This window comes from Perissodus microlepis, chromosome 10 (assembly GCF_051167445.1).
Source record: "Perissodus microlepis isolate ML-2025 ecotype Zambia chromosome 10, ASM5116744v1, whole genome shotgun sequence".
In the NCBI taxonomy this organism is placed as follows: Eukaryota; Metazoa; Chordata; class Actinopteri; order Cichliformes; family Cichlidae; genus Perissodus; species Perissodus microlepis.
In genome coordinates this window covers 13636171-13756077 of record NC_140470.1, presented here as the reverse complement: position 1 = coordinate 13756077, position 119907 = coordinate 13636171, and the positions used below count along the sequence as shown (strand labels likewise).

The window sequence follows — 119907 nt, the reverse complement described above, 5'->3', positions numbered from 1 at the left end:
TTTCCCACAAGGCTCTATAATCCCAGTCACTTTCTACTGTCATGTGTACAGTATTTTTCAGCTTAACATCAGGGTTTTACTCCCACCACCAGCTCTGTTACTCAGGCTCATATGCCAAGGGGGGTGAATGTGAGCTATATCATTACATGGTGCAGTGGACAAGTGAATGCATTAGCACCCCTAGAATTCCCCAGCTGCTTATTAATTAACACGCTGTGGGTTGGTGGGAATTATCAGCAAGGAAAGGTTACTGCAAGCTAGCAAGCTACGTTAGTGTTAGTCAGGGAAGTGCCTTATTCGACGTGTGTGTGGTTTTGCTTTATCAGTGTGCCAAATGCCATTTAACCAGGCTGGCCGCTAAGCAGACGGCATGCACTGACAAGTGGAAGTGAGTTGGCTAATCATACAGCAGTGTTGTTGTGAGGTATTTGAAATGTGCTGTGTGTTTACTGAGCTGTCTATCTGCCTTCAAATTGTGAATGCACGTCTAATTGTTTTGTTTGTTATCTGTTGGGCGTATTTCACATCCAGAGGAGCAAAGACCCTGAAACGTATGATAAATGATAAATTCTTTCAGTGATTTTTCAGCCTTATTTTCATGTATTAGTCATGGTGCTGGCATGCGTATAACGCCCACAACAGTGTGCCAATGTTCTCTGTAGCAGCCTGGTTTACTTCCGCCATCCACTGATGTCTCAAGGACTACAGGGACGGTTTGAGTTTCATTTTCATTCCGCCTGGTGGTATCACAGAGCGGTTTTGATGGTCAGACAGCTCCTCTGCCTATCTGCACAAGAGAAAATTATAGGAAATTATATAACGTGCTGTCAAAGTAGTGGATCCACATTTGAGAAAATGCAATAAAGAGGAGATGAGAGCCCTTCTGCCACTCAGTGGCACTATGAGCTGTGCTAAGTAAGCAATGATGATCAAGGGTGTTTCTCTTGAACTACTTAAGCTGAGTAACTAAATCAACAAGATCACAATGAAGTGTTTTCTCACAAACACAACTCAACTTAACACAATGAGGAATTAGAATCATGCACACACGTCCACATCACTTAATTATACATCCTGAAATATGGCAAGCTACATTAATGAATTAAAGTTTTTTAAAAAATGAGAAAAGTATGGTGAATCACAGCTGACTTCTCACTAAAGTGTGAGGCATGCTGGTACATGTAGGCAGTGTGAGACAGACTGAGCGGGAGAACAAACAATTCTCTGTTAGCATGGCAAATTATAGTGTGCATTTCATTATACTGTACCCTCAGCAGACTACAAAGACTATGGTACAGTGTGTCCACATAATTAGCAGCAGTGTTTTCCTTAAATTGTCACTGTTAAAGGCCATGAAACTCATTTTTACAATAAGCTGACTCTGACCAGTGGTGACCTACATGAACACCTCTTCAGCCAAAGTTTTTACAAAAGTTTTATTTAATGGTGTTTAATTACTGGTGAGCTTACAGAGGACCTGTTATGCTCATTTCTAACCTTTTCATTAGATCTTTATTGCTGGACTATACTAGAGTAGCTTTGCATCTGTCACATTTCATGTTAATCCTTATTTGTCTTATACCAGACCTTGTTCGGTTTTATTTATATAGCGCAGAATCACAACAACAGTTGCCTCATCTCGTAAGGTGATAATGAAGAGAAAGCCCAAAACAATCAAACAACCCCCTATGAGCCAGAACTTGGTGACAGTGGGAAGTAAAAATTCCCTTTTAACAGGAAGAAACCTCTGGCTGAAACATAATCTGAGCATCCATCATTGTAAATGTATATATAAAGAAGGGGTCTCCAACGCCAGTCCTCGAGAGCTACTGTCCTGCAGCTTAGATCCTTGTTCCAACACACCTGACTCAAATGAATGGCTTGTTACCAGGTCTTTGTCGAACTTGATGGCATGCTGAAGAGGTAATTCAGCTGTGTTGGAGTACGGCTGCATCAGTAGCTTTTCAGGATTGAGAGTTGGAGACCCCTGATATAGAGAAATAAGGAAAATGCTTACTATTCTCACTTTAAGGGTATTTGTGCACCAATCAGAATTTAGAAGTATTGCTCAAATCAAATTGACGTTTGATCATCGACATAAACGGTGGACATAGCTATTGTGATGTCTTCCAGTGTTTCCTCTAGGACCGTGTTGGTTTTTAAAAAACTAGATATGATGAGGAGGGTGCGTCTGACCTTGAAACTGCATGCTTTCTAGTTGTCAACTTGTCAATCACAAGTGGTTAGCCAATGAGAATACTTCAGATAATCCTGTATTTTTGAAACAGCATGACTGATGTTTACAAAATAGACATTTTTTTTCTATAAGAACCAAAATGAATGATTGAGAAACTCACCAGGAAAGTATTTATGAAGCTGTTTTTCCGTAAGCTGCTATAAAACAGGAAGTCTTTCTGTAACCACAGCTACTGCCCTCTGGTGGCCGTTAGATCAAATGGAAGTTTAAGGCACTTCTGTCTGTACTGGCTTAATTTTTTTCCATTCTGGAAGCTGTAGTCATGATATTTACTTTCTATGTGTTTGGCAGATGCTGTACATCCTAACAAAGAAGACTGACTTAAATCTTGAAACTTGGATCTCAAAGACATTATGTGATTCTTTGCCACAGGAAGCACCTTTTTCAAATCATTATTCATTAAGTCTTTTATTTGGCTTTTTCAAAATGACACAACCAGCAAAAAAACATGAGGTATACTGTGTTTTATAAAGTCACTAGCTTTTGAAAAATATAGTTTGCATAATGGAAATTTTTGTAATAAAACCAGGTAGAATTATATCTGCTTCCTGTGAGTGCAGAAATATATACTTATGCTTTCATTTTCACCTCTGTTGAAGCTTGAAAGCTGTAAAGTACCTGAACCCTAAAACCTGCTGTCGTGTACCTACTCAGACCATGCAGTAGCAATCTGAGTGTGACAGTTTCCATCAGAAGCAAATGCTGCATACATCAGGCAAATTGTTGAACATCTGCCTTGGGACATGCAAAAATCCCAGAATCCAAACTGCAGCCTGCTTCCCGAGGAAGCACATGGCGCATTGTGCATGTCGACTGGGGTACAGATAGTTTATTTCAGGGAAGTTGCAGTAAAAGTGAGAGCAGACAGGCCCAGCAGTCACAATGATGCCCACAAATAAGCCCAAAAAGTGACACTTCCCCAAGTGAGTCTTGATCCACCTGTAGGTGTCTCCTGTCTTTGACAGCCAGGGTGTCGGTTTTTAAATCAGCTGAATTTTTGGACAGAGAAAAGAAATTTGGCAAGAGAAAATCCAACAATGTTTCAGACTGGAATATAACTTACACATTACTTAACTGATATTAATGTTTAAAAGAGCCTCTTTATAGATTTTTGAATATGAAATATTTGACATTACAATAAGAATATTATTATTCAGGAAAAAAATACTCCACTATATTGCATGAGCAATATCCTTTAGCTTGAATAAAGATGACCCCATGAAAATATTCCATCTCCCTGTGAATAGAAGTAGATCTGGCGAGTGTCCAACGCAGTAGCCCCATGATCTGGATGTTCTGCCTGGGTTTAGCCTGTTTAGATGACCAGTGCTTGTCCTTGGCCTACTTTTTTTGTCAGAGGCACACCATAGATCCAAAAGACTTTAAGCTCAGCAACACAGCAGGATGGAGACGACATATTTATGGGTGAGTGCTTTCTCAAGTCTTGTTAAAAGACTATTATAATTGAGGTTTGTGGATGTACATGAGTGGAAATGCTCTCAGTATTCAAGCTCGTCCATGGGGAGAGGTTTTTTCTCTCTTTGCTACTCCTAGCATGATATATTTTTAACAGCATGTGCATGTGTAAGTGCGTGTGCCTTTGTGCATGTGTGGGTGTTGCACGGGCAATGAAAGGGTTCTTTTTTGGGGGTTTTAAGATATATATTATCTCCTCATTTACATAATGAGCATTAATATTATGCTGTTTTCTTGTGACTGATTTTTTTCTTCTTCTGTCTGGGTCTACACTTTTCATTATTTGCACCAGAAGAATCATAACTTTGAGAATGTGAGAGTACTCAAGTTTTTGGCACAGGAAATGTGAGCGTAGAGCTGTTAGCTCACTCAAGAGCAGAATTATATAATCTTGTATACAGGTCAGCCATATTAGGATCATCTTCTGAGAGAAAACGCCTGTAGAGTATGCGGATCATAACTCAATCCAATCCTTTCATATGTATAAAAGCTCATACGCGCCACTTACGACTGAACATGTACATTAATCACTGTCACAGTAAACAGATCACCTCACGCACATGCTGGTGCAGCCTTACATTAATTACTAATGCATTCACATACACACACACACACACATGACATGTTCTCATTTTCCCACTAAAATATTTACACAGACATGTATGAAATGCAGCTGTGTTCACCTCCATACTGGGAACTCACGTTAGATGTATGCATTTTACATAAACGGTGACGTCTCTGTTTATGTGTTCATTGCAGAAGAGGAAGCCGTCAATTCTGTCGGCAATCAGGGCTGGGGACATAACGAGTGCTGACATAGAAATGCGCAGTTAAATGAAAAACACAAACCTAGCATCATCACAGATATGAGAAGTGCAAACAATTATCTGTGACATTTACAGATGATTTGTAAACCCATTTCTAATGCCACTTAGTCAGGAATAGTTTAGTAGAACAGAGCACAGGAGTGCGCTTTAATACACAATAACAGAGTACTGCAACACGGAGAAGGAATCACACTAGACTTAATTGTTTTGGGGGGTTTTTTTGTTCTTTTTTATTAAACTAAAATTAATATCACTTGATTGATATCCAGGAAATTAATTAAGAGTAAGTTGAGAGGACAGATTCTGACTTTTTTCATTCCCTTAAATCCAGCAGGTATGCTGAAGCAGCTTTCTTTTTCACTTTGTTCTTTAGGGTTTGTTTGTTTATTGGGTTTTATCTTTAAATTTCTATTCCCTTTCTCTATCAGCCAAGAAGAGATTCTTGAAAAATGTGACAATAGGTGACAAAATCCACTTTGGTCCGTGTGAAAGCCTGTAACAATTTTTTTTACACTTAAATAAGCATTTTTTACAAGTGCAAAAAGACTCTTTGCACCGTCTTCCTCTTCTTTTTTGTATAAAGTTCCTCTATGTGGTTCTGTCCCACTAATACTGGAAACACAAATAAGGAAGATAATTTGATTAACTCAGACTTCAGAAGCTTGATAATTAGGTTGGAATAGAAGTTGATTTCTTCACCAAACATGGCAGATTTTCTCTCTTATCACTTCCCTTTAGTAGATTCACCAGTGGCTATTTTACTTCTCTCGTGTAATTAAAGAATTTCCTTTTTTTTAAGAATAAAATGATGGGCAAAAATTGATGATGGCGATGTTTTGAAAAATCCATTTCAGTATCAATCAACTATAATGATATACACTCACCAGTCAGTTCATTAGGTACGCTTTTCTAATATCATGGGTTGTTGTCAGAGCTAACTTAATTCTTCGTGCTGCAAACATCGCTCTGAGATTTTGGTCCATATTGACATGATAGCATCACACAGTTTCTGCAGACTTTTTGGCTGCACATCTATGATGTTGATCTCTTGTTCCTCCACATCTCAAAGGTGCTCTGTTGGATTGAGATCTGTTGACTATGACATTTGAGACATTTGAGTACACTGAGCTGAACCAGTTCAAGACAGGATGGATCCATGCTTGCATGTAGTTTAAGCCAAACTCTGACCCTATGTTGCGGTGGATGTTAAGACTCATCAGACCAGGCGAGGTTTTTCGAGTGTTTTGGTGAATCCGTGTGAACTGTAGCATCGGTTTCCTGTTCTTAGCTGACAGGAGTGACACCCAGTGTGGTCTTTTGCTGCTGTAGCCCGTCTGCTTCCAGCTTTGACATGTTGTGCATTCAGAGATCCTCTTCTGCATACCTTGATTGTAGTGAGGGGTTATTTGAGTTACTGTTTTTCTGTGATACCAGCGGTCACTGATCTCTGGCATGTTCACCCAGAGAACTGACTCTCACCAGATATTTTCTCTTTCCTGACCAATACCTGTAAACCCAAGAGACAGTTGTGTAGTAAATCCCAGTAGGTCAACAGTTTCTGAAACCAGTCTGGCACCAACAATCATACCGAGGTGAAAGTCACCTTAATCGCCCTTTTTCCCATTTTGATACTCAGTTTGCCTTGACCTAAACTGTCTACATGTCTAAATGTTGCTGCCATGTGATCAGCCTAGATAACTGTGCTAACAAACAAGATGAACTAGTATACCTAATGATGCCCGATGAGCTTATTTCCCTTTGATGACACATATGTGGTCCCTTTCCAATTTAAAAACAAATATGTATGTGGAAACTTGTATAGTCACCAGCTCTGACACAACACTGACAAACACTCAGAATTTCCTCGAGCTGCACAATAGCAACAGAAGACTGATTGTAACTGTGACAAGTTAGTCCGATCAAATTAGATGAAGTATATTAATCAATATTTCACTAAATAAAATGTGGCAGATTATATTTCCTTATTACACATTGCTATCTTGTGTAAACAACATCTTTCCAAGATGATCTGCAGCGCTGTATAATTTTTAAAACAGACAAAAGTAAGAAAAACTGAGTCTTAAAAGATGAAAGAAAAAAAGCCTTGGGTTATAGTGCTTGAATCTTTAAATGCATTATAAATAGAGTTGTCAGAAGGCATCAAAGGCTAGTGGAAGTGAATAAATGTTATATGATGACAATTGAAATATTACTTCACTGTGCTCGAATCTCTGCTCATTAAACCTCTGCCGTGCAACTTGTAATAAGTAAGGTTTGTAGTTCAGTAGTTCATGAGCCAAGAGACGACGATCAGATGTCCGAATGTAAACTAACAGGCGTTTAATAAAGCGCAGAGAGGTAACTCGGGTCATTTGTCTGTCAAAGTACGACTACAAGTGTATTACTAACAGTAGGATGAGGCCATCTGTGGACACAAAGCATTTCAGTTTGTTTCATTGCCGCTGTACATTTCGATCAAAGCTTCTACTCTCACCTGGGGAATAAACGTGTGTTCATCATTTTGAATTGCTTTACTTCTGCACCATTGCTCCAGCATTGTGGGGGGCTGGAAAGTGGGGATGTGGCTGGGTGAGGGGTGGATTTGTACAATTATAGAACTGATGATGTAAAGACACTAAAGCACACATTCCCCCTTATATAACCCCGAGTGGTACAGTCCACAGTCTTAAAGGCAGAGTGTGCTGAGAGGAGTGCATGCATTCTTTAATCTGTTTTAGTTAAACTAAACAAAAATGTGAACGAGGTGATCAAACAGAGGAGAAATCATATAACAATTCAGACGGAGAAGGGGCTAAAGAAAGTTTCAACGCATTATCATTAATGTGTCTATTTGGGACTATTTAACGTTGAAATATTCCTAAAATCTCAGATTATTACTGTCCTTTGTGCTCCTCTATAACCTGAGTGCATATTTGCACAGCCACGTGGAAATATGCTCAGGTGGGCAAATCCAATGCAGAGTTACTGCCTCAGACCTCAGTCCTACAAGGGTGACCATATGACAACAACAAGCCTCCCTATTGCCATGGCAACAACTGCACCATTGCTAAGGCAACAGCTGCAGAGTGCTACAACAAGCAGAAAAAAAACCTTCATGTGTCTTCAGTTTCTTTCTTTTTTCCATCCGGTTAAAGCAAACTTCGGCTTCATGTGATCCGGTCTTCTCTGACTCGCTCTCGCGGTGCTTCATGGTTTCTTTTTTTCTGTGATGCATATGTAATTCACACTCTCCTCCTCAACACATTTTCTTTCGGTCTAATTCCTGCTGTCTTCACACACACACACACACACACACACACACACACACATACACACACACACACACACACACATGCATACACTCACGCACTCACCCACTCTCCCTCTCCTTTTCTCTCTCCTTCACTGTCCCCTCCCTCAGTTCTTCCTCTCCATCCTCGGCTGTTTCGCTGTCTTATTCTCCGTTTCTCTTTTTCCCCTTTTCTTTCCACAGTGTGACCCCCCCTTCTTTTTTTGTTAATCCCACCACCCCTGCCTTCCATCTCCATCCTCCCCTTTCTCCATCTCTTTTTGTATTCATCCCATCTTTTCTCTTTCTTTTCCACCGTTCCTTAGATAGACTCACACCTTTCCTTTTCTCTGCTCTCTCTCCCTCTCTTTCTCTCTCTTATACTAAATTCTAAGACCACCCTCTCTCCTCTCTTCTCTTTTTTTCTCCTTTTGCTCACTCTCTCTATTTCTCTGTGGCCCTCCCCCTCCCTTTTCATGTTTCCCCCCTCCCTCCATCCTCTCTTTCCCTCGCTGGTTCAGTTAGTCAAAGAAGAGATTCACGGAAGGAGAGAAAAGGGGGGAAAGGCAGGACGAGAGTGAGAGCGCAGGAGTGGGGCAGGCTGGGGAGAGGGGTGTGGGGTCTCAGCCCTCTGTCGTGGGGGGTTGGGGGGGTTGAGATACACCCCGATATTTGTTTTAAGTACCATGGACTGCCTCTGCATTGTGACTACAAAGGTAAGCCTATCTGTTGTTCATTACTCTAGCTCTATGTGTGCGTGAAACAGAGTGAGAGGCACCACAACTGGAACTGAACCGGGAAGAAAGCAGCCAGCTTCCTTCTGCCATCTCTCAATTGTGGGAATTTGCTGTCTTCATGACATTTCTCGTGTTGTGCATTGTTTCTATCTTTGTGTTCGTTTTGAGCATTTGAACATTTCAGAAAAGCCTCAGTGCGAGCTGAGCTACCTGACTGAACACTCTTTGATATCTCCCTCTCTAGATGACCCTCTCTCCCACTCTCTGAATCTCCTACTCCGTGTCATGCTTTGTGAGTGTATGAACAGGGGCTGGCTGACCTGCGTGGATGTAGCGAAAGCGGCAGAGATCTGATCCTCGGGTTGCCTGTGTGGGGCTTTGTGTCATGCCCGAGCTGCAGAGTGTGTCAGGCAGAGACCATGGGAGGGCACTATGCATGCTAATATTTCTCACAATTTCCAGCTGCTTTGTCCTAAACTCGACCGTAAGCACACGTGAAGCTTACCCACTGTGCAGCTGCAAACATCTGCAAACATAATGTATGAGCCACATGTTATATCACACACATGCGCTGCTCCAAGGAGCCAGTACTAGACATGAGACTGACTAGAAAAAGGAACATGAAGTAGCTTTAAGTCTGTTGTCCAGGCCTATTTGCTCAGATGTCCAAGACCTTAAGACCTTCAGATCATATATATATAGAGATATAGATATATCTCTATATATATAATTTTCTGATGGATATACCTACACAGCTGCACACAGATTCAAAAGGAGGTGAGCAGTGTACTACAGCAGCTGAACCTGAATGCAGATTCTGGCAGGAAGTGATGACAGAAAAAAGAGGAAAACAAAAATACACGCAAACACACACACACAGGCGTGTGAAGGTGCTGATCATCTGAGATTTCCATTTGTTCTTAATTTGTGGAGCAGGCGTGAGTGCAGCTGGTCCTTTCAGATGTATTACGTAAACTTGCGCTTAACTGTGGCACATTACATTCATTTGCTTATCAAGCTCTCAGTTTCCGTGGCAACAGAGATTAGTGGTTAAACACAGATAAGTAGGTGCAGTCAGATGAGGAGGGAGACACACTGCGCGCGTGTACAGCAAAGTACATTAAACGCGTTTTTTGTTTGCGAATTTCACACCATTTCACGTCCTTCCCTAATGACAGAACTTCCACACAGGTAGCTGCTTTTTGGTTCTGCAAAGCAGTTTTTGTTACCTTGCACCGTGCAGTGTGACAAATTCATTGAGAGAGAGAGAAGGGGGGCAGGAAAAGGAAGCTTCAAGGTATTTCTCCTCCCTGGAACACCTGCACCTCGTGCATTTTGTTTTACATCACTGAGCTTAGGACAAGAAGAAAAATAAGACTGTAAGTAAAAGACCACGGTTGGCAACTGTGGGTTTTTCACCCAACCGGTTCCAGGATTCTGCATCGCTTTCAAAGTGTGAAAAGACTTAGTGTAAAGCTGGCACAGAAAACCCAAGTATTACCAAGAACTTGTGAGACAGATGGTTGGTTTATAAAAGGAAAGGTGAGAGCGCATAGATGTGCAAAGTTATGCACTGACTGATTGGCTAAGCAGCTCTTGGACTGGCAAATGAAATGGCTATTCTTGGAGCGCCTAGATGACCGTTTAACCCAGCAAAATGAGCTAAACCTTTGTCACTGGGGATTGTTTGTTAAACACTAACCAGATATTCACAAGAGAGCCTACGGTTCACTTGGATATGCCACAAAACTTGGTGTATTCCTTTAAATGTGCATTATTAAACTTTAATGGAGGCAGGCTGAACTGCAGGTGAGGAGTGTGGCTTGCCACCACGTAGCAGATGACGGGCGAGCAGCTCCCTGAGCGAGCTGTTCAGTGACACCCACGTGCTGTATAACAAGTTATGTGAACAATGCCGCGTTCCCGTGCAGGTCTTTGCACAAAGTTTTGGTGTGTGGGTGAAGCCACAGTCAGCTGGTGAGTGACAAATATCTGATACCGCTACACAGAGCACACCAACTAGAACCGGAGCACTGCTGTGCCGTGCTCTTTGACGGTTAAAAGGCATCCCCCACTGAGTCGGTGGGTTGAGTATTTTGGCGAGAAAAGTCAGGCTGAATTTCTCCCCGAGACATTGAGAAAGGATGTCTTTGAGCGAAAGAATCAGAATTAGTACAAATTTGTGAGGAAAGCCCATTTCGGATAAAAGATGATTTCATCCTCAAGGTAAAAGTGCAAAAGTTGTGTCCCTTTCTTGTTTTCTTACAGTTCTTATGACGCTATTACTTTTCTCTATCCTCCTACACTGACAGGTTCACGTTTTGGCTTGGATAAAATTTGAAGTAACTGCAATTTGACTGTAATCTTTTTATTTATAATTCATGGAGCAAATGACCAGGAAACACTCGGTATTTCAATCGATTCTCCTGAGCGAATTGGACTTTTTAGGAGCTTATGTAATTTTCTGCTCCTTCCCACACTAAAATCTCTGGGAAAAAAAAAAAAAAAAAGCAAGCAGTAAATTGCAACATATGATGCTGGTGAATCATACACAAGTGTCATTACATAACATTTAGAACTAGAATATTAGGGCATATCGAGGAGACGTCACAAGATTTATATTTAGTTGCGTGCCTGACAATACCTTTGACTCTCCCTCCCTGTGTGGCACTGAGTCAGAGAAGGATGGGTCGGTAATTTGAGAGGCGCGAACACAGATGATGCGCATAGTGAAAAGGATTTATGCTCGAAAAGCAACTAATCTTAATTCTATCTTTGAGAAAATTGCTGCAATAAATCCACGTTCTCCTGTGCGGTACGGAGGACATGCAGTGCATTTCTGTTGCCTCCTCTTCTCTAGCCTTTTTTGATCATCACTCTTTTCCCTGTTGTCACTCTCAATCCACTTCCTGTTTCCACAGACTTTTTTTTTTGTCCTTTTTGCCTCCTTCACCCCTGTAATCCCTCTCTCGGTCCTCTCTCCCAGCCTCCTCTTTCCTTTATCTCATTTTACCTCCTCCCCCCCATCCCTCCCACTCTGCTCACTCTACTCCTCCCTGCTCTCTGCTCTGTAGCTTACCTTCTGCCCTCTTCTTCAGCACTTTCGAGGCTTCCCTAGTTAGTGCCTTTTTTCCTCCAATGAATTATACATTTGACAAGATGTAGTCAAAGCCAGCATCTTCGCATGCGCTTTATTGGTTTCATGTATGGCTACATCTGACATGAGCATCTTCTTCCCTGGATTTGGTTTTACCACTCACATTTTTTTCAGTCTATATAAATATTTATATAATGTGGATGTGTGTTTATTGTGTGTGCGTGTGTGTCTGTGCGCTTTCAAGGATGAAAAGCTTATGGCTGCTGTATCTTACGCTAGCCCCGAGAGTCTCCAAAATGGAGTTACAGTATAAGCTAAACCCCTCTGCTCGCAAGTCCTTTCGAGCCTCCTCAATATTTTTTCAAGTCATCCACCTTAACAAGCGCCCATTCACCATACCGTGTGATGCCAGTATGAATGCGTGCAGCAGTGTGTGCTGTGTGTCAGGATTAGTGATCCAGTGGAGAGCTCAGATGATCTCCACTCAAGGGCATGAACATCCATCAGGCCTTTGTATGCAGCCACAGAGACACTGATCCTGCCAAGTGTCTCCCAGGGCACAGTGTGCGAAGCAGAGCTTGCCCCAGTGCAAGACCGATGCCACGACTGCACTATGCTGAGGGTCTCTGCTGGTCAGTTAAAAAGCACAGCAGAACAAATTTGTAGCTGTATAGAGACGGACAATTTATTTATTTATTTCCCCCTTCGATTGCTCTGTCGGTATTTCTGCTCGAATGACAGCTTGCTTTTGTGCTTGAGGTGAAATACTGGAAAAAAATTCAGGGGTTAGCCATGATCTCTGTTCGTCTTTATGTATGTATTGCACCACTCACCCACACGTTCATTTGTTTTACCAAAAGAAAGCCACATACACCTACATGATCAGACAGAATGCATGCAAGCTGTGGAGCATTTCGCTCTAGTGCAAGTAGCTTTTGCACTGTGGATTGAAGCCTTGCTCGATTTAGAACTATGAATTTTTTGCCAATAAAACCCATTAGATTCAAATAAAGAGGAGGTATAAGATCACCGCTTCATATATTTGTATAATAATAATAATTATAACTAAGAAAGTCAAATTGCTTCATGTTAAGTTTTTTTTTTCCAAATCGTATGCCCATCAGTTGCCTTGTTTCACTATCTTAAGCCTGCAGAGTCAACACTGGTGAGGGCTCACTTCACGTATGAGTATATTTCAGCTCCTTTATGATGCTCATCATCCCCACCAGGCGCTTTAGCCAGCAAGAAGGCTGTTAAGAGCTTCTCTTTGTCAAATGCACACAGCACAATCTGTGCTCCTGCTTCTGCTTCTTCACTCTGCTCCACTGTCTCTTACGGTGAGAGAATGAGCAAAGCCTCATCGTTTCTTTTGAACTCAAATGGTTTGGTGCATTAGGTGGATATTCTGGTAGGGTAGATGCTCAGTCTGTGTCTTTAGTGCTTTTCTAGTTTCTCCTTTGAGCCTCATTTTGGGCAGATGGCTACTTCTTTTGATTTAATAGGGCAATGTAACGTTAAACAGTGAACACGTATTTAAACAACCTTTCCATTTTGTGCACTAAGAGTGCCACCTCCAAGGGTCTGATGCTCATTTTCATTGTTTTGGCTGTCAGAATCATCGTCCATCCTCAAATTGTCCACATGACAGATGACAAATTAGATATATCATTGCTTGTTTGGGTTGGACACTTTGTCATTTCACATTGAGCGAGAAGGCTAATGGGGAGCCATGAGCCTGCTATGGTAGACCGTAAGGAGGGCAGTGGCTGTCAGCTATACCGCTCCGTTCTGAGCAAACAAGAAACACAACAAAGTGTCGTGGCAACCTGGAAAATTCAAAATCAATAGCAATGAGAGTGTACATCTAATGATGTTGATAGAGTCGATAGAGGAGGCTCTGTCATCCTCATTAGGGTCAAGGAGGGTCAGGTTGTCGCTGGATCCTTATGTAATGACACATTATGCCCACATTGTAGGCTTTTTAGTTAGAGATCATATAACTAGCATGTCATATGTGGGGAAAAGAGGAAGGTCAAATAAAAGTGACGAAAACAAGAAAGCCAAGCTGATATCATTGATGTGGACTTGCAACAGCTTTGCAAGCAGGATCTTAATTTCTTAGAGAGCTGATTTTCTTTTTCTTTTTTTTTTGTAATACAGCACACAATGACATCTTGTGGCACATTAAAAAACTACAGCAAAGGAGCTCATGACAGTCTGATTAAGGAGTATTCATACACATTTCACATGCCAGTACCATACATATGTGAAGCTCGGATGCTGCATTGGCCCATGCCAAAATACACACACACACACACACACACACACACACACACACACACACACACACACACACACACACACACATATTTATATTTATATATATATATATATATATATATAGATATGCATGTAGGGCCCTGTGTGTTTCCTCATAATTTATAGGGAGCATCTGAATTACTGTATCAGTGATTCATGAGCAGTCCCCCTGTCACAGGCACTCACATTCACAACAATCTCATCTGAAATTCAGGTCACGATTTTGGGGGTTTCGAACCTCCTGCCTGGCAAAGAGCACAAGACTGAACAGAGTGCAAGTCAAATTCGAATTATATGCTTAGTAACCCTAATGATAGACCTCGCTGCCCACATGTGTGGCTTTGGCCCTGAGTAGACACGGCACACGACGTGAGCTAATGACGCTATGAGAGTTCAGACGTAGTGACAGCACAGTAACGCACAAGTGCACATATTTTCTCTGATTTGTTTGTCTCTGGCTTTGTATCTTCATGTTCCTCTTATAGGTGATGTCAGTTGCCTAGCAACCAAGCAATCAGGGCCCGATTGTTGCCATGACAACGTGGCAGGGGTATCATCATGGAGAGAATAGAGATGAAAGGAGGAAGGGAGGGAGAGAGGAGAGAACGGGAGAGATAGAGAGAGATACGGAGAGAGAGAGAGAGAGAGAGAGAGAGGGAGAGAGAGAGAGACCTGCCATTGAAGGGTGTTGATAATGTGAAGCCCACAGTGTGCAGGTAGGAGGATGACCTCTGTGTAGGCGCCGGCAGAGGATGCTCATGAATGCAGAGAATAGAAAATTAATGTTTGGTCTTATGTGGCTGGATTCGCGGGTTACACAGCGTTTAACACTCTTCTAACGGGCTTCACTCCAGATGGAAATGTCACGATGTGCTTGAGTTGTCTTTAGTTACAGAGAGCGAAGCCGCGCAGAAGCCACAGCTCACTGTGTCGCTGAGATCCAGAGGGCTGTGGGCCTAACCTCTGCAGGTGTCATAACCCATCCATCACCCAACAGCCATCCACTGTAAAACAGTCCAGTGGGGTCATGGTGCATTTTACTCTGTTTATTCCCCAACCAAATTTTGCTCCCCCCCTTAATATAGCCATATAGCTAAAAGACATAAAAAGAGACGCAGCTGAAGTGCAATTTATGATGACAACTAAGCCTGGAAAGGAGTTATATTTAGTTAAAAATTTGGGCAATAACGACTGATCAAAGACCACTCAAGTTTGTCTGAGATAAAAGCTTGAATGGCTACTACATAATAACAATTGGATAAGCATCAACTGTTATTAGCGATATCAGTATTTTGCATTAAGTCACGATGCATTCCTTAGAGAAAAGTTGTCTTACTCATTCATTGTTGACTTTATTAATGTGCAGCTTCTGGCTAAAGGGTGACGATATTGCTTCTAGTATACCTGTAGACAAGATTGTGATGTGGATAGAGGAATGTAAGTTATTACTTAAGAATTAGTACAGTTTGATAGAGTGTCTAATGCTTACGTAAGAAACAGTATTTGGTATGGTTATATACAGAAAACAGACAGTATAAAAAAAAAAATCTAGAAACGCGCTTCTTAAAGCAATCTCCAGGTCTTTGTGATGTGAAATGACTGATAAGATAAACATGAATTTGCTCATGTATCCTTGTGTAGGGATATGGGTATCAAAAAAAAATTGGGGCCGTTTTAAAGCAAAAATACATTTTCATAACACCAGCCATGCAATTTACCAGTTATCACTGTGCTAGGCTATTGTGAAGTGATAAGGTGAGGAAGTATCACAGGCTATATTAACATGCTATTTGCACCTAAAGTGAAAATTGTGATAAAAAAAAAAATCCTTTATATAGAAAGAGACCTGAGTATTCAGACAACAATGCTGGCAGCTACTCTAAAGGTACAAATTACACAGACATCATGTGTAAAGACTCATCTGTCCCACCTAGGAGTATTTGTAATTAAATCAGCTTTCATGTTAGAGTTTAAAAAGCTACAACACTAAGAGAAGGTCCGATTCATTTTAACCTTTAGAGGTAAAGAGCTGAACGTCATTTACTGCATCTCATATTTGACACACATCTTCAACAACTTCAGTGATCAGCACCCAAATATTTTTGCTACATGTCTATTATTAAATTTTATGTGCTTTATTAATTGATGCTATTGCAATTTAAAGAAACTAGGCTTCATCGCTGCAAATTCAACAAAATGTTGGATCGCTGATTTTACAGCTTGGCGTGCACCAGTTGATTTCACTGTGGCAAAAGTTGTTACTATCCAATAAAAATATAAATATTCAACTTTAAAAAATTATTTAAAAAAACAGATATTCTCTTTAGAAAGCAAAACTGGAAGCTGAAAGCAGAAAATATTGGTATTTTTTCTTGCCTATATAAGAAGGGATTAGCTGGTTATCAACTTGCTGTCAGCTATTTGACCAAATAAACCTTCAAAGTGTTCAGTCCCCGTGTAACAGCGGTGACATGGACATTTTTTCACTTCCCTAAAACATTCTAAACCTGCGTGAGCTTATTTACTCATTTATTTTATCTTCCGTGCTAAGCACATTGAGATTGCGTGCAATGCAATGAGCTATCTAGATACAATTGCTATTACCGTTAAAAGAGTGGAGGTGAAGGTGTACCCAGAGATTTCATATTTGCGTCAAACACGCTCTCACGTTAGGTGACGTCTGTGTGCTTAATGGTGAGGCAAAGAGGGAGCAAAGAGCAGAGTGAGTGGAAGCATACTGTAAAAAGGAAAAAAAAACAACCCAAAAATCATAGAAAAATAATATAGAAGGTTGTCTCTCTGCCTGTATGTCCCCGTCCCCCTTCCCTCCCTCCCTCGCCGGCAGTGGCAAACATATTTTCTGAGTCACGGCTGGAGCAGGCAGCCGGTCGTCTCTTTTCCGACCCTTGCCTTTAACACCAAGATACATCCAACACCAACAACTCTCTGCTTCCAGGAAAACTCTCTCTCTCTTCGTCTGCTACGACACCCCCCTCCCCCCTTCCCTCACTCCCCCTCCCTCTTTTTTTTATTCCCCCTTCCCCAGCCTCCCATCTTTCTCTCTCTCCCTCTCTCTCTTTCCTTTTCTCCCCATCTCTCTCCTCCTCTACTGCGGGTGTCTGGGAGGCTGTTTTTCCTCTGTCTCTTGCTCATGAAGGGCCGCACTAAGCTCCCTTCTCTCTGTCCGTGTGTGGTAGGTAAATTCACCTCTCTGTTTGTGTCGTTCTTCTCCTTCCATCCCTCTGTTGCTGCCTCTGTTTTGCATGTTAGCTCAAAGTCTGCTAGTCGTTCTGGCAGGCTTAGGGGAGGTCTCTACCTACATCTGTGCATACTGCATTGAACATGCTTGTAATCTGCTCCAGTGTCATGGATTAATCAAAAAATATGTGTCTGAGGAATTTTTTATTATTTATTTCTTTGCTCTCCTTGTACGTGTGCTCTGGGTAGGTTTAATCATCCAGTTTGGGTATTACGTATGAACATGGCCCGGCACGTGTGGGTGTGTATGTACCAGTGAGCATGTTTCGAAATGCAGAAAGAGTGAAACTCTAGCAGACTTGTTGATTAAAGCATTACAGATTCATGCATGCATGTCTTTTATTCTACGTCTGGGTTGGTTCCCGCCTGTGTACGTCTGGGGATAATTCATATTCTTATGCACTTCTCTTCCCCCGAGGACTCTGGGACATTAGGCTAGTGTCCTTCTCAGATAAGGAAAATCATCCTGTTTAATCAGCTGGCATCGCTTTGAAAAAAGGTCATTTCATTTTTAGGGTTACAGTAAAGACTCGTGACCAACATCAGGTTAATGGGACACAGAGGCAAGCAAATGGGTTTTCTTCTCATGTCCTGGTTACATCCCTATGTGCTGAAATACAGTTATTGAAGCAGTCGTGCAGGTTTGTGTAAAAAACAGGGCTACTCCAGCCTTAATTAGCTGACATGATGAGTCTCTACTTTGGCTGATCGAGTGTTTGGGACTAAGATGCCATTTAATGCAGTTCCACAAGCAGAAGCCACTGTGTATGCACATGTATGTGTTTGTGGTCGAACAGCGCTTTGAGCTGGTCATTATGGTGTATTTGACAGGTTGGACTGCAGATTTGTAGCTCAAGTAGGTCTGATTTAGGAGAGCCATTAAATTTATGGACTTGTTGATTAGAATACGAAATGCAGTCTACACAACGTGGGGCATATATAATGTTTTTTTGTTTGTTTGTTTCAGTGTGCCAGCATGTTGGATTTTAAAAGGAGTAGATTAAACGATAGCTTGATGCAATTTCCCTGATTTAATGCACAAAATGTTAAAAAATTATATACATTTCAAGAACTGGAGTTTGATGTTTTGATAACCTTTTTTTATTATTATTCTTATTCTGGTTGTTTACCTCAGTTGTCAAAGACCAAAGGTGTGTCAGTCAGACTGTCCTACAGGTGCACATGTGTCAGACATCAAGATATGACTAGACCAGCCACTTCAGGTGGTCCACCATGAGTACTCCAGGAAAGTTTCAGAGCTTGGAATCAGTGTGCATGAGTGATGGACAGACCAAAGTATATACATATATAAAGAAATGCCTCATAATCAGTGCATCTGTCAAACACAGCAGAAGTGGTGTTATTGATTGGATGTGTAGCACTGCTGGTGGAGTCGCTTGATAATTTTGCTTCTAATTGCAGCAGCGCGGTGATCAGTACATACATTAAGACTTCTCAGATCCAAAGGATCGCATTAGAACACGAGGAACAATGATCCAGCAGCAAGGCAGTCTTAAACATTCACCAAAAGCAATTTAGGAGGAGTCATGAACTTGACCTAGAGTTCAATTGAGATCCCAAACAAGCAAGAAGTGAAGATGGCTGCAATCCAGGAGGACCAGAGCATCATGTAGGCGTGTGATCAGGCAGTTGTCTGCGTGACAAATTTAGTTAAACTGGTTTGATCACATTAGGGGACCATATTTGAAAATGGTTGCAGCCTCTACATAGTTTACTTTATGTGGATGTCACTGCCCTGATATTGAACTGAAAATGACGCTGGGCCTCAGATACCAAAGAGGTAGCATGCGTGAAGAGCCAACTTTGCTCCAGGTAGCAGAAACAAAGTGAAAATACAACTTCTCCATGCCAGTGCATGCCACCACATGTTTCAACATCATGCTATTTCATTGTCTTATTTCATCACCTTGTACAGCTTTCTAATGGGTTTGCTGGGCCATGACTGGCCAAGTGATCTACTCCATCATAGCTCAAAAAGGATGCTGATGGGAGAGCATATTTCTGTCGTATGTTTTTCATTTCGTTGTTAGTAAAAATTTTACGAGGCCCGACTCGTTTGTGAGTTTACTACCTCTGCTCAACCAGTCGCTCTTTGTATGATTATGAAATGTGTCTTTGCAGCAGTTGTTTTGCACATTTGCACCGAGCATGATTATACTAATGACAACTGACCGTGACAACCGAGACTGAAGTTATCACGTATTTCCAAAAATCAGAAAGTATAAAAATGATCACCTCCTTTTACTGTTAGTCCTCATTCTGTTTAGAGCAATGGTGATAATATCTCTTGAACTAAACACTGCTTGCTAGATAACACAGAAGACACTTACAGCAAAGTGATAATTACTATGTTCGCTTAAGACACAGCTAGTCGGGCAGCTTTCTACCGTTATTTTAGGAAACTGTTCAGCTTGTCATAAAGATCTATGCTGGCCGTTCAAACTACGCCTACCAGCCACAACATTAAAACCTAATATTATGTGGAGCCCCCTAGCGCCAATAAAACAGCTCTGAACCATCTGTGATTGCAGGTACCAGGATATTAGCTGTAGATCAATTAAGTCCTGTGAGTTGTAAAGTGGATCATATTAGTTTTTCCCACATATCTAACAGATGTTTGAGCAGGACTGACATGTGGAGAATTACAGGGACAAGTTAAAGCTCTTTGTTAGGTTATTTATTACAGTTGAAAGATGCTGCCTTTGCTATAAAGGTCTCCTATAATGGCCTGCAACAGTGTTTAGGCAGGTAGTGCATTTCATGCAGCAAACATCCTCGTGAATTCCAGGACCCAAGCTTTTCCAGGAGCACACTGACCAGAGAATCATGCTGCCTCTGACATCTGCCTGCCATGCGCATGCACCCAGCTCTCACCATGATGTGCAACAGAACATGATTCATCAGACAAGGCCATCTTCTTTCACTGCGTAACTTCTGATGCTCCAGTGTAAGGGATCTCAGCAGTGGACGGGGGTTAGCATGGGCCTTCTGGCAAACCGGTGGCCATACAGCCACATACTCATGTAGCGCAACCAGCTTTAACCCTGTAACACCAAGTTATTGTGATCTCAACATCATTAGAGTGATGTTTTTTTGTTGTTTTTTTATTTGTCAGAAGGTTCAATAAACAGTTTTAACAGGTTTAAATAGAAAAATTACATTTTTCTGGCAATTATTTCATATTTCAGGCTTTGCAGGGTCACAATTTCTAGCAATTTCAGCTCAGGATATCAACCCATCAGTTAGCCTTTGCTCCCTATGTGCATCTGTGAGGCTCGGACACCTATGCCCCTGAAGACAGTTCACATATTTTACTTCCTTAGACACGTTTTATAGGGAATTACCACTCCAAATGAGCTGACTGGGTCAAAATCATTTGAATCCTTATGCATCAGCTTAAGGTTAAAGGCATGTTCACTAGCTGCATAACATATTCCACCCTGTAACAGGTGCAACCAACAAAATAACAAAATAATATAACAAAATAACTGGTTACATTCACTTTACCTGCCAGGGGATTTAATATTATGTCTGATCTGTATGTATTTGAGTGCTATTCATAAGAAACTGGTATTTTCTTGTCTATTCATAAGAAATTCGTGTTTTCCTGCCTACAGTAGCAGCCTGTACCAGTAAACATATGTCAGTTCAGTAACCACGACCATAAAAGACCCTCATATCAATTTTGCATTCTGATTACTGCTAACAGCTTCGTCTAGCAGTCCCAGTCTTCAAAACCCATCCCCTGCGGCACACCTATGAACTCCTTTATTCAAATGGGAGTGGTGGGAAAATGGAGCATAAATATATCCAGTTAGATTTACCTGGCAGGTTGGTTCCCGGGGGCTGTTCTGTTTTAATCATCTTGGTTAGAAGCTGTTCCATGGCTGACCAGACTGACGTCCTGCTGAGCACACTACTTGCAGAGCCAAAGCAGCGCGTGGTGCCGTCTTTTGTTGCATTTCTTCAGAGGGGGATCCAAAAGAAATCTACTTTTACTCTGACAATCTGTCAAAAGTATAAATGAATGCGTACACATTTTATTCAGTTCCATTCAATACAGTGTTACAATATGCAATGAAAAGTATTACCCATTAAATGAACTCCTGTGAGTCCTGGCCATGGTCATGCTAAAAAACTTACAAAACACAACAAAGCAAATTTCACATCTAATTATAGACTAAGCTGCATTCACACCCCTAGGCAAAGAAAATTAAACTAGCCTAAACTAAACTGTAGTCTTCTTCCATCTGCTGTTACAAAAATAGTTCAGTGAGGAGCGAGCCTTGCTTCTGCAGTTACCACAGAAACCATGGCAAGGTTCGTCAGCTCTATGGAAACACCACATGAAGAGAAGCACATGGAAACACTACTACATGAGATCACTCCATGAAAAAAAGAGCTCCGTTAAAATTCCTGCGGCTGGTGTTTACTTGTTAGTGGAGAAAATAGCATTTATAAGGTTTATCATGGTGGATGTGGCTAAGGACTTTGATATTACTAACAGGTCATGGTTTCACACAGACAGGCACAACGTATTTGCCACCAACACCTTAAAGGATACCTGATATAGTAATTTTGAGCTGCATATTTTTCCAGTCCTTGATTCTAATAGTGTAGCTTTGCATGATTCAAGTTTAAAATAATGTCTGAAACAGGCTTTTTTTAGCTCCTTGTCCTTTAAGGCCCCTATCTCTTTAAGACTTCTTTCTGATTGGCTGTCCTTTGCAAACAGAAGATTTCAACAGCAGCTGGGTGGGACTTCTGCGCTCTCGTTGACATTGTGCTGCTCTTCATGATCGCTTCGATGCAGTGAAGAGCTCAACATAAAACAAGGAAAGCATGACAAATATGAAATAAGACTTATTTTATTAAAGTCAAGTCTTGCAGCTAATGCAATGTCAGCCAGACATTGCATTAGCATGTTCGCGGCATGGCTGCTTTAGCAAGACGGCAGGGTAAGGGAGGGCTTTCGGCACGTGGGTGGTGGTGTTTTACATCGGACAGATTTTAGTGCAGGTTAGAGCCTGACGTGATGATCCAGATGATCTTTTATGCGCATCTTTTCACATTATGCGTGTTTAAGTCTCAGATGGAGGGGAGGGCAGCAGGCAAAGGATCGTCTCTGTACTGTGGATGGCACACTGCTGTTTGTGTTTAGTGTGGGAGGAGGCACAGCAGAACCAGAATGTGATACAGACTGTGAGGCTATGGTTGCAAAGAATTGGACCAGTAGCTGCAGTTAGACGTTCTTCTCTCATCACAGGAAGAGAATTATCCGCACGCTTTTAAGATTACGACGTGACTGCGTGGATGCTCTCATCCACTTGAAGGGTGGTGTGGACAACTTCGATCCCGTTTTCCCCCTTAAATAGTTCTCAGTACGCCTGCAGCTATCAAAAGGAGAAAAACAGTGCATTCTAGTGGCTATGTATTTTTTCTTTTAGCTTTTTGAATGTGTTGAAGGGATAATGCACGCACCATACTTCATACATAATGGATTGCTCCAAGTCAACGCTGTTGGTGATGACTCCATTTGGGCATGTAATATTTATACAGCTGGGTGAATTCGCAAGAGAGAAAACCAGGAATATCCTATCTGAAACCTAACAGTTTGCCTTTACTACAACTTTGGTGTCCTGCTGTTGCACCTGCAGGTTACCTTTAGCTTTGTGCAGCGTTGGGGTCAAAGAAAGGGTTTTTACTGATGACAACAAGTCCAGTTTAACTTTCTCTGACACTAAAGAGTGAATTCATAAAATATTACACTCAAATGCATCTCAGCTAACATTTTGCTTCTAGTAAATTAGTTTTAGCTCGCAGGCCTCTTTGATATGAAATTATGCCTGTAGATGCTGCAGGACTGTAGTCACTAAACAGAATCAGATATTCACACAGATAACTTTCAGATATTGTTGGTTCTGTGTAGGTGTGAATACTATTATTCACACCTTGTGTGTTTTCCTAGTCAAGAGAGCTGAGGCAGTCTCAGAGCCTCGGGAGATTCCCAGTTGTGTTTGCGTTTCAGTTCCGCTGTTCCGGTGTCAAAGCTGCTGAATGCTGGAGGTAATGGAAAGCTCAATACTAGAGAATTGTTCTGGAAGTGTGATATACATTGGTTTCCCCCCAGTTTGCCGCCTTCTGTGACAGTAGTTCTACACTTTCAGTGAATGCAAACACTAAAGCTGTAATTCCTTGTAGGTTTTGCCTCAACAAACAACTATTTAGAGAGCGGGCTCAGACAGAGCAAAACTATTTTGTCATCCATGTTTCACATGTTCTATCAGTTTATGGCTTTTTATAAAAATATAATTGGTAGATGTTTGTTTTGATTTATTTCAGCACGGTGTATTATACAGTAATGTGGGCTTTGTAGGCTTTGGTATGGTCATGTTAACTTGGTAGTCCAAACCTATGTTTTAGAGATTTCAAGAAACAATCGGCTGCATGGTTCAAAAGAATGCAACCCACCATCAAACTACAATGTCGACACCTGTAACTTGCATGTAAGCAATCCACTAAGCAGGGGATGAATATACAAGGGGATTAGATCAGATGGCAAGTATTCCCCAATTGGAGATCCCTAACAAAGTCAGCAAAGAGCACATTTAGCATTGGTCAGCTTGAAACTGTATTTTTTAAATGATTAATGCAAATATCATGTTTTCTGGAAAACTGCAGGGAACTCACTTTAGAGGCCCTTTGTGTGATTTTTCCTTTTCCCAGATCTACAGTATAGATTTTGGAGAGATACACCAGGTTGAAATAAACCACAAATATGCTTTCATTTAAAAACAGATTATAAAGTTTGGTATAATTGTTATGCAATGGCCACAATCAACTTTATGGTGTCATTATAAATTAGTTCTGATATGGATAACATATGGAATAATTACTCTGCATACATTTACATTTGGTGAAAGGTTTGAGGCTAATATTATTGTTATTTCTGTTGGCTGGACTTACAAAATATGCTCTAATTCATAAATCTGAAATGTACGGTCTATAGGCAAAATGAAGCAAGATCAAAGTGCATTCATTGCTTTATTTAATTTTGAGATGTTTATGTATATGTAAGAGTCTAATAAATAGAAAACAGCAATAAAATTTAGCTGACTATAGTTGGCGGAGTAGGATCTATTGATCACACACATCTCAAAAACGAGGTGAGCTAATCTAAAAGCAAGGACATGCTGTGCATTTTAGATGGGGATGTGGGAAGATTAACAAAGGCATCAATGAAGACTGAATATTTACATTTTCACACAATTAAATGTAAACCAATCATAATTTCAGCTTTGATTTTAGCTTTAATGTAAACTTTTAGCCAACCACCACAGCTAGTATGGAACATCTGGCTAACCTCAGGGCAGACTTAACAGGGTTTTAGCCACTCGCAGCGTCAGTGAGGGGCTCTTCTCGTTAGCTCACTGTGTTTCTTTAAATTCTCTGTCCATTTGAGGAAGACCTGTCACGTGTCTCGCTTGTGTTGCATGTAATAGTAGCATGAGACACCTGCTTTTATGAAGACAATCACCCGTGACAGAAACAGTCCTGCTATAGAGCCAGTGACCAGAAAGCTGCTGGCAAGAGGACTGTTTGTTAGGGATCTGCCACCCTTTGCAGATGTTGTCATGGAAACACTCTTTTGGGGTTCTCTCTCTCTCTCTCTGTTTCTCTCATACAATGCAGCATTAGGATGTTAATGCTATACTCAAAACAGTTCAGGTTTCCATGTGACTCCCACGCTTACATAATACTGTAGTTGAAGGGAAAAGCCACTTACAGTATGCCATAGAAATTATACTGTGCCCATGCTATATTGTACTTATTATACAATACCTGTGTACCCATGTATTATACTGTACCTATGCTGATAATTTATGACATTAGTCACATCAGTTTTTGTGTTAATTGCATGTTAATACACTTAAGTGTTGCATAAAATGGGTCACTTCTACTGTATATGTTGGCTATACACTACATATTAAAGATGGATGCAACTTGGTCTGGTGGCCACTGGCCTAAGCCTCGAGTTAAGGATCTCGGTTTTCCTAAATGGACATGCTGAGTATGGCTGACTACAAAAGCAGGGATAGAGCATGCTCAGATGGTAATAACTTTGAAATCACATGGTAGCCTCTCATAATTAATTTTATTCTGCCTTAAATAAGACTTGCAACGATACCATTAACTCATCATGAAAGTGTTTATTGATGTATCAAACCACATAAGAAATGGGCATTATAGTCTTTTATAGTCTATGCAAGCAATTCAAAGCTACCACAAAGTACGCTAGCAAAGTAGCCAATAAAGTCAGCAGTTTTGTTTTGCCTTTGAACCGAAGCTACACAAAAAATAATCCATGATTTGTGAATTATGCGTGTGTAAATTGCTACCAGATGCCCCCACTGGTCATAAGAAAGAAAGCAGGTTTCAGGGACTTCTGCCTTCCAGATCTGAAACCTCCATGTCTATGTACAGTTTATAGTTATACTTAAAAAGAAAAAAAAGACATGTCTATGTCTACATATTTTTAATGAAAGCATTGAGAGGAATCCCAGGCATTCCTGGGTTGTTTATTTGGAGGTTTCTCTTTTAGGAGAGAAAGAATAGAAAATAGTTCATGTCTTTTTCTTGCCAATGATATATAATTTAGACCTGTGATATGAAGGCTGATTTGAACCAAACTGAAATGAGACAGACTTCTGATTAGATGATTAGTTATTGATATTGTGACAGTACTCTTTAAAGAAAGTTACTTTCAGAAGGTGGAGTATTGCCAGGGGAACACAAACACACATAAAAACTGTGTGGATGTAATTCAAGTGGAGGAGTAGAGGAAAACGCGTGGACTACCCTTGTGTAATTTTGAAGAGGTGGCCTACTAAAAGTCTGTTACTCACAATCTTTTCCAGTATACAGTCAGCATTGTGCACTATCAAAGGGCATTCACCGCTGCAATCGAGGACAGACTTTCAGTTATTATGTGCATATATATATATATATATATATATATATATATATATATATATATATATATATATATATATATGTATATATATATATATATATATATATATATATATATATATATACATATATATAGTATCAAGCCTGGAAGTAAAACATTTCCATAAATACAGAGTACTAAAGGACAAATGTGAAGCAAGCAAAGACTCAGATGACTTATAAAACAGAGCATTTATGTGATCAAGGATTCTCTGCTTATGTTAATGATTACTGCCTGAATCACATGACCAAACTAGAAACTTTTAATTTCTACACACGTCTTTTTTGGTCATTGAGAGAGTTAACTCTAAAAGAAAAAACATTTTTAAGCACCAGGCACTATATTCTAATTCACACTGTGCTGTAATGACCTCCCCATGAAGATCTGTGATAAACCTGCTGATGTCTTTAGCACACTGGATATCTCCAGCTCTATAGGTGGGAGATAAGGGTTTTAAAATATATATATCAGCAGCACACTGGGATATCTGGAACAGTTTCTGTGTTCGATTTAACGGTGACGTCACCCGGGAGCATTGAGCCCTGCGCCGCAGTCGGTCCTGAGATGAATGCACAATATTCAAATCTTCCCTACCTGGTTCTCTCACTCCACCCTGTGGGCTCACCATGCCAGCACAATCCCACAAAGGAGTGGAGACCATCAAAATACCAAATGAAAACTGAAAAACACATTCATGTTGTGACAGCTGTAAAGTGTGTGTGTGTGTGTGTGTGTGTGTGTGTGTGTGTGAAAGAAAAAAGGACAATAACTTATTGCTATTGTATTTTATTTTGAAAAGACTATTTTAAAAAATCAAGAGTAATTTTAAAATTGATTTAACTTCCGTTTTTTTGTTTGTTTTGTTTGTTTTTTGTTTTTTAGTTCTGAACAGGCCCAGCGAAAAATAAAGGCCCACTTTCAGCACTTCCGTTTAGCACAAGTGGCACTATTCCCTATAACAACCATCCAGATCATGCGCAGTGATAGCTGAGAAAATCCAAAATAATGACACATATAAATACTAACACAACAGCAAGAGAGTGTCAGCTTGTCAGTCCTAGTTTACGTCACTATTTTACACTATTACGACATTTAAGAGTGGGCATGTGTTTGCTTAACGTGAGGATCATATATCACTGACCATGTGAGCAGGTTGTTTTGAGGGTCAAACACCGTGTGCTGATGAATGAAATGAAGACGTTTCGCATCCCTCCTCCTGAGTTGAGGGATTTCAGCACCTTGGACAGCAGCCTACACGCCATTTTCCCGGTGATCCATCGGGGGGCGCAGCAATCACGGTGTTACATGTGGAGGAGAGCGAGGATGTTTGTGTAGCATCAAAAAATGCTCCCCGGCTTTCACTTTGATACTATTCCACTACTACTACTACAATTTCCACGCAGACTCAAAGGATAATTGATGCTCTCGCGTCACTCTCTGCGCGGATTTCCTGTAAGATTCCTGCTGCGCTTTACGTCCAAACTTTACGGCTCAATCAAGTGAAGCGCGAGGACAGAGAGAGACGCGGGGGGTTGGTGGGGAGGGAGACGCTATAGCTATGAGTGACGCTTGCTGTGCTCAACCTCTGGACAATATGGCAACGCACAGGCAGCAGTCGACTCGTTAAACGTTAACGTTAAGTAAATGTAAAAATAAACGAACAAATAAAGCAGGAATACACCTCACGCTTCAACGGGGCAGCCCGCCCATTAACGGGTACTACCGGCCCCACACGCCCCCTCCAGCTTCCGCGGCTCTCGTCTAAATTGCACCGTGGCTCTGAGTGAGAGGCGGCGGACCGACGAGCTCTGGTGCTGTCTGCCTGGTGTGAGGGCTCCGGACTGATGTCTCTGCCTGTCAGGAATTTAAAGTGTCTTTCTCCGGTCATGTGCCAGTGTAAGGTCATCTGCAGCAACCGGACCCTGTCTCTTATGTTCGGGTGTAAGGTAAGGCTGCTGCAGCAGCAGCGACTCTCATCTGGATGCACTTTGTTCAGACACCGAACAAAACCGAGCAAAAGGCCTCTGGGAGAAATTAGCTTGCTTTCCTTTTTTTTTTTTTTAATTTTTTTTTTTTTCAGAGGGGGAGGGTTAAAAGCCATCTGAACCGCGCTTTTTTTCCTTCCAAGTGCAAATCCACGATAGTAATTAGTGCAGTGAAGTGACTTGGCCATATGTCTTGAGCCAGCAAGCTTATTCACATCTTAATACCTTTGCACCGCCGAGTGGTCGGGGTTTTCGTGCTCAGATGGCCGATTTCAATTTACACATAGCATGCTACGGCATCGCTGGCAAGCACTGTTGTGTTTAGTGTTAGCTGCTGTTCAGCGTAAATTCACAGACTGATGCTGCTTAATGAATGGAGCATCGCTCCCTCCTGTATTTCTCCTCCGTCTCCATTGGGCAGGTCACGGTAGGGCTTGACCACAGGTTCACTTTGCATTCCAGCAAGGGAAGATGCATGTTGTGCTTTTGACCTTGGAAAAACCACTTTATTGCTCAGGGCCACTTAAGTAGCCTTCATCCTTAGAGGAAGCTGCAACAGAACAGAGCCTGCTTGGAGTAGGGTAACATGCTGTTTATCAGGAAAAATCAGGCAGTTTTTATTTTCTTGGATGTTTTTTTTTTTTTTTGGTGTTTGTCTGTTTTCCATCATGATGAGAACGTGTAATCCAAAGAGAGGACATTGGGCATTCATTCACTGATTCTCTGATTGTCCAGATTTTCCTCCCTCCATCCCTCCCAACTTCAGGTGTTTCTAGTATTGCAGCCAGCTCAGAGTTTCCCTCCACATGGCACACTAATCTGTTAGCTTTACAAAGCCAAATCCGACTACACCGCTCTGCTCTGGCCAGTAATTGTTGCTACACTTGCCAAAATGGTGTGTACATGTGTACAGAGCTCCAGTTAATTGTTTGTAAATTCACTGCTGACGTTTTGGTTCGTGTTTTGTCTTGTCACTAGAATCCAGTTCACTTCCTAGTTTGTGGCTGGGAAATAAGACAGCTCGACATCTTCGTCGTATCCTACTACCTGCAACTATTTGAACATTTTGTCTGCTGCAAAGCTGGTGAGGTTTTACGTGGGTGTTTCCTTTTCGTGTCTCTGAAAGTGTGGTCCTGCTGTGCTCAGTATTGAGTTTACTAGCAGAGATAATCCCATTTGTCCCCATGCATCACTCCCTCCTGGCTCATATCCTCCTCTGCATCTCCATCAGGAACACCACACCTTCCTGGTGAAAAACACATCAACATTCTTCTTCCAGTGATTCAAGCTGCGTCTTCTGTAGTCATGACCATCCAAGTGAAATGCAGTTCCACAACACAACATTTACTCTGTCGTAAAGAGCAGGTTTCAGGTGGGATTAATGACTCAGTTAAAGCCACTTGTACAGTAATTCTGTTTTAATAGATCTGGCTTCTAAGCATGGGATTCTTTTCATTTCAAGTGTAATTTATAAGCAATTATTTTAGTTGAGATTGTTTGGGAACTTTCTGGTAAGGCTGTCTCTATGATGCCACTGGTAACTGTGTTGGAGCTGGCTTGTTTTGGGGAGAAAACACAGGAATCATCAGTGCATTCAGGACTAGCCTCAGCATTGTTCTTTCATGTGCAAACAGTGTACAGATGCAGGTTCAATAGCCCTCCAGCAGCTTGTGTCCAGTCGGTTGCAGTCTCGTGGGGAGTTGTTATAGGTAGGGCTTAATTTGGATCTCTGGGATATACAGTGTATTGGATCAATATTTTTTTTTTTTACCTCATATCATGTATTTGCACCCTTTGCTCTCACCGTTCTTTCTTCAGTAAACCTCTATGTTACGCTAGCTACCACATGACCGGTCGTTTTCCAAGGGCTTTCAAGGTGATGTATTTGCATAACCTTTGTTCTTAAACAATGCCCGGCACAAATCCACTCAGTCATTTTGAATACAGTGTCTTAATTAAAAAGGTCTTTATATGGCTGTAGGCACTCAGCAGTGCTTTAATGTGCTCTTTTATGCTTAATGGCCATTGATGGCCTTGCAACATTCAGTCAAGACGGCCTGCCTCACTTTGTCTTTAAGCCACAATCTGGAGCGGTACTTCTACTAAAGCCCGTGCAATGTAAACAGGCCAAAGAATAGAGCTTTAAAATCGAGCGTTAGTGCAATGAATGATTTATAACACAGGTATCAGCGTGCCTTCATCTCAGTGTCAAGGTCTGTAATCAGCTCACCCCGATAATCAATTTCCGCTGTGTCTGTATTGGAAAATAAACAAAAAGAAAAGTCATTCATTACCAGCCCCCAAAATTTTAAATGCGCAGAAGTAATAATATAGAAAGGAGATAGCAGAGAGGATATATTTGGGGCACTGATATCACATTCACCATGCTTAATGTCCCTGTTTTTATAGTCTTGCAAATACACTTCTTCCTATGGATTTGACCTATTTTACTCTGCTGTTTGTGTCGCCTTCTTTGTTACAGAGCAATGAGCCCGAGCTCAGCAATAAGCTCGAGGATTGCCATCATTGTAGTGGAGTGTACAAAAGTTCTTCTCAGGTCTAAGATTGAACCATTTCCTTTATGTGCTTATGTGAGCCAAAACACCACACTGTGTTATGAGAGAGGCACATTTATGGTATGAAAACTAAACCTATTCTGAAACTGACCTTACTAAGTCCACCGATCAAGGTCATGCAAAAAATAAAAAATAATATAAAATACATAAAAGTCTAAGAACAATCTAAAAGAGGAAGCTGTTGTTCATAAACATAAACTGCATCCTATTAATGGGATGGTGGTAGACAATACAATTTTTAATTTAAACAGCTCTAATATTCAAGCTTACCAACATGGCACTTTACAAATGCAACAGTCACCAGAGTTAGAGATGCAAAAATGATGGCGGAGCCTTTGATTAACCACTAGAGGCCCTTGTTACAGTTAATGGTACTGATTTTACTTTTAAGCTAACTTTATTGATTGGCAAACACAAAAAGGACCAGAACATTACAAATTAAAAACTCACCTCGCTGAGCATCTGGCACATGGATATGCATCATCAAACATTAAAATTAAATCCATTTTTAGCCTCGCTGTAATGCAGAAAGATTCAGAGTTGCTTTACCCTCCAGGAAGTAAACATTCACATAAGGCACAAGCACGTAAATAAGCTCAGCATTTGTCTCCGAAAGCCAAAATAACTACTAAACATGAAATACATTTATTTTTGATGTTCAGCCATTTAAAAAGCCTCTTTACTTTACTTTCGAATTGTGGTATAACAAGGTAAAGCTTTTTATTCTATGCAAGCCATTAAGAAATCAATGCATTTCATCGCGGCGCTTCATTTGCAATATTTATTGTTGGTACTTTTAAATCTACCATCGCTGCATTTTCATTTCTAAAGAAGTACTGTGGTAAAATGGCTTCTCCATGCATGATCGTGTTTGTGGACAAGTCAGAGAGTGAGGGTTAATGTTGCAACCCCCATTACAAGTGCACCATACGTGAAATCGCATGTGGTCAGCAAAAAAAACCAAAAAAACATGGTGTGTGCATGCTTCTGTGGACCAAGTGAAAGGAGATGAAACGATCATCACTGCTGAGCTGTGTCTGACCTGCAGACTTGCAAAAACGATAAAGCAGTTTATTTATTTATTTATTGCTAATTAAGGGTAGCATGGCATGACGTACTCCTCTCAGTGCAGCGAATATCCAACACACCCTTTTATCCACGGGGTTACACTTAAGCTGTCAGGGCTCTGCTCGTTGCACACTGACCACCAGAAATCTAGTCAGCTGTAGGCTCTGACTCTAGCTTCCTCACGTGTCACGAAGCCAAAAGGAGGGAGCATGTTTGCTCTCCCTTCCCTCCCTGTCTGATCTTGATGCTTCCCTGTGTGCATTAATGCCAAGCATTAATTCAGCAGTCTGCATTTACTTCCATTTACATAATGATAAATTTCACATGAGCTGGCCTACTACTGCAGACTCGTGCAAGTGTTTCTTGCCTCGCAAATAAGTGTGAAGTTCCTGTGAAAGCAGGCTCTAGACAGACACGATCCCCCCCCCCCCCCCCCCCCCCCCCGTGCCCAGCCCTTTGCAGAAGTGCCACGGCCGAGCACCCGCTATGGCAACATATACTGTAACTCTGATCTGATTATTGCGTTTGAGGATGATGCATCTGTGTGGGTTTTATCAATGATGAATCATCCCACAGACAGGAAATTCAGAATGTTATTAGCATCACACAAACATAAATTAACAAGCAAAAAGACTGAGATTTGAGAAAAGTTAAAACCGCACTAAACGTGCGCCAACTAACTGCTAAGGTTGTTTTATGGCCTTTTATGTTTCATTGTGATATGGAAACTACTTTCAGCTGCTTGCTTACCATGAGGGTTCCCACAGCAGGAAGCTCCACATGTTTGATTTAGCAGTTTTTAATGCCAGCTGCTGTTCCTGCAATGCAAAAGGGGATTTGAGTCATTAACCAGCAGCCTTTTGCTTGCCAAGCAAATGGTTCCACTCTAATATAAAAAAGCCTGTTTTTTGTACAGTGGTTCAAATGGGATTCGAAGCATGTACTGCTGAAAGTATTTGTTTGATTAAAATGTTGATTTTCAATAGGTCTTCAGGGCAGAACTTAAATCATCTCCCTGTGGGACGACGCGGATGCATTTCTGTTGCTGCTCGCTGTGTAACACCTTCGTATTTCAGCCCAGAAGATGTGTTTGCACTTGCTTTTCATTCAATTATGCTAATAAATCAATAAATCATGATAATAAATAATTTAATTATGCATTCTTAAATAAATATTCACTCTTTGCCCTTTGTCTTTCTGTCTTTTGAAATTGTTGTCGGCCCATTAGTTAGATTGGTACTTAATGCTAATTTTCAGCATCGCAAAGGCGACAACTGTAGACTTAAATTTGGGTAAAGAGGGGGTGAATCTAGAGCATCTCCGTGGGGGTATTGGATACTCCTCTTTGTTGGAGCTCCACTTTTTGATTTAGGACTGATGGATTCTTACATTAACATCCTTCTCAGCACAGCTTTAAGCAGTCTGCCCCATGGTAAATGTAAAAGTCTGTTGTTATTGTGGAAGCCAACATAGCTACAGGATACTAACACTCGTCAAAGTGTTGTGCTGAAACACCTTGGAGAATAGTCTGAAGTTACCATTGGCAGTAGATGAGTGAATTTTCTGTCTTCTGGGGCTCACATATACATGAAAAAAGTGTTGTACTGGTAGGTGTTGGCTGGCAACAGCAATTGTGATAATGCAAATGAGATGAAAGCTGTGTTGAGGTTTGGCTCTTGTGAAGACACTTGGGAGTGAAAATCAACTGAGAAGGCAACAGTGACTGTATCTTGATGGATTGTAGTGGAAAAGAGGATGTCCACATGACCGTCACAGGCAAATGTTGCTCTCTTTTCTGCGCTCTGTCAAAGTGACAGTGAATGATGATGCTGGGCACCATGAGTGTTATTTCACCCACATCATCAGTCTGATTTTCAAGATAATGTAAGAAGTCCACGTGAGTGTGGTTGATAGATTCTAGTGGGCTGGTGTGAGGGTTTGTTCACCGATATCCAGGCAGAGCTGTGGCCTACTTACAGTGTGTGAAGGGAAGAACACAGTAATTAATTTTTGTTGCTTTTTTTCAAAGGAAGAGCAAGAAGTAAAGTTAAACCCCAGGTTAAAGATACTTTTATTTTGCGGTTTTTACATCAAGCAATTGAAGTGCAGACTTTCAGGTTTAATTCAAGGGACTGCAAAGCATCTCAAGGAACACTTTTCTACTCTATCTGATCACTCAAAGCGCAACTTGGCTCACCCATTCCTACAATGCTTCTTCTAAGTAAGTGCTTTCTGTCTAACATTCGCACACATTCATACTCTGATGGACGAATCTTGCCCATGCAGACTGGAGTAGCTTGGAGTTGAACAATCAACCTTTCAATTAGCAGAAGACCTGCTCTACCTCTTGAGCTACAACCACCTATGTTCATGGTTTTAGATGCCAGGCAGTCATTGGCTGCAGGATCATCCAATAATTAAAAGCGATCCTTACAGTTAAAATGATGTTAGTTTGTCCAGTTACCTTTGAGCCTCTTAAAATAGGGCATGATGCAATTCCTAAACAGTCATTGCAGTACTTTTGCTAAACCCGTTGACTTAAAGCTGAGAGTCTACAATTCAATCACATCTTGGTTGCTGGGTTTAAAATCAGCTGTGTGGGTGAACAGAGGTAAAATTACAAAAATGTCTTATTGACCAAACCCTTACAAATCTAAGTGTATTTCTTATCTAGTCGACCAACATTATGCGTCAGTGAATCATCAGTAATTATATGTATGTTTGTTTTGCTGATGTTTGATCCACGCATGAAAATGAACTAGAAATGCAAAAACGACCAAGCTGTTCTCTTCCCCCTACACAACACTGCTGAACCATACCAAACTTGTATAACATTCATTGACTGTGAGTGCAATATTGTCCAAGTGTTTTATTTGTCTGGGATATCTAATTTGTGAATATTGCCTCCCTTGCACATGTGGTTTTCTACCTTTACACGTTCATTCATTCAGATTATCTCTACCACCTACAGTGTACAGTTCATTGTGTCATCTCAAAGAGCCTCCGGGCGCTTGTTTGGGAAGTTATATTTTGAAAAACTATCCAGATTTAGTTAAATGCAAATGGTCACTGCGACATGAAAGCTGATGAATAAACAAAAGAAAAAGTTAAATATCACAACAGGTGACTGCGTTTCAGCACAGGGAATTTGTGCATAATCTATGTTGTTAAATATATAACAGGAACATTTTGGTCAAAAAGAGGTAACACATCCTCATCACTTTCATAGGATGCAAATTGATCCTGCTGTCCTGCCTAGTCATCACACCACAGGCCCATTTTGTGGCAGGAAAAACTCTGATTATTCATATTTTTTCAAAAAATAACTACTGTTAATTATTTTTTTAAGCTGTCAGGTTTTAAACAATCAGTTGCTCCTATCTAAGTGTTTTAACTTTGGCTTTGTGTTTTGATTTTTATGCCATTTTATGTATTTAAACACAAATCTTCAAATTCATTTGAATAGAAACACATTTACTTTTTATGAGATATGTTGTGCTGCTTCCAAACGTCATATCGTTCATTCTTAAAGTATTTGCAGTACCAAACAGACTCAGCGCTCAAATAAAAAGCCCTCTGGGTTGATTTCTAAGAATCAAAGGACATGTAAATAAATGAGCATTCACCTTTAATTGACACAGATTTGCAAGTGTAAAGCTTCTAATGGTTCCTGTTACGTCTTCCACATCAAATGCATTTACCATATAAGTTTGTTGTAAATTATATGCCTGAGGGGTAAGGTCAGCTTTCATTCCATTACCTAATGAAAATAATTTAAAAGTTCATGCTTGGTCCTTGAATTACAAAGTAATGTGATGGTAGACAGCATTTGACATTTGCTCTACAATAACTGAACTCTGTTAAACGTTAAATATCTTACTCACACATAGTACAAGAATTTAAGCAAATGCTACTCATGCTGCTCTCCTAACGATGACCTTTAAGTAAGGCAGGCCCTTGGAAACCTCCCTGCCTGTTAGAAAACGATTTAAGTGATCTAATGAGAATTTATGTTTATGAAAACAGATTATATCTTCTTACGTATTTGTGTTCTTGACAGTGGATGTCAGTGCATGCTGTGTATTACAATCCAGAGAGTAACAGTGATGCTTTTCCTTAATTTACCTCATTTTGTCATGCATATACTGTGGAAAAAGTCTCAAATAAAGAGGTTGGTTTATGTGCAAGTGATCCCAATCATTCAAAAATGAATACTTTTCCTGGGTCTGCAGAATCACCAGAAGCAGGTCTTGCAAGTTGCCAGCCATCTTGAAATGCCTCCAGGTATCTATTTATGGATGTTATTTTGCAGCTAACTTTAATTTTAATGATCACTGGGATATAAAACAAACAAATAAATTAAAACAAATATTTTAAAAATTCTTTCAGTGGTATTATATGATATTTATCCCGAATATGGTTGTTGTGCAAGCTAAAGCCCCACCCACCTGCCATCAAACTTTTGATTTATGAGGGGCAGCCAATCAGAAAAAAGCTGGCTGCCTTCAGAGTGACTTTAAAGTTAGTGGAGCTGAAATAGCTTGTTTCAGCCGGTTGACAAACCGAGGAGCTGCACCTAGAACCAGTTTAGACTGGATTGGCTTGACTGGCTCAGACAGAGATATGCTCTATTATTTAGAAAATGACCATTTCGCTACCGAGCTGTGCGTGGTTGTTTTGTTATCAGGCAATGTTGATGCTCTGGGCATCCAAAAAGGTCGGGGGCAGTTATATGTGTGTCAGATGTGCGCTTAGCTAATTACTTGTTTATTTTTTTTTATACTGTTTGCTGATAATGGCCGCCTTCAAACCTCTGAATTGTGAGATGACAAATGAATTTATTGTTCATTGAAAATAGCATTAATGACACCGTCACAATGCTTTTTTGCACAACAAATAACCCAAAACCTGAATTATCAAAGAAAAAAAACACATAAAATTCTGGGAATTCTGCTTCGGAGTGGAAATCTTTTTCTTTTTTTTTCTTTTAGGACTTTCCAAGCTGTTCTTGTTGAACCCTAACAAACAAATAACCAAAAACAGCTGCCCTCCTCTCACACTGCCTAAGTGTGGAAAAGCCAATTATATCTGATGGTGCAGGGGCTCATTCATTCTCTCAATCTCGATAAAAAAATATTAAGCATTTTTATTAATAAATAAATAAAATGTTCATATGTACATATCAGTAACATGGTTCAGAAGGAGCTACCATATTAATACCAAAAAACAGGTGCATAATTTTCACAGAAACAGTGTAAATCATGGAACGCACAACAAAAAAAGGGAGAATTTTATTGTCTTTGTACTTTTAGTTATTAAACCATCCAATCAGTAGTGATATGCATAACAGGTGAATTCAGAGATGGCTCTTTACCTAGCTGGAAAACCGAAACGATAGGAGAACTTTGATGATCCGTGGCTGTTGAGAATCCCTCTGCCGCCCGCCCCTCACTCATGCTGGCTTTGTTAAAATGTTTACCAAGGCTCAGTCAGCTTCAAAATCATTCATAGTGTTCAAATCGATCATTTGTCTTCCCCCTCTTCCAAATAAACAAATCCTGTGTCATTTTTAACAATCACACAGTTTGCTTGTCAGAGAAAAATGCTCCAAACCTCTCTCCAGAAGGACACTGTGTAACATATCTTTGAGTTTAATGTCACATCCCCCACCAGTGGGACAGAAGGCAACATGGCAGCGTGAAGGCTGGTCATGCAGGAAAGGGGGAGGAAGTGAAGACCAAAGAGCTCAGGGCTACTCTGAGCGGTGATTCATGTAATATACTTGTCTTTCCAGGGTTTAAATCAGTGGTTTATATTATTTGACGAAAAGACTTTACTGATACAGTTGGAGTTAAGAATACTTAATTAACCACAATTAGGACTAGGACTAAATAGATCAAATATAGTCAGTATATTTTGATTTGTTCTACGTGGGATGTAGTAAATGTATTGGGAATGCTTGGTACAAACTGTCATATTTTTTTTAAGCTGCCAGCATGACACAAGCTTTGCTGTTTTGCTTCTCGGGCTCTCTCCCACGATTCCTTCGCTCTCATGCACATAAAAATAAGTAGATAATAATAAGTTACCAGTGCCTCCATTTAAGTCAACTGCCTTCGTTTTTTTGAAGTAGGCTTATATTAGTGGCAAGCCTGTAGCAGAATCGTTATAGTGCACCTTTCCTTTCTAAGCTTACAGTACAAAAGGTTTCACGCCCGGCAAACCTTCTTATGAGACCAGATTTTATTACAGTTATTACAGAAACGTAATAATAGTTTGCCTCCGGGTTTTACAAATTGTTGAAAATTCAGTACATACACAAAATATGAGCAAGTTATGGCGTATTATGAAAAATGCAAAGTAATTTACATGATTATGTGCATCCCCTTGTAAGTTACGTTGATTTTCCGAGTTGCGGGGACTCCATCATCTTTTTTTTTTATATCAAGGATGCTCTGCTGTATATTCTGCATTTAAAGAGACAGGAAATGAAGCAGAGAGGTGGCTTTAGAATTTATAGATTTGGAGCAGCTGTGGGTTATTGAAATCAATAATTTCACTCAGTTATCTCCCTAAACACATAGACCGATCGTTTGGAACCAGACCTTAAATTCTTAAACCAAGTGCATAATTCTTACAGAAACATTGTAAGTGATGGATTGCACATGCAGTAACAACAGGAAGGGATTGGTTTCCCCCTGGCCTGTATTTGAGGCTCAGCCTTAATTTGTTTGTTATGACCATGACCCAGATGTTATTAGAAGCACCTTAGCTACTTTCTGCAGAAGAGAGCCTCCAGGATTGCCCAGAAAGTGTGATGTCTTGCCACAGATACGGCTCTCTCTACTTCTGCTCTGTGGCAACAGCGACTTGAATTGTGTGTTTTTGTCAGACATTGTCGTGGTCAGGGTGGCAGATGAAAAAAACCTAGGATTTCAGCAGTGCAGAGGTGCTGCTTGAAGACGGCTTTTTAACTGGCTGCCAGTTCACGCGTTGTTTCATATTTCATACTTGCTCTGTTTTCTAACAACAGAAACAGGGAAAAAAAGTGGAAATCAGAACAGCTTTACTGGGAATTCAGCTTCATTAAAAAACATGCTGCTGTCTATATGTGAGTATAGACAGCAGCACAGTAGCTCCATAGAACTAGGCTACATTAATCATAGCTACGTCATGACATTTCTTCTTTTAAAAAATAAGATTTATTAATTTAACAGCTGCTAAAAGTATCCAATTACCTAAATAATAATAATATTTTACTGGGTTGTATTTTCTTTTTATGTTTTTGCATGCAAGTTTAATATTGTAATATTGCTTGGGAGGAGTTTTAAAAACAGAGAAATATTTTGCATCTTATTATGGACCATATCTCCCAGTTGAGCCACATACTTAATTGAATCTGTTCTCTTACAGTGTGCAGGTAGTTGGTGGTATGCAGTTACATAATATTTAATCTATGTATACAACAGTGCAGTAATATCAGACTCAGCGCTTTGCACAGAAAAAAAGGGCTTCCAGCTTATTAACCTGTAATTATGCAACAACAACGAGTCATTTCTTTCCTGCCTTCATGCTGCTGTTTTCTGTTGATGGGCTCGCTTTTCTTTCTTTTTTTCCCATTTTTACCCATCCCCCTCACTTTGTCTTCTATCCTCATCTCTGTTTCACTCCCTCTCTTTCTTGCTGTCTCAGTGTAATGTGATCCAGGACCGATGCTGGCAGCCCCAACTGTGGCACTGCAATCTCTGCTCTGCTCTGGTTGCTAGGCAGCCTGTCTGAGACAGAGCTCAGTGATGCACCTCTCTCTCCAGTCTGCCTCCAAAACATAAATAAATATATATATATATAAATGAGAAAGGGGATAGTGACAGGGTTGGCAATCGGGCCACCAGCCAAAATTCTGAAGGGCTCACCAAATGTTTCCATTTTTCAGATCGGCCGCTTCACATCTGCAGTGCAGCACGGTAGTACACTGTGAGCCTTCGAGGCTTCAGGAGCAGCGTACAGATATGCAGAAACCGCGAGCTCTAACCCGCAGGTCGAGCAGATATCCACTGTGATGCTGCCCACGTTCTCGTGTGCTTGTGATGGAAAATTGCTGCGTGCAGATTTTGTGTCATCACGCCTAAAATGAAACCTACCATGTGTGGCTAAAACAGTGGGCTGCTGGCAGGCTGCCCAGGTGTGGGATATCGGTAGGGGAGTGAGGTTACTAGGAAGAAGCCGCATGATCGGCTACTTCAGAGCCGCTATGAGTCACGGCTCCAGTTGCTCCATGTGGCTGTGGAGGACGTTAGCTTTGCTCAACGCACAATGGAAACATTTTGAGGCCTCCGTCTCTTCATCGTTTGTCCAATTTGCGCTTGTGGGCGTCACACATGTTATGTGATAAACTAGATTTGCATATAGATTGTCTGCTTTTAGCTAAAAATCCCTCTTTAGTAGAAATACTGCGCTCTGCTCTTTGTACAGGTTGTCTGTCTTTTACATCATAATGTGTAAGAAGATCAGAAACCAGCGAAAGGTGGCGGTAAATTCTGTTTGTGATTTACCTGTTATCGAGCTCCTTTTACATAAGACCTGGCGAGACTAATACCCTCGCCTGTATCTGTGTGTGTCTGCAGAAGTACAGGTACCAGGATGAGGAGACGCCCCCCTTGGAGCACAGTCCAGCACATCTGGCTCAAGGGAAAAGTGCAGAGATGCTTCATATGAGTGACAAAAACCTCGCCGCCATGGAGGCGATCCATGGCTACACACCACACACGCATATCTCACCTGTCAAGGTAGGATACGCACGTTCCAAAACACACTCGCTTATGTGCATTGGTAATCAATACACAACACTATTACAACAGCACAAAGCACTCAGCTGTCAACACTTAGGAACGACGCCGTTAGCCCACGGTGCCAAAATAAGCACACCCTTGCTCGAGAGCATATTGCAGAGAGCTTCACACATCATCGTTCCACAGCCAATTATATATGTACTGCAGTGCTGAATATTCAATGCAACATCAGTGAGATAACTCTGACTTCACATTTACATGACATCATGTGAGCCACTTTGCGATCTGAGTGCATCAGAGATTTCTTTTTTTCCTGCAGTGCAGCTCAAAAACCCTAATTACACACGTACTAATTTGCTAAATGTATGTTCCGTGGAAGCGGATAATTGTATATATAATTCATAATATTTGATGAAGATGCTTGAAAATTGCTGTCATTATTAAAGAAGATTGTTTAACACCCCCTTAAGAAAAAAACAGTATATATCACTGATTATTAGATTTCTGGTATCTTTTTAATTCAAACACACACAAACACGCACACTATCTATCTATTATAGGTTTTCTGAAGATGTCGTGTTGTCTTTTTTGGAATCATGGTCAGCTTAAGTATGGTAATGGGAATGTAATACATTTATGGGGAATAGATACAGCCCCTGGCACCTTAAATGGTCAGATCAATTTTGCACTTACATGAATTTGCACAGCTTCAAAATCAATGTGCAGGATGCATTCAAGAGTTTTAAGGTAGTAATGTTAACACTTGAGACATTAAAGAATGCATTCAGATATAGGTTTGGTTTAATAAATGATACTGTGTGACAGCAGCAAAAAAAAAAATCCAACAAATTGAAATAAAATCTCTCATTCTGAGTTTGGTGGCAGCAGATAGCTTGACTGGCGGATGGAGTTGCAGGTACAGAATCAAATGTATAGAATAAGGAAATGCTTACGATTCTTTTTTGCAATACAGTATTTAATGTCTTTGAGAGCTTCATGACAAAGAAGGAGGCAATGACACCAACAGCACAGGAGATGCCGGTCACACAGTCAAAAGATATAGCTGACATCAGTAGGAATATGAGCACTTTGCTAGGAGTGCATTAGCAAATACCTAGTGTAGCTACAAATGTAAAGGTGTAAGCTATAATGGCCACTTAATAATGATCTGTCTCCTATGCCCACATGCGTTATTTAACAGCATCCCTTGCTATTAAAACTTAAGAGTGCCTGCATTTATTTAGTTTGATGGGGGTTCTTTGTGGAGGGAGGGGTTATCGGTTTCTCACCAGGGAATACAATGGAGAGGCTGAGTTATTGTTGTCTGCTGCTGCTGTTTAAAATATACAGTTGTATGTTCAGCATGAGCTCTGGTGGCCATGGAGATTTCTCCTTGAGGATGCTGTGAGGAGGGTGCTCTGTATGGGAACACTGCCAAATTAAAAACCACCGCAGTAGCTTTGGAGAGTTAGGTCAAGTCGTACAAGACACTAGAAAAAGTTCCTTACTCGGTACAATGCACAAAAACTTGTCTAGATAGAGATTTTAAATGGGTATAAGACTGTATACTGCAGGAATAACACAGGGTAATAACATCCAGGAGTAGTGAAGAAGGTGTGAAAACCCATGTTTGTTATTTTAGCTCTCATCCTCTTAGTATTGTTCTTTTAACCGGACATGAACATATTTAGACTAGAGGGAAGAAGAGGGGCGTTAACAGCTAAGCTTGGGTAGATATTTGCTTCCATAATTTGTTACAATAGGAAACTTGTGACTTTGGTACAGGCTTAACAACAACATATCAAAGCAGCACTACCTTAATTATGCCTAAATTTAAGCCTTTGTTTGATTTTAAGGAGTAAATTATATAAAAATCAATTGCCTGTACAACTATAACGAGGTAGAAAATAATGAGAGCAAACCGTTTTATGCCAAGATCTAATCACGTATATGTCGGCCTAAATTTGGGTATTTTAACATGAGAGTCTATTAGGGATTGGCTCTCTTTTGAAGCCAACCTCAAGTGGCAACAAGAGGAACTACAGTTCTAGATTTCATTTTGGCTTTTGAGGTTGCTCGTTGATGGGCACAAACAAGAAAGTGGTTGTAATATATAATATACATATATTTTGGTTGTGGTAACTTTGTCTATAAGTCTGTGACTCTTACTCTAAAGTTCGGGTGTCACAATGCGCAGCTTTGGAAAACCTAAAGAACTTAACTTTTAATTACATTTTACAGCTTTCAACACCATTACCATTTATACTAGACCGATTATTCTGATTATTATTATTATTATTATTATTATTAAATATATTAAATTCAGTATGGACAATGAACTACTATAGCTTTTGTAATTTTAGACATTTATCATGTAGTTTCATTGGTCCGGACAGCTGAAGATCACAGTGGGCTGTATGTGTCCGACGATGTAATATGACTTTGACGTCCCTTTTTGAGGCTTTACCCGTGTGGTTGTTCAAGACTGACAACAAAAAGATGACATGTTTTTCTCTGTTAAACCATTTTTTGTAGATGTTTAAGGGGGTGATGTGTTGTGACAGTTAAAATATATATTTAAAAACAACATGACGTGTAAACGTGTCGCATTATTAGCTTTTACAAAGGACAGACAAGCTCTCTTTTTTTTGTTACTTTGAATCCCTGTGCTCCCAGTTGAGTTTGCCATCCAGCACATGCCAAGGGATCAGTAATTATTCATAGTTGATGGGTGCACCATTTATTATGGTAATGTGGCAGGAGAGTTACTCCATTCTCTAAAAACCCACCAGTATGAGGTTTATTAAGTCAAATAAAAAATGTAATGTGTGTCCTCCAGTGGTTCAGGTCCATTACATGACTCATTCAGTCAGTCCTTTGAGGCTTGTGGTATTTTTTTCAGTATATCTGTGAGTCATCATACAGGAAATATTATTTATGATCTAATAATGATAACGTCTGTGGGGGTTTTTTTTAAAATATGTTTCAAACTGGCAAATTGCCTGATTTACTTATTGTATCCCATTACACTGAAGAGTATTTTATATGAATATCAGTAGGTCCCCCTTTTATCGTGAGCATGGAGACTGGCCACTGTATTAGGTACACCATGCATGACTCCTTCTGCTTTCAGAACTGCCTTAATTCTTCACGTCACAGATTCAACATGGAAACATTCATCAGAGATTTTCGACCCATATTGACATCATATTGGCATCATGACATTGCAGCATATTTGTCAGCTGCACATCCACAATGCAGTTTCCTGTTCCGACGCATCCTAAAGGTGCTTTACAGGATTGTGATCTGATGAAGGTGGAGGCCATTTGAGTAAAGTCACTCTCATGTCCCCCCTCCCAGCAGTTTGGACCATTATTCAAGGCAGGATGGATCCCTGCTTTTCATTGCAATTCTCGATCCTGTCAAAGTGTCCACATGTACAGAGTTGCTGCCACATCATTGGCTAATATTTGCATATAAGCTATTAGGTATTAGATACTTGCATTAATGAGCAGCTGAAGAGGTCTCCACTAATAAAATGGCACTTAGTATATAACTTTTTCTGTGAACTGTTTCATTAGATGTGCACTTTCATTAGAAAACAAATTGTGTTGAGGCTGGCATGCAGAAACAGTGTGGAGAATCAGGAAATTGGCATCAGAAATATGAAATAATTTCTGCTTTTCTTCTGTTATTTGTATTTCTCCTCAAACAGTGACTGACTCTGCTACACTGTATCATCCTTACGAGTTTTGACTCTTTATTATTTTGACTGCTAAAGCATTTTATTGGTGGACTTCAGTTTGTGCAGCATACCATGACTTTGTACATTTAATTGGCTTCATAAAATTTATAAAGCATGCTTCTAATGCACATGTAAGCCCTTATCTAATTATTTTCCAGAAATGTAAATGTATTTATTTTCAAGGGGAAATTTATAAAATTGCATAGAATTACATATTAATTCAAATTAATAACACTGAAATTTTAATTTACTTTGGTGTGTAGATAGGTGTTATAATTGTTTAAATAAAATTCCTGCTTGATTTTTGTGCTTTGTCTTACACCATTAGACCACATGTATCTCAAATTAATAGTAGTTTGACATTATAGTACAAATGTAATCAGTTTTTAATTGCCTTTAATTGCCTTTAACTTAATTTGTTAGCTAGCAAAAGTTTAAAATATACTTACTTATTTAACATTATCTACCTATTTTGCCTGCAATATGAGGAGAGTAGTTGTACATAATAATTCTAAACTGCCATGCACAGAGACCTACAGGTCTGCTGAAGCTTTAATTTAGAGTGCTGTGATATTTTTTCTGTTACGTGTTTAGATTTTGATTCTTGTTGAAATGTAATGTCGTTTCCAGTGTGTGTGGGCAAGAGTAGTGTAAAGTCAACAGGCCACCACTATTGCAACTTCTGTAGTGATTAATGGCCAGTCACTGGTCTTCTTTAAGGTTGTTTTTCAAATGTTAATAAAAGCAGTATTGCTGTTTAAGTGCAGTGTGTAGTCTATGGCACACGGAGATGCAGGAAAAAGTGAAATCTGTCTTCAACATGTAATGTAACCACTGTTAAATTTCATTGGTTTTCTGTCTTTCTAAATAAAAGATTTTTTCCCATAACATTTTTTAAATTAATTTTCAGAATTTAGTCATATTTATTGAATTGAATTTATTTAATTTATTCATAAAATCCTATTATAATTCAAGAAATTGTTTGCCCATCCTACACAATCAGGAGTTGAGCAAAAAACAAAAACAAAAAAAAAACGTGGCACACAGGTATATTTTAAAGGCCCTGAAGGTTCTTATCTATATCAGATATGTCATAACGTTACCTAGCAACTACCTAGCAACAAGCTAAAATGACCCATTTTTAGTATTTATGCGCACATTTATTTAATTTATGAAATCATTACAGCATCATTACATTTTCAATTCATAACAGCAACATCTACTTAAGTTCCTCAAAACTTAAATTCTTGGTACATTATTTTGTTGTCACGCTGCCTAGTAACCACCTAACAACAGACTAAAATCACAAACAATACTTGGGTTTAGGCATGGCCTCTTTTACTCTGGTAAACACCTTATTTGATACATGAATTTTTAAGATTTCTACAACATCATCGTGTGTTTTTATCTCCCCAAAGAACCTAAATAATTTTTTAAAACCTAAATAAATATGTTGCAAAATATGATGCACTTTAAATGTTATATATGCAAAATATTATATAATTATATATATATATATATATATATATATACATATATATATATATATAAAAAAGAATATGTCAGAACATTCAGTAAACATTTTTTTTTATTCAATTCTCTGTCAATTATGTCATGGTTTAGGCTTTAAAAAGTATGACACAGTCACTATAACCAAGATGGAACTGTACTGCTCACCACTTTTAAGTGAAAGTTGCATCATTTTTGAGGCAATGAGTTTTTATAATTCTAAAACCAATTTAGCAAATATTAAAGTGCAGGCTGTCAAAGCATTTCCTTGATATCATCCCTCAATGTGATATTAAGTACAGTGGGTAATACTTGGTGTAAAATACAAGCGTTTTGCAATATAAACTAAAACCATAATGAGGTTTTGCATTGTGAGTGTCCCATGTCTCTAAAAGTCTCCTAAAATAGATTTTCTACAGTCTCCCCATTTTGCCCAAAGACATTTCTGGTGCTCAGTATGTTCACTGCATCAAAACTTGTGTGACACAGAGAGCAGTTTATAAACCACTAAATTGCATTAGCAGCAATAACACTGTTATTAAGACACCTACACTGCAGTGAAATTCTGTCTTGAGGATATTTTTCCTAACATTTGAAAGAGAGCATGTTGATGTTGTTTGCAGTGGTGTTTTTTTGAATCAGGATTGGCCCTATTTCTATTTTTGGAATACCGCTATTATTTATGAAGTTTTGTGTTTCTCTTCAGGGAGAGCTGAATGCATGATGAAGTACAAAGGTCTGCCTTAACTTAGTTCAAAGTGAATTGTTCACATCACGCTCTGGGAGCTTTGCGTGTGCATCCTTGAATAGCTATAAAAACAAATACAAGAACGTAACTCCGTCCTAGGCTGGCTGGATGCCTGAACATGTGGCGACCCTTATGTTTGTCCCACTCAGAGTTAGACGAGTAAAATTCATATTGTGATCAGATTTCTGCGATACTATGAGTCGCAAATATTAATACAGGCCTGATAAAGAGATTTAATAATTATTACATATGGCTTACAGGTAATTGATTTTTTGTTGTTAAATGTGATTTTGATGAAGATTTAAAGACAATAATGGTCAATTTCAGGATAACTATGATGATGATGATGATAATGTCTGGTTTATCTGCACTGTGTTACTCCATTTGCTTGTGCTGTGTCCTCACACAGTACCCCTGAGGGCTCTTGTGAACTGGTTTGTTACTTTTTGAACAACACTGGAAAGCCTGGCCTTCATCAATTGGAGATAAAGTATCTGAATTTCAGGAGCGGGACTACGCCTCCAAACACGCTCCTCCCGGTTCTCATCTATATATGTTCCCCCAGTTATACAAGCTGTTCATTCTCGTTTACAGAGAGGATGTGGGTCCAGCAAGTGAATAACATTGCCCAAGTTTTACTTTCCCATCTTTAAAAACCTTCTCCACACTACCTAACCCCTCCTGCAGCCATCTCACATGCTTGAGACTGCGTGGCAGCAGAAACATTGACTCGTTGCATTTTTTCATACTCTTCAGCTTTGATATGACTCCTGATTTGCCATTTAGCAAGCCAAAATATTTCCAGTGAAGCACTGAATAGAAAGCAGTGTCTATATTAAGAAAGACAGGTAGTGTCTGTTAATAACAAGAGGAATCGGCATGAATCAACTGAATGAAGTGCTGTGCTGGATCAGCAAATGCAGCTGTGCTAACATTCATACTTTAATTACATGCTTTGTTGTAATATAAAACTTTTCCAGTGGGAGGAAACGGGTCTCCTGACATGTGAAAATGCTGCAGTGTTGCTGTTTGTAAAATTCATGGGCACATGGTGGATTGTTTAAAACTTCAGCTGTGCAGAGTAATCAATTCTGCTTTAACAAGCACTGACAGTCCCACTGTTTCTTAATGGTTGTATGTACCTGAATGTTTTTTACTCTCTCATATATAAGCTATCAGTGAGTAGTAGAGACAGTCCGTCTGTGTCACTGTGTATTCTGTTTAGTTTGATTGTTTGATCGCTGTTCTGCATTAATCCATCTTCAGGGCTGGTGCTTGTATAAATGATCAGTATACAATTTTTAATCAATGTTTCTCGATGTGCTGTCTGTGTGGTACACTGTTTTTAAGATTTTGCATATAACAAGTATTTTACTTTCACCACTGTAGTACAGTATGTTACAGTGTGGGCCCTTTAACTGTCGCATTCAAGGCCTGCTTTCAGGATTTCTTAGAAATATACAAAATCAATCGCCACAAGAGAAAAGACTGAGCGGTACCCGCTGTTCTTCCCTGTGCCGATGTACAAGGCCTGCACAATTACCCTCTCCTTCTGTTGTTTTGCAGCCTGTGTTGATGTCTACGGGACACACTCCAATGTACACCTCCGCTGTTTCCACACTGGTAAGAGCACAGCAATCCGTGCTGGTCCATCAACGTGAAAGTTACCGGTATCATCATCAGTCATCATAATCAGTGTGATTTTTATCTTTGTTCCGTGTCTTTGGCTGGCTGTCTGATTGCAGAGAGACAGCTGCCCATTCATCGCCATTTTATCTGTACTGCCAGAGTATGAGGTCATCTGTTTCTGATCATATCAGCAGCTTCATGCTCACTGTCATTCAAATCTCCTTTGTCTAACAGATTTGTTCTGCTTGTACTCAGTGGCTATTTTTGGGACTAAAATCACAGAAATCACTAAAATAGTTTTTCAAATGTTGAAAATTCAATCACACCGTAAGGCTCAGATCTGTCGTTACGTGCATATTTCAGTTCCTATGTTCTAATTAAACAACACATAACCTACTATAGCATTTCTGTGCATGTAGAAGTTCATATTTCCCAACAATCCTAAAACATGTAACACAATGAGAAAACTATCTATGTGGTCAAGACACATATGTAAAGTCCTGATGTATGTCACTGCTAAACCTTTAGTGCTACATTGCTAAACCTTTGTGGCATGGATATGGACAGACAGAGACAAGCAGAGATTTGCAAGGGGAGACTGAAACCTGTAGGTGTCAGTGTTAGACCGTGCACACTCAACTTTCATAACCTTGAAAATCTGGCTGTCCTGCTTCCTCTATAAAGCATTTTTGTGAGGTTTGAGTGAGGTTGCATTTGCATCTTGCTCAATGTGTTGCTCGCAGTTGCAAGGCGAAACGTGCTTATAGTGGTACAGAAATGTATCTATCACCACTGAGAAGTTGTTCCTTCCTAACCTTTTATTAGGATACTCAATTTAATTACATTTTATTTATGTAGCACAAAAATCATAACAGCAGTCGCCTCGTGGTGCTTTAGACTGTAAGGTAACCAAGAGAAAACCCCAGCAATCGAAGAGCCCCTTTGAAGTGGTTTGGGAAAGGTGGGAAGGAAAAACTTCCTTCGAACAGGAAGAAACATATGGCCGAAACAGGCTCAGAGGCTGCCATCTGGCCAATTTGGGGTGAGGGGAGGAAGACAGAACAAAAGACACACAATATTATATTGTGTTTCTATTAGTCGAAAATCTGAACATTAGAAATGAGCTGCTACGTAATTACTTTAAAGGCAAAAAGACAGGATCATTGAAATAAGTGCACTGTGGAGTTTGGCTTTCAGTCTCTCCGTGTCTCTCGAACAAGTAGTTACTCTTGTAAACTATACGTCATTCTTTGTCTTTGTGGGCCTGCCCTGACTTTGAACACAACGCAATTAATAACACATGCTTAGAATTAAACTGTTTAACATATGGGAGACCACGCAGCCTCCAGCATGAAGTCATCAGTAAGAAAAATGTGTTTGTATGCGTTCCTTCAAACATGCACAGAACGACTGCATTCTGTTGATGCATGCACTCAATTTTCCCCACTGGTCGGGTTAAGTGTGTCCTGTCTTCAAGATGCATTGCGGCAATGCCTTTGTGTGTGGACGTGTTTGCTGCCGATGTAATGCCCGTGTGGTTGTCATTGATGTGTAGGCGGTATCGTCAGTCTGTGTCTTTATTGCTCTAATGGTGTGGGGTTTGCCAGTACCACTCCAGGGCCCATTGATTTATGGGTAGGATTGTCTCTGGAAGCACTGCAATGGTTTGGCAAGTAATAGAAGGTCTTTGGGTTATGTACATGATTTAGCAAAGAGGTGCTTTAGCTTCAAATGACATCCATTTTTTTTAACTTATCTGGTAATGTAATTAGAAATCTTTTTTTTCTTCACACTGCGCAGAACTTTTGATATCGATCTGAGCTCATGCTGATGAATCTTCCCGCCTCTTACTCGATGTGACTCTTCGAGCCTGCATAAACATAGAAACTGATGTGTTGACTGCTCTGCTTTTATTTATCTGCTGTTGGTTTACTTAAAGTTCACGGTCTAACAGCAATCGCAGCAAATGAAAGCTTTTTTGTGTCACATTGTATCCAGTCTGTAACACGTGGAGATTTCTTTAGGAAGTGAATTCATTCTTTGTTTTCTTATTACAAGTTTATATGAAAATAATGCTTTAAAGGGTTAGGGTCATCTGATTCGATATATTCTGAATGAACTGGCCTGAAAGCACTGTTTTTGTTCTCTTTCTCTTTATATAATTCTCCTTAAAGACAGAGATTTGTCTAAAAATGAAAAAACAAAAAACAACCTAGGGTAGGCTTTTTTAATAATGTATGAGGTACTTTTATTGTGACAGTTTTGAATTGTTGAGATAAACTCTACACAGTGCTTATCTTTGCCATTAATCCTTCACCTGACAAGTTGAAAGTGAGAAGCAGAAGGCTGTAAGTGCTTACTGAAGACTCCCACCAACCCATTTGTTATACTCCTTCAGTTCTAATGAAAAAGGATGCATATCACTTTCCTTGTCTCCAACCACAGACGCAGTACGCAGCCCAAATCAGACAAATCCTTCTTCAGACAAAGCAGTTAAACACTCTGACACGTGTCTGACACTTTGCAAAAAAAAAAAAGACAGTTTGTTTTTAACGTAAGGATCAGTTACACGTTTCTGTAGTGATTCCCCAAGAGCTCTCCATTATACCTTCCCCCTTTCTCTTCTCCATTCTTGTCTGGTCAGTATCTGGTTTCCATCTTCATTTTCCCATCCTCCCTATTTTTCTTTAATAAATGTTTAAATACGTCCCTGCAGCTTCAGTGTAATTACTGAGCAGCCGCAGCTCAGGTCCTTTGGGAAGCAGAGGGGAGAGAGAAAGAGGGGGAGAAAAAAATGCTGAAAGAGGAGAGAGCTGTTTGTGCTGAATGGCGGAGTAAAGGATAGAGAGGGCCTTGCAGAAGGGCGAAAAATATTAGATAGGTAAATGGAGGGATTTTATTTCACAGAATGAGAACGTTTGCTGACAACTTGTCCTTCAGCATGTCCTTGCTTAAGTCTGTTCAGTGTGCGTGCATGCATTTGTGCATATATATTCCACGCCTGCCAATCCATCTGTCTTTCTGAAAGAGAGCGCTTGCACAAGCTTGGAAAAAGGATCATTTAAGCCTTTTTTTCTGTACATGGTGGTGTGCTTTCATAGTAACCTCACGTCCTGTTTAATTATTCAAGGTAAAAATGGCAAACAAACCCCTCCTCTTTTCTTCAACTCCATATTCGGTCAGTAGTATTGCTGTCAATAGTGATGACAGGTCCTTCAATAAGGTCCTTAGACATGTCTTGAGAGAATATTATTATATTCAATGTTTTTTTCAACACAATTATATTCATCATAACAAAACAAAAATGCATTTGCAGGCAGCTACGTTGTTGATAAGTTTATGTAAAATGATGTTTTATACTGATCGCCCAACTTGAAAATAATTTGTGTTTGCAGTAAAGCTGCAAAAAACAATATTCGCAGTGAGCGGATGTCACATGAGGGCATTGGCATCTTAAACCAAGATAAACAAATGTTAAACCAGCCACTCTCTGTTGCTGTTTTTGCTGCTCTCCTCTGCTCTCTGTTTCACCCTGTGTGAGTTTTCATCACTCTGTGCATTTCAGAATGAAGCAGCGCTAACATGGTGAAGCAGAACGCCGAAGAGAGCAGAAGAGACACAAATATTGAGCTGAAATTAAATAAATTTAATGAAACTAAAAGGAGGATTTGTTCATTATCTGCAAACGCTGCCCTGCAATTACTCCAGCTTCTCCTCACGTCGCAAATCAAAATCTCCTTTGAAGGGCCCTAATTTACGGACATATACACACTTTCAAAAACAGCTCAGGTCTGGCAAAAACGTGACATGGCAAGCTTCATTTTTTCCAACCAAGCTGTCACTACTGTGTTCAGGCGTCATTCTTTTTACTAGAACTGGTACAGTACTCACAAACCTTTCAGTGTCGAGTGTTCCCTAAGAAAAAAGGGAGGCCAGTTTGCGCCACTTGTCCTTCTTAAGTTCAGTCAAAGTATAATTCCTCAGCTTTTCACATCACCAGCGTAGACATTATACAGTGAGACAGCTAAGTAATTGCCATCAAACTTTCCTGCCTGCTCCTCTTTCTCTCAGCAGCAGGGATGGGAGGGGTATAGTACAGGAGCAGCAGAAAATGTGAACTGCGTTCTCTCTGAGCACAGACCAGTAGCAGGGAGGCACGGCTATCGTAGTCCACTACCAGAGAGGATGGAGAATGAAGGGATCTATTTCTTTTTATTCTGGATAGATGGCTTCCCGAAGAGTGGATGATCGGGTATCAGATAACAACAAGACTTACTGGCAACAAGTGATCAGCCTCAGCCTTGGTGGATGAAATCTTCAGCACCGACTCAACAGGAGGAAAACATTACTGAGCTGTGCTCTTTGTGTGATTCTGGACATGAAATCGTTGCATATCTTGAGCATGCCAGCAGGATTCGATTAGATTTGAGTTAAATGTAAAGCTCAAGTGTAATATCTTAAGTTGAAACAGGTATCTTTTAATTGATCCACTGTGGAAGCTTACTGTTATGGCAGGGCCTAGACCTAATGGCTCGCTTGGCAACAATACCTTGGTGGTACTTTGTGGTGAATTTGAATGAAGATGCTTGCAGAGGGTACTCTAAAAAAACACCTTGACACTTTCAGTGTGTCTGTATATCGTTGTAAGACTTGAACAGGGTGTAATATTGAATATCAGTGACTGACATCTAAGGACAGAAGCACAATGTTTATGTCTGTGTGGTACGCCAAAAAGATGGGCTGCCGATTCCTCAACAATGTACGGAAGGGCAAGAAACGTCGGCATCATAAAATGGTAGGCATGTTTTAAACATGTTTACTTCATGTTTGTTTGTTTGTATGACTCCACCTCAGCATAGTTGCACAGATTTTAATGAAAATGTCACCGGCACAGAATATTACATTAGTGTGTTTTGTTATTTAAATATTTTAAAGTATGTGCATTGTGTTATTGTGTGATTTAAAAGGCACCAGGATTTTTTTTAACTTTTCAAATTGCTGCCATTAAAGCTCATAACAGACATTTTAATCACAGTGAGCTCGAGTAATCAGATCTGCTAATACTAATCAAGTCCTGCTCAGGCCGTGTGTGAGTAGTGATGCAAATTTGCAGAGTCCTGCTTGAATTGTAAATGCATTAGTGTCCGTTTGCTGATGGATGGCGATGCTGCCTATAGAGCCATGCCAGGGATGGCTGAATAGGTGGTGTTAAAATATAGGTGGGCAAGAGCAGCCAAACACTGTAAATCCTAACCGCCCTGATGTCAAAAGACTTGACAGAGCGGAGAGACAGAAAGAGAGCTCTGTCAAAATCCCTGCAGGGAAATTGCCTGCACTAGGCTTAGATTTCTGCTAGCTATACTCATTATTTCTCTCTCCAGATAAGGATGAATTTGACGTAATGTTCAGTAGCACCGCTGGATGCGGCTACTGTGCGTGATGAAGCCGTGCACAGGCAATGCTGCAATCAGACAGTGAGCAGTTGAAACACTCGTCAGAAGAGAGATTTGTGTCTTTTCTTTAGGAGGACTGACGTTTTGTGAAATTGCCCGAGTCGTCGGGCAATTCCACACATCCAGCATGTTTAAAAGGAGCAGGCTTCACTGAACTTTTTGGCTCCTCAGATATAAATAATGTTGTTAATGAAATAATTTTGCTGTGCCAGGATGTTGTATAGTGCGTGCTAGCTCTGGGACACAGAGTGAAACAAAGGCTTCATTAATGTCATTAGTTACCCCTGCACTTTTCCTGCTGCGCCATGGAACGCCTAATGAAACTGAACCATTACAAACAAAATGTAAATTATCTGCATTTCCTGCTGTGATCAGTCAAAATGCATGTTGTTAAAAGTCTGCTGAAAAGCTGCTGCACTGCTATAATGTATTTCTACAGTGTATCACATCCAGATGTTGTTTTCAGAGAAAATATGAATAAACGGATAACACTTCTTCCTCTGGCTCAGCTTGAACGTCTTAGAGAGTGTAAACAAATAACTTCCCTTTGCATCCCATAAAGATCACTGGCTAGGATTATAAAGCCATTTTATTGAAAGCGCATGTGTTTGGATTGGCCGCGTAGCTGTTTGTGTGTGTCAGAGCTGTCAGGTCTGTGAAGGTCAGCAGGCTGATTTTGTGCTGCTGTTTGCTTTTCTGTAAGCACTTTTGGATGCACAGTGTCTTCCCCATGCTAATCAGCGTGCGCTAAAGAACAGTAACAAAAAAAATGAACAATGGAGTTTGCACAGGGAGTCGGTCAACAGTGCATTCGCATTTTAGAGCGACAGACTGAAGATGTGAGTGAATCCCAGAAAGAATGATGAAAGAATGAGAGTACAGTGTTGATGTCTGCTGTGGCGAGCTGGTGCTGTATGAATGAAACTGAAGTGAAATAAAAGAGCGTGGATAAACTGTGACACTTCAGGTGAGCTGGAAGAAAATTCTTGGCAGGTAAATCCAACCCACGTCCACGCCAAAAATCCTGTCCACCCACTGATTTGCTGCTTTTTGTGCTATTTTCTGCATCACTTTGATCCTGATGGATAACTTGTTGAAATGCTGTGGTTTAATCTGGCTCTGTGAGCTTTGCTGCAGTATGGTTTTGGACAGAATCGCCGACCGTTAAGTGAGCCAGCATTATACTAAATGGGCTAATCATGCTGTGTGTCATTGTCATTATACCAGTTTACCGTGTCTTCATCATCCTCCGACTCTCCACAGAAATTGCCATATGTACGAAATACTGAGATGTTTGTTTTGAAACGATGGGCAGGAACATATCCGCAATATCCATGAGATCAGCTCTGTAATTCAACTAGCAGCTAGAGCAAAAATAAAACCATGGCCATGAGTATAAGGGCCTGCGTGAATTATTTCTGTGTCCATCATGGACGGATGATAACAAATGGTTTAGGAGCAGTGCTCTCCATCCTTTAGCAGAGTGATAACCAAAGCATAGTGAGAGCAGTGTCATCACAACTTACAGCTAAAATGGTCATCAGTCTTGGCTGCGACTGCAGGTTTCAAGGGTACACTGAGAGCTCAGCCGAGACTTGCCTCACATTTGAATTTCTGCCATTATTTCTTAATAATGTTTCCTTTCTCTCTGCCTCCAGGGAAACACTCCTCCAGTGGTCGTGAACACTGACACACTCGATGGCTCCCCATATGTAAGGATTATGTTTAATCATCCCTTTATTGTATTATTACGTTAGGCTTAACCACATGGCTAACTTAACTGCCTTCATATTCATTGTACATTATCAGTTCAATTCCACTCCTTTCCCACCCTGCAGGTAGGGCTTTGCACACTGTTTTAATCTGCACTGTAACAGTGATGAATTTTTCCTCCATTTTAATTAAATTAGCTTTCTTTGTTTGATATACATTTGGCAGAATAGAAATATTCCTTAATTTGCTTCAGAGTTCTGAAATGGTGTCATATCTGTAAGGAAAAGCAGTGACCGTATCATCACGAGTTGTGTAGAGAATGAGGAAATGCCTGCAATCACAGAGCAGCAGCAGCAGCATTTTTGCACCACTACGGCATGAAGAGAAGTTGTTTTCTAGGTCAGACACCAAAACACTGAAGACTGAAGTTACTTAAATCTCCTCGTCCTCTTGAACTGTAATTGCAAAGGTAAAGCTGACGTGGAGCCAAGTTGTTCATCCAGAAGGAAGAATGGGACTGAAAGAACAGTGCAGCAGTCAATAGTGCACATATGATGATCCGGTCCACGGGACTAATGCTAGAGATAAAATTTAGCTGACTGGTTGTGACAAAAATAGTCTACAGGGACACCACCCTTAAACTGATGTCTTCTTGACAGGTGAATGGGACAGAAGGCGAAATCGAGTATGAGGAAATCACACTGGAGAGAGTGAGTGTCATGATGTGATCTTTTAAACCTCATTACATATTTACAGTCTAGTTGCGCTGTGATTCTTATCATATGGACAGCATCGGGATTAAAAGTTAGAGCGAGTCAAAGTCAAGCTTTTTATGGATGCATGAATGTAAAAGTGCTGTGAGTTATATATCTATAAATGCCACTCCCGTCATTCAAAGACATGGAAACACAAAACCTTCAGATGACAAAGAGAATTAAGTAGCAGCAAGGCGCTGCTAATCAAATGCACTTGATTAAGTGATTTTCAACAAGTAAAAGCACCGGTTTTGACAGTTTGCTGGTCTGGGGCACTCAGGTGTGTGATAACAGAGTGCAGTAATTTTCCCAAGGTCAGACTGTGCAATGCTCAGAGAAATTTCCAAAAATCCATGAGTTAAATGTTAGGTTGATGACGGTACAGTTATAAAAAAGACTTAACAAGTATGGCATGTTTGGAAAAGTTGCCAGGAGAAATCCTCTTCTCTGTAAAAAGAACATGGCAACACAGCTTTGTAAAGGTTTGCAAAGTTTGATGTGAACAAACCAAAGTGGAAAGTTTTGGCCCAAACCAAACACAGCATATCAGCGCCCAACACCTCATGCCAACTGTCAAGCACTGGCTTGTTTTAGAGCCACGAGACCCAGGCACCTCAATGGCATTGAGTCAAACATAAACTCCACTGTTTACTAAAGTAATCTAGAGTCAAACGTGGGCTAAAGCCCAAACGGATCAGGAAACAGAACCGTGACCCCAAGCACAGCAGCAAGTCTACGACAGAATGGCTTGAAAAGAGAAAAAGAGGGTATTTTAATGTCCCAGTCAAAGTACAGACATCAGCCTTATTAAAATGCTGTTGCAAGAGCTCAGTAGAGCTGTGTTTTTTGTTTTTTCACAGGACTGCATGCAGTCACAGGAAAACTTTCTCTTGCACATGTGTGTGTTGTTTGCATTGAATTGCAGGGTAACTCAGGCCTGGGCTTTAGCATAGCAGGGGGAACAGACAACCCTCACGTGGGCGATGACCCCAGCATCTTCATCACCAAAATCATACCTGGAGGAGCTGCTGCTCAGGATGGACGGCTGAGGTAAAAGCGCACACAGCGAGCTACAATAAACACAAATCCAGTCTGTACGCACATACATTCCAAAACCCAAGACAAGAGAAGTGGATGCTTAAGCAAAGCCTCCCATCTTCTTTTTTAAGTGCAAAGTAATGTAACACAGTACTGCACATAACTCGTTGCTCGTTCAGTCTGCTCAGCTTCAGAGCTACATGTAAGAGCATCTGTCTGTTTAACTCAAGAAAGGCATGCCTTAGCCTAGCTAAGCGTTTGTATTTTCTTCCCCGACATGTTTAAAGGTCTTTTTGCATTTTGATGCCATGTTTAAAAGAAGTAAAGTAAGGCTTAAATATGTTGTATATGACAAATTAGGTCCCACTTTAAACTCACGATATGGAAAAGCACGTTTAAAATGTGGTTTGTGTGTCAAGGTTAGTGCCATAAATCTCCACACTCTCACTTAATGGACAAAACATGTAGCGGCAAGCTGCAACATATTTTTGGAAGAAAAGAACTGTTCTCGCCTAAATTTAAATGAAAAAAGATGGAATCCTAATCATGCTTGTTGCAAGAATACGTAATAATATTCATGTTTTGCCACTTTCATAAGAGGATGTAGTACAGAGTTTGCCTTTCTGTGGGAAAAAAACAACACTTAGGATCCATTTCTGTGACTGTGCTTTAACACAGACGCATCGTCTTCTTTACACTTGACCTATAAACCTCCATCTGGAATGATGAGTTTGAAGAAGATCTAATGAAAATGCTCATATTTGCTTGAATGCAAGTATTTTTTTTTTGTCCTTGGCCTTTAATTAAGCTACTATCTGCTTATTTTAACGTGGTTGTTAAAAGGTTCTTCCATCAAAGTAACTGATTTATTTATTTTTTGCAGTTAAATGAAGGTTATTTGGAATATTTAGTCCCCTACACATACACATGTTTAATAAAGGTTGTGCTCAAATCAACACAGTGCATCAATAAATATATACGGATGTTCTGTGGAGGCTGAAAAAAACATTGCATGATAAAAATGTTTTAAATCTTTCCTACATGCAGCCTTGCAGATAATATGCAGCTCGGATGATGTAACATCATTTGCATGAAGATGTCAGCTGTGATTGGGTCCCTTTGGATTTGACTATAGTGATGTATTTCAGTGGTTAAAGCTCCGGCAGCCTGCAAGAATAATTTCAGTCCTATTTACGCATCATCATTTTCATGGCCATAAAATACATTTTGAATACATGAATGGAATCACGAAAACACGGCCCTGGAGGGGAAAAAAAATGTGTGTGTCTGAAAATAGCAATTTCATCGCTGAAAATCAGCTTCTCCTATACACACAGGCTGTCACTTTCGCTTCACCTATCAAGTCGTCATCATTTTTTATGAGCGGTTAACACAAAGAAGCTATACTGCAGCTTTCCCCCAGTGCTAAATCAATAGAGCAAGAGATTATACCCTCTTTAATCTTAGTCACTGAGAAGTGGAGAAAAAAAAAGTCTGCAGTGAAACTGGATCCCCAGCGCGGCTGTAGCTGGAGATTGACTGTTCCTGACCTCGTCTGGTGGAGGATTACACCCAAACTTCTTCACCAAAACAAAAACTCATGCGGTATTTTTTCCTCTCGCGCCCACAGTCTGTCTCTGTCTCTCTCCATTTCTTAGTGTGAACGACTGCATCCTATTTGTGAATGATGTGGACGTGAGGGAGGTGACACATAGCCAAGCTGTGGAGGCTCTTAAGGAGGCAGGTGCTATCGTCCGCCTCTACGTTCTCCGCAGAAAACCAGCAGCGGAAAAAGTCACTGAAATCAAGCTCATCAAAGGGCCTAAAGGTATGTGCAAGCGAGGACTGGTGCAAAGCATCAAGGCTTTTGCGTGGGCTTACGGATGCTAAGCTGTGCCCTCTGGATTTAGTAAATCTACTCTGTGTTAACCTGCACCTCCTTTGCTCACGCTCTGCTCCCCCTTTTCTCAGGATTAGGTTTCAGCATTGCTGGAGGGGTGGGGAACCAGCACATACCAGGAGATAACAGCATCTATGTCACTAAGATCATTGAAGGCGGAGCAGCTCATAAAGATGGGCGTCTGCAGATTGGAGACAAGATCTTAGCGGTCAGTCACTCACATATAATAGCTTCCAGCATGCAGGGACATGTGTCCTCATACGTGCTCACCCGTATGCACACTCACACATTGTGCACATATGAGGCACTGATGTATCAAGAGCCAAGATAAATTACAGCTCTCGGTTTTCATGGTTTGACATTACAGCCATTAATATGTTTACCACATGTGTAGGATGGAGTGAGCCTTAACTACAACAATGCCAGAGTGATTTCTAAGCAGCATTACTGCCACCTGCTGGAGAACACACAGCTCAACACCACCAGCTTCAAAATGGTGCTGTTCCCACTAAATGGTGTCTGAGCCGTTGCTTTAACTCAGAATGGGATGTGGCAGCATCCTTTTGTTCCCTGTGAATTTGTTAAAAAATACATTATGTGTTCTCTCTGTAACCTACAGTTAACACCACGCAGCCACAGTTTCTTTGATTTAACTCTCAATCAGCTGGAACTTGTCATTCCAACTATTTCTCTCCCTGCATTTCCCGTCCACTTTAAAGGTGTCTAAACCAATTTGAGTTTAGCGATTTATACTCTAATTTCTGCATCAGAGGTGTCAAACATGAGGTCAGTGAGCCGGAACCAGCCCTCCACAGGGTCCCATCTGGAACGCTTTGCTAAGTGTGACTGATGCGATTTTTCCACATTTGACAAAGCGTATGGTTATACTAACAGTAGACTGACTGAATGTGGAGGATATTGTTTTTCTTAAGATATATATGCATTTAAATAAATTCTGTTGTATTTATATAGCGCCAAATCACAACAACAGTCTCCCTGAGGCACTTTACATTGGAATTTAAAGGCCCAGAAATAGTAGAAGAAAGACCCCAACAATCAGACAACCCTATGTTGCCCCAAGCACTTGGCAACAGTGGGAAGGAAAAACCCCTTTTTAACAGGAAGAAACCTCTAGCGAAACCAGGCTTAGGGATGGGCAGCGATCCACCTAGACCAGCTGAGGGTGAGAGGACCTCAAAAGGTTCAGACTCCTGGATGCTTCATAAAATATGAACATTTTCCAAATGTATCTTGTACCTTATTACAGTAAAAAAACAGGGAGAATTTTAGATGTGTATATTTCTTCTAAGTTATTAGGAAGTGGTTTTACTGGCCTGGCACACTTGATAGCTCATGGGGCTGAATATAGCCCATGGATGGAAATGAATGTGACTCCCGCTTTTAGACAAAGAGAGATTCTCTCATGGAGCAACTTCACTTAGCGTATTATTCAAACTGGTCTGTGTTACAATAAATCACTTAAAACTTATTGTTCTACCATTAAAAATTAATGTTATTAACATCTTTCCCTAACATGTATTAACTTTCCACAGACTAAACTGTAATTTTGCTTTCATTACTGGAATCTAGCTGCTAAATGTCTCTGTTAAATCTAATCTGTGAGTGCTGTTGGATCACACATAATGAAGTCACAGGGGTGACAGCCTTCTTATTTGCACTTTGTTACCTTACCTGTGTTTCCTTGTTTGTTGCGAACAATCAGGTGAACAACGTGTGTCTGGAGGATGTGATGCACGAGGATGCGGTGGGGGCTCTGAAGAACACAGCCGAGGTGGTGTACCTCAGGGTGGCCAAGCCCAACAACCTGTTCCTGACCAACTCGTACAACCCTCCTGACCTCACCAGCAGTAAGCCTCCATCCTTCTGCCCAAATTCCCTCACCCCGTATTAAAGAGAACTTTGAGCTATTAAAAACAAGACCTGCTGTTTTTGTGTTTGGAACAGCTGTCAAAAATAGAACAGAGGGAGAAAAAGTCTTATTAAGTGCTAGAGATGACTGTGGGATTTCTATGAATAGTAAAATCTCAGTTCAGAACCAGTTTCTACCAGTTTTCTCTACAAAGTGGAAGCTACAAAAATACAAAATACAAATTTCACCAGAAAAAAGTTTCACAAAACACAACAGATGTGATTTTGGGAGACAAAAACTTAATGGAATAGCAAGCTAACAGTAAACGTCTAATAGCAAACATGTATGTACAGTATTAAAACACGTTACTTTCACCTTTTCTCTTGTACTACACTGATGAATCCTCTGTTTATTTTGAGCTTGTCTCAGTGCATGTTTTGGTTTCTGTCACTTTTGTCTCGTTATTTTTCCCCCCCAAAACACAGTTTTCCGCTACTTCCGTAGTGTTTCCTTTTCTATTTTTCTGGTGTTTTCTTAAGTTGCAGTGCAACCTGTGACCTGAAACCAAGAAAAAAGTGCATGAAAATTGAAGTAGAATAAAATCCATGTGCTTGGTATGTTACACCTCATTTGGTTTTGTGCTTATTTTTCCAGCATATTCCCATATGGATACTGAACTTAGCCACCCAAACTATCTCGGATCTGATTACCCGCAAGCCCTCACTCCCACCTCACCGAGTCGGTTTTCTCCTGTTCTACACGGCATGATGGGAGATGATGATATTCCCAGGTGAGCAATGATCCTTGAACTGCAGTTTTATCTTGTTTATTTATTATTATTATGGGGGCATTTTAGCCCTATAAAACTTATTTTGTCTCCTTCATCGCTTTTTCAGAGAGCCTCGTCGAGTTTTGATCCACCGAGGCTCCACGGGTTTGGGATTTAACATCGTCGGAGGAGAGGACGGCGAGGGGATCTTTATCTCCTTCATCCTGGCAGGCGGTCCAGCTGACCTCAGCGGAGAGCTGCACAAAGGGGATCAGATCCTCAGTGTAATGACAGTTTTCTTCATGTAATCATGTAGTCATGTAATCCTTAGCAGCACTGGGTCGTCAGGTGTTAACAGTCATGGTGTGTGTGTGACAGGTAAACGGCGTGGACCTGCGTATGGCCACACACGAACAGGCAGCTGCAGCACTGAAGAACGCTGGCCAGACAGTTACCATCATCGCACAGTACCGACCCGATGGTAAAACCACTGAGAGACCTTCTCACAAAGAACTTTATACGTTGCAAAACTCGTTTGAGCAATGAGTCTAAAAATTGGCCTTTAAAATAAGCTTCAAAATCTCTTTTTGAAGAAAATGACTAAATGCAATGGTAGGACTAGTTTTTTAAATAAAGTGGAAATGTAGGCGATGGGCAAAGAACAAAACAATGACTTAGTAATTTCTCATTTAGATTCTTTTTGAAACAAAGAGATCAAACATCTGCAGCTAAATCCATTTATCCACGCTTCAGCCTCTGAAGGACTAGACATGGAAAAGAGAAAGATCTTTATTATTATTGAAGCAAACATTTTAGGTGTCTGAGAGTAAAATATGGAATCTTATATGTTTGTGTTTCTCTGTTGCAGAGTACAGTCGTTTTGAGGCTAAGATCCATGACTTGAGGGAACAGCTGATGAACAGCAGCATGGGCTCTGGGACGACAACCCTAAGGAGTAATCCAAAGAGAGGCTTCTACATCAGGTCTCACACTAAAAGCAGAAAAACTACCTTTGATATTAGCCTTATAGGATGAGATCAAAGTGGCTCGAGGATACGGTTTTTGGGTTAATGCATCGTTTGACTGCAGCATAGCAGAAATCCACAGCTTTTTATCATTAATAAGAGTGGTTATATTGCAGCATATATCGTATGGATGTTTCAAATACTTCAAATAATGCAGATTTAGTTCAATTTAATGTTGTTTAAAGTATTTTGAGTCAGAGAGCTAAAAACCTACCTGCACAAAGCCAAAAATATGTCAAGCATATTTAACTAAAGAAAACGTCATTATTTGAACTCAGCCGTCCTTCCACTCGAACGCCATTATGCTGCCAACTGTGTCTGCTACAAAGAAACATTTGCAAAGCCTCGTTCAGTTCAAGTGTTGAGTTTTGAAAGTCAGAAGAGGATCTATAGCCGCAAGAGCAGAAGTAGTTATCAAAGGCAATGTATAGTCAGGCTTCAAAGGCACACAATATGAAGTAAGAATAGAGAAATAAAATGACAAGGCGAGCGCTATACATACAAAAATCACAAAAACTACAAGCCTTAAGAGCAAGAAGGAAAGAAGAGGAAAAATGTAAAGTATCTGTCTGCAAATATGTCTCAGTCAACAGCATTAGAGTGTTAATTATTGTTTCCTGGGCCTTTATATGCATTTAGCTACCATTTGATGTATTCACCGCCAATATTCGATTTACAGGGAGTACCAGCAGGACACCATTGCATTACTGTGTTTACTGTGTATACAACAGACTCACGTGTTTACTGAAGGTAATCATTTAGAGCAGTCAACACAACGTTACTGAAACGCTCTTTATTTTCTGCGCAGTTAAATAAAAATGTCACGATTAATCCAAACTAAGCTCTACAGCCACACAGCAACCGACCCACATTGAATTATATTAATATTCCATTTAAATATTTACACCAACCAACTTATTAACTATGTTTATTAAAGACAAACTAAAGAGCACTTGTAGTGCAAATTATCTTCAAAATCACTGCAGGTTGCAGAAATACTTTAAGCCAAAAACCAACAAGCAAACATCCAAACACCACATCACATCACACTGCACAGAATACACACTGGTCTTTATAAGAAGAGTGGGTGAGAGGACTAGTCGCTGGTATTCAAGGTATGCTTTGCTCGACAGAAAAAAATCCTGGAAAGAGAAGCAGTTCAAGGTTACAATTCATACAGTGTGTTATACGTCCACTGGCACATGACATGTCGGTGGAAAGCAGACGCTGTCAGTCATGCTTTTAAAGCTCATAATTAGGCTAAATCCAATATTTCATACAAATTCTTCTTTTCTGAATAACTGAAGTCGTGTGGGGCACTCAGTGCTAGCCACAGGTGGCTAAAAACAATTATTTATAAAAATGCCAGTATAGCAGCGTACCCCCAATGTTTTATTCCTATCCGCTTTGTCTTTATGAAAATGTCAAGCATGTTTCTGGTCCTCTCTCTCCATTTAGTCAGCACACTTGTTAAAATTCAAAAATTCTTTTTTTTAGCACACATCACTTACAATGTAACGTTTCCAACTGTACAGATGTTTCTGTTATCACGATGCAAATTAAAATATACTAAAAGCGCAGTTTTTGGAATATCAGTGGCTTTTAAAAAAAAAAAAGATATTTAAAGGCTTTTTATGAAATGCCTAATTGAAATCCTCTTTTTCCTTCCAGGGCTCTTTTTGACTATGATAAAACTGCCGACTGTGGCTTTCTCAGTCAAGCACTTGGGTTCAAGTTTGGAGACGTGCTGCACGTGTTGGACTGCGGAGATGAAGAGTGGTGGCAGGCCCGTAAGGTCAGCCCGCAGAATGAGGCTGAAGAGGTTGGCTTCATCCCCAGCAAGCACAGGTCAGACACTTTATATGTAGCAAACTTACTGAAATGTAGAGTAAAGCGCTGCAGCTCGGTGCTAATGACCGGTTGTCTCACCTTTGTCACACATTTTTCTTCCTTACAGGGTGGAAAGAAAAGAGTGGTCTCGTGTTAACACCAAAGAGAGGGTACGTTTGTTCATTATAGCTTTCTGAAGGAGGGGAGTTCATTCAAAATGTGTCCTGATCGGTAAATATCTGCTCTTGTCTCTGTTACAGGACCTTGGTCGGGACAGCTTGAGCACACAAGGTAATTCGGTGGATGCTCTTTTGCATCCATTAAGAGATCAGTAATATGCATTAAAGGTGCAAGTAGCTGGAACTAAAACAAATGTGTGAACAAAGCAGTGTTATCATCACCTTTGCTCTACTCTTGGCATTGCTGATATCTCTAAATGCCTCTCCACTATTATTTGAGCAGATCATTGACTGCCAGATATGAATCTAAGACTTCTCCTTCAGTATTTCCCAGAAGGCTATAATCCAAAGCACACATTACATCAAACAGTCACGCCTTTAACACCTTGCCAATAATGATATCTCATGCATTTGCTGCCACCTTTGAAGATGCATCATCTGCCCTGCATATAAGTACAAACACATGCATGCCGATGCAAACGTGTCATTTGTAAGAAGGCAAAAAGAAACCGAACGCTTCTGTGTTCTCTCACCAGGGAGAGATAAAGCCTCACACAGTTATGAGACAGTTACCCAAGTGGAAGGTAAGGTGAAGTCTGCACTTTCAGGCTTTTATACGAATGTTCATTGTTTTGATTTTCTCTTTTGTGAATGATCCCGCTCTCTCTTTATCCTTTCATTCTCTTTATGATAAGTACATTATGCAAGGCCCATCATCATTCTGGGTCCTGTGAAGGACAGGATAAATGATGACCTGTTGTCTGAGTTCCCCGATAAGTTTGGATCTTGTGTCCCACGTAAGTAATTACGCTGTCAGTCTCGGAGACAGATGTGTTCGCCAGTTTTCACTTGCTGCCACCGCTGCACAATGCGACAATATTAAAGCGATGTGTGCGCAGTGCATCAGACAGAGGTGATGCTGAGATTCAAAATGAGGTGCGCTTTCTGTTCTTCATTTGACAGACACCACGCGGCCCAAGAGGGAGTATGAGGTGGACGGGCGAGACTATCACTTTGTGTCCTCCAGGGAACAGATGGAGAAGGACATCCAGAGCCATCGGTTCATTGAGGCCGGACAGTACAACAGTCACCTGTACGGCACGAGTGTCCAGAGTGTCCGTGAGGTGGCTGAGCAGGTGTGCAGCAGCGTGTTGGATAATGGGTTTTATAAAATGGGATCATTACCTCCAGATTCATTGAGATATTGAAAAAGAATGCCATAAAAACCACGGCTTTTAGTACCCAGAGTATGAAGTCAGGCACAAGGACATTACTTAAAGGAACAGTTTACCCCCAAATATATTTACATATTTTACCTCTATACCTGCTTTTTATTCATCTAAATGGGTTTGGGTTTGAGTAGATATGTGTAGACTCGACCTTCTATCATGTATAATATACTAAATAGCACTTGGGCTGTGTGGTGAAACATCAGTAGTAACGCTTCTTTCAGAAACCACAAAATCACAGTTTTTAGGAGCTTGAAGCACCACAAGGCAAATATTTAAGTCCATAGTATTCAGGTGATGGCAGATATCTCTTCAAAACTGGTCAACTGACGCAAAACACTGTAGATAAATAATACTAAAAGACATGGGGAAAAAAACCCTTACCCCTTTAAGTATGATGAATCCATTTGCACTAAAAACACTTTGTGTTTTATAAAAGCAATGCTCTGTTTAAGTAATAAGCTGCAATCTCTTGTGGCTCAATTAACCTACAATATTCATTACTAAAATAACATTCTATTTTTGTATTTACTTATCATTTCTGTTCTTGCTTGCATGCATGAGCAGCAGGGGAAACACTGCATCCTGGATGTCTCGGCCAACGCTGTGCGCAGACTACAAGCAGCTCAGCTTCACCCAATTGCCATCTTTGTGCGGCCCAAGTCGCTGGAGAATGTCCTGTATGAGCTCAAATCTTCTATATCCATTTAGAAAAAAAATTCTGACAATGATTATTCTTTACAGCTTGAAAGCAGGTGTGATTTTATATTTGTTTGATTTGATTAACAGAGAAATCAACACTCGCCTGACAGAGGAGCAGGCCAGGAAAGGAATGGACCGAGCCCTCAAACTAGAACAAGACTTCCTAGAGTGTTTTACTGGTAAGAGCATTCAGCAATCACATGTGCTTGCAGGTTTGGTTTTAGATTGCACTTAATTACATGGACATTTTAAATGTAAAGTCAACAAAAAAGTAAGCTTTTTTTCAATGCACTGTCTATCCACTGTAGCAGAGGGATTCACATTTAGGTTTTGGCAGAACCAGATGGAAAAACAGGATTTTATGCGTCTGTGTTTGCACTCAAATGTAGGATTACTCATAATCTATTTGATATGGAAAAAATCATCTCTTTTATCATTACAAGATTCTAGAAACAACAGGCTGACCGTGTTTTGCTGGCGCTCGTACGCACACTTTAGAAGGTGATCAAACTTCCTCTTGTAGTTCTCGTAGATTTTTTTTGTTTAATGCCAACAAATGCCAGCGACCGGGCTCCGCGCTCCCGTTTGTACTGGCACGACTGAACGATCTGAATAAGAAAAGGAATGCCTTTTGGGAGGACTCAGGGCATTTTAACATTTAAGCGATGCATTTAGGGCAAATCTCAGCAGTTGGCAGAATATGAATGCGAGGTTTCACAGCAAATTCAACGCTGTCTACAATTTCTAACAAATCATGAACAGTGGGGGGGTGTGACATTTCATCAACCACTCAAAGCACGTGGGAAACTGTGTAGAACTACTTAGCTGATATAAATGCGCCTCTTCTTTGATGTCGTACACAGATTGTAAAACTATATCCATAATTGATTATATCTTAAATTGTCATTTCCCCTGTTTCTCTTTATCCCCACGCCACCACCCAACCAATGTTTCAATTTCATCTCCTGTCTTTGCTCCTTTCTCTTAATTTCCTGCTGCCTGTGTCATTTTTTTCTTTAACCCATACCTTGTTCTATTTGTTCTTTTCTTTTCTCTCCTTCTGTCGCACATGCTGTGTCCCACTGCAGCTGTCGTGGAAGGGGACAGCTTTGAAGAGGTCTATCACAAAGTAAAGACAGTGATTGAGGAGCAATCAGGGCCTTACATCTGGATCCCCACTCGGGAGAGGCTGTGATGCTGCACCCGCTCGACCACCCCTCCCTCACAACCACCGATCGACCGCCACCCTTCACCCTCACAGCCAAGCCAGCCTCGCCTGCCTGCCTGTCTGTCCTCCAGCAAAGTCAGTGCTTAGGCAATCACTGAGAATGACACAGAGAGATAAACGCATACTAAGACAAAACACAGCGACACCGCGAGGCAAAGAACGATACCAAAAAATAAAAAATAAAAAGGAGAGAGACTCTGACACAGATGTAAATGCAGCGATGTATAAAGAGACTGAGAGAAAAGACTAAACCAGTATCCCACTATAACGAAGCCGACCCAGTTCACACTTTGCATTAAAATGCATCTCGGATACACGAGTGGACAGCTCTAGATGCAGCTGTGACTGCACCCTAAACTGGGTGCTGGTGGGGGTGGGGGGGATGCAAATATCCAAATCACAGTTAATAACTTGTGTATATGTAATGTGTTTAACCTGTGTTTGGATACAGGTGCACTTTCCCACCAGATAGGGAGCAAATGAAGTGACTATTTCAGGCGGATTTCAGTTGCATTTTGATGCCGGGTGTGAACTGCAGCCCACGTCACCTGGAGCTCAACACAGCAGTCTAGATGTATGTGGACATGAGACATTAATTCTGAGCAGGGCTCGAAAGAAAATAAAGGATGACCTTGCGGAGATGGACCCTGAGGTGCTATCGCCTCACCTACAGAGCCATCTCGAGTCTCATGCCGACATTGAACACCTCAGTGCACCGATGTCTCAGATGGAGGTCCCCCCTCACTTTAAAAACAAACAACAAAAGACAGTGGCCACTCTTTTTATATCACCTCCTGGCTTTCTGTCCTCCTCGTCCTGCCACCTCTGCCTTGTTTCAGGACAGGAACGGGGAAGACTGAGAACAGGGGCCCAGATCCAGCTGAGTCCCACGTGACCAGGAGTCCTTTCTCAGCAAAGACCCGCTTTTTTTTCCTTTTTCTTTATTTTTTTCTTTTTGTGATTCTCATCTTGGTTCTGGGTGTGAACTCAGAATAACACCTCAGTGGCCAAGACTGACGTTTGTTCGGGTCACCCCATGTTGAATATTGCAAGGCATTATTTAAAGGCAGTTCAAATAATTATATTGCTAAAAACCTCATACGCTGAATTTCTGCATGCATCCTCAAAGACAACGGAGAGAGAAGAGAAAAACAAAGGAAGAAAATCATGATAATAATCTAAAGGAAGGAGAAAAAAGTGAAGGAGTTTGTTTTTTTTAGCATGTCTCAAGAAGAGAAGAGAGACATGATCATGTGATTATGGTCATGAGAGGCCAGTGCTGAGCATACTAGATGCTCTGGCTTGTAGTTTAGCCTCAACTCTCTTATGCACACAAACACACTCATGCACCCACACACACACACCCTCACTCCCTTACAGCGGCACACACACACACAACCGCACACACACACACACACACACACACACACACACACACACACATACACACACAATCGTAGGGTCGTAAACTCAGCTGTAACCTAGCACACCTCTACAGGCAGATTGGCTGTTCTGACCTGCTAGTCAGCATCCAGGATGAATGTTATCTCTCTAGGCACAAACAGCAGAGCTCTTAGCTTCATCGCACCACAGCAAACTCATCGGTCATTCTTCCAAAAGATACCCCCCTTCCCCTGCCACAGACGTACACACCGTCTCCAGTGGTCGCAGTTAAAAGCCATGGCGTATGTGTGTGTGTAAGTGTGTGTGTCTGCGTGTGCACGGTGGTGCTCGTTCATGTGCGGGGACTCCTCTGTGTGGGAGGAATATGTCCTTTTATCCTTTCTCTCTCTTCCAGTTTTCCCTGCTTCTTTCTCCTTCTCGTGTCCACACAAATTAAAGCTAAGTCATGTTTAACAAATAAATAGCCTATATATATAAATATATATATATGCATATATATCTTTTTTATGACAATTTCTAACGGGATTAAGTCTGTAAAAAAAAATTAACATTTCCAAATGATATTCCATTGATTTTTTTTTTTTTTTTTTGGGGGGGGGGGGGTAATATTGCAGTTTGGTTTTTGGATTTACACACAATCCCATTTTTCGTGTTGCAAAGCGCAGCAGAAAGCTACACACAACTAACTGAACCATTGAAGTCAACGTAAAGCAGACCTCACACTAGAACCGAGAACACGTGACGTGTTCTCGTACGCGCTGAAGACAAACTGAAACACGTGTGCAATGCAGCTGCGTGCGTCTGTGTGACTGTGTGGGTATGTGTTTGCCGCTTGTGTGCGAGAGTGGCAAGAAAGCGCGTGTCGTGTATAAAATAGAAGCGATGCTATATGAGAACATCCATCCTTATGGTTGTAATGTGTGTGTATGTGTGAGTGAGAGAGCGAGACACGCACACGGAGATGTAGTGCAATACTGCTATGATGTTATGCAATGAAGATGGTTTTATGGGTCTAAGATTTAAACTGTATAAAGTTTGCACTGACGGCATTATATGCTACAGGTATTGGCGGGATAAAGATGGCGAGCGAAAGCAGGAGGACCCCATGTCAAGATTTTAAGAGCATGTGTTTTGTATTTACTTATGATTTGTTCTGAATTAAAAGAGTAAAGGTGGAAGTATCGATGGAAGTGACCATTCATATTTATATTTGTTTACTTTATGCTCACATGCTTCTGTTGGCTCAGTTTGGAATAGCTGAAGCTTGTGAATGACGACTATCAATTTCTGTTTGAAATACATATATATATATATATATATATATATATATATATATACATATATATATATATGATTTATTCAGAACTGTCACTAGTTGCATCACCTGTCTGTTTATTTTTGTATTTTTTCACATTGAGAGAACTCTCGGGTCTTGGCCAGAAATGCTGTAAATATGTTGTTGGAGTGCCGTGTGGGTTTAGGTTTTAGCCGTTCACACTGCTGAATTGGTGCAAGTGCAGCATCCATCAGAGCCACAGCCCAGTTTCTAACTGCTCAGACACAGAAACGACACACACAAGGAGATATCAGCACGTCCACACACATGCATTTAACATTTACACATAGAGAGAACTCACGGAAACTACGACACACCGCGACACATCCATGAATTGAACAATATGTTTTGGGTTTCTTTATTTGAGGGTTCAGTGTATTTCTTAATATCTCTCTCAGCCATCCTTATCATAGTGTGATATTCCTTATAAAGTATATGAATTTTTACAGAAAAGACTGATTACAAAGTTACAACAGAGTCAGCTGACGCAGAAAAATATATTTAACAATGACAGTATCAAGCAAAATAAAATGTTCCAGTTCAGTGAAGCGCTTGTTGTAAATTAGCTATAAAATAATAAAAATTAATTTAAAAAATGCTTTCTGAAAATGGACTCAGCAGCCTTCTTTTTTTCCTTTGTTTGCTTGTTCCTGTTAATAGTTGGATTCCCACCCCACACCCACCCCAGTTCCACAGGTGAAGAAAACAACAGTCCAGCCAGAGGAGGGCACTCATTCTCCATTTACAGCTGCTTACACAAGCTCCTCTCAGATGTATTTGCACAGACTTGCTCTGGCTCTTATTTGCTGGTTGCTTCCCCACCCTGCCTTCACTCATCGGGGGAACCATTTTCTCTTTAGAAAAGCACACAATCACGAGGATCCCTTCTTTTGATCGCATGATATGCTGCAGTGCCTGCGTGTGTAGGTAGACATTCAGATTGTGTGTAAGGCCGCTGTGATGCTATATCCCTGTGATTGCTTAACCTCTTTGGATTAGAAACTCGCAAATGCCACATTTATTTATTACCCGAGCTCGTTCTCTTCATGAACTCTGAATTTATTTCTTATTATGCAGCCACAAATTAACTATCGCCGCTTGAAAAAACAGGCCTTTGGCAAAATAAAATAAAAATCCAGAAAGCTTTTAAGCTTACTGACTTGCCAATGGGCAGGTCATTACAAACTCCTGCTGTGCAACCAAGCAACCCACTGAACTTTTGTTTGTGCTTGTGTAAATCCCATTTTCCCTAAGATATCCCAGCTTTGAGCAGAATCAAAACATATCACCTTTGTAGAGCTTAATAAGAGTTACTGAAAGAAGTTAAGTGGTTTAAATTACATTTTATCTTGAACCACTTATTCGGTTCCTGAAATACAGAACATTGTTATTCTATCTGACCCGAGCCCAGTGCCTGATGTATTATAACTACAAGTGACAAACAGAATCAGGCAGAAGGATGAGAGAACATCCATCAAAGACCATAAACAGGATTCGAGCTGACAAAACGGTGAAGTCTTACAGCCATCAGGTTACTAACATCCACATGATTCTGTTATCCTCCTATCAGTCATCATGTCTACTTCATGTACCAAGGCACGCAATGCATATACCCACAAGCTGGTGTAAGAATGCACAGTTGGACTCTCGAAGAAGCCAGATGCCTGACAGATGGATAGATGCGGGGAGAGAGAAGAGGGGGAAAAAAACAACAAAATTAAGTTGCTTACTTCAAAGTTAGAATTTGAAATTTCCTCCTAATTAAGAAACCGACTCTGTGAATAAACTCTCTCTTTAATCATTAAAGTGATTCATGGTTTGCAACCCTGATTCGCAGATGTACAAACACTCCAGTGCATGTATCCCATCTTGCTGCCAGGATGGGGGGGGGGGGTCCTTTTAAACAAAAAAGGGTGCTATGATTTACCAATCACTCGGACCCAAAAGCAGCACAAAGTCAAAGGGAAAACGTCTAAAAGATTTATTGACTGAGAGATTGTGGACTGAGTAGAGGCTGAGGAGTGAGTAGTCTTTAAATGGCGAGCTGGAGAGTAATGCATTGAGCAGCGAGGGAGTGATTGAGCAGGGAGGTGGGCGAAGAGAATGGTTTGGTGGTCATCTGTCTGCAGACAAGCAGATGACAGTGAGCAGACAGGCGATTTGGCACACACAGGAGGCTCAGCGGAGGTGACCGTGCGATCTGCCTCGGAGGAGTACCGAGGGGTTGGTGTGCCGCTGAAGCTGACTGAAAGAGGACGTGCAGGTGTGGCAGCCACAGGGACCTCGGGCAGGGAAAGGAGTGGCCATGGCCAGGGAAACGCAAACACACAGAGATACACAGAAACACCCACAGAAACAGAAGGGAGAATGCAAGAGAGACAGAAACACAGGGACCAAACCAGATTTCTGGCAGAGCCACGACAGAGGGATGAGGAATGAACACTTCCAAATGTAATAATTAAATCATGCCAGTTATTAGAATCAAATTTCTCTCCAAATATGAAGAATGTGAAATCTGGTGGAAGGAAATTAATCGTTAGACTGTTTGATCTTATAACTCTGTGCAATGGAGCCTATAGTCATTACGAGTTGCAAGTCTGTCGCGTTCCACCGGCAATTATTCACAGCGGGCTTCAAAATGGGCCGATGAGGGAGCAGTGCCTCTTTTTACCTGTTGCTGTCCAGAGCTGCAGTGACATTGCTGGATTTGGATGAAAGAACAGCTGACGTGCGAGTGCTGGAAAGAAGATTCAACTGAGAATATTTTTTTTCCTAGGTATTCAAAGCAACCTCCAAACCTCTGAACTTCTGTACGGGGAAACCGGTGAAGCATTTCAGTACAACACAAGCTATCGCACAACTCAAAGCCAAAAGCCTTCAGTGGACCTGAAGGCCCCCTCCTGTGTCTTCCTGGAACCTTTACTTTTAGTCCTAACTTCAGCAGGGGTAGCCTTACGAAAACAGTGGGATATTTTCAGTAGACAGGCCCACTTTTTTTCTTCTTCTTTGTTTGTTTTTTTACAGTTGCATGAGCTGTCAGAAAGGCATGCCTGTATTCGTCTGAACAGCTGTAACTCTTTGGTTAAGCTAATCCTCTTACATCTACATGATAATATAGCAGGCATCCAGGAGTCTTAAAAAAAATTCACCAGGAACAGTCAGCGATAGGCTTGCTTCACCGAGATGCTTCAGTCACACAGCCAAACATACGGCTCTAACAGACGACTGTCAGTATCATTTGTTACCTTAATTACAACACGACAGCGGCAGCCTGAAGTGGAGGATCAAACGCAGAGCCATTCCTCCTCGTTCATATTTCATACCAGCCCACTGTGTTTGACTGATCCCTTCTTCTCCTCGTTATGCTCTCGCACGCCCGAGGCCCCACCTGGTGCCAGCTTAGCTGTTTGTGCAGGATGACTTTGAGTTCATTGCTCAATTGTTCGTGTCTCTATTGTTTATCACGTGCCGTATTAGTAAATCTGGATGATGTCAGTTTGGATGCTTCATTGCTCTTTATCCATGTATCAGACTGTCTGCATGAAGATGAGATGATTCATCCTCAGACCGGTGATGGGCAGGGTGTGGTGCAGGATTTTTGCCATTACGATGCCACTTTACACCGGTGTGAAAACAGCTGTCATCCCAAATCCCTAGACCAAGATAATAACTCCTCCTGCAGCTAAGTCTAATGGGTTCCTTTGCTTTTCTCTGAGTCTTAAAGGCTCATTAAACACACACACACACACACACACACACACACACACACACACACACACACACACACACACACACACACACACACACACAGTGCAGTCAAGACAGCCATCAAAAATATTTGTATGTGTTTTTCCCCTTGTTTCTTTTTGTGATAATGATTTGAAATGGATTGTGATTTTACTTCTCTTGAAAAAAGAGAAAAAAAACCCAAACTGAATACCCATGCGCACCCAATTAAAGTGAGGAAGGGCGGTTTGTGAGAAATTTTACTTCGTGCTTATTTAGCCGAAAAACAGCGACGTGGAAAAGATTTTAATTTTGCACCGTGAGGTTTTGCCGACCCGAGAGAACGACAGCGATTTCAGAGTACAGCCTTGTGGTGTCACTTTTACTAAGCTGCATCTGCAAAAACAGAGCTTAACCCGTGAAAGCTTATAATGTCACCTGAGCCAAATGCACACGTTTCATTTTGTAGTATCAGTGATGAGGTACGATGCCAGAATTAGGATGATGGCCCACAGAAACATGCCAGCATTTGCATTTTAAAATTTTTGCTTAATACCCCCGTTTGCCTACCGAGGAATACACAAAATACCAAATGCACACGTGTACAGCTGGAAAATAATAGATAATGAAAGCATACAGACATTTTTGGGCATTTGTGGACGGCTCCTGTTCTGTCGCTTCAGAAAAGGAAGAGAAGCAGAGCTGAAAATACCCGATTGTGCAGTGAGTCAAGATAGAAGCTCGTGTGTGGCTCTGCCAGTAGAGCTTGGCTTACAAAATGTTAATGTGCATTTTTACCACTTGTTCCTGATGTGTAAATAGCTCTTTAGCTCATTACATGCTCTGTGTCATTATGTCACTGTGAAAACATTTTAAGACCGTTAGGAGTTCACATCTACTGAATGTCAGGCTGACCGGACTTGAGGATGCTAAAGATCAGCTAAAGTTTGATCTGCTATTGACTCCAAGGTGATTTGACATCCTTGGACCATCAAATGATTAGTTAAGTGATCTTGAGCAAAATCCTGAATGCCAGATTTTAAAACAAGCCAGGGTTTTGCTACGTTTTTTTTTCTTCCCAATCCTGACATCAGATTGAATCCCATAATTTTAGAGACGTTAAGTGTAAAACCACAAAAATCAACTTTGTAAAGGAAAGAAAAAGTGGAGAAAGGGATACTTCAAATCAGCAAATTAAGTCGATTACCTATGATCCACAGACGATTCTGGGTCTGAAAGGTGAAGTGCATTTAGTCTGCATTCTTTCTAATGGCCACCAGGGAGTAATCGCTCTCATTTTGTTCTACAAACCTCTATGATCAAATTCTCCGACTTCTCCCTTAGTTTAATACCTCCATAAACATTTACCTGGTGACTTTCTTGTCTCAATTGCTAGTTTGAAGTTCCATCTAATACAGCAAGGTGTCTATTTTGTAAATGATGGTGCTATTTAGAGTAAAAACGTATGATTAAGCCGAGTACGCTTTAGGGTGTGGCTATACTTGTGAGTGACAAGTTGCTACTGGATAAGCAGTGTTTTTGGTTTCTCAGACAAACCAAGATGTGGGCAGTGTGGCTACATTCATGCTTTATATACAGTCTATGATATCACCAGTGTCAGTGAGGTCAGTGAGATACATCACATGAGCGATGTTTTAAAAACAAATATTTCAGTTTTCCACTTTTTTTGGACACATTTTACACAAAAAAGATAGAAAGTGTGGAGATTAGAAAAGCGGTCACCTCAAGGCTAATGCTGAGGGAAAAGTCAAAACACCGCTGAGGTCGGTATGATTTTTTGCTTTGTGGCGGTGATTTTTGCAGCTTTACATCCAGTTTTCATTCTAGACCGAAAGGACTAACCAGCTGACAAACTAACAGCTTCAGTGAATTCTCTGTGACCGTGAAGTGTCATTGCTTTGCCAAAGACAGTAAAATGACCTGCTTTGAGTGCCTTTTTACATACAACATCAACACCGTCAGAAGTCTGGCAGGAACGTTTTTATGGCTCCATGACATTTATCCAAGTACATCTTCTGCTCGCGTCTATGTTTGAATCCTCAAAACAACTAGCTCTACTAGTCTCACAAAGCTCTGCATTTCACAGGTTTTGAACATTTCATGGCAATCACTAAAACAGGGATGACATTCAGGTGTCCTAACTAAGCGGCGTCGACAATAAACAGGGTGTGAAAAAAACGCGGCTGACAAATAGCTTTGTTTTCTACCTTTAGTGGGTCATTCTGGTCTAAAGGCTCCTCTGGCTCACACTCTGGAGGTCTTAGAAGTTTTAGATTTATATTTTAAAGACAAATTGAACTTCACAAGGACATGTTTTCCTGTTGAAGCTCCCATTGCATCTTCCTGATGCAAGAAGAAGAAGAATTTCATGCACTGAATACAGTAAATATGACAGCTTTGATGACATGGACACCCTCAAGCGGCATCTGAATGCATGCTGTCTGGACCCTCTGACCACTCACTGTATATAACAGACAAACAAACAGAAATAAAGTTTGACGCTTAGCCTATAAAATGTGCAAAAGGCTTTGTTACTGAGTCGGGATGAGTTGTTGACTTTTTGCTTGTACGATATTTGCGCTCCAGTGAGATCCACAGAGATGCAGACAATGCTTTTTCTAACATTTGACCTTTATATTTTCCGAACAACTTTCCCAGCAAGTAAACAAATACTACTGTTGTGCACACGATATGTAGAACATAGACCCCTTCTCTTCATCATGTTCACATATAGCTCATTACAGACGTTTGCACATCTTCACAATCCATCCTCTGACATTTGTGTACTAGTTCGATGAGTCCGATTTTGGGTGATATACCATGTGCTGTGTTGTCAATGGGCTGGATCATTTAATGGTTGGAAGTGGATGTACAGTAACCCAGATGTTTTACTTAATTATTCTGCTTTACAGACATTACATCAACAACAACAACAAAAATGAAACAGCTGACCCCAGGAGAACGGAATTGCTGGTCTCGCCCTGCCCAAATTAAGCATTGGTCTGGCCTTGTTAGCAAGCTTGAAATGCTAATGTCTGATTTACATTTTGTCATTTAGATTTAAAATATGCATTTTCTCTTGTTTATGCCGCTGTCTTTCCCAGACTTCCCAGAAAAAAACAGCTATTAATTAAATAAGAAAATAGGTTGTGCTCAAACACCAGTGCTGTGATTTAGCAATGTTATTAGCTCTCTTGAAATCACACTGTAGTCAAAATGACTGAACTTACAGAAGAACGAGCAGATCCGTGGCACATTTCATTGCTTAAGTACTGGCACATCTCGTGGAAAGATGTCAGAGAACATATGCGCTTCAAAATGGACAGAGAGATGGTACAAATTCATGCACCAGATTTCTAATGCTTTTTTTTTTTTTTTTTTAAAGCGAACACAACTTCTAATAGCCAAAGGCCATATTGCAGAAAAGTTGCATCATGAATCAGGTGAAGTAGTACTGAGCTGATCCATCATCATTTCGTATTCTTTAGCATTTCCGACCTTAGCTCGATTCCATCATACTTACATACATACAGGTTAATATCCCTCCCTGCTCCTTAAAGGCAATAAAGGCTCAAAAATTGTCCTCTCTGTTTTGTCCAAACACACTGATTTCTTATTCATGGGGATTAATTCAAGGAATATTGGCTGGAGTCTGTTGGGCTGGATTATAAGTACCGCCAACTTCCTGCTGATTTTATCTACAGCACAGTTTACAAAAACTGCATGCCAGCGTTTGCAATAGGACGGAATTAATTGTAGTGTTGGAGTCAAGACGCTCATGAAAGTAATCTAAGCGACACCGGAAATCGTGTTAAATTTTTGTCAAAATAAAAGCATTCCAGAAAAAAACAAGATACCAGCTGAGTGCGAAACTGAGATGCGCAAAGAAATGAAGTGCTTCCTATAGCGCCATGTTTTAAGATATTTTTATTCAACAAATGTGTGAAATTACAAACATGTTATCAAAGAGACACCAAATACATTAGTTTGCAAATAGGAATTTATTTGTCAAGACAATGAATGGTAAGTTGTGAATCATGTAAAGGTCATGTATTCTCTATTTAGATCTCTTTTTTCCCCCAACTTGCTGGTTCATTCGTATAAAATGTTATCGGCTTATATGATTTTATTTTGAAGGTGCTTGCCGGAAATTCCATAACTTTCTTTTGACCTACGCTTTTGACGCTGCTGTTATGGTAACGAGAGTGGGCGGAGCTTGCCCGTGCCATTCGACTCTGGGTTTGATGCGGTGTTGAAGTCCTTGGTGACCAGCTTACAGTAGTCAGAGCCACGAGCGCCCAACTTTTGATATCCAGCGCACATTCAGTTCGCTGACTTACTCAGAATACAAAGTAGACGTTTTCTTCCAGTTTCAGTCTAATTTTTCGAGTAAAACCAGGCCAGCTTAGACCTGTCGCGCAATATATCCCCACCACCTTTCGTTGGGGGTTTTTTCCCCCGCAGCCAAATAGTCTGGTTGCTGAAGGAATTAAAAAAGGAAATTAAATCAGACTTTTTTTCCTGGATATTTTTTCCGAACGTGGAGATGTGGAAGAAGGTATGAAGCGACTGCTATGTGAGGACTAAATGTGCATCTAACAGATATGCAGTGAGGTGCCCTGGTTGCAGTCTGCTCGGTCATCGAGCTGAGGGGGGAGAATCTTTTCTCTTTTTTAGGGGGAGAAGTCGTGTGGTGCACAAAGAGCTTATTAAGCCGAGCATACAAGTTTTTTTCTTAACCATGCAGCCCGTGTGCTGACAGAGGGCTGAGCCTCAGGAGGAGTTGCAACACCGCGGTTTGTTTCTGCCTGTGTGTGTGTGTGTGTGTGTGTGTGTGTTTTTTTTCTAGACTTTCACCACAACACAAAGTTGGACAAGTTTTGAGCCTGCTTATAAACGCTCACTGTCAACGGAGCCACGCACGGACAGGCGTTAGTCAAAGTGTGCTTTCTCTCTGCGGCACAGTGTTGAGGCTTTTACTGAAGTCCAATTTAAATGCGGACTGGTTTTCGGTCAGTGGGTGCACAGCCGAGCTGCCAGTCGAGTGGCTGCCAGCGCCACTTGGTTTTTAATTCAAGTCGCTTCATTTTTCACCTTCTGGTAACGACACCATGGAGCTGATATACCAGAGCATTGTCCTGCTGGGGTGCATCTTCCTGGACTGGGCTCTTCTGTCGACTGCAGATGAAGGTGAGTGGGTTTTTTCCTCTTAAATATTTATTTATTTTCATATTATTATTATTATTATTATTTTCTTGACGTGCTGCCCACACTTGTCTTCTCGGGTTACACAGGTGAGTGAAATGTCCAATTAGCATCACATCCCGTCTCTTACCAGCGGGAAGTGTCGTAAAACCACAATGCATTTTAAAAAGCATGCTGTGCAAAACACCAGACAAGTCATTTTTTATCCAAGTAATCGCAGAGAAATCACGGCCACAAGCTCACTGTTACTGATAAATAGCAGTAAGAATGTCACTGTAGACACTGTGTTTGCAAGAAATGGCTTTTTTTTCTCCTCCATCTGGCAGTGGATTATTTAGTTTGTTTTGACAGAACTGTGTCACCGTGGTGCCAATCAACATTGGGTTTTTTTTTTGTTTGTTTTTTTACAAGCTCCTTGTGGCTTCAGAAAGGCCATTTCTAAGACCAGCTCACTATTGTTTTTTTCTTCTTTTTTCACTTTCAAGTCATCACAAGGTTCCCACTCTGCTTCCTGGGGGATCATTAACCAGCTTACCTTAAAATCAATACTAAAACATTCAGTGAATAGAGGCTAGTACAGGCGTGGTGTGGTTTTAGTGGGTTAATGTAGAGTGCTTTTAAACTTTTACATTAAGCCCTGGAGGGAAAAAGGAAATCAAAACAAAAAAAAAAAAAAAACATCTCACATTTCATATCAAATGTGTAATCTGGATCATAATTTCTATTCAGTTCTGGCAGCAGGCTTGACATTAACAGGCAAATTGTCCTGGATCAGCTTTGTGAACCATGAAGGGGGAGAAACAAGGCAGCCTGAAATTATCTGTCATAATGTTAAAGAAGATGATGGTTTCAAATGGTCTGGTTTTTACAAGGGAGTATAGCTCCACATCATCAGCATAACAACAGGGGCAGTGTCTGGATAATTTGCTTAATGCAAGGGTGGAAGAGTAACTCTGAGTGAGCCACGCTGACAAAAAGCAGAGGAGGCTGAGTGTTTATTTGTTCCTAGTCTTCTGACACATCTCTGTCTTATTGTGACATTAACAGGGAAGTTTCAGCTACGCGCAGGGTACTGCAAACTGATTTAAGTTTGTTAAGGCTGCTGCCGAAACATCTCTCTGCAAAAGCCATTTATAGAAAATGGTCTTTGGAAATAATAGGCCTGTGTTTACCGAGGATCAAAGGATCACAACTGGGTTTCTTTAAGAGCTGTTGAACTGCAGGGTCTTTAAAAAGTACCTTACTGCTGTGTAGGCTGCTCGCTCCTGTTCACCTGCGAGGACTACATTTTATTCCACGTTGTGCTTTTTCGTTTTTGGCACTGCTTATAACTTTGCACACAGCACTGTAGTCATATTTGCTCACTGGCTCACAGCTAGTATGTTTATTTCCCTTTCCATCATTTGTTGGCTTTAGTTAATCAAGGCGAAATGACATGCAGTCTATATATTAAATTAAAGCAAAAATGCTGGCGTTTCTCTTGTAGTTTCCCAACACGTGCATCTTCAGGTAGTTTTACTAATTTTACCATTATTCACCCCCTCCCCCCGCAAAAAAAACCAAACAAACAAAACAATAAGGCTATTTAAAAAAAAAAAAAGCCCACTTTTTCCTGGGTATTTCCATTCCAATCGAAAACCGTTCTAAACAGGAACTCCATGTACATGCATGACTTCACATATACAGTGCTGTGAACACAAATCTGTCAGCTGCATCTGGTTTGAGGCCTCAACCCTCCCTTCTTACTGAGGCTTCCAGTTGGCTTCATGCTGTACATACACATGGATGTGGCGTACATGACATGGCCCGCAGTTTTATTAAAGGGCTTTTAAGGATTGGATTTGCCACTTGTGCACGCACACCCGTCACATGTAGAAGTTAAATTACTGCAGCTACCGAGAGCCTGAATTCTTGCGGGGAAAACTTTGTTGACTTTGTATTTTGAGAGCGTAGTATGGGATTTTCCCAGACACTTAATTTTGGTCAGTTTTCTGGGAGTTCGGAATTCGGCCGTTAGAGGAGCTGGAGATTCTCCTCCAGCTGGAGCAGCAGGTTTTTTGCAGCTGAGACTTGACCTCTGACTCAACTGTCCATTTTTCTTCTTCAGTCTTTCTCTCTGGGACACAGCAGATCCTTAACCTCAGGCTCTGTGTGGGAGGTGACGTCCCACATGTTTTTGGTGTCAGAGTTATTGAGCATCTCCTGAATAGCTTGTCAACTCGTCTCCGCTTGACCTTTTCCGCGTATTTGCAAAGATGCTGGTTCCAAACAGGTGCGGCGCAGACAGTGGCGGTGAAGAACTGGCGTGTAGACGGGAGCCGAGGCCTCGTAGCACCTTGTCGGCCGGCTCTAGAACATCTGTGTCTTGCCAAGTGTGAACAAGATGTCTGGTTTTTCGTGTCTTGGGTAATGGCCCACTCCTCTGCCGGCACACTCTGGATCACTCCCCCCCTTGTTCTCCACCTAGTAGGGAATTCTGTAATGAACTGATGGGAGGGCAGATGAAGCTCACAGCTGCCAAATCTCTCCTCCTTTTCCAACTAAAGGATAAATGACTCATTTACACACACCACTTGGTTGTTCAGAGCATGGATCTCTCTTCCCTCTGTCTTTGTGAAGATTAAAACACAGACCTTTTGATCAGATAATTAGTTTGGCTGGAAATTAATACCACTCTTTTTTTTTTGGTTGAAATCTGCAGCGAGGATGAACACATACAGGCACACCAGACAACATTTTTGTCTGCCTTCCACAGAAAACACATAATTTACAGAAAATTATAACCACGGGTTTAAAGTATTAACCGCTATTAATAATTCCCACTTATGTACTACAATTTTAAAACATATTTGACTTCATAAATGTAAGCCATAATGACTCCTTATCCTCCCACACGCACACTCAACCTAGAAAGTGCTCATTTTGTTTCTCTCCCAGCCCCTTTATATCTTTCATGTACAGTTTCTCTTTCTCAGCAATGCCAAGATGCAGCCGGTGACAGGACCACTGCAGTCTTTTCCACCTGTTCGGGTCCAGAGCTTTAATGATATGCCAACACTTATCACTTATCAGTTATCTCTTCCATCTTGCAATATGCGATGTGGCTTGAAGCCATTTTTGAGTGCTAGTGCACCTCTGTCACCCCTGTGATCATCTAAGAGGCTAGACGTAAATTCTTGATATGAGTAAATGCACTTAGTTGCAGCAGATTTAAGCCAAATTTTATAAAATTGGGAAAAATGGATTAATGTATGTGTGTGTTGTTGTTTTTTCTCTATCCATTATTACACTACTGCAATTCTCCAGCGGGGTGCCATTAAACTGTAATTAAGTAATTAAAGAATGACTTCAGCTAAAAACAAATGAAAACAGTGTGGAAAGCGTGATGGGGAAAGGAAATGGCGTTTATGTTGATTTCATGTATTAATTTGAGGAAGGTTGTGCTCATTGGTCCACACTGATCACTTTACTGGTTCTCTTCTATCCAGAACAACTTGTGCTTTTCTTTCTTATCAATACATCAACTTTCCACGTTAGCCAAGTGTTATTTTTTGTAATCATTTCTACGATTCACCTTCTTTTAATCAAAGTCAACTGCACGTAGGTTTAATTGGTAGTGGAGAAATGGCTCAGTTGATGACTAAATGTCTCTTGAACTTGACGCAAACAGTTTCGAAATCCATGTCCATCTCTCTTGAACAGGAATGGGAAGTACATCTGCAATATGGATTTTTTTTTTTTTTTTTTTTACTGCAGCTGTTACTTCCTTATAATTTATAAGTCATCTTTTCACATAATGCACAACAAGAGAGTGCAGCTGCCAGAGTAATATATTTGGCTGAGGCCTGGCCTGTTGGGTTGAAAAATACAGACAGCACTTTTTTAGCTTCTGGCGATGGAGCGAGGAGGGGGAAGTGTCATCCTGTCTCTTTAGCGGTTTCTTCCATATCACTTTCTCAAACCACGGCTACCCTAATGCTAAAGCAGGTGATGGTAACATCTTTTTGTGTGGCACCTGAAAAGATGCACCATCCACTGTCTATTCCAAACAATGAGTTTGCACAGCTACAGGTTGGTGCCTTGGAGGCAAAGCAGTTAGTAATGAAGCCACTTTTAAAATAGTCAACTGCGTCAAAACGTATTGTGATACTTTGTCTGCAGGTAGACATCTTTATCGACAGAAGCGCCAAGATTTTTCACTAACGAAGTGAATGAAGCTCATGTTCTATTTTGGTGCAGATGCTTAATTAATGTGATTAGCAGCACCTGTGATTACCTACTATTTCCTGTCCACATGGCAAATTTTTGCTGAGTAGTAAAGGCACTGAAATTCTGGCATATTGTTAATTATTTCTGAAAAACTAATATAAAATTATTAAACCATCTGTTGAGACTATATCTATTTTTCCTTATAAAATAGGCTAACCCCATTAGCTGACAGTGGTGCATCTCCAAAGTGTTTTGGGTGAAAGTCACATGGAATGGCGAAGGTGAGACTACCCTCTAAAACCTCTCAAAAAGCAACAACACCCATCATCGGTTTATTCTTTCTCCTCCTAGCTCGTCCAAGGCACAACTGCTGTGATGAATAGCGTAATGCCGCTCAGTCTAATCGAAACCCCAGTGTCTCAAATGGAGAAAGGATGTTTTTTCTATTTTTTTTTTATCCGAGAGGCCTTACTTGAGCCTCAATCCTTTCTTTCACAGACATGTATCCTTTTCTTTTGCTACTCCTTCCACATCCTCTGTCTCCTTGATGTTTGACTGGTGCTATGCTGTTTTCTCTTGCTGACTGTCTCCCCTGCCGTGGAAATGTGGATCGTTTCCCAGAAATCCTTTTAAATGGAACCGATTTTTATAAGAAAGGGATTTGCATTTAAAGCAACCTCCCCCCCTCTCTGAAAGCCTGTAGCCCATCATCCTCAGTACCTCAATCCGATGATTAGCTTCCTCAAGAGTTAAACAGGCATCTGAGTGCCACAAGTACTCTCAGTCCGTGTCTCTCTCGCTCTCTTTCTCCCCTCCTCCTCCTCAGAGAGGGATACATATGGCAGCTGGGAGTTGCAGGTGGATGATAGTTTAGCTTGGTGAGAGGATACACCCCCAGCCCATACATCCATGTCAGGCATTCACTTTGGAGAGCCAGTCTGTCCTCCACCCACACGCTACTCTCTGAGAGTGGGACACAATGGGGACAGGCTGCAGCGGAGAGGGAATGAGGCCACAGCCTATCAGCCATAAGCACCAAGGAGAATGGCACTTTTAGAGGGATGGGGGTTCTCTTTGAAGTGAGTCAAGGAGAGATGGGCAGACCGGCATGAGTCAACGAAATGGAAAGAGCAAGTGCAGTGAGGGCAAGGAGGGTGCAAGTATGTGCACGTCTGCACAGCGTATAATGAGCAAAGTTGGGTATACTGCCTATTTGCATTCTTTAATCACACACCTAGGGCCAGATATGAGAGATATATGCAATGGGCTAAATATGTGATTATAATAAAGGGATTAAGAAGGCCTTTAATTAGAAGACAACAACAGAGAAGGAGCTATTTATCTCGGGTCCATCTTTCTCATTTATCTTGCACACTAATCACAGTTCTCATTTGAGGCACACCGAGCATTGTGTTGGAAATAAATCCTTTGTGAAACGTTTCTTCGTGCCATTGTTGCACGATACCTTGTGATGTTTTTGTCGCTACATTTGAAAATAGAATGAAGTCTTAACGGGGAAGAAGCAACATGAGGCCAGCGAGACATCTGAGGCTGGATGTGCAAGAATTGATTAAAAAAGGCAACCTTGATTTAACAACAAAAAAAAATTCTCTGCTTGAAGCACGCTCCATCAGTAGACTTGATTCGATTCGTGTCTGGGATATTTTTCTTCACTGCGTCAGAGGTTGACCTACATCTTCCATTTGGCCGTTTTGAGTTAAAATGCAACTCATTTGGTTCGACATCAACCTAGAGAGCACGTGCATATTTGATCCTACCTTCATGCACATGTACACATCTTGAGCGTGTCTCCCAGGTACTGCTTTCATATACCACTCTGAACCAAGTGGGCTCTGCTATATACGGCATAACATAGAAGCATTGCTGTGTAGCTGCCCTCCTACAGTTCTCACACAGCTTAAAGCTTTAAGAGGATGTCATGCTCCAAAATAGAGAGGGTCAAGAAGCATTAAACACCTTTCTTTTTTTGCAGCGTGGTATCTTAGTATCTAAATTTCTGTGGATTTGCCACATATGAAAAAGTTCTTTACCTTCTTGTCCTCCTTCATATCCACAAATAGCTGCTCAACCCCATCCAATCATTGCGCTGTTAAACTTTGTCCTTTTTTCTGTCATTGGACAAAAGCGTGGTTTTGCAATTCAAACAGTTTGCAAACTACTGAATCCGCCTCCTAATGAAACCATAATGTAGCTGGCTGAGGAGGCAAAATAATGCTCTTTGTACTCGAGCAAATAGCTCCACATCCGAAGATGAGTTTATCTTTATTCCAGATATATCGGTCACCGCCACACAAGCAGCCAATTGCAGCCTCGTAGCGGCAATTCGTGGCTCAATGGAAGAGAATTAACTCTCAGTTGGGTCTGTTGTTGGTTGAATGTGGGAAAAGTGTGATGTGTCAGAATAAAAGGGAAAATTCTCGCCGAGAGTCTGTTCTCTTGTATCTTTACTTAGATGTGTCAATCCTTAGATGGTTTATTTAGCTGGAGTCTGCACTGTTAGCTTCAAGCTGTCCACCTCCCACAGCAGATTAGTCACTGGGAGCTGTGAGAGTGTGTGTGTGCATGCATTTTCTTCTGCAATTTCTTCCCCCCCAAAAATGAATTGGAGATTCTGCTTTAGTAGAGGCTTTGATAAAAACTCAGTTGTAAGTACAGCAGCAGACATTTTTGGGGCTCGTAGCAAGGTCGTTAGATGCATCACAGCAGTCGATGGCTCTATGTGGGTTTTTAATCTTTTCATCTAGAAAGATTTGAAATAATATAGGTCACCTGTTATATATTATTTTATAAAAGTAAAGATTTGCATGTCTTTTCTCTCCTTTATATATATTTTGCAGCTTCCAAAGCTGTAGTGCATCAATCTTTGTGAATGAAATAGTTTGGGTGTTTTTTTTTTTTTTTTTTGTTGTAGTCACGACTAAATGGCAAAAAGCTCCAATCATGCTAATAATTAATCTATAGTTATCTAGCTTGCAAACTAGCTTGTCTAATTATTAAAAGACTAAGCCAGCACGGGGGTGGAAGAGTATCCTGCTGGTTAGGAAGATCATCCCAGATTTCGGCGCTGTGTGACTCCAAAGTATCCACTCTGCGGGGGTGCCAGCCTGTTACCGACCCAGACATCAGCCTTCCTGACAGGAGAACAAAAGTATGAATATCCTCTTAAGACACCGAGAAAGTGTTTGAAAACAAGAATGCAATTTGCACCTTCCCCTTTTGCTTTTGTCAGCTCTGGACTTTCAGTTTAAGTTCTTCAAACTTTTAAGATGCTGACCTAAATTGAGGCTTGCGGGCATTTGAGAGCAGTGTTGACCACAGCGTAATGGTGTATGGTGGGTCAGTTATAGGGCAATGAAGTGTCTTTATAAACTGGTCACACCTGAATTTGGACTATGAATATCTTCTGCTCTGGTTAAATAAGCAAATTAATTGCGTGCTGTAGGCCAAATGTTTATGCATGTTTGTAGAGGTATTTTCCTTCTTTGCTGTGATCAGTGTTGGAGTCGTTACTCAAAACAGTAATTATTACACATATTACACTGAACACTTTTCTTAAAAGTAATGCAGTATGTTACCTAATTACCCCTGGGAAAAATTAATTTGTTATACTATTCGTTACGTTACCTACTCGTTACGCTGTAAAATAGCTGAAACACACTGTCTCATAATCACCGTTTAACAATATAAACCTCAGGCTACAACCCCACACACCAACACAAATCCCTAATGAGGACACACATCTCTAAGTTTCTCTTAGTAGAATACAAAGCTGACAACACAGCCAAGGGTGGTTACAACCTGACTGCTCATCTGTTTGTTACCTGTTGACATTCTGTATCTCAAAAGACAGAACTTCAGTGCTGATCCCAGCAGGCAGCATTCACTCAGCTTTCACTGTGGGTTCTTGACTATCTAATCCACACTCTAGATTGCATTGCTATTTTCCTCCTCTGACACTCGAACTTAAATCAGCTGATTGTAGTGCAAATGCAAGACCCGGGATCAATAGGCAGGCAGACTAACAACTCCAAAGAATTGGACTACTTGGAAACAGTTTTCTTCAAGAACCGGTTCTCGATTCCCATCTCTCATCCAGGATGATTTTTTTCTGATGTATAACAAACTGAAAATTTGTGACATTTGTCTTTTTGCAGTCAAACGTGCAATTGTGGCAGTTTCTTCTACCAACTCTATCACAGGATTCAAGACCATTTTATACCCAAAGTCAATGTCAGATTGATGTTGTGGATAGACGTGATTTTTGCACGAATTTTTTTAATCTGCTGCTTTGTGCCACTGCTGCTGCAGCTGGGTTGGAGACATATGTATGATGGTGTCAGTCATAATGATATGTCAGCAGAGAAGCTCAAAGATTTACAGATTACACCAAGGGAGATATTGCGACAGTTTGAAAAGATTCAACTTTGTGGAAAAAACTTTGAAAAAACACTGTAAACATCATATTTAAATGGATGATTTTTCATTTAGGCAGTTTCTGTATATCTCTGTACTCCAGCAAATATCAGCCTTTGTATCAAACAAGTGGTAAAAAACAATGAAACATGTCCACTACAGCCCCTGTCTGTGCTTTCCATGCTTTATTTTTATATTTGAAGTTGTTGTTTTTTTTTTTTTTTTTCATTGCTCTTCCATTCCCGGTGAACTCCGATGTCACTCGTTTCCCTATTCCGGATCACTTGTCAACCAGTCAGCATTTGACAAATCCATACTTCATCTGCTTTCAGCAATGCAAGGTTTTGGAGAACAGTACAGGAGCATGTAATGTGGCTCTAAAAGGAAGGCGTTATTTGTCCTATCATATTTGCATTTGGTGCCTGCTTACAAGTTAATTTGTTTCTTTAATTCAGTTAACTTTCAGTAACTATCCTGTGTAAATAATGTTACATTTAAAAAAAAAAATCAATACTTATAACCCTAATTTCAAGGAGCCTTCCTTTCCTATCTCTGTGAGTAACAACAGGGAGTGTTCATAAAGAGAAACTAGATCAACATTTTGATGCATTTCTACATCAAAATGTAGGACCATGGCCACCTTTAATTGTCTTTTGAGATACAGAATTTAAGTTAAATTGCATAATATAGAGGCGATTTGGGGGAAAAGAGAATATGAGTATAAATAAGAGAAGACGAATGAAACGGGAGAATCAAGAAATCAGTCAGCTGACAGGATATACGTTGCAGGTATTTTTTCTGAATTGGATAGTTATTTGTCTCTTTTTTTAAGCAAAAATGTCCAACCATGGAGCACTTTGCTTTTTTTTTTCTATGATACTTTAAAAGCAAACAGATTAATTTTAAAGAGTGCATTAATCCATTAATCACCACTAGTGGTGGGGTTTCGTAATTATGGTCTCCAGATTTCAGTAAAAATGATGCATGATCTGTTCTGCCTCGAAAGTCAACACAATCAGCCAGCACCAGTAATTTGTCTTTTTTGTATTTTGGGCCTCATCAAGTTATGTGTCTGTCTTTCTAATTTTATACGTTGTACAGTATTCAAAAGCAGAATGGCTTGTGGAATAGCAGAGGTTTTGAGAATTGCACTCTACCCTCCAAAATAAAAAAAGTCTCATCAAGAAAATCTTTTTAAGTTTTCCTTTGTAATTCATTCTTTCTTTTATAGGATTCTGGATCAGGAGGCCACCAGGGAGCTGGTGCAGCCCGCAACAATGTTCTCAAAAAGCCTTTCAGTTTTTCTCAGACTTGGGTTATTTTTGAAGAAGACTTGAGAAACTGGTGCCCATAATTGGAAGTAGCAGGAGGTGAATTCTCACAGTGGCAGATCAATATGCCAAAGAATGTGAAATATGCAGCAAGGCAATTTAACCAATCATGCTTTATAGGAGTGAGTGCAGGGCCTTACGTGTTTAAAACCTGAAGTTTTTAAATGTGTCTGCTTGGAATTGAATTTGGAATGATTAACAATTTGGGCAGAAAGAAGGACGATCAGTTCTTTTTGCCGCTTCTTGCCAATATTAACCAGTTGCTCGTGTTTGCGGAAGTCCATTGGCAGGTACTTTATTATAGAAGTACTTGCATCTGTTGTCAAATACTCATAGATGTCAAATCTCCTTAGGGGATTTTTTTCTTCTAGTTTACCTGCTTTGGGAATATACCTCACAGGTGTGTGTGTGTGTGTGTGTGTGTGTGTTTGAGATAAAAAAGGACTGTTTGAGTCTAAGTTGCACAAGTGCTGTTCAGCAGTTGACACCACAGGTCAAGACTCATTATTCGTAGGTGGCAATATAAAAAAGCCACGGAGGCAAGCTGATGTCTCATATCCTCTTAACCTTAACCTCTCATTTTATGCCGTGGCTAAAACTTTTTCATACAATTGAGATTAGAGGTAAATATTCGCTGCGCGCTGACATGACTTGAATAAGTTAACAGTTTTTCTTTTCACTTAAACGCAGTTAATTAAGAGTGAATTGCAGTGCATTACAGGTGCACCCTTTGAATTCTTTTACCTTCTTATAAATCAATATTTGTTTTGTGTTTCAGAACCAACACTTTCTGGTGTGACATACAATAAAAGCTACTTTCCCTTATTCACAAAGGGTCACCACAGAGGGTAGCTCTGCATGTTTGAGTCGGTGTATTTTTATGCCAGATGCCCTTCCTGGCGCAATCTCAAAGGGATTCGTGTCTCCTCCTGGGATCAAACCAGGTATCTCTCGCTCGATAGGCGAATGTGTAAACCCTTTACGCTATAAACGTTTTATTTTAAAAGGTGAATTATCCAGGGATTAGGGCATACCTTCAGCAATGCAAGCAGTTTTTGTGTTGTAGTGAATTTATTAATAGCTAAGGAAGAGAGGGCGATCTTTCATACCGGTTCTCCAGCGTGAACTCGAAGATTCGCTGGGGAAATACACCTTCACTTGGAAATGATTAACATAATGATTCTGTCGAGCAAATCTCAGGTGACCGTGTAAGCCGGAGCCAAAACATTCATAGGGCAGGTATTGTAGACCTGGTCTTAAATCCGCAGAGCTTTGGGGTCAGTGGGTTTAATTCGGAGCACCGTTGATCTCTCTCGCAGCTTCTTTTGGTTTCTGTCCAGATTGAAGCTTCCTCCTTAACTAGGTCACATCCTGTCCTGGGACAGAAACCAACCACAACACTTATTGATATGCGTCCCTGCCGGCAAAAAAGAAGAAAGGTGTCAAGCATTAACACCTTCCCCAGCTCTTTCATCTTACTGCTCCTGTGAGGCTTACTTATAGTACCTGGGCTCATCCACATGTGCCTCGAGGGGAGGGGGTCTTTGTTATACAGTAGGTGGGGAGTGAAACTGTATCCTGCCCGGCTGCTGTTCACGTGAATGATGTATGCATTGGCGGCACCAGACCAGGAGACAGGAAAAGGACAGGAACTACAGGAAGCTGGTGTCTAATCCCAGTAGACACAACTTTGTCAAAGACACACAAACACGCTTTATACACATACATTCATTTCATCACTCGCTAAGCATTCATTTTCATGTGCACTCGCCGTACAACAATAAACTGTTGAAATGTGACGGAAAATCCCCTCTTCCTTCTTTTCCGTGTCTTCATTTGCACTGTGAGATAAGCTTGGTGTACCAAAAATGATCATTCTAGCATACTGTCAGTAAGGCCTGGAACACAGTCACTTCTACCTCCTTAGCCTAGCTAATCATACAGACATGACAGCGCTATCAATATTCTCATCTAAAGCTGGCTTATTGGTTGGTAAGCTTCAGGATCTCTCTCTTTAACACCTTGCAGCCCATTACCCATGATCCTTCATTCCTCCCACTCAGCACAGTGTTTGGCCAGCTGAGTAGAGGTGACAGAGGAGCTGGGCATTGTACTCCTCAGTCTCTGCATTTGTAACTTCACAATATGCGACACTTCTCATGTGACCAACCCAATGCAACAATCTCTGTGTCCCCAGAGAGCCTGTCTGAAAATGTGCACCATTATCGCATCTTTAAACAATATTGCATCTCTCTCAGCCATTCTCTGTGGCGACTTTTTACTCTAAGCTGCTGCCGTGGACAATTGTAACCCATCACTCCAGCCTTAATTCCTGGCAGGAAAGCAAAACACTGAATGTTTAAATGTGAAGCGTGTAGCTTTCGGATGGCTCCGGGGCAACAATCATGTCTGATTTCAGGATATTGGCTTTGTAAAATTACATGTGCCAGCAGTGTCCCCTGATAAACAGAAGATTCTCAGTTATAGCCAGAGGACAGAAAAGCTCCTATCAGGAATCTACTTTGCTGCCACCGAGAAACAGAACGACCCTTCATATCAAACAAAGAAGACAGCAGATTATATTCCAAAACTATCAAATAAGTAGTATCCAAGTGCTTTCCTTTATTTAGCTGTTTATTAATTATTCAATTTGTGTATTGATTAGAATACTTGGGAGGGAAGGGGACCTGATAAATGGTATCATATGTTCAGTTGATGTGATATAAAAAGGATAATGTGTTCAAATAAATTGTCAAGATGACATCAAGATGTTAGCGTGTTAGCTGGACAGGCTAAATATTGAGAGCAAGTCGCTGTGGAATGGAAAATACATTGAGCCCATCCACTTTTTATACATTCGTCATCTGTGAATCCCAAATTTTCCCCTTCTCACATTCCTCTTTTTCATTATCCCTGCTCTTCTCCTCTGTTTCAATTTCGCCAGGTGTACAAGGGTAATTGGCTCTCTGTTTCTTTAATTAAAATGAGGTCTAATTGTAGCTGAAGCAGGGCAAATGTTCTTAGGCCTATAATTTCCCTATCACACTCCAGAGCCACAGAGAGAGTGGAAAATAGGCAGCAAACGGGCATGCAGGGAAGGAATGAACATACAAGTTAAGGATAGAGAATGAAGCAGTTGGGGTGGGGGGGTCATTTATAATGGCTCCTGATCTTGAATATGAGGGCAGTTTGAAACCTGAACACGGCTCGATATAGAACATGGGGGTGAGGTGTTTTCTGTACATGCCCCAATTTTAAAAAATGAAGGGTCAGGTTTTACATTTCAAAAGAAAAGCATGTACAACACTCCCTGTTGTTGTCTTGCTTTGACATAGAACAGTTAAACCCATTTGCTTTTGTTTCCACAATATTTTTTTTTTTTTTACTTTTTGCACTATATTTAACATGTTGATACTGTGATACTGTGTTTTTTCTGTAATTGTTAGTCGAAGGCTAAGGCCTAATCATCTCGCCACCACCCGTATCAGTTTAGACTTCTCCGGTGTCTAGTATTGCATACAGTTGTCCTGTAATTACTGTACAGTTGTTTGTTTTGGATGTTAAAATTCATCCAGATGACGAATTTTCATTGTTCCTACATTTTTCGAGCACTGGGGGCAATTTTCCGGCGTTGGGTGGTCGCCGCTGATGAAAGAATGCAGGGGAAAAGCCAGCTTCCTCTAACAGGGCTTAAGACTGTATCTACTTCAGCGAAAGGCAAGGCCATGCAAGCACATAATAGGAGCGCTCACCATCTCATAGAAACACTCACGCTCATGCATCCTGTCTCATAAACCTTAATGATAGAGCAGTGATAAACAGTGATTACCATGCCTGTGGGGGTGGGGATTTCATCTCTACTCCTTCAGAAAAAAAAGAAAAGAAAAATAATTATAAACACAGAGGCAGGTGTGTATATGAAATGTGGAGATGTGGAAATATGTATAGCAAAGCCTTTGTGGTAAGGGTGTTTTTTAGATTATGCTGGAGTGAACTCAGGGTAGACTAAATGTGGGGAAATCACCACTCTGAACTTTGTCATCCAATTATCCTCCTCATCCACCTCTTCCCTCTTTTTTTTTTTTCCCTCTCTGCTCTCTGCAGGCTTTCCTTTCTTTTCCTTTGTCACCTTAGATTGTTGTTAGAAAGCTGGTGGGCTTCTGTGGTTTTGAAGTGGAAATGGCTGAGAAGCACGGTTGTGTTTCTTCAGCTTTCAAAGAGTGTAAAATTGTGAGATTATAAAAAAGCGAAATGGGGTATGAGAAAGGAGAACTTAATGACAAAAGCGGACCCGTTATGCTCATTTTCAGCTCGCTCTTTTCACTTTTGGACTCTACTAGAATAGCTTTGACTTATTGACAGCCTCCTTTAATCCAACTTTTTTTCTGATTGGTTGCACCTAGCAAACAGAAGGTTTGAAGACCAGGTGGGCGGAGCTGAACCCAAACTCAGCGCTGTGTGCTTTGACTACATTAAGGATGTCCCCTCTCCATGACATTATACGGAGCCAAGATAAGGGAAAAAAAGCTCAGGATTTACCTGAGCTTTAAGTTCAAAGGGATTATTTGCACATATGTTGAACTTACTATTTAAAACATAATAGTTCCATACTAAAGTCACGTCCCTTTTTCTTCTCAATATGATGCATGACCTGTTGCATATGCAGTGCTGATGACAAGTGATCCCCTGTCCTTGCTTTTATATGCAGGTGGAAGGCAGTAAAAAAGATTTGACTAATCTGTACAGCAGGGAGAGTGCTGCGGCGAGAGTGGGATCGAGAAGAGTGAAAATTCTGTGTTTGAGTGTGTGTGTTGGCCACAGAGAAAATGTATTAAATTAGCTGGAGAGAGAATGTGAGCAGTGGTGGGCGTGATTGAGTGATCAGTGAAATCATTATGGGAAAAAACAAAGAAACAAAGAGTGACCTGTTATGGATGAAACAGTTTATTTTTATTTCATAATAGTATTGTTATTGTGTTACTCATTTATTGTAAGTTATGTTTGGTGTTGCGGATATGCGTGTTTAGAATAGGTTTATTTAAAGGTAAATTATGTAAGATTATTAGTTTAAAAATAATTGAGCACTGAGATTTAAGAACTTAATTACAGTATAGATAATGTATATAATTTGCTTGCTTTATGCATCCTCTCACAGAGTGACTGTGTCGTGTCTTCAGCTCAAACTTCACTGGGTGTTTTAGCCCTTAACCATGAGTAACCAGAGGTTGTGGCTAAATCACTGCCCACCAGCTCCAGGCTTCTAACCCCCCTCCTCCCTTTTATACCCGAGCCAACAAGAGGCTCTTTCTGTTGCTTCCCCAGTCCTGTGCACAGCTGTTTTCCTGCTTGTTCCCTGAAACTCCAACTGTAGTGTGCGACTTTGCTGGGAAACCTCTACACTCCACTTTTACAGGAAACAGCCATACTTAACACCTTTTCTCTCCACACTCCTGGATGAGGTTATGGTATTTTAGATTTGTCCTTTTTATGAGACTCATCACAGCCGTTTTCCCATGGCCGCAGTGGTATTTGACTTCTGGTGCCGTCTCCGCCGGTGTTGTTTGAGCAATTCTTCTCATTAGTCATATTTCAGTCCTGCCCATTACCATTGTGTCTCGCCTTTCAAGCTTCTCGTCCTCTCCCACTTTCAGGAGACTCTGGGGGTATTATTCTGTTTTGTAATCGGTAACATGTTGCGGTGCCATCTTGCACGTAGTGTACATCAGGTTTCTAGCCTTAACCACCCATGCCAGACTTTTCAGCCGTCTTTCACCTGTCTTTCCAGCATCACCAATCAAAATCATTCTTGTTTGCCATCCAGTCTCTTCCTGGATGTCACCGGTTACCAGAGTTTACTTGCTGAATAAGATGCCACAACTGCAGATACTCTATAGGGTAACAGTGACCTTCCACCTGGATCTGCTGTGTAGAGCAGCTTTGACGTATTGATAGCTCCCCTTTTAACTTTCTTCTGATTGGCTTCACCTGGCAAACAGAAGGTTTAAAAAGCAGGTGGGTGGTGTTTCTGTAACTAATCTCTACTCTGTGTGTCTCTCTCTGTCACTACAGAGTCAGAGAAAGAAGTAGGACTTCTCAGAGATATTTTTTTTTCTTTTATAAAGATAACAATGCCGATCTGATTAACAGTCACTGGCATGTTCTTTCAGCAGAGCATTTCTTCTTGCACTTATACTTTCTCACACCCTGCTTATAACGCCCCTCCCCTGCCCAATGGCATCAGGCAAGGCAGACGAGTGGAGACTGTGTAGCTTCTCTGGCAGATCGCCATATAGGTTAGTTGTATGATGATTCCTATTCTCTAGCACCACCAGGTTACACTTAAACACCGGTTGTTTAAAATGAAAGAAAAGATTTAGCACAACCTAGCATTTGGACACCAAGTGTTACTGAATAGCTGCAACCCCTTTATACAGTAAGGTATTCTAAATATTGCTCCCTTAATAATATAATCGCAATCACCGCCCAATTAAAGTGTTAAGGTCATCTATTCAACTGCTTATTAATGCAAATATGTAATCATCCAGTCTAATGACTGCATATTTATGCATTTAGGTATGTAGACGTGGTCCAGAGAACCTGCTGAAGTTCAAACTGAGCATTTAAATTGGGAAAGAAGATGATTTAACTCACTTTGAATGTGGCCATGGTTTTTTGCTGCAAGATTCGCTGGTCTGAGTATTTTAGAAACTGCTGTTCTACTGGGATTTTCCTGCACAACCATCTCTAGGGTTTACAGTGAACGGTCAGAAAAAGAAGAAAATATCCAGTGAGCAGCATTTCCCGTGGGTGAAAATGTTAGAGGTCAGAGGAGAATGGCCACGCTGCTTCCAGCTGATAGAAAGGCGACAGTAACTCAAATAATCACTCGCTACAACCAAGGAATACAGAAGAGCATCTCTGAATGCACAAGGCGTTGAACATGGAATCAGATGGGTGCCATTCCTGTTAGCTAAGAGCAGAAAACTGAGAATACATTTCACACAAACTCACCAGAGTTGAACAATGAAGACTGGAAAAACAGTGCCCAATCTAATGAGTGTCCATTTCTGCTGCAGTGATCAGACGGTAGGGTGTGGGGGATATTTTCTTAGCATACTTGGGGCACCTTAGTATCAGTTGGGTATTGTTCAAATCCCACAGCCAACCTGAGTGTTGTTGCAGACCATGTCCATCCCTTTATGACCACAGTGTACCATCTTCTGATGACTGCTTCGAGCAGGATAATGACAAAGCGATCATCAAAGGCGATCGTGGCTCAAAGAGTTGGTAGTTCGTCTTGTAACCGGAAGGTTGCCGGTTCGAGCCCTGGCTCGGAGAGTCTCGGTCGTTGTGTTGTTCACCTGCCGCTTACTGGTGATGGTCAGAGGGGCCGATGGCACGATATGGCAGTCTGTCAGTCTGCCCCAGGGCAGCTGTGGCTACAACTGTAGCTGCCTCCATCAGTGTGTGAATGTGAGAATGAATGAATAGTGGAATTGTAAATCGCTTTGAGGGCCCCGAAAAGCGCTATATAAATGCAATCCATTATTATTATTATTATTATTATTATTATTATTATTATTATTATTATTATTATTAAAGCTTAAATCGTCTCAACACAGTCACCAGATCTCAATCCAGTAGAGCACCTGTGGGATCTGGTGGGACAGGAGATTTACATCGTGGATGTGCAGTCACCAAATCTCCAGTAACTGTGTGATTCTGTCATGAATCTGTGCCGCAGAAATTAATGGCAGTTGTCTGGATTTATAGGACATGAAGACTTGGTGAGCTAGAGTTGTAGCGCTTGACACAACAGGAGCCAGATTCAGCTTTACCTCAAAATCTTTTTGCACCTTCATGTGTATTTCACTGGGATGTGGGCTGGTAAGTGGTAAATGCGATTGCCTCTCACTTCACACAGGATCACAGAGATTAGTAACTGTAGGCGTTGTAGTATTTTACAAAAATAACTCCAAGTGCTGGTGTTTTGCAAAATATATTCAAAGAGCACGAGGAGTCCATGACAGCCTTGATGTCCTCGTAATGTTCGGTGTTAAAGGTTTCCCCAAACACCCTCTTATCTTGTACACAATTTTTCACAGGCAACACAATATCTCCAACATCCACAGAAAATGAAAGTAACTGAGAGAGCGATATTAGGATTACACTGCGAGGATGAATTTTCATAATTTTGGCAGCAATATTTATCACACTGACACTGCTAGTCATCAGTCTGGGGATGGTGGTGTGAGAAATGGTATTAGATGTAAGTATTTTTCTTTACTTAGGGCTTGAGCTAATGAGTGTTTTTATTATTGATTAGCCTCCTTCTTTTTTTTTTTAAATAAATGCCCAACACTGTTTTGTTTTCTTTTTTCTTTTCAGAGCCTAGTCAAATCTTCATATAGTTCTCACATTTTTGCTTAAACTTATCTGATGATAAAATTGCTGGCAATTCATCATAATTAACCACTGTGTTTTACAAGCTGAAAGTTGTAGAGGAAAGAGAGAAATCATTTCTACTCTTGATGTTTCGTAGTGTGTTCTGTGTAGTTTAAAAGAAAATGCCTTTAATAAGCCTCTATTAAACTTCAATGGCTGAAGTCATTATTGAAGCAATAAAAGAAGCCTCATTGAAGAACTACGGGCTTTAGATAAATGCAGATGGAATCACAGAGTTTGTGTTTAATGCCGGATGCGTGATTGTATGACACACGTACACAGCAGATGTTTTGAAAAACAAAGCAACATGTTGAAGCGAGTAGGCGGTGGAAACGCATCTTAAACAACTGAGAAAAGCAACACGTTGTCCTCATTGAGAATTCAGAGTAATTGTTTAGTTTCTGAATGAGCTGTTCAGCGGAGTTTGTCAGCTCGAGGTAAACGAACGGGCAGCAATGCGAGGCAAGATATTGATGTGTTATTAAAATTAAAATTTTATTTGAAAGTATGGATTTCCGAGGAATTCGAGCACTGCTTTATTATTTATGTGAAGGATATTGATCTAATGGGAAAACGTTTGAGTGCAAAAATCGAAATGTGGGGGAAAAAATAAAGCACAAAAAGTGGAGATCAGGGGCAGATGAAGCGTTGTTGTATTTGTCTGTGTGTGCAGAGGGTGTACTGCAGCATTATGGCATGCTGACTTAACTGGCGAGCCTTATATTGGAAGCCTAATTCAACAAAGCACCTTACTAACCCCAATGATAAACCTCCTGCTGAAACCCCCATTTCCTCCAGCATCCATTTTCATGGAAGCGCTCCTTGGTTTGTAGCCACATTAAATCTGTTTATTTGTAAAACCAAACTGCACAACCCTTTTGGGATGAGCTTCTGTGGGGAACAGGTAGGGCACTAAAAGCCACTCTGTGACAGAAACCGCATCCCATCAGTGTAAATATGACTCGGAGCCTGCTAATGCAGCTAAAGGGGGGAGGGGGGAAAAAAGATGTCCTCACATCAAAAGAAGTCCCTGCACCCAAACTAAACTGTGCTTCCAGTTGCTCGCAGTTCAGGTCTCGGATTTTATTGGGTTACTGAATCATAGCAGAAGTCCTCAGATTGTTTGTGAGCTGGCAGCCTAACCCTCAAAAGATTACAAAAAATCAATTCTATTGTAATCACAGATTGTGACTGGAAGGGCTTAAATCGTGGTGTGCCTGTGCACACGCCTGTGCGTGCGCGCGTGTGCGTATCTGTGTAAGTCTGTTCGATTCTGCTGTTCTACTTGTCCCTGCTCTCCCTGGACAAAAGCAGACTCCTTTTTTTTGAGCAGGTTCAGTTCGACCGCAGGCGTGGCGTGTCGCTGGGAACTGGGGGGAAATGGGGGGGAATAAAAACAAACATGAGAGGAAAGACAATTTTAGAGTAGTGGGAATGTTTCTGTGGATGTAATTGACTGGTGAAACCTCATCTTCTATCCTAATCCCAGCATAAGCCATAGCTGATACTTTGCAGAGCGCTTGGGACTCAAAATATGTTCTCTCTGTGATTTTTAGATTCGATTGTGTGTTTTCTGAATGTAAATGAGCCTTATACGTGTCGTTTTTACATTTCCTGCTGTGAGTGGTGATATATTTTTTTATCTCTTCTGCAGAGGTCCTGATGAACACTAAGACAGAGACTTCAGATCTCAAATGGACCGTCTTCTCCCATGCCAAGCCACAGGTATGTAACCTCAGCTTCACTGTGTTATCTGTATTCCTGCCACAGAGCCTAGTGGTGACTGGGGATTTTTGGCCTCCAGCTGTTCCTTTGTTACTTTGGCTATAAAAGATTTCCTTATATGGCAGGTAACTGACAGAGTAAAAGAAACACCAGAGTGAATGTGGGATTTAAAGTGTATTGAAAGCAGATGCTTTGATAGATCTCATCAACCTTGGAGTCGAAGTCACAGGCTGCTCGCAATTTTTGGTCCTGCAGCCAGAAAAAGACATATTTGTAATTTGATCAGCTGAGTAGTGGTTGCTAAGGTATTTCTGCCAGCAGCGTCTGTGACCAGAACTGCTCAACTTGCCGATTGCCTTGGAAGGAAAATGGTCCCAGTGATGGCGGTAGGAGGATTTCTGGTGCTGGACTGAAATACTCAACAAATGTGTCTGTGCTTTTGATTAAGATGCAAGGCTGAAGCAGGCAGACTGTCTCTAAATAGCCTGCACAGCATTTATCATTTGAAGCAGTTTATCAAAAGCTCTGTGTTGTCAGAAGAGTGGCCGGGCTTGTGTTTTTAAGCATTACCTTGGCACAAAAGAGTATAAAACCGTGATTTAGTCAATGATGACAAGCAGCGGTGGGGAGATGCCACGAGCTGTCTGCTTCAAAAAGTGCAGACATAAAAGGGATATTGTATTATTCTTTATTTTTAGGATTAAAGGATTATGATACCCTTGTAGGAGATATTTGTGGCAACTTACAACCCAGTCAGATAAAATTTTCTGGCTTCTCAATTTCAAAAATACTTGAATGTCACTGTTGCATTAATAATTCATGAGGAAGCCAAATAAAGCTAATATTCATATTAAACCTTTTGGTGTAATGATGCGAGTGTGACAATTGTTTTAATGAAACAGTGATGTGCTTCCGGCTAAATCTGTCACAGTTTGACCCTGTTGCATATTAACACATATCTATGTGCCTCCATCACACAGACGCGCACATTTGAAGGTAGTGCCATTGCGCTCTTTGTGCAGAGAGCATGGCTCCCAGTTTTTGAACTTTTTGATTAGTTGTGCATCCATTTAAAACTTGACTGTCCTGATACGAGTCACAATCTTATTCATGAATCACTTGCCCTTTCTCACATATTAAGTGTATGCAAAGCTTTATTTTTATACTACATTTCATTCCGAGCAGGAGCACAATGCACTGCACAAAGCATAAGCTTCTTCAGAGTGTGTATCACCAAACTATATAGATGCTGTAAAACGAAAATGTATGTAAGAACGATGAAAACCAAAAGTCAGTACAAGGAGAAAGGTGAAAAAAGTGAAGTAATAATTATGATCGTTTGTTGTCCAGTTAGAGTAATAAAAACCTTCAAGATGAAGTCCACAAACAGTCAGAAATAAAGTAAAATGATCATTAAAGCCAAACAGCATGGATAAGCAGGACAGGTTTTAGTTTAGGTTTAACACTGATGATTTACTAGGTTTTTACAGTCTGCATTAGCCAGCATCAGATGCATTCTCATTACTACATATTCAGTGGCCAATTCATTAGTTACCAGGTTGGACCCCTTACACCTTTGTGACTGACTTGAACGCGTGGCGTAGATTCAGAGTGGCACAGATTCACAGTGGCACAGATTTGTTGAACAGCAGTTTCTAAAATACTCAGACCAGCCCATCTGGCAGCAACAACCATACCACATTCAAAGTCACTTACATCACCTTCTTTCCCCTTTTTAATGCTCACTTTGAACTTCAGCAGGTTCTCTGGACCACGTCTACATGCCTAAATGCATAAAGATGCCATCATTACACTGGATGATTACATATTTGCATTAACGAGCAGTTGAATAGATGTGTGGGGAAAAATCCCAGTTGAGCAGCAATCCATCTGACAATAACAGCCATGCAACATTCAAAGTCACTCGAATCACTTTTCTTCCTCATTCTGATGCTTGTTTTGAACTCCAGCAGGTTGTCTTGACCATGTCTAGATGCTTAAATACAGACATTTGATTGGCTGACTAGATACCTCATGAAGACATGTGCCTAATGAAATTGCCAGTGTTTGTATATGTATAGTATTCGTCTAAGTTGGATTGGCCATGTGTGCTACCTACTGACTGCGACTCCACCAGAGGTTTACCTGGACCATTCTCACATAGGTGCAGTTAGACATGAACACACACTTTATGCTAAATAGCTGGCAAATCAAAGAACATTTATTGTCCAATCTGACTGCGTTAGACATTTGCTCTCTACGTGTCTAGTAAAGTTCAGCTTGCAGGGCATGCGTGAAAATGGCTCTAAACAACAAGGCAAATCAATGATTGTAAAAGATTTGTTGAAATGTCATCAGTGCCGGATGTACGTCGTAAATGTCATCCGCTGTGATGTCGAGACTTCAGTACTGTTAAATACAGAAGGTGTGACTTGCTGCCACAGAGATGTAATTATTTTTTTCAGTAGGTAATCTATATCTTGTAAAAAGTATTAGATTACTTTTTATTTTTAAAGTAACACTATATGCTTTTTTTTTTTTTTTAAAGTCCCATTTATGTAACTGCACTTTGTCTGTGTACTTGTAGCTCATTCTCTCATTTGCCTTCAAGTCACACTTCTCTTTGAATGGTTTTTGTCAAATCCAGATGAGTCCTCACAGATTCGGTGCATCTTCATCACAGAAAACATTTTGTTCACAGACACATGTGCTGCCAAAGTCCACAGTATTTATTTTTTTGGGATTAGAAGGGAAATTCTTCTTTCCAGCGTCTCAAACCTGGCTCTCGGTGCTCTGCTGCACTGTAATTCATTCACACCACAATTCTGCCTCACTCAACACATCATCTGCAAATGGATTTTTAAAGATTTACATATTTACATAACCGAATTTCTGAGCCTCAAGTTCAGCAAATCTGCTAAATTCTGCCCTGAGTATGTTAATTTCTTGCTTGTTTCCCGCTCTTGGGAACATAGTGATGGTGAACATTTTTGCTGTTGACTCAGAAGTCAAACATTAAAGCATTTTTCTGTTGCATTTGGCTGCCCAACAAATGTAGATTTCTGTGCAGGTTTTTTTTACTTCACTCATATTTGCGATATCCCCTCTTTATTCTTGTGTTTTAGGCTATAAATGTGTTTGAAAGGTGAAAGCTTTGTCTGTCTCGGATGCTGTTTGCAGAAGTGTGCTTTGTTTGACAAGTGAGACTTGTATTCCCACTAGCTGTGCTGGAGCTCAGTGGGAGGAATGATTTAACAACCCAGATTCAAATTTGGGCTGGATTAAAATCCACAGTGGGCCAGATCTGTCCCACGGGCCTCTGACAGGTGCAGAAGGCCAACAAAAGATTGTAACATTATTATGATGAATAGGATTTTTAATGTGACCAATTATATAAATACCCCAGTGAAAGTCTTTATAGGTGAAGTAAATCTACTCAGTGCTCACAAGTTATCTGGGTCAATCTGACAGCCCTTTGTTCTCTTTGCTCTCAGTGGGAGGAAGTAAGCGGTTTAGATGAGGAGAACAACAGCGTAAGGATCAATCAGATTTGCCAAACGGACAGTTCGTCCAGCCACTGGCTGCGCAGTGGCTACATCCAGCGACGGGGAGCGTCTCAGGTGTACGTGGAACTGCGATTCACTATGATGGAGTGCTCTTCCAGGAGCACACACCACCGTAGCTGTAAGGAGACCTTCAACCTCTACTACTACGAGGCAGACTCCAACGAAGCCACTGCTACGAACCCACCCTGGATGGAGAACCCCTACATCAAGGTACCCAGCCCATTACATTATAAAAAATAATGCAGGTTTCTTTTCTGTTGGCTAGTCTGATAAATATTATAGGAGCTAATTCGTTGTGTAATTGTTTGAGAAAATCAATTGAATTCAATTCTCATGGTATTGCCACTTGGCTTGTAAGATTGTTGTATTATTATGTCTTGCTCAGCAGGAACATTTTTATATTTGACAGCGTAATAAACTGCAGGGCTTATCTTGATTATCGATCAGTCTGCCAATTAATCGGTTGATTCCACTGTGGTGGCTCTAATTTGCTTTGCTTTACCCAAAAGTATAAACAAGTGATGTATATCAAGAAAAATAGGGGAAAAACTGCCTGAAATGGTCGTGTCTGAAATTGTACTCTAAAAAAAAAAAAAGAAGCAAATCAATGGAAAAAAAAGTTCTGTCGCAATGAGGGAACTTGAAGCTCCAAATCTTAAGGTTGCCAAGCAGTGAGGACCTGAGAAAAATAAGTTATTGAGTAGCTGTGTGTATTGCTACCAGTGAAAGTCTGTTGCATTGAATTTGACGACTCACAAATACCCTCATAAACTGGATAAAAAAAGCTGTGCATGATGTCCAAGTCATTGTGGGGAAAAAAACTTAAATGATGAAACCATTAACAATAAGTATTCTTGCCTTTCACTTTTGCAGAATTATTTATAATCTCACCATGTTCTTGTTTTCGCTGACAAACAACTGTTTTTGAAGCCTCATTAGGGGCATGTGTGTACAGCATGCAGTACTGTAAAAAAGTCTACCAAGTCTCACTTCTTTATATAGGATATATGAAGCATATAGGGTAAATGGTGTGGCGATTGACTGAAATGTCTGCAAACAAACATGGTATAGAAACAGAGTTTGAAGATGTCTGAATAGCTTGAAACTCAATATTTGGTGTGACCACCTCATTCTTCAACACAGCCTGAACTCTCTTAGACAAGCTTGCCTGTAAGTTCTTTAAATGTCTGCAAGAATAGCTTTCCAGGCCTCTCGAAGGACATTCAAAACTCTTCTTCAGATGTTGGCTGCCTTTTTTTTCCATTTTCTGTAAAAATGATCCAAAACTTGCTTCATTAATGTTGAGATCCGTGCTCTGGTGAGACCAATCCATGACTGATAGTGTTCCACTGTGTGTGTGTTTTCATTCAGGTATGATTTTATTGCATTGGCAGTGTTTTTGGAATCACTGTCGTGCTGAAAAATGAAGCCGTTGCCAAGCAGATTATAGCTGCATTGTGCATCATAATCTGATGGTACTTTTCTGTGTTCATGATTCCATCAATTTTGACAAGATCTCCACTGGCAAACTATGACAGATCCTCCATCGTGTTTGACAGATGGCTGTAGACACTCACTGCTGTAGCTCTCTCCTGAACGTCTCTGCACATATTGATAATGGTTTGAACCAAAAATGTCAAAATCTCGATCCATCACTCTGTAAGTCCAGTTATTGTGTAATTTTGCATACCGCAACCTTTTCTTGCCACTTCCATTTCTTAAGAATGGCCTTTTGACAGCAAACCTTCCACCAAGACTGTTTCTGATGAGGCTTCAGTTGGCCAGATGCATCTGCCAGGTCCTGTGTCAGGTCTTTGCTGGACTTTTTGCTATTTCTTAAGGACATGAATATCATATAGTTTGGTTTTTAGGTCTGCGACTTATTCTTGTGTCCTCCAAATGCCATTTTTTCTCATTTTTCTTTTAGGACGTACTGCACTCCAAGTTATGCCAAGTTTTTTGGTTTACAGCTCTTTGTGAATCACCTTGTTGGTGCAAAAATAATATTTTATGCCTGTTAAACAGTTTTTTGTATTCCTTTGTTAGTGTGAAGTAGCTTAAAAACACTTATCTGAAAATGTCTAGGTATTAGGACTAGACTAAAATGATTAAAAAAGCAGACATGTCCAAAGAAAAACTTTAAAAGACCTTCTTCAGACCACTTTAAAAAGTTACAAGAAAGTCTGGCTCCTTGGAAGCAGGCTCAAGTCTTTTGCACAGTACTGTACACGTTTGTGACGGATTTCTTTCCCCCTCAGTGTGCAGCTTTTCATACAGATTCAAAACAAGTTTGCAGAGACCAAGATTTGCTTTAAATGTCAGTTTCACAACATCGTCAATGTTCGGGGACTTTTTTAATGTTCCAATCACGTTCTCGCCTCTTGGGAGCAAGCACTGCTTTAAAACCCACCTTGTCAGTGCATTCAATCTGTTTCACAGCCTGAATCTTTTCGTAATGTTTATCTTCTGGGTTTCATTTTCCAAACACATAGCTTAGGAATGCAGCGCAGTCAATCTAATTGTCAAACCTTAGTTGTTGGCCGTGTCCTTGAACACAACACCAAACAGTGGCGTCAAAATAGTCCCTGCTTCTCAACTTCATTACCACCTAATAATGTAACTTTGACAGAAAAATAAAAGTGATGAAATGTTCGCCGTGATGAATTGCCTTCCTCTCCAGCAAGTTTCTCATCCCAGCAAGTTGAGGTTCAAAGCACACTGTAATAAATGGGAAACAATGGCTGCCAGAAAGGCAGTGAATCAATGTAAAAATCACAGTGGTATGCTTTGTAAAATTTTCAGTAATATGAAGCATATGTAATTTCTAGTTAATGGGCTAAACATGCAAAACAATCAGTTTGATCCTTTTCATGGCTGAATAGGAATCTGGATATTACATAAGGTCTTTTCTCTTTCTCCCTGTCTTAGGTGGACACAGTGGCTGCAGACTTTCTACTAAGGAAGGACGGGGAGAAGAAATTGAACGTGAAGACCTTGAGACTCGGCCCTCTTAATAAGAGAGGCTTTTACTTGGCCTTTCAGGCTCAGGGTGCCTGCATGGCTCTGCTGTCTGTCAGGGTCTTCTTCAAGAAGTGTCCTCCCCTGGTCAGTGCTCTTTCCTCTTTCCCTGAGACTATACCGCGTACTCTTGTGCAAGAGGCACAGGGTGTGTGTGTGGAGCACGCAGCTCAGCAAGGTCCCCGTCCTCGGCCGCCTAAGCTCTTCTGCGGGGAGGATGGCCAGTGGGTGGGCCAGCCAACAACCTCATGTGCATGCGTACCAGGATTTGAACCAGCTGAGGGGTACACGAGATGCACAGGTAACGAAGGAGGCAAGGTTAAGCCAGATAAAACTGACATGCGTGCATGTATGCATATAGACTACACCCATATAGGCAACAGGGCAGGCAGACTAAACAAGAACACAATGGTAAGGCGAGGGTGGTGGGGAGTTCACTGAGGGTTGAAGTGTTTGAGAGGAAATGAGAGACCGAGGAAGTTAATGAGGCAGGGGAATGGCTGTGACACAGAGGGGACAGAAAGAGAGGTCAGGTGGAGCAGCACTTATCTCTGAAAGGAAGAGCAGGGTCAAAGGCTTACTGCTGCGACAATTCCTGGCTCAGCCGAGATAGAAGGAGCGCAGGAGGACTGCAGAGGTGAGGGGAGAGAGGGAGGGGAGGTGGTGCTCGGGGTAAAGATCATAACACTTTGAGAACATCAAAGCAAAGCAGACAAAAAAAGAAGGAAGAAGCAGGATGATTCTCTCAGGAGCCGTGCAGCAGCTCTGCCTAATGAGTCCAATTAACAAGCCTCGCGCATGGACTACCCCCACACACGCGCACAGACTCGCCGCATCGCAGCGACACAGATAAATGGCGAGCACTAAAAACACAGAAACAAAAGGAGAAATGCCACATTTTCCCAGGGAAACGCCTGGTTTCATCTGTCTGTGTTTGAAGGTAGGCTGTAGTTTGATCTCCGTGGGCGGTATAATGATTTTTCATAACAAAAAAATAATTTCCGACATTTTGCTCCTGGTGAGGTGGCATTTTCCAGCGTTCTGTCACAGAAGAGAGTTGCAAGGCAAAACATTCACAAGGCCATAAAGGGAAATTGCCTCGCAGAAAAGGCCGGACAGTTAATTTGCTTGGGAGGCTGGTCATTTTGGAAAAATGAAATCGACGCCAGGGTTTAAAATTAAAATTCATTTTGCTGTAATACCATTATTTGCCAAAGACTATACACATATTTTCTGGGGCAAACACGAGCATTTAAATTTAAAAGTTATGAATACTGTCAAGTTGATTTAGTGTTTCATCTAAGTATGGTTAGAATATTTAAACCAGGTCTCTGAAATGAACTACTATAAGACCATAAATACTGCTCTGGGGGAGGGGTATATTTCCCCTCATGTGGCAGTATTGCTTTATTATTGTTAGACGAGTACATGATTATAAAGGTTAAAAACTAAATAGGTTAGAACTAGCCCCTAATCTACTCCAAAAAAGATTCATTTCTATTTCAAAACCTTTGTTTCGTTCAGGAAAAAATGCCAGAACCAGAATACTGACTTATCTTAATGTGAACTGCTGCAAGTGCTAAACAATCTTACAGCTGAATTCACTGAAAAGTTGCACAGTAATCGATAGCGACGGCTCCTGTAAATCACAAAGTGTTATTTGTGTCATCTTGTGGGAGCTCGAAAGCACCGAGGTTACAGCCGCCTCTTCACATGTGGCAAATTCCTTGCGGTAAATGTCAGTCAGGAACGATCAGCGAGAGCGTTGACCCTGTGAAATGTGTCAGTTTTTCGCCGCAGCGATGCTCCCGCTCGGTGTGAAAGTTTCTTGTTGTATTTCTCTCGCTCAGCAGCTGCGTATCAGCCGCCCAGACTGAACGCAGAAAGTAAACACGTTTGCTGCCATTGTGTGCGGTATTAGCAGGGTGACGGCTTATTACACATTCACATGTTAGAACAAGCGCTGGATCGGGCTTTGCTGGTGAGCAGAAGCTGAGGTGTGCACGGTTTCAGACCATGTAGTGGCTGCAGCTAATGACTGTTTGTCATTCTTAATTTCTACGTGTATTTATTTTCTTTGATCGATTGATGGTTTAGTCTGAAACGTCAGACGTGGTGATGTTTACTGCGATATGAAGCGAAGAAAAACAGGAGCGGTGTTGTAGATTTGGTCAAAATTGTGCTTAATTGTTTTTCCATCGCTCGACTAATTGATTGTTCAGCCAATCCTTTCAGCATGAGTTCAGACTCCGTTCACGGTGTCCTTACATCTTACTGCTGCTGGTTTGGGCTTTACAAAAGGAGACCTGGAACAATGTTTGAATCAATAAGCAATGACAGTTTTTTCATAAGGACCGCCACATGTCTGGTCTCATTAACCAGATATGGCCAGGTAAATTCAATGATAAGCAGCATGTCAGTCACAGGCAGTTTTTTTTTTTTTTTCCTCCACTAAATTGACTATTAGTGTCAGTCTCATTACTGTGATTGTCTCAGTTTATAGCCCTCATTACATGCTTCTGCCTGTCAATCTACAACCATCTGGCACCTAAGCACGCCGAAATAAAGGATTTGTTTGCAAATTGAGTTTGACCCAGGCCTATACAGGACACAGTGAAGGCGTTATGCAATGTACTGTTGTATTTAATGCTAATGTGCCTTTATTTGTTCTCACATCTTGTCCTCTTCAGCGTGTCCTGTGGGCCAGTTTAAGTCAGGCATAGAGGGACAGTGCAGAGGCTGCCCAGGATTCAGCCAAGCCACCAACAGGGGGGCATCAATGTGTGAATGTCGCCCTGGGTACCTACGTGCCGAATCAGACACTCCTGACACACCGTGCACTAGTAAGTAAAACAGTGCTTAATCCACATGCAAATATGGAGGTGCTAAGCAACACTCTTTACTGTCTCCTCCTCTCTTTTTTTGTCTTCCTCTGACACCTCTGATGCTACTTCTCTTTTTTTCCCTCCGGTGTCATTTAGCCAGGGTCCGCTGAGCTGCTTTGTGGCTTTTGTCTCACGGCTGGGCATTGAGATGCATGTCCTTTGTGACAGGTTGTTGGTGAGGGTGGGAGGGTAGGGCTTTCTGTCCAAAGTGAAGTAGGCATTGATGGTCTCAAGTGACACATCCATGCAGATTGAGGAATTTCAATTCAGGCTCATTTTGGGTGTGTGTGAATGGGAAGGGGGGTCTTTAATTAGGTGCGCTCTCTCGGAAGGGCCACAAAGCTGATGTGAAACAATGTGACACTCCGCATCAGGCTGTTGACTGTGGCTGTTACCCCTGCAGGTGTGATATAAATACCAACTGGAATTCACATCCACCAATTTTATTTTTTACTGATAACTTTAATTACAAAGACGTATCTTAATAATGGATCTCTTTAAGAAGCTAATTTCTATTATGTATTCTCTTGTTGTATCAGATTGCCTGAGCAGTTCGGCACGTAACGTTATTTTCAATTTGTATGCAAAATTTTAAACCAGCCGAGCCACCTGAAATTCACGCCAGACCTTTTCCCTCCTGAAAATAGGTATACGTTTTTACATTTTTGTGACAGGCGTGGTGGTTTTTAATTAAGTGCATTGTGATTGCCAGGACTTAAAAATGCGTCACCTCCAAAAATCCCCTGTTGCCAAATGTTGAATTCAGAATTCATGCTCGCCCAGATTGAGCGCGATGTTACTCCACTCGGGTTTCCAATGAGAACACCATTAGCACTTAAGTTAGCTGCAGGCTCAGTGACAAAGCTCTCTCTCCTTGGCAGGAACAGAAACTCATTCACAGTGCCTGAGTGGTCTTGCTGTTTAGTTATGCTTGGCTTGAGGCAATAGCCATCTTCTTACAATTTTCAGGCGGTGATCATTATCATCCAGTTTTAGACAAACGTAATTGCACCAGTTAAATCCAGCAGCACATATGCTCCCGCTGTGACGCAAAGCCACTGCAAGAGCATTGTTCTGCTTCGTGACTACATGTGCAGGCTGAGTAAAATGACTTCAGCTTATATCAGAAATCATAAAGAAACAATATGTGTGGGTCATGGAAAAGTAAAACAGTGGCAAAATGGCACAGCGGAGATCAACACAGAACTTTCATATATTGTAATTTCACCAAGGCAACTTTCCACAGGGGAAAAAAACATGAAGTAGGATTCAATATTTTTTCCCATATAACTTGATAATATGTGAAGAACAGCTACTGGTGCTCTCTGAAGGTACTTTATCATAGCAAAAACAAAAAAATCATAACAGGTGATGATTGATATTGCTTAAACGGTCTTAAGAGGTTTAGAAAATGCTGCCTTTGGGATCAGGAAAAGGCCAGATTGAACGGAATAGTTTGACATTTTTGCGATATTTGAGTTTGATCGGATTAATGTGTCATGTATTCTGTCATGTATACATGATGCTCCAGTTCTGAAAGAGAGTCATTTTCGGTGGGTTATGAAATCCGGAACATGCAACATGCAGGTCTGACCAACCATGAATCCTGCTTTTATGGTTAAGTAAAGCTAAGTGGATGCTGCCTGCAGCAAGAGATTTACTCATAATCAAATTTAACAACATCATTTGTTGTATTTTGTTTTAGTGTATATTACCTATAAGTAAAAACATTATAGGTAAGCACATACATGAAAGTTTCATCAATTTTCTCATTCAGCTCTTTTTTTAAGCAGATTGGTTCGCATACAGGAACTTGGATGACTGCCAGTTTGCAGTATTTTTTAAATATGGAAAAAGCGTGCTATTTTAACTATTTCTCTCACTGTAGGAACTCCCTCGGCCCCTCGCGGCATAATCCGTAAGGTCAACTTCACCACAGTCACTCTGGATTGGAATGAGCCGCTGGACAGCGGCGGCAGAAACGACCTGAGCTACGCCGTCAGGTGCTCTCTGTGCAGGTCACCAAAGGAAGGGTGCCTCCCCTGCGGAGACGGCGTCAGTTACCGGCCTGCGAAAGACGGCCTGCTGGGTCACAGGGTAGAGGTGTGGGGCCTGCTGCCACACACAACGTATACGTTCACTATTCAGGCACTCAACGGGGTGTCTCAGCTCAGCGAGAAGGAGCCTGCCAGCGAAAGTGTCAACATCACTACAAGCCATGACGGTAAGAGCTGCAGGAGGATGGATGGAAAGGTATAAATAGTCCGAATTTCACTGTATTTATAATTCTGCTGCCATGTGTGCAGTGCCGCCACTGGTGTCTGTGATTCGGAAGAGCGACTCCACAGAGAGCAGTCTGACTCTGCACTGGTCGGCCCCGACTCAGCCACACTACACCATCCTGCAGTATGAGCTGCGCTACTGTGAGAAGGTAAGAGCTCCCTGACGACATCCCCGAACTGTCCGTTCAGATAGATGATCTTTTTTTTTTTTACAGGCTCATGAGAAGAAAGCACTCTCAGTGCAGATGTAGTTAAAGGGTCACGGCACGTGGCTTAGACCATGTGGATCTGTGAAGAAGCTCTCTAAATTGTGCAGTATACACTTTAACAATTGTTTAACAATTAAGATATTAGTAACATATTTGTAATGTTTTTTTTATTATTATCTGATGTAATTGAAGTTAGTGTTCAGTTCAGGACAGTTTGACTAATTAACTAGCTTGACATCATCATCTGTTCTTATTTCACTATTGCCTTGGACTCATTCTTTTTTTGCTTTTAGAAGGAGCAGCGTAGCGAAGATCAGTGCCACTCCATACAGAGTAACAGAAACCAGGCTGTACTGACAGACCTCCGCCGGGCTAGTCAGTATGAAGTGCAGGTCCGGGCGCGTACCCAGGCCGGCTACGGCAGTTTCAGTCCACCAACCATTTTCCGCACGCTGCCCGATGGTAAGAGGAGGTCTTGTTTTCTCTTGAAGAGCCACACACACACATTACTCTTATTTAAAAAAAATCATTTCCAGTGGGGGTGTGACAGACATTTATCCCTGCATAATCAGTCCCTGCACAGTTTCTTTTATGAATTTATCATCTGCATCTTTGTTGACTCTCTTTAATAACCTAAATTCCTGCCCACCACCCCCACCTTTCTTTACTACCTATGTAAACCTCCTGTCATGGCTTCTGTCGTTGTGTTGCTCTAACTCTCTCACTTTCTGGCTGCTATTTTCTTGTCTCTCTCTTTTGTTTGCCGTCTCTCCCAGGACGTGACTCTGGCTCCGAGTTCTTGGTACCTGGCATCTTTATCGCTGTCGGGATGCTGCTGCTTGTCACTTTCGTCTTTGTGGCCGCCTACTGCATACGGTGAGAACGGGAGGAAGGGAAATAGGCACAGGAAAACAAGATAGATTTGCAAGTGAAAGAAGCTCGCGGAATAACAGGAAATGGAGCGAAAAGGATAGAAATCAAAAACCAATAACAAACGTGACCCCAATTTTACAGTTATGCACTGCTTTGTTCTTTTGTTTATACAAATCATATCTTATCAACGGTGGTTTTGCACTCTGTTACCCACACCTTTTCTTTTTTTTTCTTCCCCCTCTGTGAAGCAGTTCAGACACAAAACAAGGCTCATGATTTCTTTTGCTTACACAGCTAAAAGCTATCCTGCTCATTAGAACATTTTCCTTAGGCTTCATTGTTTGAGTAAATAATGTCGGATGGCATCACGGGGAAAAAGAGAGGGAGAAGGTGCGTGCATCTGTGTGTGAGAAGGATGACGATAGAGGTAGAGGGCAGGGAAAGACAGGATGCAGGCGTCCCAACCCTGTTTCCACAGGACAGAACAATAGCTGTGACCTTGTGACACACGCACACACTCGCTCTCAAACATATACACACACACACAAACCAGTGAGTGAGGCCCAGATCTGCCACTAACTGAGGGTGGTGCATTATTGCTATTTTAGGCTTCTGAGGTGGGAGAGAGAAATGGAGGAAGGCAGCGATCCAGTAGCTACAGGGTTGTTACTGTACTGTAGGGATGAGTTTGCACCAGCAGAATTATAATGGAGCCGCTTGCGTCAAAGAGCAGAACCATATGGGTTGTCTCAGGTATTCAGCACCACCACAAGTCACTGTGTATTGCGTGTTTACAGCACGGACAAAAATGTCCACAACAAGGCGGTGTTGGCTTCTCAAACCATAACAGTTATGATGTATTTTTAAGAGTGCATGTGGCTGAAGTGACCTCTGACCCGTAATAGCTGTGTTAGGTGTTGTGCTGTTCTTATTGCATCTGAACAGTTGGTCGATGTGCAATTACATTGGGTTGATAAAGCATTAGGAACACTTGTCCAAAAAAAAGTGAAATAAAACATCAATTCCTCAGATAACTGTGCTGCAATCCTAATCTTGTTTCATTTATACTGATCTCTTTGTACCTGCAGCCGGCACAGCCGAATAAAGGATCCGGAGCTGAGTGACAAAAACAGCCAGTACCTCATTGGCCAAGGTAACACATCAAGGACATGCACGCTGAACCACAACTCTGATTTACAATTCATTCACGTCGGGGAAATCATTTTTAATGTGACCGGGCTCTCTGTCGCTCATGGTTCTGTAACATTCCTGCTCCCACGCTTCTGTTTGTCTCCCCTCTCAAAGGGGTCAAGGTTTATATCGACCCTTTCACCTACGAAGACCCTAATGAGGCAGTGAGAGAATTTGCCAAGGAAATCGATGTTTCCTTTGTCAAGATTGAGGAGGTCATTGGTGCTGGTAAGCCCATCCGTATGCTTTTCCTGTGATTAATAAATCTGTAAACTTTGCCCTGGTCCACTCTTTCTGAGGACTTGCAGACTGCACAGGTTGCGTTTTGTTGTGATGTGTTGTTTTTATTTTTAGCATATTGTTCTCTCTCAAAATAACCTTATTAAAAAAATACCTAATTACTAAATTAAATAGATTCAGTGACATTTAAAACCATTCCCCAGATTATTCTTTATCACTCAAACTTCAATTTGGCTGCAGAAAAAACACAATTAACTGATAAATATGTTCCCAATATTGGTGGCCCTCATTCAAACCAAAGGGCACTGCTAGCTGCGAGCAAGCGTTGTGTTTGTTAAATGTAACAGTTGTCTTCATAATGAGGTAAACTCATGCTGGGGAGGAAAAAATGGCCATAATAGTGTGTTTATGTGTCTGTGTGCTGCAGGCGAGTTTGGGGAGGTGTGTCGAGGACGGCTGAAGATACCAGGAAAAAAGGAAAACTACGTTGCAATTAAAACTCTAAAGGGTGGCTACACCGACAAGCAGAGACGGGACTTCCTGTCTGAGGCGTCCATCATGGGACAGTTCCAACACCCCAACATTATCCATTTGGAGGGAATCATTACAGCCAGCTGTCCAGTCATGATCCTGACAGAGTTTATGGAGAACGGCGCTCTGGACTCTTTTCTACGGGTCAGTATAAGTCGGACAAACCAACGCCAAAGCACGCTTCTCTCAAAACACTGAAACACACCGTAGTGCCGCTCATTGTCAGACTGAACTGGTTCTGTCCTCTCCGTAGCTGAACGACAGCCAGTTCACACCCATCCAGCTGGTTGGTATGCTGCGTGGCATTGCCTCTGGTATGAAGTACCTGGCAGAGATGAGCTACGTCCACCGAGACCTGGCTGCCCGCAACATCCTGATCAACAGCAACCTGGTGTGCAAGGTGTCTGACTTTGGCTTGTCACGCTTCCTTCAGGAGAACTCCTCTGACCCGACCTACACCAGCTCTCTGGTGAGACAACAGCCATCCTCAGTTAATGCTTAAGGAGAAAAACCTGTCATTCATTTCATACAAAGTAGTCTAGTAGGATGGAAATCATAGAAATAATCCCAATATGTTAATTTTAATCTCTAGCACAGACATCAGGACACTGATTATCAGCAATAGTGATTATCAGTGTGATTTCTGCACTACAATTAGTTATCAGTTAGATTTTTAAGATTTAAATAAATGCATAAATAAATAGCAGACAGTTTTATTTATCCACATGCTTTTCATCTCTTGAAATATTATGTTGATCATAAAACATTTTTAACTTTAACTTAGGATTTTACCTACCTTCAGTTTCCTCCCCAGCTCCCTGCTGGACCATGTTTACGTGAAGTTTCTGCATCACTCACTGTTTACCTTTCTGTGTAGGGAGGTAAGATCCCAATCCGCTGGACAGCACCGGAGGCAATAGCCTTCAGAAAGTTTACCTCAGCCTCAGATGTGTGGAGCTACGGCATCGTCATGTGGGAGGTCATGTCTTTTGGAGAAAGACCGTACTGGGACATGAGCAACCAGGATGTAAGTTGAAGCAAGAAAAGCCTTGCTGGGCTGTTTCTTAGATTTTTGGAAGGACTTTTCAGGTTTTGTTAGCCGAGTTTTTCCAGTCATTTCAAAACACTTGGAACTAGGTGATCAGTGAAGTGTTTAAATCTTGACTGTGACCATTAAACTCATGTTTAATGCATGTTTCCGTCAGGTGATCAATGCCATAGAGCAGGACTACCGCCTGCCCCCGCCGCCTGACTGCCCCACCCACCTGCACCAACTGATGTTGGACTGCTGGCAGAAGGACCGGTCGGCGCGACCTCGCTTTGCGGAGCTCGTTAGCGCTTTGGACAAACTCATCCGCAATCCTGCGTCGCTGAAAATAGTGGCTCAAGAAGGAGCAGGGTGAGAGTGCTGATGTGTTTTTACAGTTGGATCAGTGAGGTTTTGGACCACCACGGTGGATTTTAAACCTAAACAAACAAAATGCGATTAAAGTGCAGCTTTTAATTCAAGATGTTTAACAAAAGTATTGCATTAATTGTTCAGGAATTTCCTGTTTATATGTAGTTTAAATGTATTGACCTTACTGTACGCACAGCAAAAATCAAGCATGTCTTCACAATGTCTTATTCTTAGTGTCCATTTAAAGCCCTGACAGTGACAGGGCAGGCATTAGCCTCCTGCTGCCCAATCTTGTGCACCACCTCGGTGTCCTGCTGTGACCTGTCAGCCACTTGCTGTTCCCATTTCCCTGTCTCAACATTCTGCCTGTCGGCTAGTTATATACAGCTGAGGACACTCCACCCCTGACAAATCCCATTGTTTGTCCCTGTCAGTCACTCAGTTCGACTTGTCACCTGGAATGTTGCTGCAGGACATGTATAAGCTCCTCACTGAGGTTTTGGTGACGGTGAATGTAAGTTATTCCTTTGTTTCTGGATCCTGTCCCCTAGGCCGTCCTACCCCCTGCTGGACCAGCGCGCACCTTTAGCTCTCCCGCCGTGTGCTTCGGTGGGGGATTGGCTTAGGGCCATCAAGATGGAGCGTTACGAAGACAGTTTCCTTCAGGCTGGCTTCAACTCAGTGGACCAGCTGGCCCAGATCACCACACAGTTAGTTCATATTCCCATTTTTTTGTTTTTCTGCTCACTTATTTTATCCAAGTAAAAATTAGTTTAGGAATTTTTGTCTCTAATTGGTTCATTTTTTTACATTTCTGTAGGGATCTGCTTCACATGGGTGTGACTTTGGCTGGGCATCAGAGGAAAATCCTTTCCAGCATCCAGACAATGACCTTTCAAAACAAGAGCACTGCAACTGTGACCTTCTAGCTGACCTGCCTCTTATTCTGGACACGACACCAGCACACAGGTGCTGCCAAATACTGAGAGCACTCTGGATCCTCTTTCTGTGAGCCACTTTGAACACGGACTCGTAAAAGGGATTGGCGACTTTATTCGTGACCAGAAAAAATAGGGAGAAAAAACTATGGTGTGAACTGTTGTGCAGAGATTGGCAGGTCTCTGCCACACAGAGGGACCAGGTGATGAAGCTGTGCGGACTGACTGCTTCTTTATTTTTTTGTTCTTTTGTTTGTTTTTTGCAGTTTGTGGTCAGTGCTTTTACATCCACCCAAGATTTGGACTCAGTACATGTGGTGAACAAAGAGGAACAGCAGATCAGAGTTTACACAGTTCTGTATTGTCATGTCATTACAAAAAAACAAAACAAAACAAAAAAACCCAAACTGGTTTGTTGTCCCAAAATGTCACTTTGATCTTTCACCAAAGGAGACAAAAAAGACGAGAAAAAATGCCAAGATTTTTAGTTTTTGTATTGTTGTGTAATTATGAATGGGAACCGCTCTCGATGCCGACTACGTTACTTCAGAGACACCTTTCACATCAAAACGTGAACATTTTAATGTGAGATTTTACATTTTGTTGTTCTTTCTCCCCCATTTGATTTCAATATTACCTCCTCTTTACTCAGGTGTGATGTGTAATGCAGACTTTGGAGAGCGCTGTACTTGCTCTAATCAGACTCCTGATCTTCCTCAAGTCTGGTTCTCACTTTGCCAGCTCAGCAACATGTGAGAAGAAAGGCACAGAGACATATCAGCACTTTTGTCATTTCAGAGTGAATCGTAATCTTCAGTAACTCCACGTGTTTCTCGTGGAGTGTGGTTGGTTATTTCTAACGCTGGTCTTTCTGCTGGCAGCTCAGTTTTATTATAGTCGAGCTGAACAAAGACCAAGTGGACTGAGAGACCACGGAAAACTGTAGAATTGGTTTTCTTTATAGATAATAACCAAGGACGCAGTCTGGCCTCAAACTTGTTTTTTCTTGATTATAACTGATACATTTTTAATTATCTTATTCTGTATTCTCCATTTTCCAGTGCCATTCATTTGTCTTTGTGAACTAAAATGCCATTTTTATAAAGCAGAAGCCTTTCACGATTGATTCAGTTCTGTCTCATTTGAATGCACCTTAAAGGGTAACTGAGTAAAATGTGTCTGCTTTTGCTCTGAAGTGATACAAAAAGAGGTTCCTAACAAAAAGCACGAAACACAATACATGACCTTAAATTAACACTCTAGCTTGTAGCCACTTTGGTTGGTTTCACCGGCAGTTTTGCTCTGCAAAACTAGTGATTCTCAGAGCTGTTGTCTTATTAGCAGGGCAGTACCTTTCACTTTGCCGGATGTAATGTCAGTAAAACATTTCTGCACTTGCACTAAAATGATTCCCTAAAATTTTGGAAGAGGAAACAAAGCACGGCTACCAACTGAGCCAGTCTGCTCAGCGCAGTGTTTTTGCGTTTCTCAGAAAACTGCCTCACATACAAATATACAGTTAGCAGGCTCGCTGTATCTGTTGCTTTCACTGTGCAATATTATTGTTACTCATGACCTGCTCACAATATTTACTGTTTGCAAACGCAGAAGACGTGTCCTTTGGGCAGAGTTGAACTTCCAGCAGAAAGTGCCTGTGCTCCAGGAGCGTATCTTTGCATACTTTGTCCATATGAAGGCAAACAAATCTCTTGACACATACAAGTTTACACTTTTCAATCTTATCCAGGACCTGCCAGGATTTGCTGACTGATTGTTGTGCACTACCTACAGCTGGGGGCAAGGACATATGATGGAACAAAGTCTGGACTCTATGGATACATGGATGCCTCCCCTGTAAGATATCATCTGCCACCACAATGTAGCAACATTAACAAGTAGTCCAAAGGCTTTGCTCAGTTTGTCTTCAGTGGGTGTAAAATAAATGTCACATCACTCATATAACATCAAATACTCAGTTCACTAAATATTTGTAGAATACCTGTTTACAAGCAGTTTAAGTTATTTCCATGCTACTTTAGCTAACGCACTGAGGTCGCTGACATAGTATCTACAGTACTGAAAACTCGATGGGTAAAGATTCCTTATCAGGCTAAACCCGGAAACGTTGGCTGATATTATTTGGAGTGTAATGCAGAATGATTTCATGCAGTCCGGTCTGTACATTACACGGCTTGTAACCATAAACGTCTGCGTTTTGCTTCAAAGGCGTGTCTTTACTGACAATATTCTGGCATTAAAAAGCATGAAAAGACCATTTTTACTTATTTAGATGATATTGTGGTGTCTGCTGAAAATTCTGGGTTAAAATGTTTTTTTCCTTTTCTCCAGTGCTACAAAATAAAATTCAACATGGGAAAGGATGCACAGCTAATAGGCAGTGGTCAGCTCACCGGATTGAGTGGGTAACCCATATGCTGAAAGGCTAATGCGGAGGCCAGGGTTTAGGCCTGCACTGAGGCTATTTGCTTAATGTCTTCCCCCTGGTCTTTTTAAAAATCTGTCTCTTCACTGTCTTGGTAAAATAAAGGGTTAAAAAAAAGACCCAGAATGTGGAAACTGGATGCACAGCTAGCAGTAAGATCTGCAAATTGCTTTCTACTTTTCCCCCACAGCTCCGCAGAAACAGCTTGAAGTCATCAGTATCTTGTGAAATAAACATTTAACTGACTGGAGTTCAAAATGTTGAAATATTGCTCAAAGATGTTGCAAATGTTGAAGGATGAGACCAGAATTTCTGACATTTATGTGTATTTTACCCCAGATAGCAGTGCTTCAGGATACACCTGGGCTACTAAAACATACAGAAATGGCTCAGGTGCACTGAATCGCTTCTTCTAAACTTTTTAGGGTTGAGAGAGTTTTTAAAGTCCCAGAGTGCACAACA

At 41.0% G+C, this 119907-nt stretch overlaps 2 protein-coding genes across 4 annotated transcripts; both read left to right on the top strand.

The window, feature by feature from the left end:
* Positions 1 to 7893: 7893 nt before the first annotated feature.
* Positions 7894 to 71383, top strand: dlg4a (discs, large homolog 4a (Drosophila)). Of its 3 annotated transcripts, none has more exons than XM_084942240.1 (22): positions 7894 to 8565; positions 40548 to 40709; positions 48281 to 48337; positions 55455 to 55508; positions 56169 to 56219; positions 57190 to 57314; positions 58961 to 59130; positions 59274 to 59410; positions 60926 to 61070; positions 61727 to 61862; positions 61969 to 62125; positions 62220 to 62322; positions 62710 to 62824; positions 64538 to 64714; positions 64824 to 64866; positions 64957 to 64987; positions 65412 to 65459; positions 65571 to 65672; positions 65839 to 66011; positions 66672 to 66784; positions 66894 to 66985; positions 67895 to 71383. In XM_084942240.1, the coding sequence occupies exons 1-22, from the start codon at positions 8536 to 8538 to the stop codon at positions 67999 to 68001; spliced, it is 2328 nt and encodes a 775-aa protein (XP_084798366.1). In that variant the 5' UTR covers positions 7894 to 8535; the 3' UTR covers positions 68002 to 71383. The 3 variants fall into 3 exon arrangements, with proteins under 3 accessions (XP_084798366.1, XP_084798365.1, XP_084798364.1); XM_084942239.1 differs by lacking the exon at positions 7894 to 8565 and adding an exon at positions 17093 to 17195; XM_084942238.1 differs by lacking the exon at positions 7894 to 8565 and adding an exon at positions 27881 to 28240.
* Positions 71384 to 78737: 7354 nt separating this feature from the next.
* Positions 78738 to 119277, top strand: ephb4a (eph receptor B4a). Its single transcript, XM_084942237.1, has 17 exons — positions 78738 to 79711; positions 99800 to 99870; positions 103365 to 103646; positions 106365 to 106755; positions 109145 to 109297; positions 111228 to 111563; positions 111646 to 111770; positions 112124 to 112292; positions 112607 to 112706; positions 113792 to 113856; positions 114009 to 114122; positions 114562 to 114809; positions 114919 to 115134; positions 115543 to 115692; positions 115871 to 116064; positions 116616 to 116774; positions 116885 to 119277. Exons 1-17 carry the CDS (start codon positions 79633 to 79635, stop codon positions 116991 to 116993), a joined length of 2961 nt encoding a protein of 986 aa, XP_084798363.1. The 5' UTR covers positions 78738 to 79632; the 3' UTR covers positions 116994 to 119277.
* Positions 119278 to 119907: the final 630 nt, after the last annotated feature.

Coding starts and splice junctions, on each gene's coding strand:
- ephb4a (XM_084942237.1), top strand. CDS start 79,633: ATGGAGCTGATATACCAGAGCATTGTCCTGCTGGGGTGCATCTTCCTG. Junction 79,712..99,799: donor TCTGTCGACTGCAGATGAAG/GTGAGTGGGTTT, acceptor TCTCTTCTGCAG/AGGTCCTGATGAACACTAAG. Junction 99,871..103,364: donor TCTCCCATGCCAAGCCACAG/GTATGTAACCTC, acceptor CTTTGCTCTCAG/TGGGAGGAAGTAAGCGGTTT.
- dlg4a (XM_084942238.1), top strand. CDS start 28,139: ATGTCTCTGCCTGTCAGGAATTTAAAGTGTCTTTCTCCGGTCATGTGC. Junction 48,338..55,454: donor CCTCCGCTGTTTCCACACTG/GTAAGAGCACAG, acceptor CTCTGCCTCCAG/GGAAACACTCCTCCAGTGGT. Junction 59,411..60,925: donor TTGGAGACAAGATCTTAGCG/GTCAGTCACTCA, acceptor GCGAACAATCAG/GTGAACAACGTGTGTCTGGA.